The 140,633-nt window shown below is 43.8% G+C and overlaps 8 protein-coding genes across 14 annotated transcripts in view; 2 read left to right on the top strand and 6 right to left on the bottom strand.

The window, feature by feature from the left end:
* Positions 1-28,923: 28,923 nt before the first annotated feature.
* Positions 28,924-32,137, top strand: SPP1 (secreted phosphoprotein 1). Its single transcript, XM_062493892.1, has 6 exons — positions 28,924-29,247; positions 29,348-29,398; positions 30,295-30,399; positions 30,554-30,598; positions 30,859-31,140; positions 31,592-32,137. Exons 1-6 carry the CDS (start codon positions 29,194-29,196, stop codon positions 32,135-32,137), a joined length of 1,083 nt encoding a protein of 360 aa, XP_062349876.1. The 5' UTR covers positions 28,924-29,193.
* A 785-nt stretch (positions 32,138-32,922) lies between these two features.
* PKD2 (polycystin 2, transient receptor potential cation channel) lies at positions 32,923-52,560 on the top strand. The gene is made up of 15 exons (XM_062493891.1): positions 32,923-33,118; positions 38,326-38,439; positions 40,618-40,751; positions 41,134-41,384; positions 41,658-41,882; positions 42,425-42,653; positions 44,138-44,308; positions 44,736-44,917; positions 45,840-45,960; positions 47,792-47,890; positions 48,211-48,332; positions 48,909-49,026; positions 49,280-49,443; positions 50,250-50,397; positions 52,327-52,560. Exons 1-15 carry the CDS (start codon positions 32,938-32,940, stop codon positions 52,558-52,560), a joined length of 2,493 nt encoding a protein of 830 aa, XP_062349875.1. The 5' UTR covers positions 32,923-32,937.
* A 9,306-nt stretch (positions 52,561-61,866) lies between these two features.
* ABCG2 (ATP binding cassette subfamily G member 2 (JR blood group)) lies at positions 61,867-81,306 on the bottom strand. Its single transcript, XM_062493091.1, has 16 exons — positions 81,148-81,306; positions 75,424-75,636; positions 74,061-74,120; positions 73,463-73,577; positions 72,588-72,740; positions 72,008-72,165; positions 71,478-71,629; positions 70,923-71,027; positions 69,674-69,921; positions 67,931-68,013; positions 66,995-67,084; positions 66,245-66,369; positions 65,196-65,350; positions 64,183-64,272; positions 63,389-63,483; positions 61,867-62,895 (listed from the first exon to the last, which is right to left on the bottom strand). Exons 2-16 carry the CDS (start codon positions 75,627-75,629, stop codon positions 62,745-62,747), a joined length of 1,986 nt encoding a protein of 661 aa, XP_062349075.1. The 5' UTR covers positions 75,630-75,636; positions 81,148-81,306; the 3' UTR covers positions 61,867-62,744.
* Positions 81,307-88,850: 7,544 nt separating this feature from the next.
* On the bottom strand, positions 88,851-89,731 carry LOC134044613 (placenta-specific gene 8 protein-like). The gene is made up of 3 exons (XM_062493890.1): positions 89,626-89,731; positions 89,277-89,401; positions 88,851-88,958 (listed from the first exon to the last, which is right to left on the bottom strand). Exons 1-3 carry the CDS (start codon positions 89,729-89,731, stop codon positions 88,851-88,853), a joined length of 339 nt encoding a protein of 112 aa, XP_062349874.1.
* A 3,995-nt stretch (positions 89,732-93,726) lies between these two features.
* Positions 93,727-97,144, bottom strand: LOC134044612 (placenta-specific gene 8 protein-like). The gene is made up of 4 exons (XM_062493888.1): positions 96,432-97,144; positions 94,692-94,814; positions 94,454-94,578; positions 93,727-93,834 (listed from the first exon to the last, which is right to left on the bottom strand). Exons 2-4 carry the CDS (start codon positions 94,798-94,800, stop codon positions 93,727-93,729), a joined length of 342 nt encoding a protein of 113 aa, XP_062349872.1. The 5' UTR covers positions 94,801-94,814; positions 96,432-97,144.
* An 8,068-nt stretch (positions 97,145-105,212) lies between these two features.
* Positions 105,213-112,695, bottom strand: COQ2 (coenzyme Q2, polyprenyltransferase). Its single transcript, XM_062493886.1, has 7 exons — positions 112,470-112,695; positions 112,211-112,377; positions 109,702-109,823; positions 109,385-109,470; positions 108,384-108,517; positions 107,740-107,928; positions 105,213-105,719 (listed from the first exon to the last, which is right to left on the bottom strand). Exons 1-7 carry the CDS (start codon positions 112,693-112,695, stop codon positions 105,564-105,566), a joined length of 1,080 nt encoding a protein of 359 aa, XP_062349870.1. The 3' UTR covers positions 105,213-105,563.
* Positions 112,696-115,620: 2,925 nt separating this feature from the next.
* On the bottom strand, positions 115,621-127,980 carry HPSE (heparanase). Of its 2 annotated transcripts, XM_062493088.1 has the most exons (11): positions 127,772-127,980; positions 126,100-126,245; positions 124,963-125,088; positions 123,816-123,987; positions 123,270-123,317; positions 121,790-121,883; positions 121,019-121,125; positions 120,404-120,518; positions 118,638-118,756; positions 118,358-118,504; positions 115,621-117,626 (listed from the first exon to the last, which is right to left on the bottom strand). In XM_062493088.1, the coding sequence occupies exons 1-11, from the start codon at positions 127,960-127,962 to the stop codon at positions 117,467-117,469; spliced, it is 1,425 nt and encodes a 474-aa protein (XP_062349072.1). In that variant the 5' UTR covers positions 127,963-127,980; the 3' UTR covers positions 115,621-117,466. The 2 variants fall into 2 exon arrangements, with proteins under 2 accessions (XP_062349072.1, XP_062349073.1); XM_062493089.1 differs by lacking the exons at positions 120,404-120,518; positions 121,019-121,125 and adding an exon at positions 124,437-124,610.
* A 6,754-nt stretch (positions 127,981-134,734) lies between these two features.
* The window catches only part of HELQ (helicase, POLQ like), a 13,599-nt gene continuing 7,700 nt past the window's right edge, over positions 134,735-140,633 (bottom strand). For 5 of the 6 annotated variants that reach the window (XM_062493082.1, XM_062493079.1, XM_062493080.1 and 2 more), the window contains 8 exons: positions 140,464-140,568; positions 139,728-139,947; positions 138,865-139,022; positions 138,395-138,493; positions 137,936-138,109; positions 137,317-137,430; positions 136,240-136,374; positions 134,735-134,932 (listed from right to left, as the gene is read on the bottom strand). In XM_062493082.1, the coding sequence (XP_062349066.1) occupies positions 134,846-134,932; positions 136,240-136,374; positions 137,317-137,430; positions 137,936-138,109; positions 138,395-138,493; positions 138,865-139,022; positions 139,728-139,947; positions 140,464-140,568 (1,092 nt within the window). In that variant the 3' untranslated portion in view covers positions 134,735-134,845. Of the gene's footprint in view, positions 134,933-136,239; positions 136,375-137,316; positions 137,629-137,935; positions 138,110-138,394; positions 138,494-138,864; positions 139,023-139,727; positions 139,948-140,463; positions 140,569-140,633 lie in introns of those variants that run through there. The other variant, XR_009933228.1, reaches the window with a different exon arrangement.

Genomic DNA, 140,633 nt, shown 5'->3' with positions numbered 1-140,633 from the left:
TTCTCCATCCCCTGTGGGAACAGAAGGTGATTTTCTGACATTTATGAGGAAAACTCTTGACCAACTACACAGGTAAGTGTAGATTATTTTTGAAAAGGTTTCTGATGCCAAGGGGATGTTCTGGGGCTCTGACCCAGCTTCAGGTGTCTGAGGTTCCAGTCCTAAACTGGTGTTTAGTTCTGTACTGAACTTGTACAGAAAAGGTGTTCAGTCCTGCACTGAACTTTTACAGAAACTGATGACGTGGGGAATAGGAGTCTTGGAACACAGATGGTATTTAAGAGAATGGGTGTTCCAGATAGGATATCTTCTGCTCTTCTGGTAGGTTTGGAAGAACATCATTCTCTGATCCCTAGGAGTCATGGTTTTTGGTAACAGCGTGCTACCTAAAGGAATCTAAGGGATCAATCGCTGCAGCTTCTCTGACATTCCTTCTCTGGTGCCTGTCCCACTTACTCTTCCAGTGGTTTTAGGTCACGAAACACTATGAGCACAGTGAGTACTTTACTATTCAATGCAAATCTAATTCCTAAAATGCATTGGCTGGGGTAATTCCAGAAAGGATTTAAAGAGTTTGTAACATATGCACGGGAGCAGAAGCCTATTAAGGCTTCATGTAGCTTCATGCTTTGGGAGATGGAAGATTTTGAATCTCTCTGGGTGCTAGCAGTAGTTCAGAAATGCTTACAGTGTGAACAATGACCTGATAAAATTGTGAAGTAGTCTCCTGATTTTCAAGCCTTTGGGATAGGCTTTTTCTTGGTGAGACAGCTGGTAAGAGATCGAGGCGACTCCTTTTCCTTGATGCCATGCACTCAGGGAGGAATGTCCCACAGCACCATATGATGCATATTCCAGCCTTTGCATGAGTGTTTTCCGTACCCTCATGCTTTCATTGGTGTTGCAAAAATGGGGGCCATGTTACCCTTACTCCCACAGAAAATTCTAAGGCTTTGCTCCTTCTTAGAATCAGCGAAAGTGCCGTGGAGAAGCAGATGATTGCGGTCAAGCTCAGAAATGGAGCAGGCTGTTGGCTCCTAGCACAGGTGGAGCTTCAGAGCCAGAGCCAGTAGACTTTGAAGAAAGTGGTACACCTTCTTTTGAGCTTGGTAAGGACAGAAACTGCTTCTGGAGGGCTGGGGTCCAGACAAATGTGTGCATTTGCCAGTCTCTAGGTCCTTTAGTGGGGAGGAAGGGAAACCTTGGATTTTAGGATGCCTAGTATGGCATCTGTGAACAGCAAGGCTCCTGAGAAGCTCATGGGTTTGTTCCTGAGCTGAGATACATTTGCAGTAGTGGGAGATGAACTGTGTAGCCAAGGTCCAAGTGCTGCTCAAACACCTGAATGTCTGGCTGAGCAGCTGGCAGTTTCCTCAGCTGCCACCACACAGGCAAACTAAGTTTGGGATCTCCCAGCCAGGAAGCAGATAAGGAAAATCTCCCATTCCTCAAGGGAACATGTACAGTATGGTACTGTAAAATCAGGATACCTTCTATGATTCCAGCTTTGGTTTGGGGCTCTTTTTTTCCCTGTGTCATAAACATTCCCCTGTGTTAGATGAATCTTGTGCTGGTGTGTACCTTCTGCAAGTTGCTGTCATCCAACAGAACCGTGTGAGGAGCTCAGCCACTCTTTCTTGCAGAGGACAGGGCTGGCAAAGCTCTCCTGTGGACTGTTGAGAGCAAAGCTGAAGTGCAATGTTGGACACATTCCTGAAAAGACCCAGGGCACAGATGAATCCTACCTCAGCCTGTTCCTCTGGGCCTGCCAATTTCATTCCTCTACAATTTCTGATATTGATTCTAACATTCTGGTTTTCAGCTGGTGTGGAACTCATCGGTGTCACAGCTGACTCTCCTGACTCTGAAGACATCAATCTAACTGGCAATGATTCTGGCAGTGTTGTGGTAAGTAGTGAATGACACACTTCTCTCCATCTCACAGCCAAATTAGTTTTCTCTTGTGCTGCCAGGCCTGTCTTCTGGCATCCAAACGCCAGTCTGACATTCAGGGCTGAAACACAGCTCTGACTTACCTACTTTAGACAGAGCTCCCAGTTAACCCCAAATTCACCTGTGAATGCATCAGTATCTCTGAGTATCACTTGCAGAGGGTGGAAGAGTAATTTAAAAGACCTAGTTGCTCCAAAACTTGGGAAGAATGTTTAGCAATCATGGGTAATGGAATAGAAGGAGCCAATTTAAAGCTGAAGCAGATCTAGAGATACCCAAGATATAGACCAGTGATTTAAAGGAAAAGGAAAGAAGATGACAGGAAGTCTTTGACTTTCCAAATACAATTTGTTTGGCTGCAACACTGGTTTGAAGTACTCCTGTCACTGAGGTACCAAAGACAGCTGTAGCTGTCTGATGTATAAACTGCTCATTACTCCAAGAAGTATTTCAAGTTTATTGATCCGGTTCTATTTATTACTCTAAGAAGTATTTTACGAAGTTCCAGCCCACAGGGTAGTTTATCCCCTGAGTTTTGGGATGCCACTGCTGCTATACAAAGCAGAAACACAAGAGCAGTGATGCTGGAAAGGGCCTTGAACTTTATGGAAGAATCTGCATGATCCAGCTCAATTCTGCAAAACTAAGAGTAGGTTTGGGGTTGGACTTTTTTCTTAAACAGTTACTCATCTCATACAAAGACTTCATGAGCCGAATTTGCCCATTTGTGGGAGAAAGAGGGAAAGAAACACTTGCAGCCTAAATCAAGTCAGGGAACTGAAACAGAGGAGTAGGGTGGAAGGTGTTCGTGTGATTCCTAAGTTACCTCTGTTTCTAACCCTTTCTAACAGTGGGAGCAGAACCAGCAGCACCCAACTCTTTCCAGAGCAGCAGATAATTCAGCTGTTCTACTGGCAAGTGACGATGACGTGGAACCAAGACAGAGTGATAGGTATGTGAGAAATAAAGTGTATCTCCAACGTCTAATTTCTGACATAGAGTAGAAAGAGTTTTTTGTGAAGTTTCTGAGTTCTGCTTAATTTGATGTGAAAACTTCAGACATAGACTATAAAAACCTGTCTGGAAGATAACTAAGTGAAAACAATCCTTGAAGAATCCAGCGGAAACATTTATTTTTGTTCATGAAGCCAGTAATGAATGTGTCTTACATAGTTGCTTGAGATGAGCTGAAATGCTTGCAGTACATAAGAGTTTTTGGAATTACTGTGTTGCTGGGCTGGAGTGCTGCTAAATCAGAGTAGGGGACGTCTTTATTTCTGACATTCTATCTATCAGTAACCCTTTATGTGTGCTGAAAGTACTGGCTGCATGTTCTTTCTGGTCATGTTCTCTCTAGTGCATGGTCATCAGATCCTCTTAGCTCTCCAAACTGGATGGAGGAGTACTTAGAGGTAAGGATCCATGTATTGTCATCATTTCTGTTCTGTGGGAGGGGGATTTTGGGCAGACAGGGAACTGTACAGCTCAGCTGGCCAACGTGAGATGCTGTGGACAGCTGACCTGAAGCTTTGAAGGTCCAAGCTCATCCGTCCAAGTCACTTCTTGCTGGTGCACCCTGAGGGAAGAACTCCAGCCAAGGTGGCACTGGCAGATCTGTGGGTTCCTCATTCTTCTAGCAGCTACTGATAGATGTTTGAGTTCTATTCACCTGGTGCCCATAGAGCAGCAAACTGGAATTCTTTCCTTCCAATCTCTGTTCTGGCTTTCTTTCTTCATCAGCTCTTCACCCAATATAAAATTTCTATGGCTACACTGATTTCCTGTTTGGGAGAGAAAGAAAGAAAGATTAGCCTGCAGTCTAAATGCAGATAGGGAACTGAAACAGGGGAGCAAGGAGAAGGCTTTTAACATGTTTCTTAAGCTGCTACCCTTTCTACCCACCTTTCTGCAGTGGGAGCACAACCAGGAGTACCCATTTCTCTCTACACCAATGGATAATTCAGTTGTGCTACTGGCCTGTGATGATGATGAAGAGCTGAGAGATAATGATGGGTATGTGACAGATAAAGTGTCTCTCCGAAGTCCAACTTCTGACAGAGTAGCAACAGGTTTTGCCAAGATTTTAGGTTCTGTCTAATCCTGTGCAAAAAGTTCATACCTGGAATAGAGTGGACTGTATGGAAGAGACCCAAATAAAAAACAAAACGAAACCATAAAATCCACCAGAAACTTTTCTTTTCATGGAGCCATTATTGGTTGTATCTTATACTATGGTTTGGGATATGTTGAAATGTCTGCAGTACATAAAAGTACTTAGAATGCTCATGTTGCTGAACTGGTCCGTTGCTGAGCTGGGATGTTGCTAGATCAGAATAGGAAATACTTAACATTTCTGACATTTTATGTATAAGTAACCCTTGTTGTGTGGTGAAAATAATAAGTGTATATTTTTCTTGTTCTGTTCACTCTACCACAAGGCTCTTTGGTCCCCAAACAAGTGTGCTTTACAACGATTGCTTCTTATGGGTAAGAATCCCCATATCGTTCTCCTTTCATTTTCTGCGGGAGAGGAATGAGGCAGAGGGGGAACTATGAGACTCATCTGGCTAATGGGCAGCTGGCTTGAAGCACAGCCCTTGCTTTGAAGCTCCAATCTGCACATCCAAGTAATTTTTTAGTGGTGTGCATCAGGGGAGAAATCCTTAACAAGATGGCACTACCAGATCTTTGGGCTCCTCATTATTTAGCAGATTGATGATGTTTCAAGTCTTCCTTGCCTGCTGTCCATGGAGAAACAAACTGGAATTCTTTACTCCCAGTCCTTGTTGAGCTTTCCTTTCTTCAGCAGCTGTTCATCTAACACCAAGTGTTTGTGGCTATCACAGCTGAATTTGCCCATTTGGGGAAGAAAGAGTAGAAGAAATATGTATAGACCAAAGCCAATCATGGAACTGGGGGAGCAGGGTAGAGGGTGTGTGGGTGGTTCCTAAACTGCCTCTGTTCCTACTCTGTTGCAGCAGCTGGAGCAAAACCAGCAGCACCCCCTTATTTCCAGATCAGCAGATAATTCAGTTCTGCTACTGGCAAGTGATGAAGAGGAAAGAGCAAACAACAATAGGTATGTGAGAGATAGTGTCTCTCTAAAGTCTGATTTCTGGAATAGGGTAGAAACAGTCTTTAGACAAAGTTTGGGTTCTTCTTGATATTATGACCTAGAATATAGTGGCCTTTCAGGAAGAGAACTACCTTAAAAAAAAAAGAAATCCTAGCAAAATCCAACAGAAATTTTTCTTCTCTGTTCATGAAGCCAGTAATGAATGTATCTTATATTATGGCTTGAGATGAGATGAGCTGAAACGCTTGCAGTACATAAGAGTTTTTGGAATTACTGTGTTGCTGGGCTGGAGTGCTGCTAAATCAGAGTAGGGGATGTCTTATTTCTGACATTCTATCTATCAGTAACCCTTTATGTGTGCTGAAAGTACTGGCTGCATGTTCTTTCTGGTCATGTTCTCTCTAGTGCATGGTCATCAGATCCTCTTAGCTCTCCAAACTGGATGGAGGAGTACTTAGAGGTAAGGATCCATGTATTGTCATCATTTCTGTTCTGTGGGAGGGGGATTTTGGGCAGACAGGGAACTGTACAGCTCAGCTGGCCAACGTGAGATGCTGTGGACAGCTGACCTGAAGCTTTGAAGGTCCAAGCTCATCCGTCCAAGTCACTTCTTGCTGGTGCACCCTGAGGGAAGAACTCCAGCCAAGGTGGCACTGGCAGATCTGTGGGTTCCTCATTCTTCTAGCAGTTACTGATAAATGGCAGATGTTTGAGTTCTATTCACCTGGTGCCCATAGAGCAGCAAACTGGAATTCTTTCCTTCCAATCCCTGTTCAATTTTTTTGTTTTTTTTTTTTTCTTCTTCTTTTCTTCAGTTCATCTAATACAAATTTTCATGTTTGGGGAAAAAACACCTCCAGCCAAAATCCGATTTGGAAACCAAAATGGGAGGAGGGAGCAGGATTTTCAGGTGGTTCTGAAGCTGCCTCTGTTTCTATCCTGTTCCAGCAGTAGGAAGAGAGCCAGCAGCAATTTATTGGTTTTCAGGGCAGCAGCTATTTGGCTACCTTCTTTTAATGTTCTTAACCAAAATTAGAGAGCAGTAGCCTAGCATTCTTCATCTTATCTGCTGTAATTGCTGAGCTGGTGCTGGTATATAACACCAGGGTTGCACACCAAAGTCTAATTATATTTTCTTTTTTCTCTCTTCCCATATGCACTGATGCAAGCTTACTCAAGGTGAGTTTACATTTTAAAGTTGATAATGGGATTGTTATAAATATAATCATTAGTTCTTCTGTGTGCTTTCCAACCATCTCAAGCAGCAGGAATTGAAACTGCATTTAGCAAAAGGCAAAGAACAATGCTAAAGCCTCTGGCCAGCATCTTAAAGTGTGGATCTAATCTCTGTCTGATAGCTGCTATTGAACACAGTGGAAAATCCCCACAACAGAAGTTGTTGCTCAGTACTTATGTAGGAAGGAATTAATTTGGTAGCATTTTCTGTAATTTTAATTGATTAGTGCTTGGTTTTTGTTACATGGACATGGCAGTTGCAGAGATCATTGTTGCATATGTATTCTGAGAATTAAAAAGCAAACACACTTTGGGTGTTAGCTGGCCATTAAAAACTTATCTCCTTTGAACTATATGTGTTATAATTTTCAAGTTACCGTAACACCATAGGACCACAGCAGACCCTGTTAGTAAGGATTGTGTGAGGGAGCTTCTCTTTATAAGGCAGATTTGTTCACAAGTAGTATAACTCTGTGGAATGTATGGAACTGAGACTCTCACAGGTAATATTTTTAGCTGTTTGTAGGGTGAATAGAGCAAATGTTTTGTGTTGGTCTGTAGCAGAATAATCACAATGTGTGGAAGGGTTCAGCCTCAATATTTAGGGAAACTAGTTTCTTTAAGATTACTTTTAACCCAACTAAATAAGGTCTATTTCAAATAGGAACCATAACAGACTGTTTATAATAACTCATTTAAAGCACAGTTCCAAAGAGAGAGGGTAAATAGTAAATCTAACTTTTTGAAATTAAATTGCAGGGTGTGAACAACAAAGAAGCCAGTTGCTGTTGGACAGCTCTGTACTGAGTGATGACGATGAAGTAACAGATAATGATGTGTCTGTGACTGATTCAGCATCTGAAGAAGGGGATTCATCAGGAGATGAAGCTGAAAGTTCAGAGTACGCATGCCTCATGACCTACCAGACACTGAATTTTGCTTTTTGTTTTTCATACAGACAAGACTAAGTTTTACTGCTATGGCCTGGCTCACCTTTGAAACCTTCACTTACTCTACTTATTTCCCTCTTTCAATGACAACCACATCCCATGCTTCATGATGATCAAATTGTACCATTTTTACTTTAGCAGAGGAAGACAGCCCAAGGCAGATGGAAAGCTTTGCACACAACCTTAAAGACAAAGTTTGGGGGTATAGCAAGAGAGGGTGATTTAGGCAGAGGCCATAGCTTACAGTGCATTCCATTTTCTTTTCATGCCAGGCTCTAGTAGATAGGGAAATACTTTAATTGGTATTGATGGCTTGGCAGCAGCTGGACAAATTCTGTGCAGGTTTTAATAAAGCTGATGTGCTTTAAATTACTGAAAGCCAATGTAGGAGAGAACTTGATATAAAAAAAACATAATGTTTCCCTTCAGTCTCAAGCTTCTGTGTTACAGTATGCACCTTCCTGCTTAATTTAGGTGAGGCTGAAGAGCATCACTTAACACTAAGCAAAGGGTCCTTCTTGCCAGAGCTGTCTGCAGTGTTACTCTGTAGTGTCAGGCCTTGCTCCGTTCTAGAACTAATATTTTCCAGAGGACAGATGCTTTAGTTACAAAGCTGTCATTGAAGACCTGTTGGACATAAATACTGCCATACATAGACTGCTCAGTGCTGGAAGCTGCTGACACTTCAGATCCTAGAACAGGGTGCCTGACTGCATCCTTCTCCCATTGAAAACCAAGCTGCTGTTTCCTTTGGGAGACCTGTACTCATTATTACATACAGGAAAAAAAACCTCAAAACAAACAAACAAACAATCAAACAAACAAACAAACAAACATCCAAATGGAGAGGGTTTAGGATACGCAGGGTTCTCCAAAGGAAATGTGTCATGGATGCTCAGTGCAGACTGAGACTACATGACATTTTAGGTGCCAGTGACCCTTGACGTGTGGTGACATAAACAGCCACATGTTCTTTCTGGTTCTGTTCTCTCTAGTGCTTGGCCAGCAGGTACTATTAGGTGCCCGATCTGCATGGATTTTTACCCACAGGTAAGGACCCAACTGTGGTCATCTTTCCAGCTTTGTGGGAGGGGATTGGGGCAGAAGGGGAGCTGCACAAACCAGCTGGATGATGTGGGATGCTGTGGGCAACTGGTTTGAAGCACAGACCTTGCTTTGGAGCTCTAAAAGTTACTTCTTGTTGGAGTACATAGAGGGAGAAGCCCTTGCCAAGGAGGCTCTGCCAGACCCACGTCTTCCTCATTATTCAGCAGTGACTGACAGATTGCAGACACTCCAGGTCTTATATTCCCGCTTCCAATAAAGCAGCAAACTCAAATTCTTTCCTGTTGTGATTTCCTTCCTTCCAGATTGTGCAAAGTGGACGAATGATTTTGTCAACACTGTGTGGCCATGTCTTCTGCAGCCACTGCCTCCCTTTTGCCCTTCAGACTGCCAGGTTTTGCCCAACCTGCAGGACAGATCTCACTCCAGGACAGTACCATCCCATTTATATATAAGTACTTTTATTTTTCAAGACAGTCTAAGATGGATTTTCAGACTTTTCACCCATCTTTTCACCAGACTTTCAGATTTTCACCTATCAGGGTGATAGGTAGTACAAAGAGATTTTTAATATGCATAAATAGTTTTTGTTGTATAAGGTTCCGTTTTCTCTGAATTTAATTATAAATAAATTTTAATTTATTTAACTATAATCAAGTCTGCTCATCTATGTTGGATTCTGCTGGTAGACAGACATTTCTTTTAACAGGTGGAAATAAAACCCTTGGTTTGATTAGTCAGGTTAGTCAGATCTTTTCATCACACTGTAGTAATTTATTTTGGGGGGAAATGTTGAAGGCACAAGCTTTGTAGCTCTTGCAATGGTGTGTGTTTTATAGGGAAAAGGAAACAGGCACTGCTTGGGTGTGAGGGCTTCTGATTCTTAGGACAGACCCAGCTAAAAATTATTTCAATGCTTCGAAGGTTGAAAGAGCAACATGTTGTGCACACATCTGAAGACAGCTATTTTCTTTGAGAATAATTCATATGTATCTAGACAGATTGTTTATGGCCCAAGCTTGTTCTGTCCCTGGTTATAATGTTCCATTGATGACTGTCAGCTGATGACAGGAGCACTGCCAGCTTCTACGAAGCTCTTCCCCTTCTAAAAATTCTGTTAGCCTAAGGACTTTAACATAATTGCTTCAATATAACTGCTTTATTTTAACTGATTCAATATTGCTTCAAAACCAGTGCACTATAATAGTAGTTATAGCTACCTACTGTGCTGTAAATAATTCTGATAAAGCCCTTTTTTTCCACTCTCATTATTGAAACCAATTTAAATGAATCATTCGTTTTATTTTTATGAGTATATTTGGTTTACCATTCTTAATGCTGCTGGACAAAGTTGGATAAAGCTTCAATTACACCTGTATATTGATTTGAACAATAGACCATTGACAAAGTCTGGGGCCCAAGATTGGATCCCAGACTAGGACTAGGCTCTTCTTTGAGGAGTTCAAAAAGCAAGGGGTTTTTTTCCACACCTTGTGACTTAAGGGAGGGCTTCTCTAATAAATTTGTCTGAAGCTCCCACTTTGCCTGCGACAGAAGTGCCAAACCCCCACTGCTGTTTCAGGTACCTCAGAGCCCCCAGCAGCTGTGGACAAACTCTTCACACCTGTTTCACCTCTGGGAAGATGTGCTGGAGAAGCCTGCTGGCCACAGATCCTGCAGGCAGGGCTGCTTTACACACTCCTCCCACCAGAAACTTGATCCGAGGACAATTTCTGGGCCTGAAAAGGACACGTTTGAAGAGGGATGGCAGCCTGACTTGGCTTGCTTTGTAAATAAACACCCGGGGTGTGTAATGCACTAGCACGTATACTTGGCCCCAGCTGGGCTGGTTCTCTATACTGTGTTGTTTTGGTGTTCTGGATCAGAAATCTGTAGGTTTGTTTTTGTACCAGCCACTCAACCACTAAACTGCTTAACCTTCCCCGCAGTCAGCGTCTCAGAAAAGCCAAACACAAGCTGCTTGGGCTGCATGAAAACATGAGCAGCAGACTGGCCTGAAAGCCAAGGGAAAGCTGTAATTTACTGGAAGGGAAGGTCCTCTTTAAATTTACAGAAAAGAGCATATATAGAAACCTAACAAAAGCATGTAATGATTATCTGGCAGGGACCAGGCAATGCTGCTGTGAGAAGTGGTGATGTGGATCAGCTATCAGATGTTAAACACATTTTGTCTTGGTCAGGTCATGATCCCACATCCTTGATGAGGAGCATCTCTTCCTACTACTAAAACTGCAGAGATGCTGTCAGACAAGCAAAAGCTCAGCTTGAGTTGAAGTTTGCCAGAGATGTCGAAAACTGCCAGAAAGAGTTCTTGAGATACATAAACAACAGGAAGAAACCTAAGGGAAATATTGGCCCACTGTTAAAAAGGAGAGGTGAGTTAATCACCAGCAACACTGGAAAGGCAGAGGTTCTCAACATTTCTCAACCTCTGCCTTTGCCAGAACTGCTGCTCTCCACCTTGGGAGAAACTGGATAATACAGTTGGAGTCGGCATTTATTTAAGTGGAGTCCTGATGGCTGTGCAGGCTGCACATGCCAGTAATAACAGGGACATCCTTAGGGAAGCTATGGAAATTCAGAGCACTGCATGAGCACCAGGATTGTGCCACAAACATCAGTTAACACTCTACATTTTTGTGCAGATCACACCAAGCTTTAAGACAGGGCTTGCAAAGTAGATTTCTTGGGTGGGGTTAATATATTAATTAAACAATCAAGCTCATGGGAGCAGAGTTGATGCAGAAGTACAGACACTGCCAGACCTGCCCCAGAGTTGTACAGAAGGCTGTGTGGTGCAGGGGGGACAGGGGAGACTTGGGCCCACGGTCTTTCCCTCTGCTTAAGCTCTGCCTCTGACTGAGCAGCTCAGCCTTATAGAGTGGATTCCACTTCATTATTTTGCTTTCTCTCCCCCTTTTCCAGCCCAGTTTCCTCAGCTGCCTGGGCTGCAAGCCTTCTCCCCTCCCAGCTTCTGGCTTTTCTGCCCTACTGGCATTTTCCTCCTAAACTCTTTTCCCCCATGTCTGTTTCTCCAGCCTTGCCTTTTCTTCTATGCATTTCCACCGTGGTGTTTCATTCTTTCCTCTCTGCCCCCTGCCAGTGCTCACCTCCTCTGCTCCAACCTGAGTAAACTGGTGCTACCTCCTTGCTCTGACTGTCCAAAATTCTCAGCCAAATGAGATTGAGGGACTTAACAAAATTCCTTCAATACAATTTTTGTTCAATAGTCTCCTATTCACTATATCTGGCTCTTTTATGCCTCCAAGCTTAGTTTTACTCTTTTTTAAATGAGCCAGAACAGAAGTGAAAGGAAGATGCTGTAGGGAAAACATCAAGAGATCCAGTGCTGCTGTAGGCATGGCCTGGCATATTTTGGAGTCTCATTTGCTGCCTGGAAAATTTTTGCCTTTATTCCTGTTTATCATTAATGCTTCTGAATAATGATAATTAATGCAAAGGAATGGTTCTTGCTGTGGTATAGTCCCCTGCAGCAAAGTAAATAACTGCCACACTGGTGATGAGAAAGTTGATGTTGGAGACCTGTAGGTTACTTAGGTTACTTGATACAGGTCCTGACTCTACTTAGCAGGGGAAGGTTCATGCTGCAGCTAAGGAGGGACCCTTCAGGATGAGTTTGGCTGGGAAAACTCCCTGGCTGTTTTGCAGACAGCTCCTGTGCCCAAAGGTTAAGGTATTCTGGATGTAAATCACTAACTGGCAGGGATGCTGGATGTAAATCACTAACAGGAGGGAGAGTCTCCAAGCTAGCTGGTCTCCAAGCTAATTGCCCGAAACTAAGTTGCTTGAGGTGAGTCACAATCAGATGATGATGGTTTTGTCGTGTCATTTGGACCCAGTGTCTGCTGTGGCCTCCCAGCTCTCATGGGTCACTGGAAACAGGCTCTGACACATGCCTGGGGGCAAGATGGGATTTTCTGTGCAAGAGCTGTGAAACAGTTGCTGTTCTCAGCACTTCCCAGCAATGAGTAAGTGCTCCTGGAAATGAAGGAGAGCGTCATGCCTTTCTCTGACCTCCCTGTGTGCCTTCTCTCTTAATCACTGGGGGGGTACTAAGTGTGTTTAAGGTGAGATGCTGTGATACACATGGTCTAACAGGTCCTCTCCCAGCCCAGGAGGATGTCTCCACTCTCCGTTTCCAGCCCCCCCCTGTAAGCCCTGTATGCTTTCCCCTGCCTCTGTGTTGTCCTGCCCGCCCTAACCAGTGTGCCCTACTAAAGGGGCTTTGTGGAGGTGTGCTTGAGGAAGGCAGGGAACTTTTACCTTCCTGTTTGCAGAGCCAGGAATTATACTATACCTTTGCTGTTGCTTACTTAGTGCTGCCTGGCTATGGGCCACTTAAAACAGAAAGCCAGACCCCAGAAAAGAGCAAAGCATCGCTACAGTCACTGGAAAAAAAATAAAAAAATCTTTGTCCTTCCTCCATGCAGTTCAAACACTGCCCAAGCCTGGGTTTCCAGAGCTAGGAAAACCTCCCCTGGGCTGGGAGGTGGAGGTGTTTGTTAAAGTGTGGGCTTGTGTTTCTCCACATGGGGATGTGGAGGGAAACTGCAGGGCGTCGGTATCATCTGGAGGAGTTTTGTGGCAGGGCAGAAAATTTAATTCTGGATCATCTGCATCATCTTCTGGAGGGGCAAAATCAATGGGCTGATGCCCCAGGGACTGAGGTCTGTGGCCAGGCACTGTCCTGGGTCATGCTGTCTGGGCAGCCTGCTCTGGCACACCTGGCAGGAGAGGAAGGTGCTAGTGGGTTTGGCACAACAACCTCGGCACCACAGTTGATCCCTGAAAGTCCTGCTTGCTTAAAGGCATGAATGCAGTCTAATAGTTCATGGCTAACTAGAAAATGAGATTTAGCTAACAAGGTATGCATTAGGACACCAGTGAGATTAAATCACTTGATTTTTAATGACAGCAATAAAATACTTCAGCCCCATGGTACAAAAGCCTCAGCAGCAGCTGGTGCTAGCCTTGGTTCTCTCCATGGTTTCGAAGACCATGCTGTCAGGGACACAGTGACCAGTACACAACTTCGTGTCAGAGCCTTTTCTAGGCACTCTAGAGGGGAAAGGAAGGGAAGCCCTTCCGAGGGATGCTGGGCTCAGGAAGCAGAGCCTCCTGGCATGGACTTGCTGTGTCTGTATCTATTCTGCTTCTCTGGGTGTGCAGAAGAATTCCAATAGCCATGAGGACCACAGAAAAGGTTTTTAAGAACTCAGAGATACAAGAAATGTAAGGGCACAGGTCAAAAGCTAGCATTTTCAAGGGCAGATAAAGACCTGAGGCTGTAAACAACTCAGTGTGGGACAGCTGGCTGTGTATAGGTGACAGTCTAGAACAGCTACTGTGATGAGCTCTCTAGGAGATGAGAATCAGCTGGCAAAAAAAAAAAGAGGTATTTAGCTTGTTTGCTTTCTCTTTGATCCTCCACTTCTGCTAACCAATCCCTTGGTGTGACTTGTGTCAGAAGGGCAATGGTGATGTTGTTTCTTATTTTTTCTGCATTTAGGGTTTGTATTTCCAGAGCCTGCTGCAAGGGCCACTGATCTGTCAGCATGCCAGGCACAAAAAACCAAAAAAACAAAAAAAAAAACAAAAAAAAAAGGAGGTTTTTTCAAGGTAAGTGGCATGGCTCTCTGTTTGCCTCCCCTTCTTACAGAAACCATACAGGAATCAGTTTCCAGTATAGATCCTAGCAAAATGCTGATATAACTCAATTCAGTTCATATAACAGCACTTACTGATAGCTATTTGTGTTCTTCTATGCTGTTGGGTATTCCATATTTGTGTGCCTGAGAAATAATTTTATTTGGAGTTGCTCTCTCCTTGCCATGGCAAGGTCACTAAAGACCCCCAGGAAGGTAAACCTTGTACTGGAGAGATGTTCTCCAGTGACTGGTGTGAGTTTCACTCCCTTTTTTTTTTTTTTTTTTACACGTAGAACCCTGCTCAGGCTGGACCCTGTTCTCATTTCAGTGAACAAGAGAGAGCTTTAATTCTCTTTGCTACAGGGATTGACAGGCTTTGCTGATGTGACAGACATGATTCATAAATCATCAGTCTGGCACTGGAATGCTGCTGGAAAATTCCAGTTTAAATTTTACGTGGTACTGAAACAAAGTCTGTCACATCTCAAGCTGCTCAGAATTCATGTGCATTTCCTTGTGTTTGAAAGAAGAAGCAGAAATTTGGACCTCAGCTCCTTCTGAGGGTCAGGCTGATTCTCCAAAGCCTGCAAGTGTTTGGTTTGAGAGATGGGAGAAGCTCATTGAGACCTGCAAGAAGCTTCACGCCAACAGAGGCTGTGGATGGGGGTGCACGAAGCAGAACCCTTGCACACAATGCACACAAGGCTTTGCTTAAACCACCTTCCCTCAGTGATAGGCCTGGCAATTTTTCTGTGCCTTTTCCTGCTTGCTTTTTCCTGAAGAAGTCTTTCTGTACTCCCTGACAGGCTGTGAGGAGAATTTCTCGTGATTGTGAGCCTGTGGCAATGCCAGTGACCACTGTCAGTGTCAGCTGAATCCTAAATCTAAGCTAAATTTCAGTCCTGGCACCCTCAGCCTCTTTTGCATCTGCTTGCCTGTGTTAAGCACTTACCCATACAAAGACCACCCAGGCCACCATGGGTTTTAATGGATGAATCCTCTCACAGGTTTCACAAGCAGAAGAGTAATCTGGTTCTAAAAGCTTGCTGGAAGGGTCAGGAGTCTGGGAAATCCTTGCTAAGCTGTGGCTGTGAATGTTATGTTGTGACAGAGTAAGTCACCAGACTGAATTGGCCAAAACATAATGAAAAACCTGTGAGGGGACAGTTTTTGGATTCCTGCTTTTTTAGCAGGAATTTGATTCAAGAAGATCTTCAGATTTTATGAAGTAGCCTTTGTACAGTTACCTGGGAATCAAAATATTTAGTCATCTTTCCAACTCCCTAATACCTTCCTGGCAGGATGGGGGTACCTTCTGACAGATAACCAGCCATCTTCTGATATCCAGAAAACTAATTTTAAATGTACATGCTGTATGTATATACCACCTGTGCTCCTAGAGCCTTCTAACTCAGAATCACAGAATGGTTTGTGTGGGAAGGGACCTTAAAGATCATCTTATTCCAAACCCCTGCCATGGGCAGGGCCACCTTCCACCAGACGAGGTTGCTCAGAGCCCCATCCAGCCTGGCCTTGAACAATTACAGGGATGGGGTTTCCAAAGTTTTTCTGATCAACCTGCTCCAGTATCTCTCTACCCTTACTGTAGAGAATTTTTTCCTAATATCTAATCTAAACCTGCCCTCTGTCAGTCTAAAGCCATTTCCCTCTTGTCCTTTATGTACTCTTGTAAAATGTCCCTCTCCAGCTCTCTTACTTTAGGTACTTTTAGTACCCTTTAGGTACTGGAAGGTGCTGTAAGGTCTCCCTGGAATTGAGTTTTCTCCAGGCTGAACAACCTCTCTCAGCCTGTCTTCACAGGATGGGTGCTCCAGTGCTCTAATCATCTTTGTGACCTCCTCTGGACTCCCTCCAACAGTTCCATGTCCATCTCATGTTGGGAATCCCAGGACTGGATGGAACACTCCAAGAAGGGTCTCAGCAGAGTGGAGTGGAGGGGCAGAATCCCCTTTCTTAAACCTCCTGGCCACACTGCTTTGGATGCAGACTTTGCACTTGACCTTGTAGAGCTTCATAAGGTTCCTCATTTCAAGTCTGTCCAGGTGCCTCTGGATGGCATCTCTTCCCTCCAGTGTGCCTATTGCACCACACAGCCTGGTGGTGTCAGCAATCTTGCTGACTTTGCACCCAATCCTATTGTCCACGTGTGCCACAAAGGTGTTGAACAGTTCCTGTCCAAACTGACCCCTGGGGGACACTACTCATCACTGGTGGACAATGAGCTTCTGATTGTAACTTTGCATGCCACCATCCAGCCACTTCTTTATCCCCTGAGTGGCCTATCCATCAAAACCACATCTCTGGAGTTTAGAAACAAGGATGTTGTGCAGGATAGTGTCAAATGCTGTGAACAAGTTCAGGTAGATGATGTCAGTCACTCTTCCCTTATCCATCAGTACTGTAATCCTGCTGTGGAACACCATCAGATCTGTCAGGCATGATTTGCCCTTAGTGAAGCCATGTTTGCTATCACCAACCACCCTCCTTATTTACCATGTGCTTTAGAATAGTTTCCAGGAGGATGTGCTCCAGGATCTTTCCATGCACCGAGGGGCACTGACTGGTCTGCAGTTCCTCAGGGTTCAAAGCTGTTGCCTGCTTTTCCCCAGTGATTTATTCAGCCAGGCCACCTGTGCTGCAGCGTCTTTTCTTATAGATGGAGGACAGAGTATTCACTTTCATATCCCTGCAGTGAATGAAGAAGGCACGAGAGAAAGCAGCTGATGTTTTTTTAAGGTACACTGGCTCAAAAAGATTTATAGTAATGGCTGTAGAGCCCAGACCCAAATAAGTTCAGTAAGCAAATGCCTACTTCTATTAGTAGGGTAGGGTTTGTGCTGATGGAATGTAATTTTTCATTTATGCTTAATGATTGACCTGGTGTGGAGAGCAGGGGAAAGTAAACCATTTGTTATTTCAGTGCCCTGTTTCTGTCTTGGATTATATGTTTTGCATGAGGGGACACGTTGCAGGGAATTACCCATCTGGCTAAAGTGACCTCCAGCCAGGAGGTGACTCACCCCTGCTTCCCTAGGCTGCAGCCTTCCCATCCCACTGTGTCACACTCCATCGCTCTCAACAGCTCCTGGGGCTCAGCCAAGCACAGGTCTAAGTGCTTTGCCACCTGAAGAGCAAGTGCAAATACCCAGTGAAATGTGGAGATGATCCCATGTTTGTTCAGGTTCTTAGGAAATGCTTTTGCAGAGGAAAGTCTGGCTCAGTTCTTTGACTTTGAAAGGATATTCCACACCCTCATGTGAGCTGTGTATGAGAAAATGTATAGAATCATGGAATAGTTTGGGTTGGAAGGCACCTTGAAGGCCATCTAATTTCAATCCTCCTGACATGGACAGGGACACGTTCTGTTTAGAGCCCATCAAGTGTCATAAACACTTGCAGGAATGGGGCTTCCACAGTTTCTCTGGTCAACCTGTGCCAGTGCCTCACCACCCGCACAGTAAAGAATTTCTTCCTAACAGCCAATTTAAATCTGCCCTCTGTCAATTTAAAGCCATTCCCCCTTGTCCTGTACCCTTGCACAATTAGTCTTCAGATTTCTTGTAGGCTCCCCTCAGGTATTGAAAGCCAGCAGGTTTGTCAGAACTGAGGCATTTTTATGTAAGTTTTAACACAGCTTGAAATCAGACTGGGGTTTGCCATGTCACTGAGGACCACAAAGCATGTGCATGTTCTGGCATATGTTCAGCCTTCAGAAAACTGCATTTAGAGATTGGGGGAAACAAGTTTCTTTGGGTGAGCTGACCGTCATTATAGGTTATGGCAGCCCTTCCCAGACCACTGGCTTAAACAGGAAGGGAGAGAGACGTCTGCCCTGTCTTCAGTTTGACAAACCAAACTCGTCACAGGGTTTTGCTGCACAAAACCATCACCCAAAAATAACCCCATTCTCGTGTGTCGGTTTATATTTGTAACTACACTTTGCAACAGGAAGAAGACGGTGTTAATTACATTTCACAGAAGAAACATTCCTCTTGTGCTTTCCTAGAGCGCCTGTAGGGAGATTACTATGTCAAAATAAAAACCCAAACAAATAAACCAACTGCTGTTTTCATTGGAGAGCCCAATTTCCGCCTTGCTGCTCATTAGAGTAGGGCCTGTGCTGTTAACAGGATTTTCTGGAGAGTAAGAGCTGGAAAACCTGCACAAGAACTGCTCCTGCTGGGCACAGGCCCCACATGATAACCAGGTGTTCTTAGGAAGAAAGGCAAAGCTTTTGCAGAGGCAAAAGCAATGAGAGTGCATTGTATTGCATTGAGAAACAAATGGAAAAATATTGTTACTTTAAAAAATGCTTTCATACCATGTGTTTCTAATCCATTTTGCATTGGTGGCTCAGCCACTTTGACATCTTGCTTTCCTTCAGAGTTGATCACTGGGAGAAGAAATACTATTTCCAGAAAGCCAGGAGGTGTGCATGCAGCCCAATGGAGCTGGGGAAGCTCCTGTTTCCCTAGAAGTCACAGACATGTTTGCCATACAGTGAAGCAGACTTCTTGGGCAGTAAAACCTGAAATTGGAACAGGGTGAGAAGCCAGTGATCTGGGGATGCTTTCCCAGCTGTGAGCATAAAGGTGCTGGCAAAACCTCACCAGCATTGCCATCAGGCTTATCTCTGTCAGGGGCTGGAAGAGAACTGATAATTGTGAGCAAGGCTGCTGTGTCCATACATGGCTGAATTGTGTAAATGGCTGGAATAATCTCTTCATCTCTTCTCTGGTGAAAAAAAAAAAGGGGGGGGAATCCAAAGGTCAATGCATAATTTAATTCGTAGAGTTACAAGTGGTAGTGCTCATCAATGTGACTGTATGGAAAGTGGCTTTAACAGAGAACAACCCCAGTGAAGGAGGAATAACTGCATTTGGCCAAATGCACACTGATAAACTCAGTAGTATGTGAAGTTTGTCCTTCACTCTGATATGTGCAGAGGGTCAGAGTAAAAGTTGGCTTATTTATGCTTTAAAAATCCACAGATCCTCATCTTCTGTTTTGTATCATCTGTACACTGTGGTGATTGACTCTTCTAGTCTGTCTGTATTACCAGTTCAGGCCTGGGGGAGTTGTTGGCTTTCCAGGAAAGATCTGACCTGGACCCCTGGATAGCCCTTGCAGCTGTTCCAGCCTGGAACAGGGAAGACCATAGGCTTGACTTTGCCCCTTTTAATTGCTGAGCAAGGAAGAAGCAGACAGACTAATTTGTCAGGCTTCATCGTGGTGAAAGGAGAGCAGCCCTGCTGTCTCAAGCTTCAATTTGCAGCATCTGTGTAGCCCAGGGAATTAAAAGAGACTCTCCCTTTCCCTGCTTTCAGTGTGCAGTCGGTGTATGTGCAAAGAGAGCTGCTCTTCACTGAAATCTATGGGGAAGACTTCTTGCTGGAGAAAGATATTTAAAACCTACAGTCAATGAATGCAATTACTTGGCTGGGTTTAATTTTTTTGTTTTGTTTTCTATTTTGCCTCTGTATTTTTCCTTGATATCCATGGTGATAAACATGGGAAATCAACATGTTAAGAGAGATGCTAGTGCAATTGGAGTTCAGAGTGAGCTTTTAGTATCTCTTAGGCATCTATGCCTCATCTCATTTGTTAACAGTACCAAGCCAGGAGATGGTAAATAAAATGAGCAAATTATTTTTACACTAAGATTTAGAGTGGCCTGCTTTTTAAAAAAATATGTTTAATAGTTTACCCAATAAGAGGACCTGATAACTATTTGATCTCTAAGAGAAAGCTTGTGCCCATGCAGCAGCTTTGCAAGACCAGAGCCATAATTAATGTTATTTTTGCAGAAAATTATTGAAGTCACATGACATAGCATCAGTGTGGGATGGGCAGGTGTGGTAGATATGAAGTTAAATGAAAGGCTACTTTTAAAAAATCTTGCTATGGTAGTTTGCATTTCTTATTACTTTGATGGTACTGTTTTTTAATTACTATTGGAAAATCTACATTTTTCCTATCATCTTCAGACCCCAGACAAGCCACTGAGGGTGTCTTGTAACTTCCCTGTGAAGCAGCAGTGTTACACTCCAGCAATGACACTGCTGGCACTACCCAAAAGAGAGTTATGGATAATAGTCCCTGGACAACCACTTCCTATCACCCTTGTTCTGAGACTTGTTCCTGCCTTTCCTCTTGTAAAAATCTGTGTTCAATGGGGCTGCAGCTGTGTCACACTGCTCTCTCTCTCACGGGAGTAGCTGCCTAGAAAATACGTAGGTGAAAGAATCTGCTAAAAGATTGGAAGGTATACACACAAATTCTCAGTGTATCAGCCTGGCTTCTTTGCCTGGAGGAGAGGAAAAGAGGCTTCCATGACTGTGAATATTTGTTGAAATTAAGCCTTCCTCTTTCTGTCTTCCCTTAAGCCTGAATCAGAAGACTAGGAATAATCTCACTGGGACTTGCTGTGATCCAGCACTCTTTTGCTGTTGATTTTTTAAGAGGGGGGTTTTAGGGAGCCTGAATAATGTAGCTCTTGCCTCCACTTTTAGGGTAGAGCATAGGTAGGATGTGTCAGGGATGTGGAAACTCCTGTGGGATGAGATTGCATCTGTGCCAATGAAGATACAGGTGCCAGGGCCCCTACAGTGCTCCCTTCAGGAACTGGGTGCATAAAAAATGCTTTTCAGCCCAGCAGAGGACACAGTTATCTGCTGACAGGCTGCCCCCTGAGATCTGTGTTCTCCAGCCTGGCTCAGCCCATGTGTCACTGCCCTGCTGCCTGAGGTGAGACCAACTCATCTCCAACCAGCAGCTGAGCTTCCTCCTTTTGCCTAATCGATTGCTGGGATAAGATCTAGTCTGTGTTTCAACAGCAGTTATTTTGGGTACAGCAGATCAAGTTTCTCCATACAGAACGGATGTTGCTTCCCAAAATTGCCTGTCATCCTTTGTGCTCACATTTTCCATGGGTGAGGAGAAGTCATTTGACTTCTTTGTGATAAACAAGACTTAGTGAGTAAAATAGCAGTGCTGACTTGTTACTTATTGACTAGTAACATTCTTCATAATGCAAAGAGCTCTGATTTCTCCTCGAGAGTTAGTTGTCCTGTCAGCTGCCCTTTCTTCTTGTCTGCTTCAGATCCTGCTGCTTAACTCAGTTTCTTAGGCTTTCCCTTCCTCTAGTTAATGTATAGCTGCAGTTTGCATCCTGCTTTGTGTCCATGTGCCAACCACAGTTTGCCATTTATTCTGCCAAATTTATAGCTACACACTCAACCAATAATCTGTCTAGGTAGCCAGTATGAATTATGTGCAAAATGTTATTTCCTAAATCTGGATGTGATTATCTCTCAGCTGTGTATTTCCAAAAGAACAGCTCCCTTCCAAAGAGAGCTGGTAAGCAAGGAGAGAGAGCAGGGATTTGCCAAATGTGTTTGTACTTCTGTGCTTATGAAAATAAACCTTTTTATTTTTCCCCAGACACTTGTATATGAACTATTCAGTCTATCAATTTATTTTATTTTCTTGAAAAATTATACAACTAAGAAAACATCCTCTTTGATTTGCTGATGGTAATACTTGTCAGGTATGAGTTATTATTTCACATTTCATTAAGCAACCCTTCCAAGTTTAAAATTATTTAGTATGCAGAACACAAGGAGAAATTGCTGCATCTGAGTGACGTTCTCTATTGGCACATTTATTGCTTGTTGTACAAGACATGGTGACCCCAATACTAATAGAAATAAGTACACTGACATGCAGGAGGTGTTCTGGCTTTCCAAAATATTTTCATTGCTGCAGAGGAGAAGATGGTTCCTGCAGAGCTTCTGCCTGGATGGGCTTTGTGGGAAAACAGCCCTATCCTCCAAATGGAATCCTCCTGGAAGCTCCAGGCTTGAGCAAGATGCGAGGAATCTCTCCATGGTTCAGTCGAGACAGGAGAGGCCTTGACCCTGATCCTCTGATTTTTGGTTCCCCCACAAAATCAAATCAGCTTCTTGGCCAAACAACTTCCTCCCCAAGCCCAGTCCCCAACTCTTTAATTTCCCTTCACCAGACCCACAGATGGGTTTTTCCTCCCACTCCACTGGCAGGGTCCCCACACCCCAGAGGCAGTGCCTGGGACATGTTTGTTTTCACACTGACTCAGTTCTGCACCCAGACCACCTCAGTTCTTCCCACCTCAGACCACACCAGCCCTGGGCTGAGAGTTAAGAAAACTGCTCACAGCAGAGGCTGAAGCCATGTGAAATCTGATGGATTTCTGATCTGTAGCCAAGCCTGTGTCTGAGGTCAGGTTTATTGGCAGGGTCACAACATGCAAACAGCACATGCTTCCTCTGCTCTGGACCTTCTGCAGAAAAGATGCCTTGTGCACAGATAACCACAGATATGCAGGGTGGAATCCTAGCTTGAGCAATGCCTGGCACCTCCCCAAATTATCTGTTTTGCACTGGCCTCTTCCAGGAGGCACTCAGAAAAGTGTGTCTTTGTGAAAGGTTTGTCTGTGGGATCTCTAGCAAACATTTTTGGACTCTCTGCTCCTTGTGGGGCTGTGTGTGGAAACATGACATGAGCTCAACGTGGTAAATGTTGAATGCAAAATCCAGGCTGCTGTATGATAAGTATTTCTGGGATGCAGTTAGGACTCTCATGCTCATCCCAGTTATGCACAGAGGCAGTGTATGGAGGAGTTGGCTGATCATCTCCCTGTCTACCTCTTCTCTGTCCTGTTGTGCTGTGATCTACTCTGTTTCTTGCAGCAATGGGTGTTTCTCTGTATTTTGCCAGCAGAGATCCATGAAGATGCAACTGGAGGGGTGCAGTGTGCAGAATCCTTCCTGCTGTGCCCTGCCAAAACTCCCTGCACTTGGGAGGACAGGCATCTTGTGACTTTCCAAGTTTCACAATGCAGAGTGAGAGGATGCTGTTCTTTCCATACCCATTCTGCACATTCAGATTTTTCCATCAGTGTCCTTTCTCAACAGGAGGAGGAAATTTTGCAGTAGGATCAGAAACAGGGAACTGAGCAGGGGAGAGAGGGAATCAACCTGTCACAACGTTTTTGCAATGCTTGTCTGAGAAGCAATCTTCAGTAAAGCTGTTTCCTACTATCAAATTCCCCTCAGCCCTCAAACTATGTGCCCTGAACTGGTAATCTGGTGGTTGCTGTCTTATGAGCATATATGGGATTTAAGCACACACACTTTGCATGCTTTCCTTTATTCTGGAATGTTATCTCTGTAGCACTGTTCAAGTTTCAGACTGAGCTCAGCTCCCACTGAGATGAGAAAGTCTCATCCTTCTGCACTGAAAAAATGCTTTTTGATGCTTACATACATTAAGAAATGGCACAGTTATGAAAATATGGTGTACACCATATATTCTTTCACTAATCATTCTTGTTTCTATGAGTACTTCAGACTATTACTGGGTTTGTTATTTTCCAGTTGAAAGAAATGCAATTCTTCTCCTGTCAATTCAGAGCTGAAGCACAGCCACAAACCCAGCACTGAAAAGCTGGTGTTTTGCTCTTCACACTGGTAACTCTGGTGACCTGAAAATAACCTAATGTTTCTGTGCTGATTTAATTCTGGCTGCTACGTGGACTTCAGTGTTAAAATACATTCATTTCAACGGGGAAAAAAAATCTGGATTTTTTTCTAATTGGCTGTAAAAATCGAGGGAGAGGGACATCAGTGGGGTTCCATTTTAGCAAGTTATAGACAGCTGGACTGTGTTTATGCTGTTGCAGGAGCATCCACTTACATCTCTGAAAGCTGGGATCTGACTGGGGCTGTCCAACCCCCAAGATTTGTGAGACACAGCCACATGGCAGTTTCTCAAATATTATTTTTTTCTTCACTTTCCAAAGCTGTTCCTAAAAAGCCATTTGAAAATGGGAACAGGTAGTGACTAGTTCCAGAAGCCAGAGACAAATGAGTGGGCTCCCTTTGAGAAGAGGGAGATAAGGACAGACCAAACGACTGTGCACTGAGCCGGATACTGGCACTTTCTAATATGCTGTCAGCCTATGGTGGGGTTGCTTCCCAGAAAGTCACTGTTCTATCTGTTCTGTCCCAGTTTGGCACCTACTCCAGCTCTAGGTCAGTGTTGTGCCTAGTTCTGCAGCAACTTTGGAACTGCAAGGACTGACTCGGGGAAAGTGACTTCTTAAATTTCTCCAAGTGGTACAATGGTACACAGCTGTGCTGCAAAGCATGTGTTATCAGGGTGCCCTGCTCACACATGTAAGGAGCAAATCTCTCTTGTAATAACAAATTAATAATCTCTCTGCATAACAAATATTCTCCTGGGCCCAGACACAAACACTGTGGTGGTCTGTGTAGTCTATTTAAGAGGCAGAAGGTTTTAAGTCTACCCACTTGCTGTATGTAAGCTTTTCCTCACTTTTGGAGGTTTAATTAGGAAAATGTTATGGCTTTGGGAAGTATATTAGTTGATACACTGAGTTTCCAAAGAGCATTTTATGGTATCAATACAAGGAAGGTTTGCTTTTCATTTGTCTTTCACAGAAACCTGTCTTTACTACGTCTGCTTTTCTTAGGGATATTCTAGTTGCAAAACAGTATTTGATAGCATTCTTAATGCTGCCAAAGAAAATAGCCTTTCTCTTCCAGTCTTAGTCTTTGCCATCTAGTCTTCGCACATATTCACCTCCAGACTCGTTTTCTGGTGAACAAAACTCAACAAAAGCCAGTTGTCCTGAAAGCTGACTGAGCACTACAGGTCACTGCAGGCAGGTTTGGGATTTCCCAAACCAGCCAGAGGTATTGCTGGGCACCACACTGATGTCCTAGCTCAGGATCTTAGGCAGGTGCTGGAGGTTGCACAGGGAGGCACTGATACAGCTTCTGGACAGCACAAAATGACAGCCTAACCACATGTTTCCAACACAGCCCAGGACGGAAGGAATTGTGGTCAAAAGCTTTGTTCGACAGGACAGACAAGTAGAAAATGTCACCTACATGAAACAAATTACAGCCAGAGTCATGCTCTGCACAGACCCTGACATTGCTTGAAAGCCAGAATCATGTACCCTCCCACCTGCACGAATCCAAGCAAGCTGCTTCTGCTGTGCCACCAGCAGACAAGTATTCTCTTCAGAGCTAAGGATTTTAATGTGGGAAGTGAAAGTGGTGAAAGTTCCCTGCTTTCTGTCCTGCTTGTTCCTTATCTTTGAGACAACAAGAAGCACAAATCCTACCAAGGCAAAGGATTTCTCAGCTAGACTAAATGATTTACTGGAGGAAAAACCACATAATGATACGCATGAGACAAGTGCTAAATTTACTACAGCTCTGTACAGGCTAATCTTCCATGAAATGAAGACATTTAGTAATAGCTGTTGCTTCTCATCCTGCTTCTGGATTACTACAAAACATCCTTGTTGCTCCTTAGTTCTTACAAAATCCACCATATAGCTTTGGCAACATTCTCAAAAACACTGTCATCCCCCAGCACACTGGAAATACCAGTTGTTTGCCAGAAACAGCTCCCTGGGGGTCACACAGAGACTCTGCTGGGAGACAAGAGTTCCAGGTTCTTGCAAAACATTTGCCTTGAGGTGTCCCAGTAATAATTGACCTGTGCAAGAATGTCTGTAACAAACTGCAGGAAGGCTCTGTTTCTAATGGCTCCATCAGCACAGCTGATAACTGCTGCTGAACTTAGTGAAACAGGTTGTTTACATAATATATGTTTTCCTGATGGTCTGATGCACAGTAATACACCATTATGCAGATTGCAAGTGTTGGTTTTGGCCAGACAGCAACTCTAGGGGATCTTCGAACATAATGTTGTTTTTCAGTTCTGTGTCTCTTGATGAATGGTTTATAGGGAAAGTAGGTTTTTCAGGCTTAAAATGTAATCCAGGGTGTGGACAGGAGAGCAGGACACAGCACACCCAGTCCCACATCCAGTGGTGTGAGCCACTGGCTTCTCTCTGTTTTTGCTCTGTCAGATGGAAGTAGTTTTTACTGATGGTCAGGATTGGTGTTTGGGATCAAATGTACTTGGCTACCTAAGGGCCTGGCTTGGGGTTCCCTGGAGTCAACAGCAGTGGTCTTTTGAAACCACCCTAGTAACTGAGTACTGACTACTGTGTGATGCTCAAACCAACACTTCCAAAGAGCACCCACTTCCAGCTGGAGTGCTGTATCTGCATTCAAGGCCTTCAGCAAACTGGTTTCCAGCAGCACTGTGCTGCAGATACAATGGGAGATGGTAAATCTGTCTAAATCTGCATAAGTTCTTGATGTTGAAATCCTGGATGCTGAAGGCTTTTTTGGTTGAAAAGTCTTTGCTGTGTTATCATATTACATATAACATAGCTTCAAAAATAAAAGCTAGGATAGTCCTCACTCAGGTGGATCCTTACTAATGATATATTATCTACTATGTTTTTATCCAGTTCTGCTGGTTTATTAGAACACTCTCTTAAGGACACTAAGTGGAACTTCCAGCTGTTGCTGATCTCAGCTCAAAAACACAATCAGCTAAGTCTGTGTGATGGTGAGATGGGCAGGTGCTGAGCTAATGTGGGTATGTTACTTCTGATGTCCTCAAGCATGGCCCAGAAGGGTCACCACGCACAGGATAACTGGCAACAGGGGCTGGTACAAACAGGTCTCTCCTCTGCTTGACTAAGGACACAGCAAACATCAGCAAGGTGTCACAAATGAGAAGCAAGATAACCACCTTGAAAGACTTGTAAATATTCCACCTTCTGAGAGGGCTGTTTGGAATGTTTTCCTGTGTTTGAATGACACCTCATTGTTTTTTTAAAGAAACACCACGTGGAAGAGTGTCTGAGAGTCCTCCTGTACATCCCAGCAGATGCAGAATCAGTCCAAAGCTATGGACATCCAAGAGAGGCCACAACAGCAGGGCTGATGAACTGCTCCACAGCAGGCAAGGAATTTCATCCCATAATGTCCTTTGCTTCCCAATGCCAGTCATGGCACTCCTTATGCTGGAGTTATATCTGCTTGTTTCCCCCCCCCCCCCCTTTTTTAAAACTTGAAAAATATCTGGCATCTGGTCCCTGAAAAGGGTTCTGAAATTAATCTGGTGCATGAGACAGCTGTAGCAGATGACTTGACCAACCACCTGAGAAAGGAGCCAGAAGGAATACAAATGAATAGAAAAGGAGAGAGAATTCTTCGTTGTTTCTCATGAAGATGCACCAATCTTTAGTTAGACTACTGGCTCTTGTACACCTTTACAAACAAGTTTCTGGATGCAGAATGCCTACTGAGAGAACTAGTACTGCTAATTTTTATTTTTTTTGCCCATGACAGACCAAAAAATGCAAAAGACCATATTCTGCAACATCTGCAACTCCTGTTGCACCATGCATGCCCTGGAGAGCAAGTCTTCAACTTTGTGGAAATATTAATACCTCTTTGGTGAATTTTACGTTCAGATTTATTTCTTCTAGCACACATTATATTCCTACCCCCACATGATATTCCTACCCCCTGCAGAACAGGCCACAAAAGATTTCTGGGAAGCTGGCTTTTCACAGAAGTAGAACAGACATGCCCTGAAGCCCTCCTACACGATACCAAACACTGTGCATTCAACAAACCTGCTGGTTAATGATCTTGCCCATAAGTAATGTTTTAACCTTAGAATGGTTTTTGTTTGTTTCAAAAGCCACAAAGCCAAAGAGGAAGTATAGGAGAACGTGGGCAGGACAGTGGCCAGGAGCCTCATGACCTCATCTTTTTCCACCACATGGGGATTGGTGGCTGTGCTTGGGACAGGGTTTAAATTCCCAGAGCTCAGAGATGTCAGGCAGCAGGGGACGAGGGGAGAAAGGCAGAGCTGCTGGGAGCCAAGTGGCTGGAGCTGTTGCTGGGATCACTGAGTGCTCTTGTTGTGGCTGACTCCTTCAGCACCAGAAAAGGTAATTTTTTTTTTTTTTTTTTGCTTTTTTACCTGACATGTGCCAATCCATCTGCAGCTTTAGCCTAGGAAACACTTAGCAGATCTTTGAAAACTGCTTCACTGGGCAGGGATGTTTGATATTTCTCTGTGGAAAAAGGTGTGCTTTTACAGGAGCAACATTGCTTTAGCACTGCCAGATATTACACATAATCACGATTTTAAGTTTGTGCGCTGATAGATGTTGGCAGAAAGTTACTGAAAACCCTGCCACTGAATCATGCACTAGAAACTCAGAGTTGGTGCTTGAACACAGAAAGCTTTCTTCCTCATGTAACCACTGCCTGGCAGTGTCCTTGTTTCTCCTGGCAGGCTCACAGTATGTGCTGCAGAATCCTGAGTGGATGGGATAGTCACACTTGTCTGTGAAATTTGAAATTGCAATACCTCTATTACAGTGTCATGTCTCAGGGCCAGCCTTACTAATTTTAAATGTTCCAAGCAGCGTCCTTTCCTGCTGTGACTTGCCAAAGTTTTGAATGACTCTTGTTCATCAGTAAATTTGTTTAAATTCTCGGGATATTCCTTATTCTGAGAACTGGTCAGTAAGAACTGGAATTTACTGTAGCTCTCCTAATTTCAGCAGAAATCAGTTATTTATTACATTGCTAAAGCTACAGTGTGAGTAGCTATGGGAGCAGCTATTTCACTTAATCTTTTGTTTGGAAATGCAGGTTATTTTGTTCAAACTTCTGGAGGGAGAAATGCAGGTCTATCAATAAGAGCAGTTTATGTTCCTACAAACTGACGTCACTCAGCAACTCAATCTAAAGACTAAAACTCTAATTTTAGATAAAAGCCTAAAATCTAGTTTTAAAATAGCTGACAAGAGAATACTAATTGTTTTCCTTAATCTGCCTCTTTTTTTAAACAATTGTGTTAAAGGAATGAAGGTAAACCAAAGCTGGTATTTATAAGAGTTTTTCACAGAGCTTTTCCTTTGCCTATGCAAGCCAGTAGACAACAGGAGTCAGTTCACCTTTTCAGTGGGGTTTTCCTCACCACTGCTCAGCTCTTCTCAGCATTCAGTTTTGAAATTCTTGTAGCTTTTTGAGCTGCCAAGTCATTACAACATGAGTGGAAAGTGGTGATGGAGGATAGAAGAAATAAAATTAGTATGGGCAAGCTGAATCCTTAGCAGGGACCTGGTCTTGGCACAGTGAAGAGCACCAGGATAAAGGAAAAGCCTATAGCACTTTTTTTTTTTTTGTATTTTACTATATTCACTTACTGTTCCAAAATATTTTCTAGGTAAATTATCACAATGAAGGTGGCAGTTCTGTGTTTATGCCTTATCAGCATCACCGCTGCATGGCCAGTGAGTAAATCACAAACACCATCCCCAGCACTTGCATTGTTTCCTTTGCACACCAGTGAGAAATACCAATAAATGTTTTTTTCTCTTTTCTCCCTTCAAGGTGATTCAATCCAAGCAGCATGCCATTTCTGCCAGCTCCGAAGAAAAATATGTAAGCTCATTTTGTCTTTCTGCTAATTTTCTTTGATAAGTACTTTGTTTGTTTGTTCTGTTTCTTTTTGTTTTCCTCCAAAACACATTTTCTGGTACTTGTCCTATGATTTAGATGCTTGCAGAACATGTCCTCACCTGGCTGTTATGAGCCAGTTTCAAAGCAGTGAGCCACTATGTCCACAGACTTTTTCCTGTGTCATGTGTCCTGGCTGTGTACTTTCACTAGCTCTATCTCTGGACCAGCACTGGAAATCCTTTTAATAAATGAAAAATGTATTAGCTGTTAATTAAAAAGAGAAAGGGACTGCAGAATGGCAAAATTACTATAACCCGTACTCATTAATGTGGATCAGATGACAATATTTGGTGTTGGAGGAGCACCTTAATCTAATATCCTATTTTTTTTATTTAGTTACATAAGTGAACTGCATTCAGTCTTGTATATAGCTCTTTAATTTATTCCCCATTGCCAGTTGTTACCGTTGTAAAATCAATTCTTGGCTCTGAGAACCAGCTACTGCGTTTAGTTTAGAGTTTTCATGATGTGGGAGATAAATCATCCTACAGAAAGGGCCTAAGGATTAGCAGAAGCAATAATTGTTAGATATAACTCCAAATTCCACTCAATAAAAACAGACTGGAGAAGCTGATCTGAATTTGCCCAGGTTCTGCCAGTGAGAGAGGCACACCTACTTATCTTTTGGGTACAATGTTCATCTGGAATCATGGCTTGCTCTGAGTCTTCTTTCTACTGCAATGAATAGCTGAGGACACATCCCATACGGAAGGACTATGTACTGCAGATGCCACATCTGCCTGAAAACACAGGTTGGGATGCAGCAGCTTTGCCTGCTCCTTTGAGGATTAACCCCTCCCTTTTATTCTTTCTTAAAGGACTCCAGGAGCCATCACTTGAGCAGATATTACGATGACCGTGTGAATTCTCAGTCCCAGGAGAGTCAGCAGCACCTACAGAGTGACCCGGCATCATCTCAGCAGGTACAGGCACCTAACTGGAAGAGAAAGCAGAACATCTTTCCATGTCAAGATTTGCAAGTTATGATTAAGTTTCTAAAGAACATGGTCAACATGCTGATCAGCTCCAGCTGTATGTGCCTTTGTGTACTAACATTGAGCTTTGTGTTGCTTTCAGACCCTTTACTCTTCAGAAGAAAGTGTGGATGTCCCAGAACAACTGGTAAGTTTTTTGAAGGACAACATGTCAGTTGAGTGCTGCAGGGCAGCCAGTGTGTAGCAGCTCTCATTTTCCTTGCTCAAGTGTGATTCTTGCAGTAACACCTCTCCCAAAATAAAGCAAAGCTCCAGGCAGGGTGAGGTGAACTCAGTGCAGTGCCTGCTCACAGCTCCTCAACAGTGCCTAAGCCCCAGGTGAATGGGACCAGTCTGCACCTCTCACATCCATGTTCATTTGCCTGACGTATAATAAATGTTTTCCAGCACTTTCCTGATGCGTCAAGCAAGAGCCATGAAGATGTGGATGTTGATGATGATGACGATGACAATGATTCCAACGACACAGATGAATCCGAAGAGGTTGTCACAAGTTTCCCCACAGAAGTTCCAGTAACTGTTGAACCATTCCCCACTTTCCCTTTCACCCGGGGAGACAATTCTGGCAGAGGTGACAGTGTAGCCTACAGGATGAGGGCAAAAGCTGAACTGCTGAGAGCAAAAGCCACGCTGTTGAAGTCTGTCAAACTCCACAAAGCTGCCAAAAAGGTAAACAGCACTGAGCAGTGGTGCCCATTTTCTTGGAAATGGGGAATAAACTTGAAAATGCACATGGCATTTTATGGGAGTTGGTTTTGAAAACTGGTATGGGGAAAGCAGGCTTAAGTGAAGGAATGCATTTCCTTTTCTCTGAATACCACAGATGAGGGGGTCTCGATGGCTGCTGATGCACTGGGGAGGAGTGCAGCCTGCTGCTGCAAGCTGTGCATAACTGCAGTTCACATTCTGACAATGTACTTGCACACGTGAAAACTGAGGCCAGGAGTAAATGAGAGTTTCTCATAATGTGAAAGGTTCATGTAACTCCATAAAATACTGGAGTATCTCCGGGCAGATGTTCATCATGCAGGCTTTGAGCCCGAGCAGCCGGCGATAGCGCAGCACTTGATGGAGCAGTGCTCAGGAGTGACAATGCCTCTTGCTCTGCTCTCTAACACAGCTCATCTATGATGCCACTGAGGAAGATGAGAGCGACATGGATGCAGACAGCCAGCGCTTTGTCTCCCGGGAGGATTCTGCTCCACGCAGCTCTCTGAGGAAGCACGCCAGCAGCGTGGCGTGGTCTGAGCAGAGCCACGGGCGGGACAGAGGCGAGCAGGACAGAGATCCGTGGGATCGGAGCCTGGAAAACGACAGCCGGCACAAATCCGACAGCCTCGAGGCAGAAGGCGACGGGAGCAAGTCTGGTGGCAGAGGGGACAGCCTCTCGAGCGTGGAAAGCAGGGAGAGAGGGGACAGCCACCCGAGCGTGGAAAGCAGGGAGAGAGCAGACAGCCACCCGAGCGTGGAAAGCAGGGAGAGAGGGGACAGCCACCCGAGCGTGGAAAGCAGGGAGAGAGCAGACAGCCACCCGAGCGTGGAAAGCAGGGAGAGCCGGGACCGCGTGTCAGCGGAGCTCTCTGACGATATCAGCAACCAAACCCTGGAAAGTGCCGAGGACTCTCAAGATCGCCACAGCATCGAAAGTAACGAAGTCACCCTTTAAAGGGAGACAAAAATAGTATTTCCCTTCTTTTTCAATCCCTACCTAAGGGAAGCGGGACGTAGCTTGGTTTCGGGGAAGCGTTTGTTGATGTAGTTCGCGGGGTGACTTTTGGGGTTCGGGACGGTCCATGGGGCGGTACCGGCGGAGGCTGCGGGACACGGCGGGCGAGCATCGCCCCTCGGGCACGCTGCTCCCTGCGCTGCCGGCGCTGTTTTGCTGTAACGGGAGACTTCAATAAAACCTCAACCCCCTGTACTTGCGTTACTGTTCACTGGGGCTCGGGCCGGGCGGAGGGAGCTTTAATACTTCCCCTTAAAATGATGCGAAATCGCCGTTGTTCACAAATTTAACCAACACAATCTCTCCGCGGGGCCTTCTCGCACCTCCGCCGCCGATGAGCGGCATTCCAAAGACCCAGCGCCGGCCCCTGCGCCGCTACCACGGGGCGGGCCGGGGCTGTCTTGGAGAGGGGAGGGAGCCGTGGGAGGAGGAGGAGGGCAGGAAGGAGGTCTCCCGCCGGGAGCCAGGGCGACTACATCTCCCTCCGTACCCCGGGCTTTCCGCCGGAGGGCGGGGCAGGGGCGGCGGTGGCGGCGGGGCCGATGGCGGGCGGCGGCGGCGGCGGGGGCCGGCGCGGGCGGGAGCAGCTGGAGCTGGAGCGGCTGGGCCAGGCGGCGCGGCCCGGATCCTGCCCGCCGTCGCCGCCGCTCTCCGCCTGCTCGCGGCAGGCCTGGAGCCGGGACAACCCGGGCTTCGAGCCTGAGGAGGACTCGGCGGCGGCGGCGGGGCCGGTGCTGGAGATGGACGTGGAGTGGGGCAGCCGGGCCGCGTCGTCGCTGGGCAGCGGCGCGGGGGTCCCGGCGGGCGGCGGGCGGAGGGCGCGGCGGGGCCCTGAGGGGCCGGGCCGCCTCCCGGGGCCGCCCGATGGAACCGCGCCACGCAAAGCGGCCTGGGCCAAGCGCCTGGCGCGGAGACTGCGAGGTGAGAGAGCCCCGGCCGTGCACCTCGCACTTCGCACTCCTCACTCACTCACCCCACACTCCTCACCCCGAACTCCGCACCCTGAGCCCCGCACTTCTCTCCCCGCACTCCGAGCCGGCTCCTCAGGCGCGGGTGCCGCTTGCTGCGCGCTCTAGAGTTATTTGTCGTGTCTCCTCTGTAGTTACCTGTAGTCCTCCTTTTCCTCTGTAGTGTCCTTTTCCCTCCATCCTTGCCCGTGTCTCTGTGTCCCCATCTCTTCGTGCACATCCATCTAACGATCCCCGTCCCGGTCACATCCCCCAGCACACGCAGATGCACCCACAGCTCATTCCTTCCTTTCCCCACCTCTCTGCCTCCCGGGTCTTACTCCTGCATGCTTTCCGTGCAGGGAAGGTTTAGGTTGGATACAAGGAGGAATTTCTTCACAGAAGAGGTGACATTGGAATGCACTGTCCTGAGAGGTGGTGGAGTAGTCACCATCTCTGAAGGTCTTTAAGGAAAGGCTGGATGTGGTACTCAGTGCCATGGTCTGGTTAACGTGGTGATGTTGGCTTGTAGGTTGGACATCATGATCCCCAGAGGTCTTTTCCAACCCTGGCTTTCCAGCACCAGGTCTTTGGAGAGTTGGAGCAGAATGCTTGTACTTCTCTCTTTCTCAGCATTCCCCATCTACAGAACAGGTGTTTAGGATGGCATGGGATAGATACTTAGAGTGGGTTGCTGGGAGGGTGTTTGAATCACTTTTTCTTGTCTGCAGTATTTGCAGAGCCTTGGTGCTGCCCTTGACAGTCAAGAGCTGCTTGTTGTCACACAGCTGATGACCAGGGACAGAACTGGAAGCAAAACTGAGCACACGTAAAGTGAAATTTTGGGATATCATTCAAAGCTTACTGCATTAACTCCCTACTGAGCACATATCAAGTGCAATTTTGGGGTGTCATTCAAAGCTTACTGCGTTAACTCCCTACTGAGCTGGCCTTGTACGGGGTTGATTTGACAACAGCAGAGAGAATGCTGGATGGGGAGTCGTTTGGATTTAAGGTTATGAGATTTAAGGTTATGGGTGACACTGAAAAACCTCCTTTCTTTTCAGAGAAGCTCAGAATGTCAGCTTCAAACTGTGAGGATTTTAAACAGAGCATTGGTTTAAGTGTTGGGCAAAATCTTTGTAGCTATAAGGCTGCAGTAAAAGCAAACCATATTTAGAAAATAAAGATTCTTCTTCTGAAATGTGGATTTTCTGAAGTGGTAGATGGTGCTGTTACTGGCTGCTATGGCATCAGTGGAACTATCAAAACAAACTTGGCTTTAAGCAAGGATTTGTGCCTTCTCTGATTTTCATGTGCATTCAGAGATTGTTTGCTGTAATGATTTCTCTGTCTTCAGCTGTATTGCAGCAAAATAAATCCCTCTTGAACATTGCAATATCTTAGTGGTATGGAAGTCAGACCTGCAGAGATTATGGAATAGAGAATGTTTTCTTTTTAGCAGATTTTTACTGAGACCATGTTCAATGACCCAAGTTGCTCCATAACAAGAAACCAGAATAACTACCAGTAATAATTGCATTGTGCATGAATTGGCCCTACTCTGTTTGGAGTCTGCAGTGGTGTGTTTGCTTTTAGTCTGTTGCTCACATATGAAATTGCCTGGGAAAAGAGCTGCTTCACATGGAGAAAGTTAAGTCCTTTTACAAAAACCTGTTTAAGTTCAGATGCCCCCTTCACGTTAGTTGTTGCCGAGAAGGAACCTCCGGTGTATGTTTTTAACTGTGGTGGAAAACAACAGTGTTTGTTGTACGAGAGGTGTGAGAGTGGCTTAGTTGTGACCTGGCACATGTCACTCCTGTTCCATCTCTGTCATGATTTGTTCAATTGTACTCAAAACAGTTTCTGTTGATTCCTGACCTCGTTGTATAGGCAAGAGTAGCTAAAGTTACTGCAGCTGACAGACCCTTTTCTGGCTCTTTGATGAGAATGTTGCCATAAATTCCTGGGTGCAGTAAATGTCTGGGTGAGACTTCGGTGCTGCACTTGCTGTGGAATAGGTTTCACCTTCCCTGAAGAATGTGATCCCTGTGCTGCACAGTTTAAAGGGCTGATTGATTGCAAACCTGACATTATTCGAGGTCACTTGAGGGATAACTGCGGGTTTACTGTTGCAAAGAGTGCTCCACAGTTCTTTTGACATTCCATGGATATCCATGAAGATCTTTGAAGACTGGAAAATGGTGCATTTTTATTTCAAGGACTGCAGGAAAGTTGGCATAGATTTATTTAATGAAATTCCATCTCACTAGACAGAATTCAAAAAGAAGGAATAATATTTTGGATAGCACAAGTGGTAGTGTCACCATGGCAAAAAAGGTGCCGCTCAGTATTGAAGGACTTTCAACAACAGCTTGCACTTTTACTTGCTGTGAGTTTAGAAAGAAAAATGCAGAGTGGATTTAAAGTATTGGGATTTTGGTAATTGCACCTGTTGGGGAAACTGTAACAGGAGTTACTAAGTGAATAGAAAGTCACCTATTTCAGACTATCTTTATATTTAGGGTCTTCTTTATGTTGAATCTGTTCAGATTCTAACATGAGTGTCTCTGAAGTCCCTTTAGTTCCTCTAGTTTTACAGACCTCTTCAGCAAATATGCCAGAAGCTTAGAGGAGAAGAGGAGGTGATTATTCTACTCTGTTAAGGAGGAAGTTACCAGAAGTTTTGATAGGTAAAAAAACGAGGTGTGTTTCCAGAGCCACCCTGGAAAAGTAATCCTGCCCTGTAGAGCTGTACTTGGTCACCCAGTGCTGCCATGTCCTTGTGTGTGTCATCACTGATGTGTGCTGGGCATTTCTTGAAAGGTTTTCTTAGTTATTGTTAAATGAAGGTACAAACTACCCTTCTCAGTCACTCATTAATTGTTAGTTTCCTGAAGACTGCAATATACAGAATAAGTATGAGCAACTGTTAGTTGCAGATTTATTTGACAAAAGTACACAGATTCTGTCAAAAAGTTGATGAATAGCAAATGTATATAAGGAAACAGAACAGTTTTGTTGCTTGAGCAGATGTCAAATCCATCACTGCTTACCTCTACTATTCTTGGTGCACCTAAATCAATATTCTAATAATGGGAAAAGGGGAATAATATTTATATATGTTGCAAAAATGTAACACCTAATGAAAGCTCCAAGCTAGCGGATGGGCAGATTCATTGTTCACTTAGCACAAAGATCATTGTATGATCCCTGGTGCTGTTTGGTTGGGTTTTTTCATTGCTGTAACTTTCTGTTCTTTGCTGATTTGACTCCTAACAATAGCCTAATATGACAGAGTTTGAGTTTGGAAGCTTTCTGCTTCTGCTCACCACATTTCTTATTGGTGAGTAATGTGCTGACAGCCGGGACTTGGCTTTCTCACCAGCTTAGCTCACTGGCTTTTCCAGTCTTTTCTTCCTCTCTTCCATAATGTTTTCCTGACTTTATTATGAGGGTTGCTAGTGCAACGTAGTGCTGTGCTAGAGGCTGAGTTTGTTGAGTTATTATTATTAGTGACTCTGTAAATGTTCTTGGATTTATCTTTTTGTCTTCAAGAATGACCTAATAGGAAGGATTTGGCGTTCAGTGTAGTAAAGTTGCAGCCTTTATCTGCACATTTTCAAACTTGGCCTTAAATAACAGTATTGAAAACAGCTTTGAAAAAGCTCTTTTATCTGGGGGGCTGACACTAGGGAAGGCCCTAAGTTACTAATTAAGCCGTGTGAACAGTGATTAATGCTAAAACTGTTAGTGCTTGCTGTGCCTGTGCAAGAGAAATTTCCAGGTTTATGTCACAACTTAAAAATGTTGTAGCTGAAAGGCTTCAAGAAACATCTAACACATTCTCTTTTTTTCTCATTTAGGCAGGTGGAAGGAAGAGCTTCCTTATTCCCATCTCTGTTAGTAAACAAAGGTCTGCAGCAAGCAGCTTAGCCCTTTGTCTTAGTCTTACAGCAGTGGTTGCAGATTGGCTGAACTCATGCTTCACTGTCAGCTTTATAATGTGTTTTGGCTATCCCTTGTTACTGTTCCATTTCAAATTACTGTGGTATGTTTGATGGATCCAAGGTTTTTCCTAGGGAGTTTGAGGTTACTACATTTCCATCTATTGAGAATGTAAAGGATGTTTTCAAAGGTTGGCTGTTTAAAACACCTGAAAAGGATGGAAGTTTACTGCAGTTCTGTAGGAGTGAATTTTTAGTTTTAAATGCTTTTTCTCTCATCTGAAACTAAGGTCAGATTGCCTTGCTTTAGCTTTAAATGAAGAGAAACTCCATGAAGAGAACACTCTGAGCATCAACAGCTGTTCCCAGCATTTTTGTCTGTTCTGTACTGGGCATAGGAAATAAGGATGGTGGTTGCTAACTGCATTTTGTTTCAAGGTAGTTGTTCATTTTAGAGACTCCATTTGAAGGATCCTTTTGCTTTTCTATTACCCATTCAGAAGGGATCACCAAAGTTCAATAGCTTTTCTCCCTGTCTTTTTTGGAATGTCAAGCATTATATGAAGTGAGGAATAGGCAGAAACAATTCAGCTGATGCAGTTGCTCATTTAGGCTGCTACTGATGTTTAATTGATAATTCTTTATTGTGCAGGGAAAGAAACCATGCTGAAATGCTCACCAACATCCCTTCTGTGTCTCTTGCTTGTCTGGGAGAGGAAGGTTGTGATTTGGTGTTTTAAAAATATGTTTGACTTAAGTATCCTCCTTTGATGTAGAAAATTAAGATTGCTGCTAAAGGCTCAATAACGAATGTGCATTTTTATTCATTGAACAGTGATTTTCGTGTTTAAAATAAAAAATACCAGACCACTGCACTTCCATTTCTTGAAGAATGGCTGTCTGTGCATGTCTCAGTATCGTTGTGTCTGTTTTTATGCCATGTGGTTCTAAGTGACAGCACTTCTGCAAATCTTCCACAGACTCTGTTAGAGTTCTGCTGAGCTGAATAATCCCTGGATAATTATGGTATCTCACTGATAATTGATACTGCCTCAGGTCCCATTCTGTCTATGAACAAAGCTCCTCTTGCTTGAACTTAGATCAGTTTAAAATCCATAGAAGAACCTGCAGCAAACTAGAAAGGTTAAGCTTTCAACAGCACTTATTATGTCACTTGTGTATCTGTACCAGACATCTGTGCACATCATTATAGATACCTCTTTTTCCTTTTAAGGTCTGTGGGGGACAAGACTCATGGAAGAGAGCAACACCAGCAGAGAGCGGTACTTGAAAAGTGTTTTACGGGAGCTGATCACGTACATGGTTTTCCTCATGATCCTGTGTGTATGTAAGTACTATCCAGCACCAGGGCATCCAGTTCTGTACTGGCTGGCATTCCAGAAGGAAGGTTGTTAGATGCAGCAGAATAATGGGTAGGTGTCTAGGCAAATACTTGGAATCAAATATTTCTCTTCTTACTGTGTGTGGACTGTTGCTTGAGACTGAAAATGCTACAACTTTTCTGCACCTTAACAAGTTTAGGATCTTTAGGCAGGATGATAATATGCTTGTTCTTTGTTTTTAGAGAGCATTTTTTTATTGTAGTACCACATTGCAATGAATACTGCTACACTTTTTGAAATCACTGAGCAGAAATCTGAAGAGGAGGAGTCAGTCATCCAGGGCAAATAATTAAACTACATCACCACATTCATCAGCAAGGTTATGTACAGGTCACAGCTGGAGAATTCTGTGGTTTGTGCCATTTGTTGTCTTGATGCCATAAGAAGTATCAACACTAGAGAACACAGAATAGAGTAACATCCAATTTACCATGCAAGAAAAAACTTCTTGTGGAGTTACAAAATATCTGCTTTATTTGTTTGCTAGAGAGAAAGCCAACAAAATGTGTACATTAAGTTAAGGTATCTTTAGAAAGCTGGTGTATTTCAAGTCTCCAGTTTTTAGTTGGGCAGGCATTTTTGCCCTAAAGGGCTGAAATGTTGGTGACACTTGAGTTGCCATTTATGATCAGTTGCAATACAACAAGATGATGTTTTAAATTTTTGTGAGAAGTAATCTTGGAGTGGAAAAGCAAAGGCAAAAGTACATTGGTAGGTTGTCTCTGAGACCAAGTCTGCTCTGCTTGAATGTAGCAGAACTACTAAAAAGCCCAAATTTTTTACCATTGACACAACTGATTTGATATTGTACTGCAGGCATGTTTATCTATTAAATATCATGGTTTTTTCCTTCCTGAGTAATTTCAGAATGCTTACAGCAGGTTTATGAGCAAAGCAGTGCGAGGCTGCTTGTGGCTGGCCCAGCAGGAGAAGTGTAGCAGTGAGGGGCCTGCCTTAAAGTGAAATTTGTTGCAGTGGAAGTTTGACTCTTAATTGGCTGTTAACTGTTTGTTTTGCTACAGAAAAATATTTTTGCTAACAGAATAAAGGAAAAATGTAGTGTGTTAAGTATCTAGAGATATTGCTAACTCATTAGTATTGTTTAAGTATCCTTTCTATTTTTCACATAGGCAATAACTGTAGGTCAGTCTGGTCTGTGGCTTGGCATGCCCTTGGGGAGTGCTTCCCCTTTAGAGCAGGCTAAATGCTGAGGACATTTCTTATTCTCTTGTGGTTTGGAGAGTACATATAGAGAGAGAACCAGGTATTGCACAGTCACATGGTACATTCCATGTACACAGCACAAGTCTATTAAAAATAGTTCTTGCTCTCCAGTTTGTAAAATTTATAAATTTCATGAAATTGCCAAAACTGATGTGTTTGTTCAGTGTAGGCCTAATCTTTCAGACTCCTCTGAGTTTTAACCACGGAGTGGTTCAAGTATTTACAGATGGTAGCAATACCCATGCCAGAGACTATTTCCTCAACCCTTCTTAGTTTTGTACATAATTTTATAATTTATGCTCTGTGGCCCTCAGCCATATCTTTGGCCCTGTGTGAGGAAGAGGAGTAACACAGTCATTTATTTTCTGTGGGAAGTTTCTCTTAAAAGCACTGCACATCTATGCTGGAGATTCATTGCCTAATCCATGTCATTCCCAGTGTCCTGCAGTATCCTGGTTGACTGTCATTATCTGCTCAGGCAGAGCATAGTTGTCCTGAGGTCTCAGTGCCATCTGTGCCAGTTCTCCATGCATGCCTTGGATAGCACAAGCCACCTAAGAAGGCACTGCCTGCCACTCTTCATCCTGCTGAATCGTGCCTTTGTTTTCCTTGAGGTTAACTTTGGTAGAAGCACTAATAATATAATGAGGTGTGGGAAGGAGAAGAGAGTATTATAAATTGATTGATCAGTCTACCTTTACTGCTTTTGTGTTTTAATCACAGTTGACAGATAAATGCTGCTTGGTGTGATGTTTTTTGGAGCTTAATAGTTCCACTACAAAATCTGTACAAAAGAAACCTGATGTATTCAAAATAAATAAAGTGGGTTTTTTTAATGTTATTTTTTTTCCTCTTTCCCTCATTTCTTTATCTCTCACTCCTTACCAAATCTTCTGCAGTGACTTATGGGACAGTGAGTTCCAGTATGTACTATTATACAAGGGTTATGTCACAGCTCTTCCTGGAAACACCTGTGTCAAAAACAGAGAGAACTGATTTCAAAACTTTGTCCACAATGGATGACTTCTGGAAGGTAATCTAAACCCAGGTTTTGATATCTCTGTTGCTTATATATATTTTATATCTCTGTGGTTCACAGGTTCTGTCATGAACTGTAAATTTATCCTGCAGGATCTTATTTCCTAACATGGTTGCATAGGCTTGTGCATGAAGAGCTATGTGCACAATGTCAAAGCTATGGAACAAAGTAGGCCTTTAATATGTGAAAATTTAGAACTCAAATAATGTTGTTGGGGCAGGGTAGGGCAAGTTTGTGGGATGACTTTGGAGGACAGGCAATAGTAAAGTCTAATGTCAGAAAAGTTATTAGCTGCAATTCTAACACTTCTGTGGAATGGAGATCTACACAAACAGTGCTGGCAACATGCAAACTGAAATTCTGTCATCCTCCCCAGTTCACAGAAGGCCCTTTGCTGGATGGTCTTTACTGGGAGATGTGGTACAACAACAAAACCATGGCAGAAAACAAAAGCTTCATTTATTATGAGAACCTGCTCCTAGGGGTGCCTCGCATTCGGCAGCTGAAAGTCAGGAATGGTTCGTGCTCCATACCTGAAGATTTAAGGGATGAAATCAAAGACTGCTATGATGTCTATTCTGTAGCTAATGAAGATACTGCTCCCTTTGGGCTCCGCAATGGAACTGCGTATGTAGCATTCCTGAAGATACATATCCTGTAGTTACTTTTTAATATCCTTGTGACCCATCATTCCATCTCAATTTTAAGGTTTTAGTCAAAGGAACTTTGTAACTTCTTTCTCACAGGGTTACATCAGAGCTTTGTAGCAAGCACACCTTAAATTAAAGCATATTTAAGTAACTAACGCATGTTTTTTGGTCAGGTTTTGTTGATGTCTGACTTGTTAATTGTAAATTGAGGGTGGAAGGACCAATGTGCTCTCTTTCACTTGTGAGCTAGCTGGACGTACACCAATGAGAAGGATTTGAATGGGAGCAGTCACTGGGGCTTGATTGCCACGTACAGCGGGGCTGGTTATTACCAGGACCTCTCGAGGACCAGAGAAGTGACAGCTCTGCAGATTGCAAGCCTGAAGAAGAACCTGTGGCTGGACAGAGGGACCAGAGCAGCCTTCATTGATTTCTCTGTGTACAATGCAAACATCAACCTATTCTGCGTGGTCAGGTATGAACAGAACCACGACAGAACCACACAGTTGCACAGTGTGGGTTGTAGACTTGGGGTTTTCTTGTGATGGCTTTGTTTTGGGGACATAGGTAAGTGTATGTTTTGTGAAAAGGGGACAGGCAATGAAGTGCCATGCCTCCCTGTCAAAGAAGTGAGACTCCTCATGGAATCTGTCCTGGCTTTCCTGGTGCCACAATGCCTTGGATGCAGTTTGCAAGAGACTTCTCTAGAGAGTTGGCTTATTCAAGTAAATACATGGGTATAGAGCATCAGCTTTTTGTTTAGACAGCATGAAACAGGCATAGCTGAAAACAAATCTTTCTGTTTCCTCACTGTTCCTAAAAGGCTTTGAGTTCTAGTCAAAATTGAGTGTGGTCACATTTACAGCTTTTGTGTGGTGTCTTCTCTGAATCATACATGGGTTTGTTTCTATTATTTAGATAATTATACAAATAAACCCAAGTGTCTTTTAGTAGTGCTTTTCATCTATTCTGGTTAAATTAAATTCTTTTTTGCTTTGCCTTTTTTTTAAAATGCAGGTTGCTAGTGGAGTTTCCAGCCACTGGAGGCCTGGTTACATCTTGGCAGTTTCAGCCTGTGAGGCTGATTCATTACATCTCGACTTTTGATTTTTTCCTGGCAGCCTGTGAAATGTCCTTCTGTCTTTTTGTTCTGTATTATATGGTGGAAGAGATCTTAGAAATTCGCATTCATAGACTGTGCTACTTCAGGAGTCTTTGGAATTGCCTTGATATCCTTATCATTGTGGTAAGTAACCTTTGTAATCGGACTAAAATTGCTTTCTAAAGTGCACTTTGTGGGAGACATGACTTACTCAGTGTTCCTATTGTGGTTTTAAGATACAGGACCATCATTAGGAAGGATACTTATGGACTATTAGGCTATTCAGTCTGAATAAGACAATTTTAGTCTGTGTTGCAATGTTGGTATGTTTTGCAAACTTGGTTGTTCTGTCTTCAGTGGTTTCAACCAGGTGCAATGTTAGAGTGTTTGCCCATCATGCTTTTCCACAGTTTTTGTTTATGCAAACTTGGCTTTTATTGGAGGTGACAAACTTGCCCTCTCTTCTATGTATCTGGTGCAGACTATTGCACTGATTTTCAAGCAAGAAAATCATCTGCTATAAGGAAGGGATTTGCATTTCAAGGAATGGGAGTGGGATTTGAATATGTTTACAAAGAACCACAAGGAGATTTATCGTGGTATTAAATACTCACCAGATAATACCAAGTTTGAAGAAGTGCCTCAAAATTGTGGAGTGCTAGCAGCTGTCTAGGTTAACTGGACAATGTTTCACATTAGTAATCTTAGTGCACCAGAAAATATGAGCTTTGGATATAAAGCTGCATAATAAATTCTCTCTGGACTCAGATCAAGCTGTGCTTACCAAAAGTATACAAAAACAGAAATGCTGAAACTATTCCAGTCCCACACTCGTTTTTTATCTTCAGGCTTGCATGAATCAAAAGTTTCAAGTTCTTGAAGCCAGTATTTGTAATCCAGGGAGATCATATTTGCATCACAATGCTTTGTAAATGAAGGGCTGCTTAGGAGGATGTTTACATGAACTGCGTGCTGGTTTTTACACTTAATGGTTGGACAGGGATAAGATGTTTTGATGTTACAGTCAGTGGAGAGTATTCAAGTGTGAGTGTAAAATTCAGTTCACACAAGAGGTCAGAATTCTATGTTTATGTCTCGCCTGAGGGGCATTGTTTAAATGTAGGATTATGTACTTATGACTCCCTATATGTGGTAATTGTTCACTTACAGTAATGAACAGCACATTTGCAGAAGTCAAAGCAAGAAATGTCCATGGTAAAACTGCAGCTTCTCAGCTGTTGCTTGTTCTGGGCAATACCTCTCAGCCTGTGCTCTGGAGAAACTGTAGTACCTTTTTGGCTACTGCTGTCTTCCTGCTCTTTGTTCTTTTCCACCTTTGTCTCTTTGAGTTGTCATATTCCCTTCCTTATATTTTCTTCTCTGTGACAGCATCACTTCTCTAATCCTGCTAGATGTCACTGTCATCTTGTTCTTCACCTGTGGCAAGGAAATTACTTCTAAATTTTCTTACTCCCAGACTATTTGTTTGTTGTCAGAACTATAATGGTTTTACTGTGAAATGCATGAAGTTCCTCATATCTTAACTTTATCTGACATAAATGTCTCAAACATGTTGTTTTAAAACCCTAATCACCTTTTGTAAATGTGTGTGTTTCTTTTGTCCTCAGCTGTCTGTGGTAGCTATAGGAATTAGCATCTATAGGACATCAACTGTTGATATGCTCCTGAAGAAGCTGCTGGAAGATCAGAACTCATTCCCCAATTTTGAACCCTTGGCATATTGGCAAATGCAGTTCAACAACATTGCTGCAGTCACGGTGTTTTTTGTCTGGATTAAGGTAATTCCAAGACAGACATCCATATTCTAACATTAGAATGTAAGCAGTATGCTGAGTTTCATGAGACACATTATTTGAGGTTTACTCCTACTTCTTTTGAAGTCAGTCATGTGAGAAAGAACAGACTCAGAAAGTGAGAACAGTGATAACTTCTTTCAGATTAAAAGCAAAGTTGTAATTTTCCACAGGTTTAGTCTGCTCTTGTTTAGATCTAGAAGATGTAGTCAGTGCTTGTGTTTTGTCAGTAGACATGTTAAAAATGTTTTTATTATTCCTCAGTTGGTAAGTCAGTAATTCTTACTGGGTACTGCTTTGTCTCAGTCATGTTCAGTAACACATCTCATGTAAATGAGTGGAGAGAAATTACCTTAAGAAATTGTCTTCCTTGTCTTTTCAGCTCTTTTATTTTCTTTTTTTCTTTTAACAGCTTTTCAAATTTGTTAACTTCAACAGAACAATGAGCCAGTTATCCACCACGATGTCTCGCTGCGTCAAAGATGTCATTGGCTTTGCCATTATGTTTTTTATTATTTTCTTAGCATATGCTCAGTTGGCCTATCTTGTCTTTGGCACTCAAATTGATGACTTCAGTACCTTCCAGGACTGCATGTAAGTACAGGTATAAAAAATGCAAAAAAGATTTTGGTGCATTGGTGCATTGGTTGCTTTATCAGAGGCAAATCTTGTGACATCCATCTAAGCAGATAAGCTGCAGGCACACTGCTGTTGATACAACCTGGTAGCAAACACATTTTTATAGCATTTTAATCTCACTGTTATTGCTGTGAGATTAAATAGAGCAGTAAGCTATAAATGACAGGGCTAGATAGGTGTGGTATGATTTTTATAGCAGTTGCTTACATTCCTAGACAAAGCAATGACTCCATGTTCAGTGGTTAAATGTTTACTGAAATGCTGGATGCATAATAAAGCTGTGTTCTTGATAGTGCTCATAGTTGCTTGACTCAGAGTCCATCTCAGCCAAACACGAAATCTTTAAGTGTTCAGAATCCAGCAGAGAGGACTTAATGTAAGATTACAAGTCAATTTTTCCTTGGCTGATTTGGTGCAACATAACCTGATTGTAACTGAGGCAATTAACAGGTTGTTCAGTCACTGATTTCCCCTGCTCCCTTACACTGGGGCAGTGTTGCAGAGTTTCTTGCAGAGAAGTGAAGGAACAGTAAATATGCTGATGGTGCTGTAAATTGCCAAGCTTCTTCCAGCTCAGAGGGAGAGGTTTGGGGTTGTGTGAGAGAAATGGGAGTTGGTCACAGTAGTAATTGTTAGTTTGCTCTGCTTCGTGTTGTGACCAAAAGGGAGAAATAACCACCATGGTTTTGACTGTGAGTTTGGTTATGCCTGTAAATGTGCTTGATTAATTGTTTTTGCAGTCCCTGATAAAGTGATATAACAGTGCTGACCTCTCTGCAGCCCATCAATCTAACTGCTAGAATAAAATAGTTTGAGAGTTCTTGCACAGCTCCAGTAATATTTTCTTCAATTTCTGGATGTGTTTTGTTTTTTTAAGATTTACTCAATTCCGCATCATTTTGGGAGACTTCAACTTCACAGAGGTTGAAGAAGCCAATCGAATTTTGGGACCCATTTATTTTACTACATTTGTGTTCTTTATGTTCTTCATTCTTTTGGTATGTATGCTTTGTTTGTGTGGGGTAGGTCAGTGGCTGTTTTTGCATCACTTGTCATTTGATTCCTCCTGCTACTTTTGGGGCTTTTTCTGATTATGGTGAGTGTATGACCCATGAAGGGGCCTGACTGCTACAGGGCTGGTCACTACACTCTTGCCTTTTTACTCCTCATTTAAAATTGATTTGCGTAGTTGCATTGTGTGTTTTTTGTCCTTCTCATGTAGTGCTCCATGTAGGTTTTTAAAATTTATTATTATTATTATTATTATTATTATTTCTAGAATCTGAATAGTGGCTGGTTGGCATACACAGCAAGGCTGTATCTTTTGGTGAAAAGTAGCTGTACTGTTCCATGCAGTCTCTTGGTTTATAAAGTGCTTTAATGTGTGGCTGGTTGTGTTTACAACAGCCTTGTTCTTGCATGCCACACACAGATTTGCCTGCTGTAAAAGCATTTCTTTATCATCATAATTTTTAATGTTATTTAGTGACCATTATACTTAGTACAGCTTTTTATTACTATTTGAGATGAGGAGGAATGGCATTCAGATTTTATTTGTGGGAAAAGATTTCATATTGGATGTTCACTAGTAAGGAAGCAGAGAATTTTAAGCGTTTTGTGAGAAATTTAAGTGTTTAGTGAGATGGACCAGTATTCAGTGGCAAAATAACATATGTGTTACTATGTGCCAAAGGCTCACATAAAGCAGGTTTCTTATTTGCTTTGTAGCCCCTCACACATTCCATAGGAACAGTCTAGTGTCCAGCAAGGAAAAGAAATACCTTTTTTCTAAGGAGCAACAGAAAAGCATTGGAAGGTGAAATCAGAGCAGGTTATCCAAAATACTCACTGTAATTTGTGTGTTTTTTAGTATTTGGGAAGCCTCTCATTCAGCCTGAATGAAATGTTGATGGAAATCCCTTGACACCAGTCTGAGACCTGGAAATTAAGTTATGGGAGATGGGCAGAAAGCACCAACTCTTAAAGTTGGGCAGAACAGCAACAAAAAATAGCACAACAGGGAGTTGTCAAGTTACCTCTTACTTCTTCTGGTGTTGGGCATGGATGCACAAAGATACAGCACTGAAAGATTGTTCCAAGGCATGTTTTTTAATCCATGAGGAAACAGAGGATAACACTGCCTTTCTACATACAACATGCCAGTAAATTTAGTAACTCTTTTTGAACATGAATATGCAATTTGCAATTCAGTCATGTTTACTCCATGTCCAGCAGGAACCTTTCAGTAATGACAGCTTGGTTTGATTAAATTACATGCTTGTCTCAAGGTTAGTGAGACAGGTATTTTCTCTTTTCTCTGAACAAGAAAGAACTCTTTCCAGACTTGATGCCATAAATGCCATGTACCATATTTTAAGCTTTTTGATTTTATCTTTAGTCTGAAATGCAAGCAGAGCTGTAACAAGATAAGAACCTTTTGTTTGTACTGGTTACTACAGGATGAATAGTTGACTTGATTCCTCAGGCATTTTTGTTGCCAGCTGTGTTGCCTGGATTAATTCACAGCTGTTACCTGAGTAAGTTTGGCCTTTCAGGGTTTACTGCCACTGCTGTGTGTAGCTGTGAACCCTCTCTGTAAAGTAATTCTCCAGTTATGTTAATAACCAGTGATGTTGATTAAAATTTGTTATACTGCAGCACATCATATTTCAGTATCAAGCTCTGGATGTTAGTTTCTTTTTAAACCACCATTTTCTTTTGGCCTTTAAAAACAAAATTCATGTTAAAGCCTTCACAAGAAGGTCATAGGAGTAGTAGGGCTTAGTCTTGTTGAAATTTGAAATTTCAGTATTTTTGTTTTCTCTTCAGAATATGTTTTTGGCCATTATCAATGATACCTACTCTGAAGTCAAATCAGATATGGCACAACAGAAGGCAGAAATGGAATTGTCTGACCTTATCAGGAAGGTAAACTTAATGCTTTGTTTGATTGACATCTTGTTCCTCACATCTGAACTGATTTCATAAAATAGTATATAAACTATATGAAGTAAAGCTGGCAGCAGCTGGTGAGTACACATCTCAGTTAAAGTAAATTAATCTGAGATGAGTGTAAATTAAGGGAGTGAAAACTTCCCATCACAATGTACTTCAGTCATCTGAGACTTTGCCTTGAATGACCACACTGAACACACTGAAGGAGTACAGTAACTGATTTCTGTAATCAATCAAGTTATTAGAAATCTCATTTCATGAGAAAAACAACAAAATTTCACTCTCTCTTTTAGGGCTACAACAAAGCCATGATCAAACTTAAACTGAAGAAGACTACTGTTGATGACATTTCAGAAAGTCTGAGGCAAGGTGGAGGAAAACTCAATTTTGATGAACTCCGGCAGGATCTCAAAGGGTAAGGGAGTTGTTACTTCTTGCCTTGAACAGTATCCCCAGGGACATGTGATGTTAACTTTTTGATGTGATTTTCCTCTAGCAGAAGTACACTAATGTGGGTAAAGACACACACCAGAGTATTTTTCTCTCTACTATGGCTGGTGTTGGCATCCCACACCAGGGAATGGTTTTGGAGCTCTTGGGCCCAACCTCCTTGAATTTCTGTGTTTTGGGGAGAAAGCCACAGAAATCTCTGAGGAAGCAGAGACCTAAAGCCTTTGAGGAAATAGTTATGTTTCTATCAGACCACTGCAGGAGTTTGTGGACGATCAGGAGTCCAAGGCAAGGGTACAAATCAAGGAGAGATAGAAGGGAGTTGTGAAGGAGAAAGGTTCAATGTAGGAAAAATTGATGCTTTAACTAATGAAGGGTAAAGACTGAGGGGTTTTTATCAGTGTTGTATATTTATAGGCAATGCTGGGATGTCTTTGTCATGAGGATGAAGGTTTGTCTGAAGTGATATGTTTTCTAGTACAGAGTTCTTTCAGCATCTGAAAAATGGAAAGTAAAGCAACTGCTTTTACTGCCTTTTCAGGAAGGGGCACACTGATGCAGAAATTGAAGCAATATTTACCAAATATGATCAGGATGGGGACCAGGAATTGACAGAGCATGAACATCAGCAGATGAGAGATGACCTGGAGAAAGAGAGGGTGAGCTCAGCACCAGGAGTGGGATGCCACCAGCACTGTCTGCCAGTCTTGTCTCTGTGCTGGTTTCCTGCCTCAGAAAAATCCTCTTGTCTCCCTTCACTTCTGCTGTCATTCCTGGCTGGCTGAGCAGAACTATGAAAAGGCACAGGGGAGCTGATAGAGGACAGGAGCTCTTTGACCTTGACACCAGCATCCCCCATGTACAGGTGAAAGTTTTTACATCTCTCTCTCTCTGGCTTGTGTTTTCACAAAGGAGGATCTGGACCTGGATAGGAGCTCTCTGCCACGTCCTCTGAGCAGCCGCAGCTTCCCCAGGAGCTTAGATGACTCTGAGGAGGATGAGGATGAAGACAGTGGGCACAGCTCCAGGAGGAGGGGCAGCAGCTCTAGTGGGGTTTCCTATGAAGAGTTCCAAGTGTAAGTTTATCCTCCTGAGGGGGACAAAGCTGCGTGTTGGGTTTTGGTTGTTATTTTTTTCATTGTGGGTTTTCTTCTATGGGTTATATAGTATCCTCTCCTTCATATTAATCAAATTACTAATAAAAGTAAGTGTTATGTTTTTTTTTTGTGCATAAGTCACTCCTTTTAGTAGCTTTCATATAATATCTGAAGTGGAAGTGCCTTAGAGAGCCTCATGGCAGTTGGTTAGAGTATAGAAAATCAGAACAAACAAACAGAAAAATAACCAGCAACAAAACTTCTGTCCTTAAAACCTCATCATTGAAAAGTCAGAGAAAAGGGTCGTGTTGCAATAATGCCAGAAAAGACTTTTCTGGCTTTTTAAGCAGTAAACTTGAGTTTATTTTAGGTTCAGTGAAAACTTTGACGGTTGTTTTTAACAAGATCAAGTTACTTGTGAGTGTGTATTTCGTCCGAAGTGATAGATCTCCATATTAATTAATTACAGCAATATAATAAATTAATTATAGCTAAATAAATAATTGTGTAACTGGAACCAACAAATTTTCATGATGATGCTCTAAGAGCAGTGAAAACAGAGTGCTTTCCCATGTGCTTTTTACCCCATGTGCTTTGCCTCTGTTTTTCTTTCTCCTGTGGTTGTACCTTGTCCCTCCTGGACAGTAGGACTGGTTTGTGGGAAGTCAGAGGCATGCTTGGATAACAGTGGTGTCCCATCCTTGTCTGCTCTGTGTGTTGACATGCCAGAACATTGCTGAGTGGGCAGTGTCAGAGTCACTGAAGCTCCCACTTGTTGCCCTCAGACTCATGAGGCGGGTGGATCGCATGGAGCATTCCATCGGCAGCATCGTCTCCAAGATCGATGCTGTTATCGTGAAGCTGGAAGCCATGGAGAGGGCCAAGCTAAAAAGGAGAGATGTGTTGGGAAGGCTGTTAGATGGAGTGACAGAGGTAAGAAACTCGCTCTCTGTAGTCTGGTCACAACCTGCATGTCTTCCTTTCTGTTGGCACCTCTTCCTAGTGCCTGTCTTGGCAGGATTGAAGGAGTGGTGGGAAAGAGGAGGTGGGTGCTTTGGCAGTGGGTGAGTAATTTCATTCAGGTGTTAGGAAAGCATGAAATCTAAAACACGAAATTTTGGGAACACGATTCAAGATTCAGATATGAAAATGTCTTACAGAAGGCCTATGTCACCATTTAAACCTGTGATCTGGACAGCAGTGCTGTTCAGTAGTTGCTGAAGCAGCTCTTCCATCCCTTGGTGTCTGTTGGGATTAATACAATGTTTTTTGTGGACTAGTCTGTTAGAGTCTATGGGATCCAGCCCAGTCTGCTCTTATTCTCCTTTGTTGCTTCCGGGACTGTGTGGGGCAGGTGGGAGTAGGTCACTTCTGTCACCAGGGTTACCTGACTTCTACTGCTCCCCCTTTGACTCTCTCTTTCCTGAGGGCCCTTTGGAAGTGGCCAGTGGGAGAAATGTGCTATTTCTGTAGATGCTCAAATTTGTCAGGTAGAATACAAGTTTTGCTTTCCTAGGTGGCAAGCTGGTCATTTCATCCCTGGAATTAAAACAATTTGCTCTGGGAGCTGTTTCCCCATTAGCCTATGGAAATACTCAAGCTATGTTATATATAGCCTCAATGTAGGGATGGGACCACTGTTGGGCTAAAAACAATTTATTACTCAGATGACCATCAGCCTCAAAGGCTGAGATTTTAGAGGAGCAAGAAGTTGGCCATAGCTCAAGTTAGTCACAAGTTTCTTTGTTACAAGGCAATATATTATCATTCTAATCCAATGGAAAGTTGCCACAAAGTTTATTTTGTTTTTCTGGTCTATCCCCTTTACTCAATTCTGCTGCACTGTGTATACTTTTATCCAATGAGTTACTACTACAGGTACACACATCATATGCTTCTCTTATAACATCTAAACTCTTATCTTACTCTATACAATTCCACTACTACACTATAAAACCCTTCACCATCTTACCCAATACGGTTTCTTACTTAAGGCATATTCTTACTTGCAACTATAGAAATGTAAGTTTGTAATTTTTCTGCTTAATGTCTGTGCACTTTTATTTTTGCATCAATCCAAGCTTCTTCCAAGGCTGCAAATCAAGCCCTTCAGTATCTGTGGAAGTTTCTATCTTTCCATTTCCTACAAAGCGATATAAGAATTCCCCACGGTTGTAGAGGGTTTTGCCTAGACTGCAGTTTGGAAGCTGCACTGTTACACTGGTGGGTGTTTTTTGCACCACTTAATTAGTGGTTTGTCTTAAGTCTCTTCTGTCTTCACTCAGAGCCAGGATTAAAAAATACATTAAGGAAATGGATTTTCTTGTGTTCGGGCTTGGTTGTTTATTAAATCTTGTCAAAAAGTATAGAACATTCAGCAACACTTCTAGTCACCAGGTAGAAGTGAGCAAAATGGAGACAGGTCCAGCTAGCTACAAGGTCTCTTAAAGCTAAACAGTCCAGTAGAGAATTAACACCTATATTATTTATACTTTTAACCCACTAACTAAATTCCCGCTGTGGCCCCGACTGTCCAACCAGAAATTACCACCTGAAACCATGAACAAGAAGGAAGATGAGCACTGAAGGAGTCACCACCCAAAATCCTCCATCTTGTCCCACACCTATTACTATATTATAAAAACCATGAATTTAAAACCCTTCACCGTGTGAAAGCACACACTTCTATTTAACTACACACCTGAGATTTTAACTTGGAATTTACATTTGGAACCCTTCTCCAAGGCCTCAGGTCAAAAGCAGTGTTCTCCACGGGGTCAGTGCCTGACAGCACAGAAAGCTCACAGAAAGTTTCTGGGATCCAATATTGCACTTCCAGCTTGTGTCTTTTCATGTGTTTAGGATGAAAGACTGGGCCGGGACAGCGAAATCCACAGGGAGCAAATGGAGCGGTTGGTGCGGGAGGAGCTGGAGCGCTGGGAGTCGGACGACACGGCCTCCCAGATGAGCCATAGGCTGGGAACACCCCTGGGGCTGAGCGGGCAACCTCGCTCCAGGAGCTCCAGGCCATCCTCTTCCCAGTCTGATGGCCTCGATGCAGCAGCAGCAAACGGGGGCAACAGCATCCATGTGTAGCTTCGTAGGTCATTCCAAATGTTTCAGGTCAGTGTGCGAGAAGATAAAGAACTGGACGCTGCACGTTTCGATATGAAACAAGCAAATGCCACTTTATTGTTGTCTTCTCACCCTAATATACAATTTCTCTCTCCCTGCATGCCATGACACAACTTATCATTGGTAGAAGCCTTCTTGGCACGAGTCAAACATTTCTTTGTTAGACTTTTCTACTTTTCATAGGCTTCAGAGTTCCTTGGCAATCCCCTATCACCTTCAGCTCTTCTTGTCTCACCCCTTGTTTTCGTGTTAGGCTGCAGCAGCTGTTGTTCTTCTTATCCCTTTTTCAAGGGCAAAGCCACAGGCCTGGCTCAGGCTCAGAAAAGCTCATATCCCTTTCCTGGGATATGTTCACTACATATCTATATCACTACATTGTTCACTACATGTCCATTTTTCTCTAAAACCATTCCCATAAGTATTCAGCCAGCAAATCCCCCAGCGTGAAGGGATCATTCTGATCAGACCGAGGACAGCTTTCATTGATGGGGAAAAAAGTAAATATTCACTCCAGAAATTATTTTCAGGCCTGTGTAAACCATGTGTAATGCCAGCAGAGAGTGTCACCCTTGGAAACTAAAATGCAGGAAACTGAATGGATGTCAATTGGGACAAAATCTACCAGGACAGAAATCTGATTCTGTAAAAACATCACTGGGAGTGCTTCCACAAGGGCAGCAAGCTTCAGACAAAATTATGTGCAGTGGCTGGCACACTAAAAGGCTATTTTCTGCTTCCTCTTGGAAAGTAAAAATTTTCAAGGCTTTTAAAAGCAAATTTTAAAATAATATGGCATCAGTTTTCTAATTCATCATAACAGCTGATGGATAAAACAGCACTTTCTAAAAAAAAATGAGTTTCTACTTGTCCTTCTGAGTAATTCTTGATATATTAATATTTTACTTAATTTAAAATACTAATTTTTTTCCTGTTTTGAGAGGTACATTTCTTTAAGCAGAAGAAAGTGCACTTAGTTTGTACAACTGTAAATTCCATCATTCTGTGGTAGAAACTGAATGCATTATAATTAGCATTTCAGAAAAAATATTTGAGTACTGCCTCTTCACACCCAACCAACATAATAATATGTTGCAAAGTGCCCATTTTTTAATGCTGTGTTTTCATGATTTAAGTGTTTCTGGCACAAGCATTCCAGAGGTTCTTAGATAAATACAGCTAATTTGCAGAAAATACATTATTTAAAAGCACACAAAATAGAAAAACACTGAGTTTTCCTTGGGTGTGACAGGGAAAGGGGCAGAAAAGTTTCTGACAGTTGGGAAAATCTGATCTTGTGCCATGTGAAGTTCTAATCACAGCTATGTGGTCTGTATTTACATTTAACTAAACTGTAAAATTATTACGTACATTACTGCACAGACTTTTCTGCTGAGGTGCAACACAGGATTCCTTTGGGAAGGTGTTTGTAGTATAATCACTGATTTTAGTGTTTAATTCCCTCTGCTTTTTGTCATAGAAGCTTTATTTTTTGAAAGGACATGCAACACTGAAATTCTGTTGGTTTCCTATAGAGAGCACTGAGGCAGTGCTTGGAGCTTTACCTAGTAATAAGTTTCCATATGTGGAATGCTGGTTTAGGAGGGAGGCTGTGAATTGTGTTTTTTTCCTGAAGATGGCAGTTCTGGTACTTAAAGGCTGAGAGCTGGTAAAAAAGATAATGGAAAGCTACAAAATCAACCACATCTCAGCTATTAGTAGGGTACAGAGAGTGTGACGAAGTATAAGTAGCTTGTGTTATGTTGGTGCCTTCTGATCAGGAAACTAAATAGAATTCACACCTTTCCATTTTTAATTTTATGAGAAACCATACATGCCGAAACCTAATTAATGTAAGGGGGAAGCAGAGGAAATTCAGTCATGGAATTTCATAATAGCTGGGTCTCAGGAACAGAATTATGGGGGAGAACAGGTTGTGGTTCTTGTGTGGGTTATTTTGTCCTGTACTGGGGAGAAATTCATACCCTTTCACAGGAGTCCTCATGAACTTGCCAAAACAGTGCACAGAACAGTGGGTAGGGCATTTGTGTTGGATGAGGGCATTCAGATTGGGCTCTCTCTTGCCTTTATTGAAGAGTTTTATACCTCAGAAACCTTTCTGAGGAAAGCTTTTCAGTGTTGAACTGCATTTCTGATTGCAACCAAACGGACCAAAAAGCAACACCAGCTGTACACATGGCCAGCTGGTGTGCAAGAAAATAGAAAATACAATACCAAAGCTATTTAAATATATAGAGCCTTATCTTTATATTCATATCCAAAATGTGTCTTTCAGCACGTAAATGCAGTCACTCAGATCACCTTTCTATTGTGCTATATGTTTATTATGAAAGTGTTTGCATTAATAGCTGTATTTTTTGGGGTGTATTTCTGTAACGTGTCGTTACTTGATAACAAACTTCATCTTGAAGTGCAATAAGTTTCCATGGGGTACCCGTGTGTGTTGACACTGGGCCTTGCAGTAAGTGCATTGCCACTTGACAAATGTTACAAACATTTTATTGATGCATTTTTCCGTTTTAGATTATAATATCATTTGTCATTTATTACAAAGGTACAGTTTTTTGCATAGTAATGTACAGTGTTTATTAGGAAGCTGTTAATTATGCAAGTCTTCTACAATGATCAAGAATGTATTGATCTGTAAAACTGAGCACTTTACTTCCTAATAAATGTTTTATATAATCTACAAAGCAAACATTGTGCCTGCACTTAGTTTGTTTATAATGGAACATGAAGAATCCTACATTTTATTTGTGTGACTTTTATCTCATACCTTATTCTCAGATTACCTAATAAAGTTGGTAATTACCTAATCAAATACCTCTCTCTAATAAAGAGAGTAGAGAATGTAAATAAGCAAAGAGGACTGGGCTGGTTCATTGCCCAAGCAGTCCTTTTTTAACACTTCATTTCACATTTGTGTTTCTGCAAAGGCACAGTGTGCTTTCTGCTGTTTCAGCTAGCAGCTGCCCCTGCTAATAACTGTCTCTTCATTACTTGCTGTGTAATTTGTTTTTTTTTTCTCTATTCCCCCTTTATCTTTTCTCTTGTTTCAAGAGGGAATACTACAGCATCTGGAGGGTTTGAGTAGACCTTGGAAAGCCCAGGCTCCCTTGTATGACTCATAGTTTGCTCTGGACAGCTGTATTGATGAAACTGTATTAATGAAAAACTGAATTATTAAAGTAAATACATCTCAATCTTTAATGAAATACATACATACTGAATTTATTAAGTATATTAAACCTTTAGTCAGTGCACTATAAAAGTCACAGTGTGTGGGAAGTGGGAACTTCCTTCTTATCTTTCTTTTCTTTCTTTTCTTTCTTTTCTTTCTTTTCTTTCTTTTCTTTCTTTTCTTTCTTTTCTTTCTTTTCTTTCTTTTTCTAATACTCTGTGTCTGTTGTAACATTGCTGATTTTGGAAGGTTTCTCCTGGAAGTGCAGTTTGAGATGCATATTTGTGATAAGAGCCTTTGGAGTAATTCTTCTATGTCCACAGGCATTACTCAGATGCCTTATATATTCCAAGATTGTTCTCTAGTAAATCTAAACAAGAAGAAAAACTTGGTCAAAAAACTGAGGAAAAGGGGTAAAAGGGTTATGATAAAGCAAGCAATTGTCACTTGTATAACAAGGACTTCCAGGTTTTTTAAGCACTGATCATGCAAAATAGGTGCAGAAAGGTAGAGTGACAGCTTAATGGTTCAGGTGACAGACTGACATTGGAAAAGAGTTGTGTTTTATCTGTGCCACCTCACAGTGATGCCTTAGCACACACTCAGCTGCTTCCAGCCTGGATCAAAGGGTTGCTACAAACATGCAGCTTAATCACCAGTAATGCCAAAAGAGCAGTGGTGTCACAAGTTTTCCTTGGACTGGGGATTCTGGCAGCTCTTCTGCTTTGCTTCTACTCCAAGGAATACTCAGAGAGACTGAAACTGCATCCCAGGAGGCAAAGAGCAGCAAACTTGTGCCTTCTGTAGCAGGCCTGAATTTGGATGAAGTGTGAGAGCAGATTTCCTGCAGCCAGGTGTGTACAGGTGTTTTGGAGCAGGCCTTCCAGCAGCAGAGGGCAAGGAAGGGAGCAAGAAGGGGTTTGAGATGTGGGGAGTGTGCTGGGTTTGTGTGGCTCTCCAAAAGTCTTCAGTAATAAATGCAGTAACGTTGCCAAAGGACCAATCATGACAGTTTGCATCAGCCACAGTTTTGCTGGTGACGTTTTGACAGAAGTTGAGGCCAGTAATTACATTAATTTACAAAGTCCTGGAAAGAGTTAAAGATTAGCAGAGACTCACAGGGGACAAAATGCTCATTAAGGAGTTATTCATAAAAAAACAAATCAAGAATATTCAACTCGTACAGAGATAGAATTTAACTCCTGTTCAGTTTTCAAGACTTCTAGTTTTGAAAAAAATCATTTCCAGTGAGAAGAGTTACTGTTTTCTGGGATGTCACATTTGAGGTATTTTCAAGATTAAAACTTAACACTACCAAAAATACCTGTGTGTGCTCTCAGGCTGCTGCTTTTCACTGTTGCATGGAGAGTGTTGTGATGCAAACTCTGAGAAACACTCAAAGCAAAAGATTGCTCCTTTCAGGCTAAACCTGAAATTACCAGTTCACTCCAAAGTCTGAGGTAAGCACCCTTCTGTACTGCCATCAGCTTTTCCTGGAGCTGAGGTGGATGCTGTCAGACTGAGTTCCCCAACTCACCAGTGTCAGATGTCCGTGTGCAGACAGATGCAGCCACAAGAAAACTTGTGCTGCAGAAAGGCAGAGCTGGCAAGCACTGGAAAGAAATTTCCATTTCTCTCAGGGTTCCTGTGATGCCACAGCTGTGTAATAAAGGCCAGCTGTTTTTCCTGGCTTAGTTATTTGGAACAGTTAAGTGAAGAAACAGGTTTGACAAGGGTTTTAACTGTCTTAAGTGGTTGTAATTTCATGCCCCGCAAGAAGAGGAGGGAGATGTGGACGGGGATAGGAAAAGCATTTATGTTCAGGAGACCTTTCCCTTTTTGCAGCATGGGAAGATGAAAATAAGTTTTATCTGAAGGGAGAACTAAGTTTTGAAAAGGAGGGAAAGATTTAGGTTGGAAGAAGTTGTTCAGGTCTGTAAGAACCATAATCACAGATTATTTAGCAAATAGAAGTGTGTCACATGGAAGACTCAGGGGAGCAACTCCAGGAGTCTTTGTTGGCATTGCTGTTATTTACATTATCAGATTATGCTCTCTCCTCCTGCTGTATAACTTTTGTGCAAAAAGACACAGCTGAATGCCAAGTAAGCACTTGCACATCCTTGAATGTTCAAGAAGCAGAAAGCTGATCCTTATAAAAATGAAATTTACCATTTAATGTGAAAAAAATATTCACCTTTTTTTAGTTTTCCAAATTACAATGTTGTCTTTTAGAAGATTATTTGTATAAAGTGTGCAAGAAACTTGGCACTGTAGCAAGGAATACTGAAATTCTTCATCCAAGAAATAGAAATTTGAATACTTGTGGTGTTTATCAGCATCACAGAGAAAATTTGCCAACTGAAAATATATAACTACAAATGCATAACAGGGATAATTTGAGGATGTTTGACTCACCTTGGACTGGTGCTGGTGTGTGCCCAGAAACAATCTCCATCATGTTACCTGCAGTACCTGTCTGCAGCCATACAGAGCAGGGAATTGCATCCTCAGCCCTTGACTCTGTGCCCACTGGGTCAGTGGAAAAGTAATCAGAAGGCAGGTGGCTATTTCATAATGCTTGGGCATGAGAGAGTAATTGCAGCATTGTGTTTTTGAAGAAACAGGGTGACTAAGATTTTGGCAAAGCAGCTTTCTTGAGAGTAAACCAGACGTGACCCAAAACCTTATGGAGGCAAAGATTATTTCTCTTGAAGCACAAAGGAAATACATTAAACTGGAGAAGCATAGTTTACTTATTTTAGCAGGCTAGGTTAGGCTGCCCTTGAGTCTATCCATCTGTTTCTACATGTAAAGAGGCTGTTGTTTTGAGCTCTTAATCTATGACTATTTAGTGTCTGAACACAAGACATAGACATATATATTTTAAAACTTTTTGTGATGTTGCTGTCTTATATTGTTTTCTTTCTTGCTTCTTTAGTGGATATATTCATTATCATTATTGTTTATCATTATTATCAGCTTCCAGTGTCCACCTGATATAAATTCTTTCTGTCTTTTATGGTATTTAGTTTTCAATCCTTCCTTTGTACTGGAACGACACAGAACTGCAAACCTTTTTATTGACCATTGCCATGGTCTAGTTGAGGTATTAGGGCATGGGTTGGACTTGATGATCTTGAAGGTCTGTTCCAACTTAGTCATTCTGTGATTCTGTATAATTCCTCCAACAATTGATATTATTGATTATTAAGTATTTTTAACACAAAGAAGAAGATAAAAGAGTAAAATTGAATACCAGTGATTTCAGCTTTGCCCTCCTGCATATTAAAAGCTTTCAATTAATACAGGTTTACTCCTTAGGCTGCTCTTAGTATTAGGTTGCCTTTTACTTTTTTCTTCTTCTTAATAAATGAATATAGAGCTTTTTCAGGCTCCTCTGAATTATGACATTCCAAACCTGTATAAGTTTTAAATATTCTTCCTAGGACATGACCACTTCAGCTGGGTGATATATTAGCTGGATCTAGCCAGTTTGCTATCTGTTCTTGCCTTCATGAACATTCACTACAAGAAAAAAGCAATTACTTTCAGTTACTGGCACAGAAAATATCAAAACCTTAGTTTCTGTACTGAAAACGATAAAATTTAAAAGTGGTATTTTATTATGATCAAAAATTTTCATTTAAACTAATAGAATTAAAGGAGTTTAATAACTCCTTAGAAAGGAACAATCCTCAGCTTGTGACTTATTTTAATTGAAGTCATTCAGACAGAGGATGTAAAGAAAAATCTTCAACTGGATTAAATATTCTAAAACATAACTAAAAGTAAAAAGTTTTGAAGTTTCCAAAGGTCCAGATTAAATCACTTGTTGTCAAAGTGTAAGCAAAATAAGGAGGAATTTTCATACATCAAAACACATTTTCAGTTGAGTTAGTGATATAATCAGAATCATTAAGTTCTGTACATCACAGTTTATAAATACTACATGCAAATGACAAAAAGCTCAGGAAAACAATGGTATCAGGCAGTTCTGTCATTTTTAAGCCCGAGCAATGCATGAGTCTTAACACCATAAACTACTTGATCCTGGTACCCTCTCGCTAAGATCCTGCCGAGAGGAGCAAATGTCAGGGATAATTCAGCTCCTAAGCCAGTTACAGTGGAGAGCAGGGATCATTTCAAGACCAATTTGGAGCAGATTAATGAAAAAAAGGCTTAATGAGCCATGTACCCCTAAAAGAATGCTGGACAAATCCACCCCTAATGAGGGTGGGGAGATAAAAAGGATTGTGAGAAACAAGTCAGGACCATTAACCTGGGGCTGTGAAGGAGGTTCTTGAGAGCCTAATTCTTGTCACAAGGTCAAACTTTTACAAAGCAATTATTAAGGATCTCCATAATATCAACATACAGGCACACACACGTACTCAAAGCCTTTTAACCTCGGCGATTCTGTACTCATTTCCCTTCTCCTAATAATCTTTCCTCTCCCTGATTACACTTCTATAAAAGTACATGTTAGGGTTGTTGTAGGGATGATGTGTCTCTTGGCTTGTGCAAGAAATGTAGTTGTACTAATCTGCCCCAAACTAAAGGGGAGAACCAGACAGATCATAGAATAATAGAATTTTGGGGTTAGAAGGGACTTTAAAGACCACCTAGGGCCAACCCCCCCTGCCATGGGCAGACCACCTTTCACTAGAACATGTAAAGTGCAGTGCTGGATAAGAAGAGAAAAATAAAATCTTAATTTAAAGTCTATAGTGTGACAGAAAATTCCAATGTGACTACTACTGTAATTTCTGCCCATGCAACTGAGGTATGGAATTTTACAAGTTCACAGAGTTAAGTGTTGGACAGTACTGAAAGAAACATTTCTTTTATGTAAATACATTCTAATAGATTATCAGATGCTGAAGTAAGTAGTAGGAAACAAGAAAAGTTTAGGAGTTTTGTGGTAAATGTTATCTGTTCAATATGGTGTCAAAGCCTGTTCAAAATGTGAGCGATTCAATATATTTTATTTCCTTTCTCAGAAACCATTGCTGTATACTGAATTTTTTTTCTTTTACAACTGGAACACAGTCTTTGTGGTCATGTTTATAAATTGTTGAAATTATAAGGACCAGCTGCAGTTAGATGGGCTGTAGATTTCTACATTTTAAAATCTGGGATTACTTTTTTTCCGTAATTCCACTTTCATTTCTTTGTAGTACCAGGACCTGGAGTTCTGGTCATTTTTTTTTTTAAATAACCACCTACCTGTTACTGTTACATAGTTATATATATATATATTGTTGTATAGTCTCCTCACTGTTTCCTTCTGCTTAAAAAGGGCTAAGCTAAAGGTACAGAACACTCTCTGCCAATTTTTTTGTGCTCTGAAGCTTTCATTTTCCCCAGTAGCATGACATCTTTCCCAGCAGCAAAACAATACAATAATTAGTGATCTGATCAGCATGAATCCTAATGTCATATGTATGAAGGTGTTAAATTTACAACATATGTGAGCTGCCCACTAGACACATCTACAGCCATTATCCAGGAGTGGTGCAAGTGGAGGCAGAGAGGCCTTGAGAAGGTGCAGGGAAGAACGTGAGGAGTGTCTGAGGTCTTGAACTTGGTCTGTTCAGCCTGGAAAAGAGGAGATGACAGGGGGGACTCATCTCAGTCTACAACTTTTTCATAAGGGGAAGAGGAGGGGCAGGCACTGATCTCTGTGGAGACAGTGACAGAACCTGGAGAGAATGGCCTGAAGCTGTGTCAGGGAAGTTTTGGTCTGGATAGTAGGAAAAGGTTCCTCACCCAGAGGGTGTTTGGGCACTGGAACAGGCTCCCCAGGGAAATGTCACAGATAGAGCCCAAGAAGTGCTTGGACAATGCTGTCAGGCACAGGGTATGACTCTTGAGGAGGTCCTGTTCAGGGCCAGGAGTTGGACTCCATGATCCTTGTGGGTCCCTTCCAGTTTGGGGTGTTCTGTGTTTGTAAATCTCTTACAGAAATAAAGGTAAGTTGTAAGGTTGTTTTATTATGACCTACACAAACCGGGGCGAGCACTGCAGAAGCAACAAGATCAACAGTAACAACCCAAGGAAGAGCTGTGAAGTTGTCTTCTATGCATTTACTATGCATAATTCTGCAGATAAAGGGGATGAGCTAGCATTGCTGCACATGGCCAGTGAAAACTGGCCTGCCAGGAAGGGCTTGCTGCAATCTCTGGACTCATACAAAGGTACCATCCTGTTTAGTCACGCACTTGAAATTGGTCACCATAAAAATGACTAAGAACTACTCATGATAGCAGCAACAATGGGACAGTCAAGATGACTTGCTATGCAGAGCTATGCAGAGGAAATACAAACTTCAGGACAAGGGCTGTGGGAACTGGCACTGTAAGTAAGAGCACCTTTATTTAAAAAAGCAGTGCTTCTACCACTTGAGTGAGGCAAGGAAGGCTTGATGGCATCAATAAGTACATTCTAGAGCAGTAATGATTCCCAGATAGAAAAGGGAACTGGGATGGAAGGGATTTTGTCCCTGTCTCACAGATCCTGTGACCATGTAAACAGCTGAGACTCTGTTGGTGTCCTGATAAGGATCACTTTGGATTGAATTACTTCCTAGTGAAGGTAGGTGCTAATTAAAGTATGGAAAAACTATTTTTTTTTCTAGTTAAGCCACAAAGTATTAGATACAGTGTTTGATAAGTTCATAGCTAGAACAGACAGAAAGATTGAATAGTATCTTGAAGAAATGAATAGCTGTACACTTTTTTGTGGCAAAGAGGAGTGAGCCATGTCAGACATTTTGGCAGAGTAAATTAACAGTGAGTATTTCATGTACAGGGATGACTTTCATGTTGTTGACTTGAGTAATAACAAAAGTAAAAAAAAAAGGCCACTTTTAAAATAATAAGTCAGTTGCACAATCAGTTCAGCAAACTACTGAACAGTCGGAGTTGCTTCTTTCCCTCTGGTTTTAGGAGAACTTCTTCATGAAGTGCAGTTTGAGGTAGGCGATGGTGAGGAAGATCAGTGTCATGCAGGCCAGAGCCAGGTGGTTCTGCCACAGACCCCAGGGGCTTGGATCGATGCCTTGGCTCTCCAGATACTCCTCTCCAGTACATACTCTACAGATAAATGCACACACATTGATTAGCTCACTCTCTTTATAAACCAGTCAGCAGGATCCAGGGAGATCTCTAGGAGTTGCAGTGTGGTTGCATGTGTGTAGTAGGCAGGCAAACACCAGCTCTATGTCAGTGGTTAATTCTGCATTTGTAAATTTGCTTTTCTTGTAGCTCCAGTTTGATGTAGGAAGCTAAAATGGACTTTGTGAGGCTGTACAATTGTGTGTGTGTGCATAGCTGTCACTTAATACAGTTTGAAGATAAGTAAGAAGCATAATGGCAGATATTTCTGGTGTTATAAATACTAAACATGGCAACAAGCAGGATGTTCCATTGCAGTCAGAATGCAAAAACCCAGTCAAAGGTTCCTTTTCCATCTAAAAACTCACAGGTTCTCTGGTCATCAGCGAGTATCTCTGATACTCAGACTGATGTTGTAGGACATCTAAAATTCCTGATGGTGGGATTCATTTCAGTGTTCCAAAATACTTACATATGGCCTGTCAGTCGATATGTACTGTCACTGCTTAAAACTGTGTTGTTACTGCCACAGAAGTTCAGACCAACCAATTCATTGATCTGTAAAGCCTTTTAGAATTAAAAAAAAAAAAATTACAACAGAAATTAGTAGGTAAAGGAGTGATACATCTGCAAGATAAGATACAATGGAATTCAAATTAATTCTAAAAATGTGCTGGTATCACTATTATATTTGCCAAATCCCCATTTTTAGCAGAGTTCTTTTTTTCTTTAAAGAGAGGAATGTATAATGCCTCTACACACCTGGTAAAGCATGCACCACAACAGGCTTTACCAACCGCCCCAGGCCCCCACAGAAATAAAGCCCAAATTTCTCTGCAAAACATCACCCTGGCTTAAATTTTCACAAATTAGGAGAAAAGCTTTAGCCTGACAAGATTTTGTTTGATTGATGGAAAAGACAAATAGAAGATTTTTACTTTTTTGGGTGGGGATAACATTGTTCTTTACTTTGAAACATTTCTGTCCAGCTGAAGTCCAGTGGATGTAGTGGTTGTGTCTTTCACATGAAAGACACAACATTTCTGTGTTTCCAAATCACAGAAATGAGCTCTTCTAAACCACAGTGGTTTGTGAGAAGCCCTTCTTGTTCCAAGATACTGCACAACACTCCAAGGTTGTTGTACTTAATTAGCTTTCCTTTTGCTCATTAGGCCATCAAGTTTGAAGATTTCTTTATCATGATTAAAGACATTCCTTTCTAGCAAACCATTTCCAGGTTTGTACACAGGAATTCAGAGCACTTACCGTCATTCCATATCGAGGGATGCTAAAGTATTTGAGCCAGGAGAGCCAGGACAAGACAGTTGTGAGATTGACCAGCAACCCAGAGAAAATCTAGAGGCAATAATTAAAAAAAAAAAAAAAACCCAACAAAAAACAAACAAATAAAAACAAGCCACAACAACAGCAAAAACAGATTACAAATTACATGCTTTTATCACGTGTTCTTTCCTAGCTCTGACTTTACTTCTTCAGATAAAAAGGAATAGGAAAGCATTCCTAGGGGAAGAAACTCTTCCAGCAGAAGAACAAAAGGGAAGGATTTATATGTTACCAAGCCTTGGGCCATAAGATCAGGTCCTTTCCCCAAAGCAAGGAATAAGGAATGCTGTCCCCTGTGCAGTGAACTCACGTGCTTCCTGTGCTAGGGTCCCACATGGATTCACGTGAACTCACTGCTGCTCCTTAGAGTGGGACTGCTCTGGGTTTTGTCTGTGTGCCCTGAGTCTGAAGCAACGTGGATTTTGGCTGTGGGTTCAGCTCTGCCTCATCTGAGGTGCCTGTCTCCCAGCTGTGGCAGTGTGTTGACCAGTTTAACATGCCCAAGGTGGGCTCTGCAGCTGAGGAGGGCAGCTGGGCTAGTGGTCTCAGAAAGCAGGGGGCTGCAGGTCATGTTCTCAGCCACACACATTTGCCTTTCACAAAGTTAAGGGAGAGAGAAGGACATGTAGCCCTAAGTGGCTTTCCTATTTTCCAGACAGTTTTCTGTCTGCCAGAGCCACAGAGAAAACGTCAGAGGAACCACTCTCCTCCTCACACCCAACCCTCCAGCTTCCCACTTCTTGTTTGTTCAAAGGACAAATCAGAATATTCCACCCTACAACATCAGCATACTCAAATCAGACAAATCAGGATATTTTGACCCCAACAGACTTTTTTTGCAGAATTCAGCTGAACGCCGTGCTAGTAGGATTTCTGGATTTCAGCATTTGTGAGATCTCATGATCCAGTCTAGAGAACTGAACAGCACTACTCACAATCATAAAAACAAATGCGACAGTCACGAGTAGGTTTGCTATAGCGACCACGCTCTGTCCTGCTGCAATGGCAAGGGCCATGGAAGTGGCTGTGTAGGACACCATCGTAAGGGTGAACATCATTATAAAGAAGGCTTCTACTGTTGGTTTCAAACCTTAAAGATCAGAACAAGAAGGGTTTCAGAATGATCCTGCTGAAAGCTCTGCCATAACCTGAACACTATCCTGACTTTCCTAGTGTGTCCTGCTTACAAATTACACCTGGTCTGCCAGCACAGGCTGTGTCACTGAGACCCAAGGCTGCTGTGGTGCCTGTGGACACAGCCCTTATGTGTCTGTCCTGACAGTGGAGGACAGGATGAATAAGTAATATGCCCAAAGACTGAAGGTAATAGAATGTGTTCTTCACTCATTCAAAGTGGCTGCAAGTTGTCCATCAAAGTAAAAACTTGTAGCGCACTTCCATGAGCAGCAGCTGTACAACATTTCACTGGTTTCCAGCAGAGAGCACTCCTAAAGAACCTGGCAGCCTTGAGGTGGCTATGGATTCAGCAGCAAGGTCTGTTTCCCTCCTGTTTCACAGTTTGAGAGACTCTTTACTGATGTGGCCTTGTTTCCTATTCCTTAGGGAAAAAACTCAGACCAAAGCCAACAAGCTAGTATTAACTCACACAGTATTAAAAGCTTTTTTTTTTCTTTTAGGTGTTCTTGCAAGGAACAGAAGAGTACTTGTGAAAGTCATCAGAAAACAAGGCGGCCATTAAATTAAAAAAATAAATCAAAACTATGTAGTAATGATTATGGCTTCCTTCTAGCGACAGTGGGGATGAGACATGTCACAGATTGTCTGATGAATGCTCAAATCTTTGTGTCTTTTCTGTAGAAAACAACATGGTGTGCTAAAAGCAAGCTCAGTAGCCACTGCCACGCCAGTGTAGGGCTTTAGCCTATATAAATATCCATCATGTATGCAGACACATCTGTAAGATGCACATGCCATGATGATTTATGGACAGGGTTGGAATGAGACTGTAGGAGACAATACTTGCCAAGCATGAAGTAAACTATGCAGGTGAAGATGATGCTGGGCATAGTCCTTATGGGTATCAAGTCAGCCATTAGTTTTGCTATGAAGTATGCAGATGTTCTGTAGTACCCACTGATGTATTCATGTCTGGAACACAGAGAGAGGTACAGCACATTAGAAATTTAATCACTAAGAAACGGTTTGATTTTCACCTCTTGACAAATGAATTCTAGTTCAAACTGGAAGAAAATCTTTCCTACTTAGGCTGTAATGCAACTGTCTAGTAAACCTACATACTACAGAGCTGATGACATTTTCACATGCAAATGAACATGGGAATTTGTGCACATGATTTTTAGTGTTAAATAAATTTATGTGTCATGTCATCAAGACAGAGAGGGCAAAGTTTGAATAATTTTCATATTTTATACAGCATAATATGCATAGCTTTAAAGATTCCAGTTAGATGATATTTATTGCCCTCACTAGTAAGTCACAAACTTATTAATCAATGCCAAAACTGAGTATTCAAGGGGTTTTTTCCTACTGTGTCAATAATCTTAAACTCTGAGTCATTTGTAATCACAGAAACCTTTTGGGGGATTTGCAGACAGCTCAGTAGCAGATTAACAGAGTACATTTTCAATGAGCACTATCAGTGAAATAATTTGAAAATTCTGCACTGGCTGTCCTTAAATGACATTCACAGCATGACAGAAAAACTCACAGTCTAACAGCAGAGCCCGGTAACCTTTTAGCATGTTTTACTTACATAAATATCTTCTTTTCCACAACGAAGAGTTCAATAGCTGAGACACTGCTGAAACACTGGTTGGTGGTCAGAAAGAACATTGCACCCACTCTGAAAAACAGCAAAACAGTGAGCTCTTATTCAAAATGGGATATAAATGTAGTGTTTCCACAACAGAGTACTTAAATCCACCTGCAGCACCTGAAGTTTGGCAGAGTTTGACCTCCCATCCCAAAATCCATGGGAAAAGTCCTGGCTCTGAGTCTGAGTTTGTGAAAACCCTGACATAGGTGTGGTACAGTCATTATTTGTTTCTGGCATGCAATGATAGCACATTCTCTGATACAGTCATAAGATAGAAAATCAACTGAGTTTTTTTCTTTTGAGGGGCTGTGGTTTGGTTTTTTTTCCTTAATGTTATTTCCTGACATTAAAGATTATCAGATTGTGAGGCATTTGCTGCAAACTGCAAGGAACCAAATAAACAATGTGAGAAATAGTTTTGACCTTTTTCATGAAAATTTAAGTCACTTCCTACTCATTTTAGAACTGGGCTGTTCTTAAACAAATGCTATGAAGCATTTCAGGATTAAGGACTCAGAGGTTTCATAGTGGTAAACTCAAGTGTCAAGCCAGGTACATATAGCTGTCAAAAAGATACACAGAGCAGCTTAATTTGAAAATCTCTTATTGCTGGTAAATTCAAGTGTGTGAATAGAAACGGTTGCAATACTACAACTTTAGTTACCTATTTTTATGTAGCCACAAGTCTGTATATTTTAACCCTCTCAGTTCTGCAGGGACCTTGCTAGAGGAACAAAATCACATCCTCACTTCCAAGTCACACAGACTTGGCCTTACTGATACAAAGGGAAGCATTTACTTTAAAGAGGTATTAATCTCCTTTAAAGGGAGCTTTATCAAACTTCTGAATATCCACTACCTAGACTGACTGACCTGTTCTGTAGTCCAGCAGAGTTCTCTTCAAGTCCAAAGTAAATGGCTCCTACAATCAGTCCCAGCAAAGCTGTAACACAAAGCTAAATGGGAAAAAGAGGAGGGGAAGTATCATTCTCATTGCTTCCAAGGTTTTCCTGACAGCCAGGATGAGGATGACAGTTGATTTTCATGCTCCACAATGTTTAATTACTGGGCTCTGTCATACATCTTATTCGTGGAACTGTTTTTAATGAGATGCTGCAACAGGGCTGCAGATATGCTGATATTGTAGTCTGTAACTATTTAAATAGCAGAGATAACAGCTGCCTCAAGGATGTCACTTAAAAGACCAAAGTGTGTGAATCACAGTTTTTAAATGCTACATGCAAATGACAAAAAGCTCAGGAAAACAATGGTATCAGGCAGTTCTGTCATTTTTAAGCCCGAGCAATGCATGAGTCTTAACACCATAAACTACTTGATCCTGGTACCCTCTTGCTAAGATCCTGCCGAGAGGAGCAAATGTCAGGGATAATTCAGCTCCTAAGCCAGTTACAGTGGAGAGCAGGGATCATTTCAAGACCAATTTGGAGCAGATTAATGAAAAAAAGGCTTAATGAGCCATGTACCCCTAAAAGAATGCTGGACAAATCCACCCCTAATGAGGGTGGGGAGATAAAAAGGATTGTGAGAAACAAGTCAGGACCATTAACCTGGGGCTGTGAAGGAGGTTCTTGAGAGCCTAATTCTTGTCACAAGGTCAAGCTTTTACAAAGCAATTATTAAGGATCTCCATAATATCAACATACAGGCACACACACGTACTCAAAGCCTTTTAACCTCGGGGATTCTGGAACTTGTTTTAGCTCCACACCAGCCATTTATTCACTCATTATATAAAACATGATGAAGATAATTTATACCCCTGGCTACAGGCCAATTTTTTTAATGGCCTCTCCAGATCTGCTGAGAATAGCAGTGGGAGTTTTGGTGGCGCTGTGGCTGCAGTGTTGGGCCCACGAATCAGGGGATTCCCAAGGATTAGTCACTCTGCAGAGGCCAGCAGGATGTTCTTCACTTTTGAAAGCAACGCGCAGCTCTGAAGGAGTCAACGCTATTGGTGCTGATCCTTCAGAAAAAGCAGCACTAACAGAACCAGGATTATCTGTCATGTTGGGTGTTGGAACCCATTGTGGGCTTCATGACTTCATGTCTTATCCAGAAGATATCATCACCAATATGAACAGTCAAATGACCAAACAGTACACACATTGCAAGACTGCAAAAATATGTTTTGCGCTTGAGCCAACTGCCAGCACTTCATTTTGTGCTGAATTTTAATTAAGTATGCAAATGCAGTCTGTTAACTTTTCCTGGCAGGGGAGAGGATTTGAGGCCAAATTCCATAATGCCAAGCCTGGACAATTAGAGTCAGATATGAAGAATGTTCTTGAGCAAATGTGTGAAATTACTTGGGACCTAATGTGCTCCTGGCTGGGAGCAGCAGGGTGCCCTGCTGGGACAGGTCTTGCCTCCCAAAGTCTTTCAGTAGTCCAAAGTTAATTACTGAACAGTCCCACATTTGGGAGCATTCGCCTTCTATCCCCAGATTCCTAAACCTTGAGCACTCTGTCTTCAGATTCTTACTTCAGTCAAAGGACCAAGAGGCAAAACCATTCCAGTGACTTATCTAATAACCCAGGAGCCAATAAAAAATAAATTCAATGTATACCACAAAATAAAAGATACAAATAGCCATACCTGAGCTATGGAAGCCTGAGGGTTTCCTATCAGGTTTTTAAATGTGCGCCTGGACACCCATTTCAGCTGGTGGAGGAAGGAATTGGCATATGTGATTTGCCGGAAAAGTCCTCTGGTTTTCTTTTTATTCCCTGGAGAAATGCTCTCTAAATGTGCTTTTGTTTCTTGGTAGTAGGAAGAGTTGGAGTATTTTTCTGCTAATTGCTCAGCCAAGTTTTCATCGTATTCAGAGCGTTCTTCAGTGCTCTCTGATGGAAAGATTAAAAAAACCCAAAATAAGTAAGAAGCACAGTAGTCCCAGTGATTCACTGTACTCAGTCCCATAGCAGACAGTTCAAAAGAGTTGGCATAAATCAGACCAAACCTCTGAGTTTGTGTGTACCTGTCCCAGGCAGCAGGATCTCAGCTCTCTGACCAGGCAAACTCTTGTCTGCCCAGGGAGTTGCAGCCTGGCAGCAACATGGCTTTAAATCAAAAAGTGATTTTTGCAACCCCTTTGCCCCCTGAGGTTTTTGTACATGATCTGTTTCACAGATCTGATGACATAATCCTGGACTTCCCAAACGTTTTCATCATGGTAATCCTGCATGTGTCTACTTTGGTCATAAACAAATTTCAGCTGCACCTCCTTTTTTTTCTCAACTATAGTACAGTGTGAGCTTTTCCAATGACAGATACAATGTGTGTTGCCAGCTATAATATTTGCCAGACCCACATCAGAGAATTTTTGTTAAATGATGGCTGCTGCTTTGGTAAAGCTATAGTGAAACTGTGTTTGGGCACTCAGCATATTCTTTACTTCATTTACCTTTTCACTCCTGTGAAAAGAGAGTAAGCTATTAATGAGTGGCAGCAGAAAAGTATTCGAAAGCCTGCTCCAAAGAATGGGTGAGGGCTGTTTTGTTAATTTGGGGATAATTTCTGCCTTAGCACAACTTCAAGGAAATATCAGGCGAGCTATGGTACCCCATCTCTACCTCTTTCCACCCTGCTCAAAGGAAGGAAAACAGTAATATCCTAACAGAAAAACTGTGTCATTAGGTAAAATAATCACGTCAAAACTACATCAAATTATGTCCTTAACAGGAACAATTGCCCTGGTTTATCATCTCTGCTTCTGGAGGATTTCAGCTGGTTTGTCTTGAAAATGAAAGAAGCTCTTCCTAAGTGCTGAGAGTTGCCAAAACAGTTCCTCAAATTCCCATTCCCACACACGTTAGGTAACTTGGCTCAGCTCTGGGGTTCATACCTGTGTTACTTTCATCAGCCTTGCTTATTGCCATGGCTGTGGAGTCTCCGTTGATGACGTCCAGGAAGAAGTCGGCGGGGTTGTTGTAGGGCTCACACGTGTAGCCTGTGGTGACAGTGACACTGTGGTGACAGCCTTATGAGCCCTGGCTGGGGTTGTGTGACTGGCCAAGGGCTGTGCTTGGCTGTCAGGAGCACAGCCACACGTGCTGCCCATGGAGCAGCCTGCACCAAAGGCATGGCAGGCTTTGGAAAGTCCATGCTTTCCCGAGGGATGGGCGGCTCTGCTGGGCAGCACCGTCAGCAAAAGCGAGGTGACTGCTGGCAGCGTGCTCTTCTCAGCCCTACCCCGGGCTTTCTCTAATTAAAATGCACCCAGGAACAGCTCACCCAAATCCATATGTGGGTCATGAGGAGAAACACCCAGAGAAACGCTCAGCCTGTTAAAATGCTGGGCTTGCTCGGACACGCCGTGTCCAATCCTGGCCCAGCGCTATCGGCATTTCACTGGAGCTGGTGCAAACCAAAGTTTGGCCCTGCTGGAAGCTGTGCTCACCAATGGACTGGAAGTACTCAATGGCATGCTGGGCTGGCCCATGGTACAGCACTCTCCCTGCAGCCAGCAGTGTCAGGCTGTCAAACAGTCGGAATATGGAATACCGAGGCTGGTGGATGGAGAAGATGATGGTCCTTCCTTGTTTTGACATCCTGCATGTGAAGAATGACAGAGATGTCAGCTTTGCAAGTCGGTCTATATTTAGATAAGAACATTTGGAAGTTCAGTTAAGTCTTGATGAAGTCTGATTGACTTGGTATCCCAGAGAAGGAGAAAAAAAGGGGGGAAAAAAAAGAAAAAGAAAATATTGAGGTCATATTTACAGTGTCTGTGTGAGAAAAGGATCTCTCTGGAGCGAGAGAATTTATACAGTGTTTTTTTACTACCACATCCACATCCTTGGCTCACTGGTAAATAACTACATGCCTGGATTCCCTGTTTGCTCATTCAAACTGCAATTCAAGTCAAATACAACTGAAGTATAGCAGAGTGGAGTGCTGACAATGGGAAGCTGTTTCCAAGGCCATCACCTTTTCAGCAGCAGTAGGACAGCATTAGCAGTGCTGGCATCAAGTCCTGTGGTTGGCTCATCCAAAAACAAGACTGCAGGATCCGTGATGAGCTCCATCCCAATATTGGTCCTTTTCCGCTCTCCTCCTGACACCCCACGTGTGAACTGGGTACCAACCTGATAAAAAACAAGAAACTTGTCTTGTTTGGCCCAAAGAGAAATCTTTGAGCAAACAGCATCCAATCCAGATGGCAGTATTTTGGGAGATTCTGGCCCTACTCTCAGAAGCAGATGTAAATGTTATCTCACACACAGCCTTGTTCTTAATGTTAATATTACTTGAGGTCTTGTCTTTTGCTCCAACCACTAGATCTCCCTTTTCACTTTTCACCTTTCCCTTTCCTTTTCCCTGCAATATAAAACCATACAGCAGCATCAGCACAGCCTGTACTGGTCTCCATACAGAAATGTCACTAATTATTATGTTACTGAAACAGCCTGTTTAAATTCACTTTTCTTTTTTAATCTGCCATGACGATCCATTTGGTTAATTACTAAACCACATACTATTATTTAAGTACCATGTTTACAGGCCTTACCTTGGAATCTGCCACTTTGCTCAAACCCAGTTCCTTGATGACCTGATTCACTCGTTCATTTTTTTCCTTTTCCTTCACTGACTTTGGCAAGCGGAGTGCTGCTGAGAACTTCAGATTTTCTCTTACAGTCAGGGTTCCCATCACCACATCATCCTTCATTAAAAAAAAAAAAGGTAGATACTTGGTTGTTGCTCAGCAGCTTCTGTTTATTCTTCTGAGAGCTGTATCTACCTATGTTTTATGCTGTCCTTGCATGCAGAGGGATAGTAGCAGCAGCCAGAACATGCAGTAAGGTGCATCTTCAATGCCTGTGCCAGAGCAGTGTGGATTTCATGCACATAATTATATTTGCCTTAATTCATAAAGCAACACCATATAGGAACAGCCTCCATCATACATGATATCAAAACGTATAAACAGCAAAGAATTAAAAACAATCCCTTATGTATTCTTACCTTATTCAGTTTTTTGGAGGTGTTGAGGGAAAGGCTGAAGGGCTGCAGGGACCCAAGGAACAGCTACAGCTCAGGTCATTATCACAGTGTGTTTGCAGCCTCAGCCCACATCAGGTGGGAGCAGGGAGAAAAGAGGGAAGGTAGAGAGAGGCTTGGGTCCATGTGGGTTAGGGTGAAGGTGTTCCCAGTTTGTTTGGTCAAAGGAGGAAGGAGGGGAGATTTTTAGATACCATCTGCTTGTCTCTTGCAAAGGGAATCGGTCAGTTGTGGGAAGCTCTCATGTAGTTTGAGAGACCATGTTTCTGTAACATGCTAAGTGTAATTCTCAGGAGTTTTCCTAGATTCTTGGATCAAGGCAAGGTATTTGCAACACAGCAGCAACTTCTTACAATAGGATCCACAGTGACAAAAATTACTCACCTGTACTACATACCCAGAGGTACATTTAAAGTTGGCAGGCTGAGGAGCACCATTGATCAAAATGTCACCAGAGAGCCCATGGGGATCTTTCCTTGCAGCCAGAATGTCCAGTAGCCTGAAGGAAAAGTTGGTTACTTTGTCAGATGAACATGCAGGAGGCAAAGCTCTCTGAGCCACAAACCTAGCTCATGGAATGAACAGCTACATAAAAGCAGATCACATTAACTGTATGCCATCTAGAAAACCCCCATCAACTTTCAAGGACTGAGTTTCTTTTGTCCTGGTTTCCTCAGGAAATGAGATCTGTGCAGCTTTGTGTCCATTTTTTCAATAATTTGAGTTTAACCTCAGATTGGCTACACATTACCAGATTGGTGTGTAAGGAGTGACTGTCAGCAAAGTGTGGACTAAAACTGAATTTTACCTTTCTCATGTAAACTGATTGTCTTTTTTTGTGTTCGAGTATTTCTCAGAAAACAGTGAGAACTTGCTCAGACCTAAATAAAAGCTCAGTCTTTCTCTGCAAGAAAAGTCCATTACTGCTAAATGTGCACAGTTTCATTTTCCCCTTGTTGTAATTTCTGTGGAGGGCACTTACGAAGATTTACCGCTGCCGGTGGGTCCCAAAATTGCATTCAGTCCTGGTTTCATGATTCCACTGTAACGCAAAACAGATGGGTTTACAAAATAGTTAGAGTGGGATTACTTCTTTGCCTGTATCAACTGGTAGGCCACTGTAATTTATCTGTGCAACATCTCTCTGCATCCCATTGATTCCAGAATTAATGAAGATGCCTAATCACAAGCAATATTTATGATCAAACTTCACCTTCACTTTTATTCCTAATTCAAGAAAAACTAATTATCATATAATGAAGACAGAACAGAGACATGACTAAAATGTAGCAAAATTTTTACATGTATTTTTATCACATGGACCTCTACAAGAGAAGCATACACTTGCTTTAACCATACTCAGGTAATAAAAGTATTATTCTCTCAGCAGAAAGAACAATAGTCCCTTTAGACAGAATAAACCAGGGATTTGTTTGCACTTAAAATGCAGTTAATAGTTTCTCTGTATCTGACATTAAAGCCCCATGGAAGTCAAAAACCAGATGGAAAATGTCACAAATCACTCATATGAGTCAACTGAGGTATCACAACACATGGCTCTTGAGGAAAGCAACAAAGCCCTTTAAGAGCTCATGTTTAGGAGGTGTGGAAATTCCCTGGGCGAAGAGCAGGATAGACAGAGCTACACAAAAGGGTGAATATTTATGATAGGAATTGGAGTTAGGGAGTTGAAATTCATTGGTGACTTGGAATGGCATATTATATGAGCCCTTGCCACTTAGTTTAACTACTGAACTGTAAATGGGCAAGTTTTATTCACTGATTATTGAACAAAGACCATAATGACATGACTGCCTAACTGCAGTAGCACTCACTGTCGGGGGAAAAAAAACCACAAAACAACTCAACAAAACAATGCCAAGACCCCAGAAACCTTTACATCTCTTCAGAGTTAACCTAACCCTCACTTATATTAACATTTTAAGTTAAACCTCCCAAAAACTAACCTTTCCCAAGGCCACCTGATGGAAGAAGACAGAGACAGGCCGTTGGTATCTGAGCTGAACACCCTGGCACAGCGAGAGCATTGCCAGGCAAGCAGAGAGAGCAGAGCTGGCTGGTGTGCCCCGTGCTGATAGCAGCCAGGAGGGCTGTACCCCCAGAGCCAAGGGAATTGAGCAGTCTGATGTACAGGCTCAGCACAGGGACTGAGGACCTGGGCTTAAGCACGGCTGACAGCAAACATGAAGCAACCACGCACACAAATAATTTTTCTAAATTTTGATGTGCCTATTGTGCTGAATAGGTCAGTGACGTGAGTGAAGTTAATTCTCTGTACAGAAATAAAACTTACACATACTCTAAAGAGATGTTTAAATACGTACTTGACATCTCTCAGAATTTCCTTTTCCGCGGTTTTTTGGAAACACAGGAACCCAGTCTTTGTCTTCACACGGTAGCAGATGTTGTGGAAGGTGAGCACGCTTCCTGCCCTGCCAGCCAAGTCTGGAGAGGACTGCCTTCTGCTGGGAATGCCGTTTGTACCCGATTCTGACATCTGAATGCACAGGTGTGGCTGGTCTTCTGCCATCTCTCCTCTGGAAGTGAAACACAGCAAAGGGAGGATTTGGTTAGGTATGAAGAGGAGAGCTGTGTCTTTTGGGCCCGGTGTTTGGCACAGGGCCCATGGTGGGTCTCGAAGAAGCTCATCTGGGAGCCTCTCTTTTGGGTAAGAAGGTTGGGTCCTGTGGGATCAGACCTGGAGATGATGAGGAGCTGGGTCTGCCAGAGGAAGGGAGAGAAGAGGTTCCCTCCACCCTGATGGTCTGCTGGGGCGGGCTGACCTTGGGGGCACAGCTGCCCACCCAGCTGCCATCTGAGGTGAGCATCTCCTCTGGCACCTGGAATTCCTTCTCTGGGGTCTGTTTCTCCCACATTTTCTCACTCCTCTGTCACAGCTGTTGAACAACGTCTTTTGCCTTTTTTTACACATGTTTCCAGAGAGGCTCTACCAGCATCACTGACACACTCAACTTTGCCTCAGCAGCTGGGAGTGGCTGTGTCTGCCACAGCACAACCTCAGGATCTTTCCCAAAGACTCTTCCCCTTCCAACTACCCCTCAGCAGCAGCAGCTGGCCACAGGCAGCAACTGTTCTATTAATCTAAATCATTTTCCCAAGGATACAGCGACACAGAAACTGACACTGCTGCCAAGTAATTTTCTTGCTTGGGTTTGATTTCCACGTGAAAACTAGAAGGTAGTTGCGGATTAATTAAAGTTATCTCACCTCCCTCATCAGCCAAGCTTCTGCCTGTGAGCCATCCACTTGCACAGCGAAGCATCCCTGGCTGTCCCCGTGCATGCAGACCTTTGTCCCCCTTAGTGCTTCTTTAAGGGTCATCCAGGAGTGAGGGAGGGTCTGGCCTCTCTATAAAATGTGTTGACTCACCAGAGTCTAATTGCTTTAATTGTCACTATGGGAAATGTTAGCAATGCAATAGTTCATGGGAATCAAGAGGATAGATGAGCAGCTGGGAACTCTGTGGTGACCAGCCCCCTACCTCAGCATTGTTACCCTGCTTACAGCGAGAAAGGAGGAAAATTATGACAGAGTTTTAGACATGCTGAATGAATGTGAGAGCCGTTGGTAAAAAAGAGTCTTGGGGGAAAAAGAGGAGAGGAGAGGAGAGGAGAGGAGAGGAGAGGAGAGGAGAGGAGAGGAGAGGAGAGGAGAGGAGAGGAGAGGAGAGGAGAGGAGAGGAGAGGAGAGGAGAGGAGAGGAGAGGAGAGGAGAGGAGAGGAGAGGGAAAAGGCCATGTAAGACGTTTAATCTAACAGGCTCATATGGTCACATAAAAACCCAAACCCAAGACTTCATCTTGTCAATTTGCTAAGGCTGCTTGACAGACAGCTGAGCTCTCCTTGGTGGCTATCAGCACAGTGAAACCTCTGGAAGCTCTATGTTCAGCAACCACTTTATCTGCACATAAAGGCTGGTTCATCTATCTCCCAGTGACGCTATCCCAAATCTAGCCCAAGACTGCCTCTTCTAAGAAAGCTGCAGTCTTCTGTGCTGACAAAAATATAAGGTCTTAATGTTTTAGTAATCAGTAATCTTGGTCCAGTGCAAAGAAACCATGTTTGAAATGCAATTACAATGGGTCTAGCCTTAATTTTAGCTAAGATGCGTTTTGAATAAGTTGCACATCAATCAAATATGCAACATTTATAATATAGAGGCCTTTTACAGATAGACTGCATACACTCTCACTTGTGCCAGAGAAAATTTACCTAACTGGGGTAATTTTATAAGTTTATTTTTCCTGCAGTTTCTGGGTTAATCTGTCTGGACATCAACCACTGCCTTTTGAAAGGATGCTTTGGTAAATTAGAGATGTGTGCTCGGAACTGCCATGGGAACTTGTCACTTAAAGTCTCACCAAGTGCTGAGCAAAGGCTTGCTGAGCCAGGCCCCAGATACTCAACCACAGGGGAAACACCACAGACAGGCATTGGAAAATCCCTTGAGCTGTTGGATGACCAAGCAGCACAAAGTGAGTGCAGAAGACAATCTGACTCTGACCTTAATATATCACTACATATATAAGGTTTTTGGATCAGTATTTTGATTGATCACATTTTTATCTCAGCTTAATATTTCAGTATCACTGATTCATCATTATGAGCAAATGAGAAAAAAAATGAGGTGGAGTTTGACCTCAGGCATAATCAACAGAATGGTCGCATTTTTCTTTGTTTCATTTGATTTTGTTGAGTTTTTGTTATTTTTATTTTTCCCAAAGACCAGCATAAAAACCTAGCTCGACACTTGCACTGAAATTTCCGAAGTCCTCCTCAGGAAACAAACTTTTTTTGGAGGAGTTAAAGAAATTAATTAGTCCAGACTGAATGTAGACATTAAGCAGAGAATCAGAAACTGTTTTCACAAGTAAAGCATCACACTGCTTGTCTGCCACAGTCAAATTTAATCTGTCAATCAAAAAGGTTTTTTGATTTTCCTTGCAAAAAGGTGTGTAGGAGCTATATAATTAAATGAGGCATGGGAGGAATCACACATATCCACAACAAACAATCTCTCAATGGCTATTTAAAAGAGCTGTCAGCAGGAAACTTCCAGTTCAGGAAGGCTTGATAATCTAAATTTCCAGAGAAAAACAGTGTTCTTTGTTCTTGTCCCTTGGGAAAGGAATAACTACTGGCAGCTGTGAGCAGAGGCTCGATTCAGGTCTCACTGGACCTCTGGTTTAAGTTGTCACAGCCTTTCCTGGCTGCAGGCTGCTTGTGGCACTTTCAGGGACAAGGTGGAGCGCAGCAGGTGGAAGGCCTGGCTCATGGATCTACCTGTGTTCTGCTCCTCCCTTCAGAAAATAAATAAAAGAGCGTATTGCTGGGGACATGCCATTTATCAAAACGAAATAGCCATCTATTTCAAATGTTACATTAATACTGAAAGTAGCATTTCACACTTCCAGAGCTACTAGAATTTGTTGCAGAAAGAAATCGCAGAACGCTCATTTGCTTAGAGCTGGAGTGGTTATTTCCACTGTGGGAAATCTGTGTTGGCTCTCTCTTCTCCAAGGGGCATTCCCACTGCAAGGTCTCCACCACAGCAGCTCCTTGAGCTGGTAGGATGACTGGTGGGAAGGGGCTTGAAGAAGTCCCAAACCTCAGCTTCTCCCTTGGAGCAGGGCTGGCACCAACATGAGGTCGGGTCAGCCATGGCTTTGCCTGGGTGATCCATGGAAGCTTTCCAGAGTGGCCATTTGGATCTCAGCTAACACTGTGGGGGGGAAAAGATGAAGTGCTGATGGTAGAAATGATGCACACATGTTAAAATTAGACATTTGATTTGCTTTGCTTTTTTGGATGCCTCCTTTTTGCTGCAGTGTAAAAAGTTGTAGTGAGACAACCAGTTTGTTATTTTACAAATCAACCTTCCCATTTCTGATCTAGTAATAAACTTCACCAGAGGAACAGAGGGTCCTGCTCTTCCACAGCTAATGTAATTGTCAGCTGTTTCCTCAGAAAGGGAATTTTTAGAATATTGCAGATTTTAATTGTTTAAAAATGATTCATTGAGTTTAATGTGACCTACAGCCATTAAAAATTTTAAGTCGGAGCTTGTGCAGGACAAAGAAACAACCGTGACAGACGTTAATTGAATCAATTTCTATGCAAACTTCAAATTAAGTTTCTCAGATTTCATTGCCAATGGCTTACAAATATTTACTTTAGGTTGGAAATGAGCAGGAGATTCAATGACAACACATACTGCCTGCTGTATTCAAAAGTATTTGTTAATCTTAATAAAGTGTTTCATATTCTCATCATATAAACCCTGGGTATAGTACACTTTGCATCAGCAAAATAAAAATTTATAAACTCTGGAAATTTTGCAAGTTTTCTTTGTTTTGCCAAATAGTTCTGAAATGTTTTTATTGTCATGGATTTCAGCATCATTTCAATTCAGGTCTAGTAGAAAATCCTTTTCTTCTGAGATATTTAGTCTCAGAAAATTCTGTCAAGAGACAAAGTACTGGATCTAGAGATTTAACCTTTTATTACTGGCAAGATGAAACTACTTTCTTTTAAAAAGCCAAGAAATCTCTTTTCCTACTGTTTCAATGTACATAAAATTAAAGTCTCAGTACAGTCACTTCCCTGGATATTCTTCTGAGACTTGTAAAGTACAAAGTCTCATTTTTCCTACACACAAAGGGAAACTAAACAAAACCATCAAACAACAAAATATGCTACAAAGTTCAATTGATTCAAGCAGACTTGAACCACTACAATACCATACCTGTAATCTTTCAAAGATTTTCAGTAAATATATTGGTGTGCTTTAAGACACATTGTCTATATAAAAGGCTAAGGAACATATATTCCTGTCAGTTTTCATGAAAATCTTTTGGAAATAGAATAAAATCAAATAGAAGAAATCACAATATTAAAAAACCCAAAACAATAGTATAGAAGTGGTAGTAAAATTATGAACAGCAATATTCAGACATGCATTTTTTGAAAATCCAGGCGGTTACTCAAAAGATTTTATCGCTACAGAGACTAAGTATTGTAGCTACTTAAGGAGGAAGAGCTTTAGAGACAGAAGCAGCTTTCAGCATAGTTTTCTAAAGGAAGGTGCCCCAAACCATTTTTAAAAACAGTCTTTTCCTTTTTTCTGAGTACTTGAACACGCCAGAGAAACCACAGTTCAGTGTGCTATTATTCCTCTTTTTTTTAGAGAGAGTGCAAAGTTAAGTCTTGCAAGCTGCAACAGTACTGTTTGTGCATTTTGGAGTTTGGATATATGTAAATACGCAGAAGTTGTAAGCACACCTTTCCGCTCCCCCTTCTTTAGCCATTTCCAGGGATGTGGACTGACCAGAGAACGGCTGTGGGGATGCAAAGGGGCCAGGACCATACATTCCTCTTTCTCAGGAGCACGTGCAGGAAATTAAAACCGTTTGAGTACATAAGGATAATGCGATTCAGGCAATCTGTAAGTTAATTGCCGGCCGATTTGCCGGGGATTTGTAACCTACCTTCCATGAAAAGAGCCCTGTGTTGTGTTAACCGGGAGCAGAGCAAGCAGCACACGGTGCGTGCTGACATTTATTTGCCCGCGAGTTAACATTCATGGGGGAACGGCAGCTTCCGCAAAATTTACTCTCTCTTTTTTTTTTTTTAAACCTTTTTATCGGTTTTAATTCATGCCTTGAAGCTTCTCACCCCCCGCCTTTTATAAAGCATATTTTCGTTGGGTTTTTTCTTGTTTGTTTTTTTTTTGCTTCCCCAATAAAAGCTGGGAGAAGGCAAGGCGAGCGTTTTGCTGCGGTTCCTTTGGCCGCTGGAGAAACAAAACATCTGCCGAATACCATTGCGTAGCAATGGCAGCGCAAGCAATCCACGGACGGGGAAGCGAGCCGCTGAAAGGCAGCTAAGTCTGTCCCAGTGGAAGGAAAGGCTGAGCCGCTGAAAGGCAGCTAAGTCTGTCCCAGTGGAAGGAAAGGCTGAGCCGCTGAAAGGCAGCTAAGTCTGTCCCAGTGGAAGGAAAGGCTGAGCCGCTGCTAGCGCCTCACTCACCAGCCCCGGGTCCGGGTCAGCGCTGCAGGGCTGCCGAGGAGAGGCGCTGGGAGGGATGCGGGATCCAGGGAAGGGAGCAGCGCGGCGGGCGGGAGCACAGCTCCGATGTCAGGCTCAGCCTGCCGGACGGGGCAGTGCCACCCGGGTCAGCGCATCTGCCGCAGGACGAGCTGGCAGCTGGGTACCCCGTGGTGCTCCGTCCCCTCGGGGAGTCTCCACCCTCTCCCTTTGTGGGGAGGGCAGGGCCAGCAGGGCGAGCCGCTGCTTTCACCTTTTCTCCTTTCAGCTGAACGAGTCGAACGAAGGCTGCCTCAACCCAACCACGCCGGGAGTGGTGACACCGTGAGCGAAGGAGAGCATCTCCACCTGCGCGAGGCTTGCAGGGCGGGATGAATCCCAGCACGGCATGTCAGACAAGGCTCAGCTGGCTGGGATATCTTCTCCCCCGGTGTCCCGGAGATGGGAACGTTTCCCTTCAGTTCCATGTACCTGCAAAAATTCAAAGGCTTTTCTGAGCCCGTCAGAGCGAGGTTTTCAGAGGACAGTAGGTGGGCGTGACACTGATGCTGTGGAAGGAACCAAAGGTGAGGCAGCCTTAGTTATACAAAGCAGGAGCACTGGTCCCCAGATGAGGTTACTGGGCAGCATCGGCCCCACCTCTCCAGGAGCTGTGCTAACTAGGAGCAGGATCAATGACAGGCACGCCACTTCTCCTGTGTGCTCCCTGATGCTGTTTTGCTTTCCAGGACAGATGTAGCTTCCAATAATCCAAAAGATGAGGTTGGGCAAACTCAGGGGGATGATGAAGCAACTCCTTCAGTTCTTTTGGCACCATCCCACTTGAGGCTCTGCCAGAGCTTTGATAAATGCATGAGCCCATGGAGTCACAATTTTTCTCCTTGGCAGATGATGCAGAAGAATACATGTTATGGATGGTTTCCATTTGAAATCATGGGGGTTTTTTATCATCCCTTTTCCCTAGAAAGACTCATCCCTAATTATTAAACATCACCTGGGCCAAACACCATAGGGCAGATTTTTTACATACCTGTAACCTGGGATAGGTTTGTATATCATTGTTCATGAACCATGCTCCTGAGACCTTGTTCTTTCCTTTATCAGTGATTTTATAATAATTAACTCTCTACTTTATTTATATGAGACTTAGAAGCATACCAGCAGCTAGTGAAAATCATTTCATAGTCCCAGTGGCATTTGAGATGGTGCACACATGACTGAAGAGGTGCAGAAGTACTGTTATCTTGTTCAGGGAGCATATCTGCAGCCTGGGCCAGAAACCTCAGCAGACAATTTGTGGTATCACATCTGGGCTGTCCCCAGGCAGCCTGGATGCAGGGCTCAAAGGTGAACTAAGTAAGGAGGGCTGGGAAATCACGAGCCATAAGAACTTTAAACGAAGACAAAGGCTGTATTTTTCACCTGGGATGGGTCAACCCTGGATGTACGGACAGACTGGGGAAGGAGAGGCTGGAGAGCAGCGCTGTGCAAAGGGACCTGGGGGTCCTGCTCGATGGAAAGTTCCATGTGAGTCAGCAGTGCCCTGGCAGCCAGGAGGGCAACCCTGTCCTGGGGACATCAGGGACAGCACGACCAGCTGGGAAAGGGAGGGATTGTCCTGCTCTGCTCTGCACTGGGGCAGCCTCACCTCCAGTGCTGGGGGGAGTTTGGGGTGCCACAATGTAAGTATGAAGCTATAGAGAGCATCCAGAGGAGAGCAACAAAGATGGTGAAGGGCCTTGAGGAGAAGCCATACCAGGATTCTCAGGAGTCATTGCAGTTACAGCCTGAGGGAAAGATGAGGAGCAGACACTGAGCTCTTCTCTGTGGTGACAGCAGCAGACCCCAGGGAATGGCCGGAAGTTGTGTCAGGGGAGGTTTAGGATGGATATTAGAAAGAAGTTTCTTCACCCAGAGGGTGTTTGGGCACTGGAACAGGCTCCCCAGGGAAGTGGTCACAGCTCCAAGCCTCACAGGGCTTGAGGAGGTTTTGGACAATACCCTTGGGTACATGGTGTGGTTCTTGTGACTGTCCTGTGCTGGGCCAGGAGTTGGGCTTTATGGTCCTCTTTGGGTCCCTTCCAACTCAGGGTACTCTTCTATGAGTTAGGAAAAGCAAGATCACTTGCACAGGATGCAGACAGAGGTGACTGCTGCTCTCAGCATGACTGGCGCTCAGACTTCAACCAACCAACAACAAAAGGAGATTAAAAACTGTGGTTATTTTGTTTGCACAGATATTTGCTCTACTTTTAAGAGCCAATATGAATTAGGGTTTTTTTTAATTGTGGGCACAAGTATCCTTGAGATTGTTTCTGAATGCATCAAGTCACAGTTGTTCCTTTCTTCAGGCATGAAGCAGACTGTCTGAAGGAAAGTCCCAGCTGATGCTCGCATTAGCGTCTGAAACACTAAGTGAAAGGAATTCAGCCTGCCTTTTTTGGGAACTGGCCAGGAGCAATTTAATTTCACTGGGAAGTTTTTTTCTCTTAGTCACATGTATGAGACACATGTATAGACACAACCTGAAGAGGCTGTGTTATCCACTCTGATAGCTACTGAGATGTTTACAGGTCCTGTATAAAGATAGTACAGAGCCATTCACATTCAAATCAGTAATCAAAGAAATGCTTTGTAGGAGCATGGTTCCTCAGAGATAAGATTACAGATTTCATTAGGGAGAGACAGTGCACACTTTTGGCATCTCATCAGTTTTACTGCTGCAGGGCTCACAAGGGGAAAAAGTTTCATGTACTGCTGCAGGGCTCGAAACCTGCACCCTCAGGAGTACTAAACTCAGTAATGTATTCTACCCTAATAATTTTTTTTTCTATCTTACTCTCTCCAAGGCCATACCCACCCCAGGTGCTTACTTGTCAGATAAGAATGCCTGAAAAGTGCTCATAAATTTTTCCTCATCTATCTTTGGGCAAACCTCTGGCATATCACCGGATTACTTAATGTTAGTAACTGATTAAATATGGAGTTCAACCTTTCACACTCGTGTTTTGTGCTTGGTCAGATGTGAGGCACTCCCACAACATGCAGCTGACCTTTGGTCTGTTCACAACACATAAAGCCTGAGGTGTTAAACACACCATAAGTGAGGGATCACCTTATCAGACAATCCTTCCAAGCAACTTGCATGTGCTGTTTGAATGTCAAATCTGTCAGAAAGTCACCACCAGCTGTCCATTAACCTGAACAAAAGGTGAAATCTGTGCAGCAGCCAAGGGGAGGTCCTGGGCTGTGCCCCTTCTTTGGTTCAGGGTTGAAAGAGGCTCTGCACTTTCACCTCAGCACTGGAAGGCAATGTTTAAAAACATGATAAAAATTTTATTAGGAGGAGGAGAAGAAAACACATCTTGTATGAGTAATTGCTATTAAAAGACTCAAGGAAGGGATGTAGACACTGAATCTAATGTTGCTCAGCATGATGCTCACCAGGAATTCTCTCAATCCACTGATCAGGCTGGCATGGTACTGTGCAGTACTTCCAGCTCAGTGTCAAACCTCTCAGGAATCATTTGGGCTGTCTCATTAACATGATAGGCCTTTCCGCTGTAAGGCTTAACATTCCCATAACAAATCACTTCAACTGTGCCCCCAAAAAAGTACCAGTTAAACCACTGTGATGTTAACATCACACATACTACTTGAGTGTGAGGTTTCCTGGCAGGTTCCCTGCTGCTCAGACTGAGCTGCATTTCACTGACATGTTCCAGCCTCCTGAACTGAGGCTTAGGGCTATAATTCTTCTCAACCCCACTTGGTCTTACAGGTGTTTTGGCTCTACCTGGCTTTGCAGGCCAAAACCTGTCCTACTTGAGAATTAACATACCTAGGAAATATCTAAGAGCTCTGTCTGATCTGATGCTCAGGGTCATGCCTCACTGTATCATCTCATGTCCCTATGGGATCAGTGCAGAGTTGGAGATGTTTAGCCTGGAAAAAAAAGGAGGCTCAGGAGAGACCTTATTGCTCTCTACAGCTACATGGAGGGAGTTTGTAGAGAGGTGGGGAATCAATCTCCTCACCCAGCTAAACGAGTGACAGGATGAGAGGAAATGAAAGGAAGTGTCCTCAAGTTGTGCCAGGGAGCTTTAGATTGGATATTAGAAGAAATTTCTTCATGATAAGGGTGGCCATGCATCGGAACAGGCTGCCCAGGAAAGTGGTGGATCACCAGCCCTGGATGTGTTGACAAAATGTGTAGATGTGGCACTTGGGGATGTGATTTAGTGCTGAACGTGGCAGTGTTAGGTTGATAACAGGACTCAGTCTTGGAGGCCCTTCTGACCTTAACAGTGTGCTTTGTGAGACAGGCTGTCTCCCATTTCTGGGATCCCTTCAGACTTTGCAAACACTCCACAGACTTAGCTTCTGCCTCCAGAAGCAGTAGGAGCATCTCTTCTCTGATGTGTGCTAGAGCCAAAATAGCTCAGGGCTCCAAACGACCTGAGGGTGAGCCTTGCTCTTCTGGGCAGCCCTGCTGTGAGGGGCTGCAGGTAAGGTGGCAGCACAAGGCAATGGAGCCTCCTCTGTACCTGTAAAAGGAGAGACACCAGTCAGTCAGAGCTCCTGGGATCACACCCCAGAGACCCTCAGGAGATGCCTGTCCCCTCCCCTATCCAGAAATGACACATCTCTCCCAGAAGAGCAGTCCAGGAAGGGCATTTGCTCAACCCCTCTGTGAAGCAGGGTGCCTTTTACCCTCACTGTGTGCACAGGAGCTGTACCCACAAACACTGGGCTGTCCCCAGCACTACACAGAACTGCTGGCAGTGGGGTGCAGCTGGAGCAGAGCCCAACAACTCTTGGCTCACCTTTTCTGAACTCCCTTCCAAGCTCCCAGCCCCACAAACATGAGGCACAAACCTCGTGGGATAGGATTAGGTCTGGAGGGTTGAGACAGCTCCCCACATGGTGCTGATCCCCCTCTGGAATTGTTTGCCCCCCACCCATATTCATACAGTGCCAAGAGAGGCAGCAGGAACAGAATCAACCCAGCCAGCTCTCAGAGGGGATAGAGTGCTTATCCATCATCCACAGTGAGGTATTCTTGGTTATGCTGGGCTTCTCCCACCCTGGCCAGCAGCGAGAGACCCCCTTAACAGCATGGCTGGGTGTGGGGCTGTTTGGTCACTCACCAGGCACTGCCTGCAGCTCCTGTGTCCCCTGACACTCCTTGGATGAGACAGGCACTTGTGCCTCTCCCCCAGCCTCGGGGCTGGCTGCTCCTGGCTCCTTGCTGCACCTCCACAGCACTGCCTGTGCAAGCAAAGCCCCGTGAGGACACAAGGGCAAAGCTGAGCCGAGATGGAACTGTCTTAGCATCAGCAAGAAAAAACATCACCACAACTATCCTGGCCTCGAGGGAAGCGAAACAAGGAAACCACAACAATCCTGGCCCCAGCAAGCTGGCAGCCGCCTGAGGGGAGGTGAGGAGCACAATGCAGGAACCCCTCGAGCAGGAAAGGAAGGTTTAACATCACTGGCTCCGACCGGGAATTGCACCTGCGGGTGCTGTGGCCAGCTCCATGTCCCCTGATGTCCCTGGGACATGGTGCCATCCCAGCGGCGCTCACCCCGAGAGTCCCGGTGCTCCCTGGGGCAGGAGAGATGAGGAAACGCGGAGTCCCGGCACTCGGCGCTGGAACAGCCTTTAGGGATCTCCCGGGAGAAACGGGATCCCTGCGGGAAAACCAAGCCTGTCACGCCTCCTTGTGTGCGCCGGGAGGGTGGAACACCGGGAGCGAGCGGCCGGGACGTGCGACAGCCGGGGAGGGAGCGCCCGCTCAGGCACCGGGATGCGGGAGAGCGCAACCTCGGGCTCGCACGAATCCGTAATGTGTGGATCACCTGCCACAAGAGGCTTTTCCTTCCTGCCCGCTGCTGGCAGCAATTTGGCAAGGGTGGTACCGGTAGCACCTCAAATAATGCATACACGTGTGCCTACAGGTGAGTGGTCTTAAGTACGTACTCGCTTTAGTAGTGGTCATTTGTAGTTACTTCTAATAAAGAAATTCTGAAAACAAATCCTTTGTGTCCTTGTGTTTGCTCAGCAGCCTCCTGTCGGCTTCTGGCTCCCTGTGGAGGGAGGGCATGGATTTGGTCCCTGGTCGCAATGGACCTATCCCTGCATGTACTGGAGGAGAAAGAGACCCGGGGAGGAGACACCAGGATCAAGGATGGGCGTAGAAGGATGCCAAGCAGGAATGACTGTCAGGGAAGCCCAAAACAACCCTCACTGTGGGAGGAGAGATGGGGGCAGGGGACCTGCAGGAGCCCCGTGCTGGGGACACAGGGCTCACTTGTCGCTGGAAAGAGGACAGCACTCCTGGCTGTGTGGCTTTGAAGCTCAAAATCTTGGGTGGTCTCAGCACAGCCATGGGCTCCAGGCAGCTGCCTGTGTTGTGCCCAACCCCGCTCTGCTGCTGTCAGGATGCACGTGGCAGGGATTTAGGACCAGCAGCCAGGAGGGAGCAGAGGTGACCAAGCACGGGTGTGGCCACCCGTGACACCTGTCCCCACAGCAGGCACACTGCCAGCTCCCAGCTCCGGCTGGCACCACAGCAAAGCCGCCTCTTCCTGCTTCTCTGTGCCCAGGTTTGTGTGTGTGAACACATAAACATGAACACGCCGTCAGCAGCGGCGCAGCCTCACGCCTTCACACCGGGGACAACTGCAGCGGGACTTGTGATGGTGGAACGGGCGAGTGGAAAAGGTATTTTTGAGTAAATCCCCGTCCTGTCCTGCAGGTGCCAGCACAGAAGCGCAGCTGTGACAGAGCCTCCCAGTCCCCTGCAGCCCAGTCTGGGCAGAACCCCAGCTTTTTCTGTTCAAAGCAATAAACCCGAAACCAATCTGAGCCAGAGCAACCCCAGTCCCAGACTTACCTCTTCCCTGTTAGTCACTACGGCAGGCAATGGATGAACCCTTGCACCCCTAAGTCCCAGCTCCTCCACCACAGCATATTACACCCAACACCCACAAGCTGCAGGGGTCTGACCCACAGAGAAGCTGCTCCCGTGTGATGCTCTCTCGACAATGTCTGTGTGGGGACGGCAGAATGACTGGGAATCCCACAGCATCACCACACTCCCCACTTGTGTCTTGGTGCTGGGGACAGTCCAGGCATCAATAGGGATGGGTTCAGTGCTCTTGGGCCTCTCTGAGCGATGCTGCCACCAGCTCTGCACAGTGGTGAGTCCACAGAGAAGTTGTTCCCACAGCAGATTTGGCTTTTGTTTTATCTTCTCCCCACTGAATTTTGTGGCCTGGCCTCATTCCAGAGTGGGTGTGCAAGAGAAAGGAAGCCTCCTTTACCTGACAACCTCATCATGCCTCTGACCACACAGCCTTAGAAAAGTACACCACTGATTCTCATACTGCAGAAAGACACAGAGAAAAGAATTTCAACACACGGGCAGGAAGACAAGGCAGTGCTTTTATTGCTGGTTTTACCTCGTGAAGAGGGGATGGAGCACAGCGAAAGCAAATTCCTCACGGTGCATGTCCCAACATCCAGGGCAGCAGCAGCTGCTGCCTGCAGTGTCTCCACGGGGTGCGCTGAAGATGGCAGCATCTGCAATGGGATAGGAGAGCAGGGTCATCCTTTCCTCAGCCTTTATTACTGCTCCGGCACTGCAGCAGTGAGACAAAGCAGCGCCAGCACCCCCAGCTTACCAGAAGATGCCCATCTCCCTCCTCCGGTTGATGTCCCTCTTGAGCTGGCAGAGCGCACACGGGGTGCACCACCAGATGGAGCAAAAGTCTCCCAGGATGGAGCCCTGTGGAGTATGGGACATTGCAGGAATAACCCCTTCCCTTTCTGTTTTACATCATCAGCACCCCATGGCAGCTCACCCGGGCCCTGCTGCTCACATCCAGCAAGGACTGGGATCAAGTGGTGTGTGTGCTGGGACTACCTCCAGCACACGGTGGTGAGCCAGATGTGCCCCTGACTCCTGCCCTGCCGGGATACCCATGCAAATCCCCGCCGCTGCCCTTCCCCTTGGGCACCCCTTTGTCCTTCCCTGAGCCCCCAGCCCAGCACCCATCCCGTGGCTGTTGCCGCTGTTGGGACAAGCCCCGGGCTGGTCACTGACCGGGATGTTGTATCTGGTGCGGTACAGGGTCCTCATGGCCACGCTGGAGCCACACAGGCAGCACTCGTTCATGTCCCCGGCCACTTGGCAGCTCAGGCAGGGGAGGCAGAACGCCCCGCACAAACCTGTGGGACAGAGAGACACGGGCTTGGCTGAGGGGTGCCAAGACGGAGGAAAGGGGGAAAACCCAGCCGGGAGCTGTGGCTCTTGACATCAGGCAAGAGCTGATGTGCCTCCAGTACCCACGGGGTTTGCAGGAGGGGAAATGCTGCAGGAGGAGCAGGGTGAACACCAGGAACACACCAGGAGCAGCAATGAATGGCAGGAATGAGGAGCGCTATGTACTCACAGACACCACAGTTGGAGCAGCAGTCCAGCAGCCCAGTCTGCCACTGCCCTGGCTGTTGGGCAATTGAAAACTGGGGCTGGACCGTAACCACAGTTTGAGAAGCCATTGCCAGCACAGGGTCAGGTCCTTCCAGGCAGTTTGTGGTCTGGGGAAAACAAAAAAGCCATCAGAGGAAGATGCTGCAAGTGCTTCTGATGTGGGCATCTTGCTCAGGCTGCTGCATTCAAAGACTGGGGAGTCCCCACTGCCAGGGTAATTCCACCCTCACCATAAACTGGGGGGCACAGCTCTGCCAGGAGCTGCCACTACCTGCTGAAGCAAAGCCCTCCCCAGCAGCACATCATCCCATGCCTGTGCAACTAAAACACTTCTGTGAAAACAGAGGTCCTTCTGCTTCAGAACTGCAGTGCTTCAACACCTCAAACCTGTCTTCTCATCTCCAGGTCATCTTTCATCTATGTCTGTGTAAAATTGTGTAAAATTGTCTGGGGTTTGGGCTGGGTTTTTTTTTTTGTTGTTGTTTCTTGGGTTTTTTGGTTTTGTTTTGTTTATGATCACAGTCACCCAAGGTTACTACAACTCAGTTCTAGCCTCACCAGGATCTCAGGAGTCACCTTAATCTCTTCTTTGTTCTATGAGAATCTCAGCCTCTTTTGTTCCCCCTCTCCCTTCTTCACTTGCCTTCTTAGCGTGCTTCAAGTCGGTGGGTTTTCCTTGTCTCTTTCCATCATCCTAAGCCCTGTCGCCAGTTCCTATCCCTCCTCCACTTGACTGTCTGTGCCAGCACCTCATCCTCCTCTTCCTCAGTCCTGTGGGGTCACCATGGCCTGTGGAGTTCCTCTCCATCCCATCCTTCTTCAGCAAGGGGCTGCATTGCCTGAGACTAGGAAAGCTCCTACTCCACAACCCCAAGATCAGCAGACTAATGTAACAACTCCATCAGCAGCTCCTTCCCTCCCTGCTACCCCTGCAAGGAACAGCACCAGCTTTTGCCACTCTCACTTTAGGTTATAGAGCTTTAATTAAAACAAGCAAAAAAAATTGAGGATGCTCCCACAGGAGAAATCCCCTGCAGACACCTTCCCTGCCTGTACCCAAGCTTTGCACCACTTTGTTAAGCACTCTGAGAGGACTGTTTTCACATCAGAATTGCACATTTACACAAAGTTAAGTATTAAACAACACAAGAAACAGGGTGAAACAATTATTCTGCCGAGCACTCAGACGGTGCCGTGGAGCTCATTACCCACCTCAGAGTGGCACTGGCTGTGCCTTTGCGGTTGTACTGTCTAATGCCAATAGGTGGCAAGGGGCTGATGGCTCTGCTGGCAGCTCCTGTGACTCCCCAACATCTACAGACACATCCCAGCTGTCATATAGCCTGTGGCTGTAGGACCAGCCCTTGTTCCTGGCAGTCCCAGGAAGAGGAAAAACATTTTTGAATTATGGTGTAAGAGGGAAGAAAACTGGTAAAAATCTCCACGTGTTTTGCTCCTGACTTTTTGCAGCTTTCTGCAGACAGTGGAAGCATGGCTGGGCTGTCCCTGTCTGAGACACTTGCAGGGGCAGCAGGGGACACTGCACCCATTGTCGCTCTCTGGACGCCTCCTTGGCCAGCTGTCCCTGTTTGTTCATCCACGAGATCCCAGGTAATTCCCACCACCTCTGCAGCCAGTATAACACCTCCTGGCATGCCAAGACCAGCAGCCCCTTCAGGAGGTCTTGGAACACAATGGTCTTAAAGCAAGAACCAGGAGGGGCAGGGGAGGAGACAGACCATGGACAGGCTGTGCAGTGGTAACCCCAGTGTGGGGCTCTCGTGCAGGGACGGGAACGGTCAGCAGCAGCCAGGACCACAGAGACCACAGGGACCACAGGCATCACAGGGAGAAGCATGCACAGGAACAGCAGCAATAAGAGAAGCTTTAGGGGCAGGATCCCTCCAGTCAGGGTTCTTCTTCCCCTCCACAGGTATGAGCACACCACATCCCTGCATGGGTGGAGGCTGCAGGGCAGAGCAGGCAGCAGCCTGGAGAAGCCTCAAGCACACACACGCTCACCTCCTCAGAGATGGCCCAGGCCCAGCACACCAAACATATCACAATTCTGCAATTCACAGCTCCATGGCATCACCAGCTATGCTGGAATGACTGATGGAGACAAAAGGATCCTGAGGTGCATGCAACCATATTTCACCAACAGCCAAGGTCATCATAAAGCAGCATCTATAGGCACTATATGTGCTCAAAGGAGCAAGACACTGAAAAAATCTGCTGTCCTCTACCTCTGTTCCCTACATCTGTCATGGTGCCATCAGCAGCACGCACCACACTGTGGTTAACCCTGAAGCAGTTTTCCAGGTAGAAAACCTCACCTTTGTTTCCAGCCTTTCCCCTTGCCCAGCATCAGCACTTCAGGCACAAGCAGTTTCCATACCACAACCAAAGCAAAGCTGTGCCATACATACTTTCCAAGCTGTCCTTGTCCCAGCAGATACGTGTCCTTTTCCTGGTTCTCATGCTTTATATGCGCTCTAGCAAATGACCTCTGCTCCCTCTGACTAAGAGCAAATGCCAGCTTAAATGCAACTTTGCACAATGGCAGCAGGTTCCCTGCTGCATTCCTGCTGCCTGTCCCTGCCTTTCCCCACCCCGGTGTTCTCTGTGCCTAGAACCCCACTGGGAGAGGTTTCCAGAGAAGGGCAGTTTGTTTCCAGGCTCCTGTGCTGCCCTAAGCCATGTGCTGCTGGACGTGCAGCACCTTGCCTTTGCCAAACCTGAGTATCCACACAAACTGCCTGTAACTGAACTGGGTGATATGGGGGCAGCCTCTCTCAGGCTAAAAATGCATTTTTCTGCATTGCCAGGGATCATCCAAAGGATCATTCTGAGCCATCTGGGTTTAAAGAGCCAGGAGTGCCATCATACTCACCCACCCTGTGGTGCACAGAGAGCCACCACCTGCCCTTCAAAAGTTCTGTAGTGAAGGTGAAAGCAGAGTGGAAGCAAAAAAAATCATATTCTTCTTAAAGAATGAAGCTGGGAGATAGTTGTAGGGATCAGAAGTCCTTTAGCATTTCTCTTGAGAGTGATGGAGAGAGGGTGGATGCAACCTCCATCTTCTGGATGGGAATGCAGGGCTCACAGCCCAGTGCAGACAGATGGGCTGTGTAATGCCATGCAGGAAGGTGGCGCTCCTGGAGAGAACATAGATAACCCACCACCCAGCCAGTTCTTTTATTGCAGGTGGGGAGGAATTCATGCTCAGGGTCATATTTCTTCAGCATCAAGCTGAGCTGGTGCCAGGCAGCCCCAAATCCCTGTGCCTTTCTATTCAAAAAGGTGGCACTGACCAACAGCCCTGGACAGTCACCTGGGCCACCACAGCAGGAGCAGTGCTGGGTGGCCTGCAGAAGTCACTTGCCTGCAGGAAGACCCAGCTCTGCCCTGTAGCAGTAGTCATTTTCCCAAAATTTACAACTTGGATGAGCAACACTGAGTCCTTCAATGTATTAAATATCTTTTCTAAAAGCTGATCCAATAACAAAGTATTAGTGAAAATCTCTCTCTGCAGCAAGCATAGGGAAATCTCAGCTGTACCAGGGGTTGCTGAAATGGATGGAGCAGCAGAAAGATGGGTACTCTCAGGTGGTGCAAGAGTGACATACACAGAGGTAGAAAGACAAACTCAAAACTTTATTTCTGCAGGTAATTAGTGAAAATCAAATGTAATCGAGGCAAGTCCTGCATGGTGCATTTCCCAGAAGTCAGGGCAGCAGTGACTCCTGCCTGCTGCAGTTTCAAGGATGCAGTGAGGATGGCAGCATCTGCAACAGGATGGGAGAGGTATGTCAGGGACTGGGGCTGTGCCTCACCACACTCTGTGTGTCCCCCCCAGTCCTTCCCCCTCCACCCTGCACAAGGTCCCCAGTGACATTTTGCTTCAGGACATTTTGCTCCTGTCACTTGTCCATGGCCATTTCCCCACTGCAGCAAACTTTGTCCGGTGTAAAGATGTTGGCAGGAGAGGCTCTGGGAAGCCACCCCAGAGCTGTCTCTGTGTGTGACAGCAGATTTATGGACCAGCACCAGCACCCCCAGCTTACCAGAATATGCCAAGCTCCCTCCTGCGGTTGATGTCTCTCTTTATTTGGCAAACAGAGCACATGGTGCACCACATGGTGATACAGTAGTCAGAGCAAATGGACCCCTGTTTGGGAGAAATTGGTTAGGGACAGAGGCTTCCCAGAAACCACATTACAGCCAAGACAATATTAACCACATTCCAGGCCAAGTACTCCTTTTTTCTTGGCAGACTGCAGCACCCTGAGTAGAAAACACTGAAGCCCTGGTCTGGCAAACCCCAAGCCATGGAAAGGAAAGAAGAGGCCTTTGTGCAGGCTGCAGATAGTTTCTTATTTTTTGACTTCTGAAGCTCAGACTGGGAAGAAAAATGCACACAGGAACAGACAGTGTAGACAGTGTTGGGCCCCCATGGTTGGCACTTTGGATGGCAGCAACCACCTCCCCTGCAGGAAGAAACATCCTCACAAGTATGTACTGTCCACCTTTCTACCAAACCTGATTATGGATCTTTATCTGTATAACCAGCTTCACCTATTTTTAGTCAGCCCAGAGCTATCTCAGGTCTTTCCCATCTTTCAAAGCTCACAGGAGGAAGCAGCAGCTGAGGTGGATGCAAATGGGGAAAAAAGGGGGAGTGGAAATCACTGCTGTCCTGAGCCCCTCCCTGAAGTTCAGAGAGGGGGTCTCGGGGGCACCCCGCCTTTCAGGCTGGCAGCAGGGTGAGGAGCAGGCTCAGCACTCACCGGGATGTTGTATCTGGTGCGGTACAGGGTCCTCATGGCCACGCTGGTCCCACACAGGCAGCACTCGTTCATGTCCCCGGCCACTTGGCAGCTCAGGCAGGGGAAGCAGAACATCCCGCAGCAGCCTGGCAAGGGAAGGAACACAGCCCTGGGTGAGGCTCTGCCAGGCTGCATGGCTGCACAGTGGCACTGCCAGGCCGAGCAGCAGGAGCAAGGGAAGTGTGTCCCAGGCACTCACAGACACCACAGTCGGAGCAGCAGTCCATCAGGCCTGTCTGCCACGTGCATCTCTGGACAGAGGACACAGCGTACTGCGGCTGGATTGTCACTACGGTTGGGACTGCCATCCCCAGGTCCTCTTCTGAAAGAGACAGCAAACAGGACAGTCTGTGAAAAAAACTCAACCTCCAGACAAACTGGTGGCTGCCACCCTTTAGCAAGCTACCTTTTACCCAGCTCCCTAGATGCCACTGGAGATGGTAGAGCATAACCATATATTGCCTGCATTTCTATTTCTTCAAAGTTTTCATGTGATCTGCCTTTTTATCCTGCCTTCAAAATAGCATCAGGTCACTGATGTTCTCCACTCGACCCCATATAAAGGCTTGGCAAGTGCTTAGACACGGCTCATTTCCCTTGTGCTGAGCTGGGTTGGGCAGTGAATCCAGGCTAAAGGGAGTGACTTGGGCATTTGGTATTTGGACTTGGTGTATTTTACATGAGAGGGCTTTGGCATGGACACAGAGCATGTGGGAAGCACCTGTGGACTCATTTCCTCATAGCAAAGCCAGGCTACACACAAGAGAGATACAATGGAAAACTCGTATCTCTGATTTCTTGATGTAGCAAGCCAGAAAAGGAGAAAATCAATGTCTGAAGTCTGACACCCTCTCATTGCCTTCCTGTGGTTAAGCAAGCAAGTGGTTAAGCAAACCTTAAAAGCTAATAAGCCTCAGGTCTAAAATAATTATGATGATAATAATAACAATAATAACAGCAAGAACAATTCCTTTCTGCTTCTAATTCCCTAGCCAAGAAAAAAAAAAAAAAAGCACAAAATATTTCTAGGTAACAATTCAAAGGAAGTTTGGACTTGGGTGAGGTTCTCTGAGATAAGATAAACTGCCTGCCCACATTTGTTGAAAGTTTTTTTCTGTAAGTTGAGTTGTTTTATTTTATTTCTTAGAGACAATTTGACAAAGGCAGACCCACCCTGCTGGGTGGTGAGGCTCCTTCCCCTACTGTTGCTTCGGAGCTCAGAAACCAGAAGAGAAACTGAAACGAGGGATGAGTGGGGGGGGAGGGTGTGCACCTTCTTTCTCCATCCTTTGGAGTAACGCGTGCTTCTCCAGAAACCCCACTCCTGGCTTCAGCTGGCAGCACACGCCAGCCTGCAAGCCCGGTGGGAATGCAGCTGGGGGTGCTATCAGGTGTGTACAAGAAAGAGAAAAGCCTCTGCCTACCCACAGCTTCCCCTTGGCTGCCCCCAGCACAGACACGTAGTAAATCTCTCTACTGTACTTTTACACGCAAGTATTATCCACCTCTTTTATCCCCTCCTAGCTGCAAACAAGAATGAAGAGTTTGAAGCATAGCTGCACTTGCCACCGGCAGCATGACCCACTGAAGAGACACAGGGAGATCAGGTATCAAAAACCATCAATATCCGAGCTTCTGGTGGGGCAGCCCAGTTTAAACAGAGAGTAAAGTACCAGTCAGATTCCTTCAACACATATATACAATTGTGTTAGCATCAAAAAGCAGCAAGCAAAGGTAAACTCTCCATAATCCAACTTTTGAGCACAGCTTTTTAAAAGCCCCCCCAGTTCCCCAAGTAGGATTTGTCAGATAGTTTGGTTTCTATTTTGTTCTAAGCAGGAAAAAAAAGAAGAAAAAAAAAATCTCTACTTTGACACTATTATCCCACTCTTCTCAGGCTAAGAAGTTACTAACATTTGCATGCTTTTAGAGAACGAACCTTGTGAGCAGCCTTGGTCAGTGCAAGTTTCCTCTCCAGCCGGGAACCTGCACAAAGAGGCTCTGGCGAAGATGAAACTAACCTTATTCCCTCCGATGTTCTCATTGGCAGCCAGGAGTCAAAATGGGTGGGAGGTAACTTGAAGACGGAAGTCACGAGCTGTGTCCTGTCCTTACAACCACAGATTTTTCACATGGTGAACACAGTCATCTATTTCCCCTTTTCCCGGGAGTAGTTATTATTTTTCAAAAAAAACCAAAAAAACAAAAAAAACCCCAAACAGTTTGCATGTTTATTGTCTTATTTCCTTAGCTTTGCCCACATGCTGTTGCTGTTCTGGGGAGAGCAGCTCTGAATGATGTATTTCCATCAGGACAGACATTTCGGTTTCCATTCTTTAGAAAATACACCCCACATGGAGGCTTTCCATAAAAATTATGCCAATTCCCTAATGCTTGTCACAGGCCATGTATCCCAGCCACTGTAAAATTAACCAAGCACTTACCATACACATATGTTTCCCTTTATGAGATACTAATATTTACAGTTTCTGCACTAAGGTCCCCCAAAAACGTAACCACTCATACCCTGTGCAAGTCATGACATTTTGTGGAGAATCTGTGGCACCGGGACAGCACCTTTTGTTTCCCAGCAGGATGCACATAGCATGCAGAGATCCCAGAGAGGGTCTGAGTGTCTGTTTTCTCAGGAGTAAGTCAAGTTCAATGCATCCCATGGGAAGTGCTGCTGATGAGATTCCCTTCCCTCTCAGCTTCATGAAGAATGGGGAAAGGAGAAGTTTGGGCTAAACTTCCGTATGGCAACTTTGTCAACAGCCTGAGATTTAGGGTGCTTTAAGTGAAGCCTTTTACCAGTAGTGCTGCTGAGAAAACAGGGAGCCGTGCCTTGAAATGCTTCCCTTGACTTCCAGCAGCTCCAAAGTTTTATTGTGTCTGTCGCTGCTTTACAATGGGGCTGCCTGGACACTCCCTGGCTGGATAATACACAGCTGGTGTTTTATGTAAGAACATTGCAATAGGCTGTGGAAACTGAGGTTTGCAGAAAGTTGTAGATCAGCAGATTCTCCCTAAAGGAGGAGATATCTGACATCCCACCAGCTGGCTGGAGGAGGTTCATAGTCTAGGAGTCTGCTGGGAAGGAGGGAAACAGGAAGCTGAAATGCAGTCAGGTTTTTTAGGTGTTAAGAAGAAAAGGCTCCAGAGAAATCTCAGAGCACCTCCCAGTACCTAAAGGGAGCTACAAGAGAGCTGGAGAGGGACTTTTCACAAGGGCGTGGAAAGACAGGGAAAAGGGGAATTGATTTGAATTGAAGGAGGATAAGTTTAGGCTATATAGTGAAGAAATTCTTCATTATTAGGGTGGTGAGGTGTTGTAATGCACATTTATGGTTTTGTGTTGCACGGGGTGCCGGCAGTGAGGCATTGGAACAGGTTGCCCAGAGAAGCTGTGGATGCCCCATCCCTGGAAGTGTTGAAGGCCAGGTTGGATGGGGCTTTGAGTAACGTGGTCTAGTGGAAATCATCCCTGCAGATAGCAGGGGTTTGAAACTAGATGATCTTTAAAGTCCCTTCCAAACCAAGCCATTCAATTATTAATTCCAAGAAGACAATGGAAAAGTTCTGCTGAAATCAGTACTCACCTTTCTCAGCAAAGAACAAAGTGTGAATTACACAGTCTACTGCTGTATTTTATGGAGCAGTTACAACCAGAAACTCATTTGTTCCAGTTTGGGCCACCCACACATAAATGTTCATGCCTGCTCTCTGTACCACTTAAAACAAGCCCAACCTGCAACTTCAAACACAATCACAATGACCAAAGCCACATTCCCCAGCACACTGCCTCATGCTGTTTACACCAACAAAGGTGTCTCAAGCAGTGAGAGGTGTGTTCATTCACAGAGGGTCCACGAATCCCACTGGTATGTGTGGGTCAGGGGGGCTACCTGGCACAGGAGGGTGCCTGGGAGCCGCTCTCCAAAGCTCTGGTCCCACCAGTCCTTTCCAGAGACAGAGCAAGAGTCTGAATTCTGTTTCAGACATGGAGAAGGGCTTCTGAGTCAGAAACTTCACTTTTTTGCTTGATGTCACCACAGCTTCAATGGAAGAACGTTACCCACAAACCTTGCACAACCCACAGCTTGAAATGGCTCAGGCAAAACAGAAATTCCTGCAACTGTAAAAGCTGCAGGAGAATGGAGCTGAATAAGTGCAAGGGGAAATTTTCACATAAAAATATAGCTGAGGGTGAGGATCTGCTCCCATGTCTGCACATCCCTCATCTCTCCCATGCCAGGGACACTGCACACAGTGGAGAGGCTCTGCTTGGTGGGCTGATCAGACAGAAAATGATGCTGTGGCTGGGAGCATGCAGTGCTGTCTGGGGAAGGGGCCTGAACCTCCCTGTGCCACAGACACCCAAACATAAGGTCCAGCACACAGTGTAGAGCTCACAGCCAAGGCCAAGGGCACCACCAGCCCCACAGCAGCTTTATCACAGCTGGCCAGACCTAAAAGTGGTTTCAAATCCCTCTACAATCGCACGCTAGCACTGGCAATGGTTTGCCACAAGATGTTTCAAGAGCAAGACATCACACATCTTCTGGATGAGCTTCTGCTCCTGTGGGTTGCTAGCTTTTCATGCTTTCAGTGGTTCCACTCTTTCTCCAGGTCACTCAGACTTACAGGATAATGCCCTCTGGGAATCAAGTGTTATCTCACAAGGAGCTCACAAGGTAAAAAACAACTAAAGTAAAAATCAACAAATCAACCCTCTTGTAACAAACAGACCAGTCCAATTAATACATTTTGTAGTCTGCTGCTTCATTAAGTGCCTAACTCAAAAATCCACTGAGTTTCATCTCCACACAAGCAGAACTACCAGAGGGTGCAAGTGTGGATCCTCCTGTCCCCATCCCCAGAGAGCGGTGGGAAGCAGAACCTCAGGAGTTCAGGTGCTCTTGGGTCAGCTCCAGAGGCTTTCTGGTGTAAGCTGACCCTGGCTAATTTCCAGCTCGGACATGTGCTCTGTGCCATTTCTATGGCAGTTTTATCCCAAGCTGACAGCTTCTGCCAGAACAATGCAGGGGATGATAGACCTTCCCTTCTGCTGTCCCCTGTGTCTGGCACACGTGGCAGCTCACAGCTGAGTTGAGAGACATGGGAAGAAGTGAGAGAACACTTCCCTCATCCTACACAACACCTGAGAAAAATCCCACCAGTAGTGGTCCCCAGGTGCTGCTGGCAGCGGCCCTGCTGTGGAGAGCACATTCAGCAGATCAACCACAAGGGAAGAAACACTCTAAGTGCCAGAGTCCTGCTTGGGGTTGAGCAGGCAAATGTTTATCACCTGTCACCTGAGAGAGGAGGCATACATTGCACACTAGACCTTCAGCCTGCCCTTTACCTAGCCAAGAGCAACCTCAACCCCAGCAGCTCCAGGGACAACCTGTGGATACACAGCCTTGGTTTTCTGCCCTGGCTTTTCCTCCCAAGGAGGAGGGAGGCAGGAAACTCCCACCCCTCATCTAACAGATACAGTCCAAGCGACACTTTACTGTGGTCTGCCAAATCTTTCTTTGACTGCCTTGCTGCACCCACTGTGCGGTGTCATGCATGCGGAAGTACAGGGGAAAAAAAGGAATCGTGCCAGCTCTAAGCAAATAAATTCGAGGTGCCTCCCAGCACACACTTAAAAGGACAACAGGAATGCATGTTACGGTGTACGTGAAATCTGTGCTTTCCTCCCTTTTCCTCTCAAATACTTCCATTTCCATTTATACATATTCCCTGAAAAAGTGGTAAGTAGCATGACAGAATTTGGGGAAAATAAGTTCTGATGAAGCTGAAAATCTGTTTGACAAATATTTGGCTATGCTGCAGCAGGAAAGACAACACAAAATACACAATTTTTTCTTCTAAGCAGCCACCCAACAGTGTTTCACTCCAAAGCAATTCCCCAGTATTATCTATGTGCTGCTGCTTGTGAGGTTGAGCACTGAACATTGATAACTTGAAGATAAAATTATTTCCCTTCAATATCAAATAACAAAAAAACATTTATGTTGGAAAATACCTCTAAGATTATTGAGCCCAACCATTAATGCACTGCCATATTCACCACCATGTCCCCAAGTGCCTCAGCCTCACACCTTTTGAACACTTCCAGGGATGGTGATTCCAACACTTCCCTGGGCAGCCTGTTCCAGTGTGTGACCACCATTTTAGTGGAGCTTATATCCAGTCTAAACCTCTCCTGGTGTAACTTGAGGCCATTTCCTCTCCTCCTGTCACTTGTTACCTGGGAGACAAGACCAACTCCAACCTGGCCATAAGGTCCTTTCAGGGAGCTGTAGAAAGAGAGATACTTTACATTCAGAGCTGGACCCTCTGGACGCTTTGACATCAGTGCAGGAAAACAATAAGGTCCTGTCAAATGGGCAGGCCACTGCTTTCCCCCACTGCCCTTACAACCTGTTACAGGCCTGGCTCTGTTCTTTATGCAGTTGATACAACTGATTTTATATTAGGTACATTTTATTTATTTATTTATTTTGTATTAGGTATGTTTCCTTGTTACTGTACCTGTACAGGTACAGTACTGTACACCTTACCTGACAAGAAGTTCTGCAATTTGGAGAAATTGTGGTTTGCAGGCTGCGCTGGTTTTACCCTGGGGGGAGGGCACACTAGGAAGTTTTTTCTCCATGAGAACTTCCTCTGTGGATTGATGGGACCAATTGGAGGCTGGTTTAGTTGTTGAACAGCCTGAGAAAACAATTGGAGGGGTCGGTTCGCTCCGCGAATCCCATTTGAAGCAAGTAAAGCCCGGGAAAACCCTCCTACGTTTCCGGCCTTTCACAAAGTAACACTGACCTGGCCCAGCCCATTCGGGAGCGGCTCCGGAGGCGGCTGGGCCCCGTCTTTAACCGGGGGTCCCAGTGGCCAAGGGGAGCAGAGCCCATGGCTGGGATTCTCGCCTTTTCCCGGTGTGGCCGTGGCTGGGCAGGGGAGGCAGCCGGGCCCGGTTCGGGAGAGCCCCCAGGGCTTTGTGTGCTGGGCAGGGCAGAGGGAGAACCCCCGGGCAGCGCCGGGGGAAAGCCATGGACACACGGCCTTGGCACCCATTTCTCCTCTGTGTGGACTGCAGTTTTCGTCCTGCCCCTGAGATCCTGACACAGCTCCAGCGTGGCCTGGCCCAGCCCCTGCAACTTCTGTGTAAAATTTTAATTTTTTTTTTTCCCAATGCCCAGATAAGACTTTCAGACTTTCATCTTTCTTTGGGTGAGAGGGAGAAGAACAAAAAGAATACACAAGTCAATAAAGTAAAAGCTAAATTTCTAAATGGAAGGAAAATAAAGAGACACCACAAAGGCTAGCTAAAATACCTTTTTATAAGTTACAGGGGTAGACTGTGCTTCACGAAAAAATTCCTTTAAACCATGAAAAAAAGGAAAGACAAAAGTGAAGCAAGGTGTAAAGTGTTTAAAGAATCCTTTGCCCCAAGAAAAAAAAAAAAAAGGGGGGGGGGAATCTCTGTTCCAAGGAATGAAGTAGAAACAAAAAAAAGTAAGCCAAAAAGAACTTTTGCCTTTAAGTAGCTCATTCTTAAAAAGTAATACACCATAACTTTTTAACATAGCCTGCAACTCAGTTCTGAAAAGACTGTAAAGTAGAAGAAATTAATAATGGCAAATCCCAGGCAGCTGTTAATCGTAAAAAAAAACCTAGTAAATTCCTCTCTGAGTAAAAAAATCCTTATAACTAAACAAGAAGAAACTCCTCTCCCTAAAGTAAACTAAAAAAAGATTAAGAATTGACTAAAGTGTCCCTGTATGTTGTTAAGCTGTAACAAAAAAAAAAACAACAACAAAAAACTAGTAATAAAATCTGTTCTAAATTTTTCATTATTATTATTCTTTGTGTTATTAATAAAGTTTTTTTCTTTATTCCCTTTTTAAGTTTTAGGCCTGCTTTACTTTTACTCCTAATTCTATTCCACAACAAAAAGTAAATATATTACAATTGGCAAACCTTAAACTACTACATTTTTAGTGCATTAGGCAAAAAGCAAACAAATGGAACCATTACACAGGTGTGAGAATTCAAGGGTAGTTTTGGATTTTGTTTTGCATTAGGATGGGAATTTCCACCCTAGAAATTACAGCTGTATTGTTAGAAGCATTGAACTTGGCATGAATACTGTTCTTTTGTTGCTGGTTTTGTTTCCATTTCTTTTAAGTGTATTAGACCTCTTTCTGCTTTGTACAGTCAAAATCACTTCTGTACAGCTCCCTGGAAGTGGTGTATTTTTGTTTTTGTTTTTTTTTTTAGCCACCACCATCCAGGAAAAGAAACAAGCTGTAAAACCAATGAAGTTATTTTTTAATTTTCTTTCTAATTCTGGTACTGCATCTAGCACACTGTGTTAAAATTTGCTCTGGCCTTTTGCCTCCATCACAAAATGCAGGGAGGCGTTGCAGGAAAATCAAAATCACCTCTTCAGTATACCAGGAGCCTTGAGGTAGTATCTAAACTTCTCATTATCCATGGCCAGCTAAGACGCACATTATTTCTTGGAAGCTTTCTTTTGAAGCTCCTGGTATTTGCGTTATGAAGTGTTTAGAAATCAATTAACGGCCCTCTCCTAGCTTTTGCCAAAGTGGAAGTAGAAAAGGAGTGCCTTTTTTTCCCATTTCATGTCACCAGTGGCTGGCAAGATTCCCGACCTGGTGCCCTGGTGATGCCAGGCTCCCTGGCAGCCAGGCCCGCTGGCACAGGCGCTCCGGCTGTTTGCACAGCACAGCTCCTGCAGCACATACTTGGGAATAGGGAGGGAAAACCCTGACCCCCTCCCATTAATGGCATCGTGTTTACCAAGAAATACTGATAGCAGAACCCAGGCAGAGTTTGCCTTGGCTGACCCTCCTCTGACGAGTCTTCTCCCTGGGAAAGGGAAGTGTGAGAGCTCCCGTGTGCCACACCGCTAAGCAGACTTCTATAGCAAAGATCCAGCCCCAGCCTGCACGTTCCCAAAGCCTTGGCAAACTCTCCCTTTATCCCTGCAGGAGCAGCACCCTTATTTCTGTAGGGCTGATCCTGGACAAAGAGCTGGTGCTGCTTTGATACACCCTTCTACAAAGCGTAACACACAGAGCTTGTTTCACTGAGCAACTGGCAGTGTTTCAGTTTGCCACAGTTAGGGACTTTTGAACTTCCTGCTGCCTAAAAAACACCATTTGTTATCTCAACAACCTGTGGAGGAATACTTGGAAAAAAAGGTAGGAGAGAAAGGCAAGGTTTGATAGTGGAGAAGAAACTTCCAGCGGACATTGTTTTCTGCAAAAGCACGCTAATAAAAAGCTGATGCTTAGAGACAGGAGTATTTGAAAACATTTTAAGAAACTGTATCCAATTACAGCAGAGAGTGTTTTAGTGGAGATTTGGAATAGAATACCTTGGGAATGAAGGGAGGAGATGTACATGTACCTGAGAGAAGATCCAAACAGGAAGGTTTTAGCCAGGAAGCAGCTTGGCCTTCAGCTCTTTTGCATCTTTAAAAATTATTTATTTCCTTGTATTAATAATAAAATTTTCACTAATTTAATATCCTCAGTATTATAGCCTGAAACCTAAGTCTTTCTGTTTTTCAGGCAATGAACCTAAAATACAGCTATGTCTTATCTGTGTAAAATGAAATTAAGATTAAGTTCAAAAAACTCTCACAGAAAACATGAAATTATTTTCAAGTTCTGGACATGAGGACTGTTTTGAAACTTTAATTTCTATTCTATTTAGCAACACCTTTTTCCTCCTTTCATTTTAAGACAAACACTTGTGACATGCAGTCATCAGACCAAGGACACCAGAAGGTTCAAAGGCACTACAAAATGTGAGCTCTTCCCCAATCTGAGCAACGTAAAAACACTTCAGTATGTTAAAAACAGATTAATAACTTTTGCCACCACCTCACAGAACTAACACTACTGTTACTGAGAAACTGATCCCTACTAGTTACTTTAAAAGACTTTTTAATTACTGGTAGATGGCTAATAAAGTTCGAATTGGATGCATCAAATTCTCCCTCTACAAAATGCAGCTGTCACATAACAGATCAGAAGCTTATTGTTTTTCATTATTAAACTGCTTTTCTTCAATACTTTCTCCACCCCAGAAATACAAACCCTATTTAAGAACAACTTCTATGTATGAGCCACTTAGTTGGCCTGCAGTGGCTATTTTTATGGTTTCTAGGCAGTCCCCTAGAAACAAGTTTTTCCTGTAAGACTACAAATAAAACCGGCAGGCGTAAGTCAAAACAAGCGGAATTGAAAAATAAAAATAAAAAACATCAACAGTTTGCGAGATGAATTTGTAGCCCAGGGTCAACCACTGCTCACACATACTTGGCAACAGCTCTGGGCTGCTCTGTTTTTGTTTTCAGTCCTTAGTCTGTGTTCAAGTCACTCTTGACAAACAAGCTCAGCTCACTCTCTGCAACTTTGCAGAAGCCTGTCCTTTACACATGGAAAGCACCTGCTGCAGCAATCACAGCAAGAGCAGAAAAATCTTAAATACTTCTCTATTGACTCCTTTCCTCACACACTCAAGAGTCCTGACTGTCCTCCTAGACATCTCAGGAGAAAAACAACTCTCATAACAAAAAGAGTTATTGCAACTCTTCCATGCAGCAAGCTCCAACTCAAACTGAAAATTACCTGTGTAATAAACGAGACCATCAAATATGTACAGCCAGATTTTATTTACATCAGAAACCATTTCTCATTTTTACTCTTGCTGTCACTAAGAGACATCTGCTTCATATAAAATCTTGGGTTCACAGTCTCCAGAGCTTGATGCAAGTTTGCTACTACTACACAGGACCAGCAGAGCAGCTTCACTTTTTGGAGCTTCTATGCAGATTCAAGTTATTCCCAGACAACCAAAACTTCCCTTGTAGAATTGTCTCAATTGCATTATTTGGGAAACAAAACTGTTTCCACCAGCTTTTATAAATAAACAATATAAAGTAGCTATATTTATATTAAATATGTTTTCCTTCTTACAATACTTACACTTCAGTTAGACTAAAATATCAGTATAGTGATTTCAACTATCTGTTCTCTGAAGACTCTTCTACATTTTTAAAGTCTTTTTGTTTCCACAGATTTCCAAGGACAATCCCTATGAAGAGCAGAATTCCTACAGTACGGTTTGAAGCAAATTTTTTCCAACAGTCTTCAGGCTTGTCTATGTCCAAAGTGTAAATCTGCAAAAGCACAGTATAACATCAGAGGATTATGATCTGCAACTTCAAAAAATTATCCTTAAACGCTAAAGTCTACACTTACCTCCACAAGAAACAGGAATACTCTGTGCTTAATTTTTCTTTTTTTTTTTGCATAACTGACATCTGTGTCTGACAATCTTTTTCAACACACAGCAGGTAAGTCAAGGATCTCATAGGAACATGATTCACAGACCATCTCAATGAAAGACTATATAAACAGCCCAGTTACTGGTGTGCCTAGTTTGATATTTAAAAGGGCAAAAATATCTGGGCATGTAAATAAGTCTTCTCTCAGATTTTCCTCAGTAGGTTGCCACCTAATTCTTCAATGCAACTTTAAATAAAAATGAATGCACTTTTCCATCTCTGCTGGAAGGTGTTGTTCCATGTTCCAGTAGAGACAAGGCACTGGAGAGCCAGCAGTGAACCAGGGTAACTGGAAAGCACAGGGAAGTGCCAGGCCCTGCCTTGCCAAACAGGGCTGGTTTCAGCCCAGTTGCTCTTAGCCAAGTTCATAGAATTCTCTTTAAAATAAGAGCCTGAACACCTGCAACAGCACCCAGAAGCAAGGTTTGGCTTACCCAGCATGGCATATCTCTGCCATGCTTCACATCTAAAAGTGGAAAAAAATAAACAAAAAACCAAACTTCGGCCCCCCCCCCACCAAAAACAACAACAACAACCCACACAAAAAAAAAAAAAAAAAAACAAGCCAAAAGGTATAGCAGGAGCAAATTTACTGAAAAATATTCCCCAAACCAAAATTTGGTGCAAAAGTCTTAAGAACGATAACAGGAGGAAATGTTGAGCAAAATGAGTGAAAGGATTAACAGAGAAGGAGCCACAACTGTGAATCCTCCATCACTTACACTCATTAGTCTGCATCCTCACTTATAAAGATCCTTAAAAGTGGTTTCCATTCCTGACAAAACTACAGCATAAAGACTCTCTGACAATTCAAACTGCAAATGATCATGCAGTGGACGTAGTATTCTTTCCCTCATACATTTCCAAGCACAGGCACTATGAAAGCAGTGGCTGAGTGCCAGACTACATCACCACAAGAATTCTCTCTCTCAGAGATATGTTTAATATCCATTACCTGCATGAGCTCCACCCATTAAAATGCAATATGCTTTATAAAAAGTTCCACATTACCACAGATTTAACTGCTCAGAATAGCAATGGTTTTACTACTTGCAATTCACAAACCTCTGCCATCACTTACCTATCAAGACCAGTAACTAATTTTTGGATAGACTGACTTGTCACTTACTACACGACTGTGTAACACAGTTGCTAGGATTCAGAAAGAACAAGGTAACAAGACCCTATACACGACTGTGTAACACAGTTGCTAGGATTCAGAAAGAACAAGGTAACAAGACCCTATACACGACTGTGTAACACAGTTGCTAGGATTCAGAAAGAACAAGGTAACAAGACCCTATCTGCAACCTTCAGGGACAAAGCTAATTTCTATCTTTCTGTTATTCATAAAAATTTCTAAACGAATGCAACTATAAGACTGAACTGAACTGTTCTCTGTTATAAAGAGAACTCTTTAGAACTGTTCAATTAGCAAAACAATATGAAATTAACATCTGCTGTTCTGCGTGCCAGACACTGCAAGAGCTGAATCAGAACAGTTAACACCACAGTATTTTGCAGCACACTGAGGTGGATCTAGCAGTAGCTGCTGCTGGAAGTGAGGAGAAAATCCTTTCCTTGAGATCACAGCTTAATGTGTGGCACTTCTGTTGGTTACAAACAGACTGAAACTCAGTGCTGCACTGTTTGCTGTCAGGACTGAAGGTCTCCTCAACCAAAAGGTCTGTAAAAGGTACTTAAGAAGGCCAAGCTTACTGTCAGAAGAGTTTAGTTCTCTTTACAGGAACTGTTTTTTATAGGTAGCTCATGAACTGATGGGGGTTGAAAAGCCCTCTGACTTCTTAGTAAGAACTTCCACATGGAAAAAGTATAAATAAACCCATCAAACCTGGTGTGCCAGGTGAGCCCCTACGGCAGCCACAGCAGAGTAATATGGGAAGGTTTGGTTGCAATTCATTCCTGCCACGCACAAACTCAGGAGCATGGCCAGGCTGAAGCCACTGAGCCACTGCTTCGTGTCCTCCTTGAACTGCAGGGCAGTTGACTTCACACCGATCATGATGTCATCCCTCTTATCCTGGAATGAAAAGAAAGTACCACAAAATCCATAAGCCAGTGTCACTTCATAAGAAAAATAAAAATGGGGGATTTGCTTAAATTTCCAATGCTTCTTACTAGGAACCTGATTTAAGGGAATTTGTAGGTCCCCACATCAAAATTTAAACTAGAAGGTTGGTCTCAGAGCTGCTTTAGCAGCCAAGAGTTAATATCAATGTCAAAGTTATTTACAAAATGCAAAAGCATAAGAGCACAAAGGGCGTTGTACTTCCATCTTTCCACCTGATTTGTAAAACCTTGGCAAACAGCAATAAAGCATTGAAGGGCTGGGACTTCTTTGGTGCTGCTTCAGCTGGGCTGAAGGTGAAGAACTGCAAGAGGTTAGTTCTGCTGTTCGACAACAAATTTGCAAATGAAACACACAAACTTGTGTGTTTAAACACAGGGATCTGGAATGTCTCACTGTTACCTTACCTGATGTGCATAAATGGTGTCATACACCAGTGTCCACATGACTCCAGCAAAGTACAAGGGCAAACACACAGACCACTCACACGACCCTTTGATGGCAGACCAGCCAAGAAGGGCTCCCCAATTAAACGTAAGTCCTAAAAACATTAAGAGAATTAAAAAAAAGATAAAAAGAAGTTACCAGAATGCCAGGAGCATTCAAATATGATTTATTTGAGAGGGTATCACATCAGCAGCTTTTTGTATAATACCAACGTCTCCCTTTCTACCACTTATTTCCAGGCAGGTAATAAATATAAATAATTTGACATAAATCCTCTGGACATGCATGGTGAAATACACATACCACACATTTTCCCCTAATTTGAATTTGAATTCATTAGTGTAGGGAAACATTTGCACAGAACTATTCCAGAATACTCAAACAACAGGTCTGAAGGTAAAATGCTCAGATGTCAGTCTAACAAAAGATGTCAGCATAACTGGCTGGTAAAAGAAATTTTGGTAAAAGAAAACCCTGAAGACAGGTGGAATGTGAGAGTCAATATACACAGGTATGTTTTAGTAGCTCAACCTAAAATACAAGCACCATCAGTATCTGTTCAGGAGGTATTTTAACAGCTGAAGACTGGAATGCTTAAATCTGCATTTAAGAAGGGTTTTGAAATAAACCCAAAACTATAGCTCATTCTCAAATGACATATTTATTTCCTCCCTACTCTTCTTCCATCACTCCATCAACACAAGAAACTGATTTCTAAGCAAAAAAAAAAAAAAAAAAAAACAAACAAACAAAAAAAACCACCCCAAAGCCACACATCAGCTCTGATGCTTGTCATAAATTAAGAAGCTTGTGGCAAAACGGACCTTTGTCTGTAAGGTATTCCTACTTTGATGCAAAGTTATAAAAAGTCAGATTGCTAAAGCTCAAAAGCTAATTTGTAAAACACCCCAAAAACAACAGCTGGAATTAAAAAAAAATAGAAAAAATATTTCCATCTCACCCAAAACTAGCTGTGGCCAGTATGTTATTCTCTTCATCAGAGGGTAGGTGATCACAAGGGATAAAGAGGCTGCTCCCAGAATGATACTGTAAAAAGTACCAAAAGGATACTGTTTGCCAGGCTAAAGATCAGTAGATGTAGTGCAGCATTGCAAGAGCTGTACATGGTGTTGACTTAATTCTTTTTCTATCAATCACTATTCCATGACTAATAACCTCCTCCCCCTTTCCTCAGCACCTTTTCTACTCATAATCTCTGTGCTTAATTTGAGACCCAGAACCAGACTTCAAAAAACCAAAAGATAACTCATACATTACCTGTAGTAATTCAGACACAGAAGCACACAGAGTGCCAGGCTGAGCTGCCCCCCAAGGAAAACCAAGGACTGGAAAGTGGAGATATCTCCAGCTGCCAGGGGTCTGCTTGCCGTCCTTGCAACCTAAAAAATGGAAATAATATTACTACCAGGTACTTCTGTAACTGATAGACAATTTACAACATTTGTTTCCTGTTTTCTGAAGAGAAATTAAAGGGCCCTAATGCTGTTGTTTACTTTTGTTTCTCTCTACTGCCATTTTCAGAATCCAGTCCCATTGATGTGGAGTTAATAGCTGTGAAAAGACAATTAATTTAATTACAGCTGGGATACAATGGAGTTTAGAAACCCTGTCTGGAACAAGAAATCATACAAAGTAAACCAAAGAAAGAAACAAGGACCAGAAAAAAAGCTAAAATAAATGAATGGTGAGTTACTTGCCAAAGGTGACCAATGCCAAAAAAACCCCAAATGACTGAATTTCACCTCAACAGGAGGAAGAACTCTACGCTGAGGGTGGCAGAGCACTGGAACAGGCTGCCCAGGGAAGTCATGGAATCTCCACTCTGGAGACATTCCAAACCCTACCTGGACATGTACCTGTGTCACCTGCTTCAGGTGACCCTGCCTTGGCAGGGGTTGGACTGGATGATCTCCAAAGAACCCTTCCAACCCTAATAATTCCATGAAATTGTTCATGTTGATGAAAATCATGTCAAGTATTCAAAGAGCTTCAAAAGCCAACTATTTACAAAATATGATGTACATAAAAAGTATCTTGCCCGTGCTTGAATAATGTGAATTTAAATAAACCCTTTTAGCTTGTTCTTCCCCTAGCCATCAGGTTATTTTAACACCAAATACTGCTTTTGGAGTTTAAATATGCACTTAGCATTCCTGTGACCAATTCCACTGCACAGTGCAACCAAATGTGGGATGTTTCACTTAAAGAAAACATGTCCCAAATATCCAGTAGCACAAAATCTAAACTCCAACCCACCATCACCCACACCAGCCAACATCCTACTGTTGGCCTGGCCTCTCTGGCACTTGTGCTGAAGGCAGCCTTTTAAGGTACCCCAGAAAAAGCTGTGAAGGAAATTTTTAAAATTTTCCACTGGACCACATCACATAATGTGCAAATAAAGCCATTATATTGAAATTCCCTCTTAAATATCACACCCCCACATAAAATCTGTTTAGTATATGCAGTCGTTAACACCTTCCAAACCTTATAGCATCCAAAGCTGCCATAAACCCCATCCTGACTCCCTGCCTTTCCAACAAAATACAAGTGCCATAGTAAGAACTTCACATACTGGATTGGCTCATTATTCTGAGCCTTGCATGGCCGAAACCCAAACCCCAAAACCACAGGAGCAATACAGGAACAAGACATAGTTGGAGCAAACAGTGACACATCACCAGGATGTTCCCCCCCAAGCCTTCACCCGTGCACGTTTCAAAATCTGATACTGGGCACTGCCTTTACCTAATTTCCCTCTTCTGAACAAACGGGAGATGAGAAATGAAAAATACAACACAATAGAAGGGGATTATCTCAGGGCTGGGCACGATGCTCAGGGCTGGGCACAATACTCTGAACAGACAAAATAAACAATACAACAATACAAGGAAACACTGCTCCAAAAATTAAGAAGAAAAAAAAAGTTGATCTTGGATAAATTGTAACTAGCAAGTGTAGCAAAAAAGTGTTAGTTTCTTCTGTCCTGCAAAACAAGGTTGAGAAATAAACTTGTTCAAGTACTACAGCAGCATGTATTTCATCTTAGGCAGAGGTGAGTATTCTAGAAGACTTATTACAGTCCTGGACAGAGGAATCTTATATGGAGTAAAATACTTTCTACTATTTTTGGAGGAAATGAGGCAAATTAATTGTGTGCATCTTGGACAGAAGCATGGAGGAATTCCTGAACGTGGAGCCTGCTCTCAGCAAGGAATCATTGATGATGCTCATGTACTTCAGGCCTTTCAGGACCCTTGGTACTACGCTGAGAAAAAACAGCTTCTGTTAAGTGGACTCTCCCTCCCTGGAGACATTCCAAACCCACTTAGATGCATTCCTGTGTAACCTGCTCTAGGTGAGTCGGCCTCGGCAAGGAGGTTGAACAAGACCATCTCCAGAGATCCCTTCCAACCCCAAAAATTCTGTTGATTCTGTGATGATGGAGATGAGTGGGCATGTGCTTGGTTCACTGAATCACAGAAGGGCTTGGGTTGGAAGGGGACCTTAAAGATCACCTCGTTGCAACCCTCGTGCTGTGGGCGGGGACACTTTCCTCTACACCAGGTTACTCGCAGCCCCATCCAACTTGGCCTTGAACACTTCCAAGGGACGGGCCGCCTAAAACTTCTCCGGCCGACCTATTCCAACGCCTCACCATCCTCAGAGCGAAGAATTTCCTCCTGATATCCAATATAAACCTTCTCTTTCAGCCGGAAGCCATGCCCCCTTGCGCTGTAAGCGGCCTTGCCCCGCGGCTCTCTACCTGTCTGTCATAGTCGCGGTCCCACATGTCATTGATGGTGCAGCCGGCCCCCCGCATCAGCACGGCCCCCACGCCGAACAGCGACAGCATGCGCCAGTCCGGCAGGCAGCCGGGCGCGGCCGCCAGCCCGATGCTCCAGGTGCACGGCAGGTACAGCAGCCACGTCCCTGAGGGGAGACAAAACCCGCGGGAGGGCTCAGCGGGGAACGGGAAGCCACGGTGAGGGGCACGGGGCCCCGACCCTCCCGGCCGCGCTCACCGGCGGGCTGGTGCAGCCGCATCAGCCGCAGGTAGGGCTGCAGCGGGGCCGGCGCGGCGCGCACCAGCTCGGCCGCCGAGATGCTGCGCGGCCCCAGGGGCGCGGCGGGGCGGCGGAGGAGCGGCGGCGGGGAGGCGGCGAGGGGCGGGAGGGCGGCGCGGAGCCCCGGGGTGCTCCGGAGGCCGGGGCTGCCCCGGCACAGCCGCGCCAGCAGCGCCGCCGCCATCTTAACGCCGCCCCGCCGGCGGGACGGGGTCACGCGGGGCTGCGCACGCGCGGCGCCCTCAGGCGCTCCCCGCCGCGGCTGCGGAGGGCTGGGAAGGGGAGTGTGCGGTGTGGGGTGCTCGCCGGGAAATCCCCGCCCTCGAAACTTAACGTGATCGTTCTTAACATACGTGTCATCTCCAACACCTTTCCTCACTGTAGGTAATTAAAAAAAAAAAAAAGAAAAAAAATCAGATTTCCCGTGTGCCCTTTGTATCTCTTCTCCTCGCTAGCTCGGTTCTCCCACCACCTGCGTGAGGGACCGAAATGCTGAGAGTTAATGACTCCGACAATCAGCGAGTTAGGAAAGCAGCGGGCGCTTAGATGAGGCCGGGTTTGCACTCCCCGAGCCGCAGGGGAGGAGGAGCGGTCTTGGGGTGTGTGTTGGGAAACCTCAGACCTGCATAAGAACAGACGGGGTGGCCATAACAAACCCACCTTTGCTTCACAACACGGGATGTACCTGGGCATTCCCTCCGGAACCAGGCTGTCTATTACCCCATGGAACTTCATGTTTCAGGGGCTGCCCCCACCCCTGATGGATCAAGGCTGCGATCACCACACGTGAAAATTCAGTGCATCAATCAAGTCTTGTTACTGGGTCCACAGATGGTGTTACCTGCGCAGAAAAATTCACAGCACCGGAGGTTTCTGCCCAAAAAGGAAATAGAGATGTCCTCTTAACTTTATTCGAATAAAGGAAGAGACCATGGGGCATTCCCCTGGCATCTCTCAAGTTGTTGGAGGACACAGCTTACTTTTGATCCTATTTTCCCAGCCACACCACCCTCTTCCTTTCGCCATTGACTGAGGTACTTGAGAGGTACAGGCTGCCCGAATCAGCTAATTCGGATCATATCCCCTCTGATATGCACAACATCTCTTCCCCCCACCGCCTCTTTCTTTGTATCTCTTAATCCAGGAGTTTAACAGGGCCTTGTATGAGCAAGTCTGCATCATTTAGTAACATTCCTCAGAAACTTATGGTTACTCCTGTTGCTTCTTTCACCTATCAATATCTAACTTTTCCTGCAGGCAGACCCACAGTTTGTAAGGACACATTCTCCTAATTCTTTTCATATCTTTCCACTATCTTGTCCTTTCTTTTCCTTATATATTTTCTTAAATGATATCTTTATAGTTTTCTATTGTTGTGTTTCTATAGGTAATAACCAAAATGGCTGCATACCTCCTTTCCATCATTCTAAACTAAACCTGCTGTATATAAACTCCAGTCATTCAAGTGTCATTTCACTCTTATCCACCCTATTAACAAGAACCTCAGTTACCTCACCTTCAGGGTCGTAACACCAACTTACTAGTTATTGCACAAGAGCAGAGGACAGAGCCATAAAACCTTTGCTTTGTATGACATTTCAGTTTCAAAATGTCCCCAGATCTGCTGCAGAAAGATCCTTGGGAAGTTCATTGTCCCTGTAGAGTATAATTTTTTTTTTTGCATTACACACTTCCTTCAGGTTGAATAACTCACACACTGGTAGAAAACAATGGAAACCATTTGAAACTTCAATTTCCCAAGATGCTGACTAGCAGGAGGAAATGAAATATGAGCGTGATGGAGAAGCGACTTTAGTGTTTTGCCATTTATTGTTTTAATGAGCAGTACTCCACAGTGGTGAAACAATTTGCACAGAACCATAAAGGAAAGAGTTGCCCAACTCTGATGGAGAGTAACTAATAACCTAAGCTCCATTTCACGTTGATAAGGGGCTTTATTCAGATACAGACAAGTACCTGATATGTGTTTGAATGGTGAGTCCTGGCAATGAATCCCCACAGCCTCTTTGCCTGCTATGTCCATAAGAACACCGAAGCTCTGATTGTCACCAGGTGGATGCTCCTCTACAGACACTGCTTTGGGGTTTTGTTATGTGTAATGTGGCAAGGAAACCCTGGACTACCTGCAGAAAAATTTTAAGGAGCTTGTGGAAGTAGAGCATAAAAGTAAACTTTTACAAAGTAAACTTTTACTGTTGGTGCAACTGTATTTATATTCAAAATAAAGTGGCCTGGCCCTTCACTGAAAGATAATTTAGGAACAGCTCATTTCAGCTGTCTTCTTTAGCTCAAATCTGAGTTGATGGTCAAAATGTCCCTGACTCTAAGGAGATTATCAGTTTCCTTATTTTCATATATACAAATGATCCCCTGTACCAAAGTATAATGCAAATTACTTCAGCTTCCAGGAACTGACTTACAGCAAATCTAGTGTTAGTAATCTGACCTATGGAGTTAAAAGTTAACTGGAATGAACATGAGATATGATTCTCCCTGTTCTCAAATAAGTGTACAATACACACACATACCAAATCCCCCAAGGTTTACAACATTCACAGAGGAATAAAAACCCCAGAGGTAAGGGTGGGGCAGGCATTGGTCCTGTGAGAGTGATGTTCATCTCTGTTTCAGACCACAGCTTCCTTGGAGTGCTGGAATCCAGCGTCTTCCCCGTTCCCTGCACTTATGTCCCTGTTGCTCTGTTTGCACAGAGCTAACAGTAACTGTTAGGTTGCAGTGCAACCCTTTGTGAAGAGAAAGTTGGCTACTGAGCTGTAAACCAACCTCCCCACCCCACCACGAAGAACAGGGCTCAGAGAAGGAGACATGGTTGGCAGCAGCTGTCATTTGCATTCACAAACATCCCAGGGGCCCTCCTGATAGTTCCTGGGTGCCAGTCACCAGCATACCTATTGGGTCTGAGTCACACTGGGTTTCTGAGCTGGTGGGAAAACACCATTGAAACACACCAACCTGCGCAGGATTCCTTCCATTTTTGTGTACTTGGGTGCTCTTGTTGATAAAATCAACCAAAAGAAAAGTAGGTAGTGTCTCGGTATCAGCATCTCAAAAAGGAGTCTTAGAAAAATGAAGGTTGTCAAAAGTTGGTATAAATCAGTTTAATTAAAATCTTCAAATACAAAACTCACAAGCATTGGAATAAACGATTTTTTTAGAAAAGTTCTAAAAAGAATCTACCAGGTAAATAACTTTGATCTTTCAGTGGTAACTTACATTTTTATAATAATAATACATTATTAACTTTATGTTGACTGTATGTAGGACTTTCCATCTTACACTCTCTTTACTTCTCTTATGGAACTTGGACAATGTAAACAAACTCAACCTCCCTCATTTCTGAGCTATACTATCCCCTGATACATAGCCCTTCACAGAGTGCATCTGCTCTGTGGATGCAGACACTCCTTTGACACACTGAACTCAGGTATAACCTTTTTATTGTGCAGGTTTTCATCACAGCTACAGAAGTATCTCAGTTTTGAAAGCCCTCTGACTAAAAATGGTTCCCTGCCCTGCATTAAACCCCATGTAGCTGGTAGCATCTTTTTAAAGCTTAAAAAGGGAAGTACATTGGTGTGGGGTTGTTCTTCCCTGCTGTGCTCATAAAATACATAATAAGGCATTGAGAGTGGTGTGGGCTATATACCATCAAGAAAAGCAGATGCAAATAAATTCATGCAGGAGGCCATAGCTACCGCCTGAGGCTTTTTGTTGCCCTGAGGACCAGCAGCCTGTGTGCCACAGGGAGCTATTGCTGGCACAGCCAACTGCAACAGGGTGTGTGTGGGGAAGGGACAGCTGGGGAGAAAAAAAAACCAGCACTGGTGGATTTTGGATTTCTGTCCAAAATCACTGTTTTCCCAGTAGGAAAGATGTCAACCTGGCTGGGCTGCTCTCTCCCTAGGATGCTCCAAGGCCATTGATGTCCCTGTGGTGGCTGAGGGGTGAGTGGTTTCCTCAGCCCCTTTCCTATCCCATTTCCCCGAGGACAGAAGAGACCTGAGTGCATTAGGGAGTGTAAAGAGAGCTTTATCGGTGCATAGCTTCAGGGAAGTCCTTTCCAGCTGAGCTGCCTGCAGGGCACTGCAGGTTGAGGAGCCATGAGTGCCCACTGTGCAGCCCCCTGAGCACAGAGGGCTATTGCCAGGGCCTGGTGGGCTCCTCTCCTTTCCTTGCAGGGATGAAATGTGTGATGGCAGAGGTAGACCACCCTAGAGGAACAGCCTGCATTTCCTGCCTCAAAAAACTCACCTTTGAAAAGCACAGAGCCACAGCTCCATCTTGTGACTGAACACTCCTAGCTGGAGAAAAATGTGTGTTGTTTCCCCAAATCTGATGGAGGATCTGGTTTCTCTGCAAGGCCTTTGTCCCTGCAATCACCCTGATCTTGGTTTGCTTTGCATGTCCACACTTTCCACCCCAAGATACCCTCAGCAACCACAACCCCCTCTCAGGCTTCCCCACACAGTGCAAAGTCACAGCTGTGCAGCTCAAATAAAAACTGCTCCTCCTTTCTGAAGGCAAGCTTTGGAAGAAACTGCTTTAGGAGCTGTGCTTGCAGAAATGAGAGGGAGAGGGGAGATTGCAGTGCCTGGGCTGGCAGAGCCACAAGCAGTATGAGAAGCTCCCTGCATGGTGTGGAGAAGGGTTCCACGCTCAAGCACAGTGACAGGCTGTCAAAAGCAAATCCAGCCCCTGCCTGGTCTTGTTATACCTAGATGATTCTCCTGGGGTCTTTCATGTACCAGTTACCCAGTGGGACCTTATGTCTTCTCCAGCTCATAGTTGTACTAGTGCTGCAACATTTGCATGCCTTACCAGAATTAAATCCCATGGTAGAAATGTGAATTTCTAGGATTAGAATTCCCTGTGAGACAAATGCTTTACATTTATCCTGAGTGTGTGTTGACCACTTAAATGCAAGCAATAGCTTTGGCATTTTTGATAACATAAAAGCCATAGGAGAAGGCTGGAAGGCCAAGCAGGCTGCCAGGGCCAAGGGGCTTTTCCATAAGCTCTGGCAGTGTTTCATCATCCAGCATCCGTAGCACACGGCCGTTCAGCTCAATAGACCTGGTGAGAAGCAGAGAGACTGTTTGGGCAGCTGTGCTCTGTTTGCCATCAAGCACAAACTGCTCTGGACCTGAGTGTAAACATTAACTCTGCCCAAAGCCAAACTAAGTTTCCCTTGAATGTGTGTGTACACACATGCACACAGACATCTGCAGCACTCCCACTGCAAGGACTCCTCCTGAGTGGCAGCACAAGCACGTTAAAAAGTACCTTTATTTCTCTTCCAGTGAGGTCAACAGCTAAACAGGCTTTGAAAAGTACACATCTTAACTGCTTTTTCTCCTGAATGTATTAATATTCTATTATGCCCACAGAGCAGATCCTTTCCCTGTGAATGCATTAACAATGACAACAAAAAATCCCACCAACATACAAAGCCTGAACACGTTGCTGTAAATCAGAAACCGGCATTTGGGAAAGAAATATACCTGTGCTTGTGTGAAAAAAGACCAAAAACAAGACTTTTACAGCTGGTCCAGAACACTGAAGCTTGCTAGGACAAACTTCAAAATTAACATCAAGTAAATGTCCTTAGCAATAACCTAGCAAGCTTTCAGCAGCCTAAGTTTAGGAGACCTGATTTAACACAAGTCAGATTTTACTGAAAAAACCCCAGATGACTGAATGGTAGCCTCTTCTTTCCTCTTTCAAATTGAATAAGGTGAGGTTTTAAAGACCATCTAAGCCTACTCACAGCCTTTTGCACAGAAACTGGAGGAATTGAGGCTTACCTGGAAAGAATATTCTCCTTGCCATGAGGCAGTAAGAGGTACTGATCCACATGCTTGCTCAATAGGTGATCTGGTAGCTGCAAATGTTGGGTAACATTGTAGAGGTTTAAGGCAAACAGCGTCACATCCCCATCTCTGTATTTTGAGCTGCAAGGCAAGAGAAGGTGATGACGGGGATCAGAATAATGAGTGACCTTGCATTGTCCCAAATGCCATTTGTTGGCCTGGGGATGGCCATGGGCTCAGTTCCTGGAATATTTCACCCTTTCTGGAGGCTTACTTGAGGTTGTTGGTGCAGTGGAGGTAAACACGGAGCTTCCTCTTGTCAGCTCCTGCCAGGCCCACCTGCAGCACCTTGGTACCCACCAGCTTCTTGTAGAGCAGTGAGAGCCAGTAGTCCTGGGAGGCACAAAAACGCATGGAACTGTTTGTGTATGTGCAAGGTGATCCATACAGTGCTTCATTAGGGCACAAGCACATTTCAAAGGGTTTTCCCTCCACAGCTTTTAGTTTTACCAGGCTTTTCACCACGTCTACTTAAATTCACACAAACACCATAGCTGAAGGGGAAGCCCTCCCTGTGAGCAGCTGTGTTTACAAGATACCTTACAGTTGTTTTCCCCTTCATACTCAACTCTCAGAGCTCTGTCAGGGAGAGATTGTTTGCATTTTGGAAATGCCCTTCTGCAGGGTACAGAAAACCTCGGGTTTGAATGCAAGGGTGTGAGCTGCCCTTCCTGCAGGAAAGCTTGTACCTAAGGCACAGGTGCAACACCAGTAGGAAGCTCCTGAACTTCAACCCCTTTAATTAACATTGTACTTTAGAACAGGTATCAGAATTGATTTCTAAACCCAAGTCACAAGTGCATCTTCTGATACCCCACAATGATGCCTCAGAGCAGGGCAATGCCCAGTGCAGACTCATTTTTTCCAGGTCTTTCCAGGTTTTCAGAGAGCTTCTCCCAGCTCATCTGGTTGTCTTTAAGGTTTTCTTAGGAGGAAAGTTATTGTATTTCTCTTCTGACCCACCACAAGCCCAGGAAATTACTTTTGCTATCAGCCTTGGTGCTGAATCCCCCTGCAAGGAAGTGCAGCCTTCTGACACTGCTGTGCTTCCTCATTTCTGTGCTAGGTACAGCTGATGCACCTGCGTTTGGATTTCCCTGCCTCTGAAGCATCACTGGCTTGGTTAGCATCTGTACTGCCTGTAGGTGAGGAACAAGGCACACAGTTTCAGTTCAAATTAAATCTGTTTTAAATGAGTGAATGAAAAGCCCAAAGCCACAAGCCTGATGATGCAGCCTCTGGCATAGGAAGCAGCTGAGCAAGTAAGATAGAAAATCCCTGTATGCTGGCTTTTCTTTCACTCTGGCTCTATGATCACCCATAAAAACCATAATTTGGAAGCAGAAAAATAAGAGAAAAGCTAAAAAAAAGATGCTGTCCTGTCACCCCAAGCTAAGTGCTAGTAGTATAAAGAAATGTGCCACATGTGCAATAACAATATATCATTCATATAATGAAGTTTCATCACCACAAATGTTATTTCCTAATAAATCAAACTATTCTAAATGTATATTTCAATTCAATTATCCTTCAGCCACCACTGTAGGATGAATATGCTCACAACCTATAATCCTTGAGTCTTGATGTTGGCCTGGCTTTCACATGGAATATAATTGATTTTAATATCTCTTTTCACTTCTGTTAATAAACTACTCATCACTCAGCTGAGGAGTAGCCAAACCAAAACAGGCCATCCAGAAAAGCCTAGTGAGCTCCAGGAGCTCCTGTGTACAAACCAGAACATTGAGTCTCACAAATCAGTTTCTGCTGTGCTGAAAACTGACTGCACCCTTGCAGCTGGAATAAATATCTTGTGTGCATACATATATATGTAATAATACATTAACCTGTAGTGGAACAAGAGATAACTGTAGGTGCAAGGACACCTGTGGCCATCCAAGCAAAGAAAGTTGTTAAAAAAGCTGGCTTGTCCCTCCACACCCTTCACAGAGGTGCATTGAGGGGGCGTTATTTACATACCGGCAAAGGCTCAAAGTTGGCGTCCACCAGGTGGTAGGTCCCTGCCCCAAAGAAAACCTGTCTCATCACCACATCAATCCCCTGCCTGGCTGAAAGCCCGAGTTTGTCCAACCACCTGCCAAAAAATGAGGCAAATGTCACACAGATGAAAGGTCTGACCTCAACTGTACCCTGTTACCCCTCTCCAACCAGCCTGGGAAGCAGGAAAGCAAAAATTAGTATGTGATGCTGACTTCCTTAAAAGCACACAACTAATTTCAAGTCTTGCATTGATCTCATTATTTTCAGACCACTTCTTGAAGTCCAAGTTGGTGGGAGCAGTTGTTCCATTCCCGTTTGTAGGTGGTGGAAACAAGGAATGGAAGCAGATTCTCCTGAACTGGCCAAGGGTCTGAAGGCTGAGAGAAATCATCACACCAACAACAAGGTTGCCTGTCACTGTCAGACCTTACCTTGCTGGCCCACCAGGCCCTGATAAAAAGTCATCATGTCTTATAGGACAGAAAAAACTGCCTGCACTCCCCAGGATACTGAGGAAGCCACGTTCCTTCTGTGGGGCAGCCCCATTCAGCTGGCAAAATATGTAATTTCCTCACACCTGGGAACAGTACTCACATAAAGCCAGCAACGTAAGTGTTAGACAGTCTGGGAGCTCCTCCTCCATAGGCAGAGCTCGTCTCTCCCAGCCACACCTTCTTGTCCGGCACGGTCCGACCAACAATCTGGTCAGTGTGGCATTAGGGAAGAAGAGAAAGAGATGACAGTTCATTTTTTGGCTACTGAAATACAGAAAATTTTGTGCTTTAGCCAAAGGCTTGCTTAGGATGTTTACATTTAAGGGATAATGCCCTGAGATGGAAAGTCACAGAGATTTGGATCAAAAGGACTAGAAGTAGATTTACATCCCCCCCACCCTCCAAAAAAAAGCCAAAAACATTAAAAAAAACCAAAAAAAACCCAGAAAACAAAAACTTGCTGCCCATGTAAAACAGGGCAAACATCACTAAAATCCAGGTTCCATGATTCTTGTGCTGAGTAGTGCTACATTCAGTAAATTATAATATTCTCAGGATCTCAAAACACACACAAAAAAATGCATCAGGGGGATAGGATAACCATAAATTACATCCCTGAGTAATTACTATATCAATAAATAAAAATGTTGTAGGTATGTGATACACCTGACATCATGTTTCCTTCCTGGCAAACTGTTGGAGCTCATTTATTATTAGTATCATTAATTTTAATTTTTTAAATATACAATGTCAGCAGAACTCAAACTTTGAGTATCAAGTTTTTGAGCTAGTAAGAAATGGTGCTTTATTTTTGATTCTCTGCTAACTCCCTGGAAACTGAAAATAGGAATGATTGAATAAGACAAGGCACCTCCAGGACTTCATATATGGCTGTGGCAAAGGTATCCAGCACTTCAGGGCTCAGGAAATCCCTCCTTGTTGCACTCCGTCCATTCACATAGTAACTAAAAATGGGGGAAAAAAGACATAGCCAAAATTAGGGAAAAATACCACCAGTGGTATAAAACAGCACTGAAAGTATTCAGTTGATTGGTACATTTATCCACAGCATGGTTTTTCTGTCCAGTACTTTTTATTTTTTTGTTTTCCAAACATGTAGGTCTGTCACTTGTATTCCAGACAAAATTACCTTGTTGGAGGCAAGATATCACAGAAATTTCCACCAGCAGAAGTAATAGGTTTGTTTGTACCTACTCATTTAGAATAAAGAAAACATCTGCAGATCTTCTCTTGTTTGGGAGTCTGACACTCCTTTGTGATTACTTGCTTTACTCTATCAAGTTACATATCAAAAATATCAGATCACAGCATCTGTCCATCTGCTGGAATATTTTGGCCACTTGGAGGGAGCTGGAATGGAGGCATCCCTACAGCATGAATGTTGCTCTCCACCATGAGCAGAAGAGCTGTTAAGTCTGGTTTGTCCAAACAAATTGGGATCCCTCTGGTTTTTGCATTTCACCCTGCTATCTCTCAGTCCTACCAAAAATAGCTGAAGCCTTCCAGCCACAAGAGGAAGCTAAAACCTGATAATCCTAAATTAGTAAAGAACAGCCCAGGAAGGGGAAAGGACATGTTTCATGCCTTTCTAGCAGCTCAAGATACATAGATAATTGATGTATGTATACATATATATAAAAAATAAGTGTAGAAAAAAGAAATACTTTCTCACTGTTGTCTGACTGTTGCATTTCAATGTCCTGCTTTGGACTATGGAAAGAAAACTGCCTTCACATGTAAATGACTTCCAAATGTGGAGTTTGTGGTCCTGGGACAAGTTTACTTCACTGCCCCTGTGAGCACTTTAAACCTACAAATCAAAGTCACTGCACAGGAGCAAAGGGCCAGGTATCAGTGCTGTTTGCACTGCATGTGGGATCTGAGGGCGAGTCACCCACACAGAGCCTGAAATGACTCAGAACAAACTCAAGGGAGCAGGAGGAGCTGTTGGCACTTCTCCATATGGACAAGGGTCAACCAGACCTGTAGGATTTTTCCTTTATATTGGCTAGACATAGAGCAAACAAAATTATTGTCTTGCACATGTTTCATTCCCTGCTGCTGTGATCATGCGACAGCCTTCCACCACTGCTTTTGGGTCTCTGCATCTAGCAGACCCTTTGGGGGCTTCAGCACTTCTGTAACATGCTCCCTCAATTAATCTCTTATTCTGAATGGAGAAATTTGTGGAGAGGCCCCTGAGAAGTGGTCAATAGGGGCATTTCACCCCCCCTCTTTTCTGTTGAGATTGATAATTCTGTTTGAATTGACATTTTGTAAAGAAAACGAGGCAGTAATCAGAGTGACAGTGGTATATAAGTGGTACTTACTGGTGCCATGTGACAGAGTCAATCACCTTCCCTCCCGATTTCAGGAAGCTGCAGCCAGAGGGAATTGTGGAGAGCAGGGAGTTAGCAGTACCAGTGGTGGGTCATGGCCCTCCCACCAGTGCAATGCCACGCACAGCCCTCCCCTCTCCCCACAACTGGCAGTACTGATGGTGAATACTTGGGGGCCAGGCTTAGCATGGCTTTTAAGCAGGCTTTGGGCAGCCTGGCCGCCTCAGCAGGATGCTGGGAGGATTAATTGACCTTTGTGTAACACACATGTGTTTCTGGGGCCAAAAGCCCTTGTTAGCACAACCCTAGAGCCAGTACTTTATGGAAAAATATGTGGAGCACTGATGTACTGCCAACAGCTGAGTTTCACCTGGCCTTGAACTCAAGCATTTTAGTTGTCATCACTCAAGGGAAAAAAAAATTGTTCAACCACTGCCTTGAAGCCTCTTCATGCCTCCTGCATTTAGGGGCAGACAAGCCACAATTCTCCACACCTGCCCCACCCCAGGGAGTGCTGCTGGAACCTCACATCCCTACCTTCTCAGTAGTCTCTGTGTGTGCTTTCGTGGCTGCCCGACATCGGGGCCGTAGAGCTTGGCATGCTGGTAGAGGGCATAGTTATTCAGCAGCTGGCGTAGGTGAATAAAATCTTGTCCCAGCTGGAAGCCATCAATGTGGATGCCAGATTTCTTCCTGAAGCTGTTGGGCTCTGGAGAAGACACATGTACATCAACACTGCACTCTATTTTTGGGGCACAAAATAGGGCAGTTCCATCCACATGGGAAGCACCAATCCCCTAAGGTTTCACTTGATTTGGCATAGTGTGGGTGTGATATTTGAAGGTGAGCGTGATACCAAAAGCTCAGGGGATAGAGTGTGCTCCTCTCCAGCACTCTTTCCCTGCCATAGGTGACATCCTGCACCTTGTGGGGCATCGTTCACCTCACCTCAAAGCCCTGATAGAGGCAGCAAAATAATCTCAATTTGCTCATTCATTGCATCTTCTTGTAAAATCCCTCTGCAAATTAAGACCTTAATGTCTCTTGATAAAACACCACCTTGTCTTTATGTGCCATTATCCAAAACATTCAAAATTACTGGCCCATATCCTCTGGTACTTTTCTAGATGACAATTGACCTGGCCAACAAGCACTTACCATTCCCAAGTTCCCAGGAGATGTTGTACCTCTGGGAAGCACAGTAGTCCAGCAGTGCCTGGGCATTTGAGCTGTCCCACTGCAAGCCACCTTTCCGCAGCAAGGCATTGAGTCCAAAGATTAGGTGAAACCCTGAGCAGTTTGCAAAGCTGTAGAGAATATCCAGTGTATTTTCTGCACAGAGGAGAAAGGAGGAGTGTTTATCTCAAGGTTGGAGCATGCTGGTTGAGCTCTGGCCAAGCAACAATCTTTACTGCCTGTATTTATTTAGCCTGATGCCGCCAAACTCTCGCAGCCAGACAGAAGAGGTCAGGCTTCACTACCTAACATCTTGCAAGCTTTGAGAACCTTCCAACCCCTGCAGCTGAATACTATTAAACGTGAGGTGGCAAACAGTAGAAAAAGAGTTCTCTGAATATTTTTTATAAGTGAGTAAAATGTTTCTTTTTCATGGTTTCAGCTCCTAACAGCCTATGGCCCTTTCATGGTAGGGGCAGAGTATTGCACCCCCCTGTTTAAGTCTTACTTGTAATGGTGGTGTTTTTGTGCTTTTTCCTGTTCTGTTCAGCAAGAATCAGCTTCTCCTGGCTGGGCCATTGGTCCAGCAGCACCTTCTCAACAGCAGCAAATGCAGGCCTTGAGCCACAAGCCTCTGTAGGGCAGAAGAAGGTTGATAGGAATTAACCCCTCACCTCCACAGCCAGCAAACCCTTGTTCCAGTGAGCTGACAAAGCATAGGCTGCTCTGGTTGGAGAGCAGATGAGCTGGCCTGGCACACAGTGGTATGGCAGGGATCATGACCCACCCTGCTGGGGGCAGGAACAGGGCAAATACTTCCTGCACTGCCCATCTCGTGCAGGGGAAAGTGCTGATTTCCCCACTCGGCTCGCTGGCAGGAGCCATGAGACATTTTCCTTCAAAGCTCATGTTTTTTCTTAGCATGCAAACCAGGAACAACCCATAACCAGAGAGGAAGGCACGAGCCAGAGTCACAGTAAGTGGCTACTTAGCAAAGTGCTATGAGGGGAAAGGTAGCACTTGACTTCAAAACTGAGCATCCGCAGGTCATACAGTAATGTAGGATTGCACAATTGTGCTATGTGCCACGGGAATATAGAGGATTTTTTTATCTGAAACACCCCTTGAAGAGTTTATGCACTTTTTCTAAGTTCAAAGAGAAAATACCAAGCTCAAGAACTGACAGGGTTCCAGCAGGTTTGCACTTGCCCTGTCAAAGCAGCAGGAGGGCAAGGCTGCATCCCCAGCCCAGCTCTCTGGCTTTGATAGAGAGATTGAACACTATTCTCCTCAGATTATTTCTTCCATCTGTTCCTTGATCTTCATAATGAAGCCACACTTTCTGAGCTGACCTTGACCTCCTCGCAGGCAGTGGAGAGCTCCCAAGATTGCTGCAGGGAGCAGAGGGCTCCCTGGATGGTTACAAGTTCCCCTACATCCTTTCTCACTTTCCCACAGCTGGCACAGCTCTTCCCATGAACCATGCTGAAAGTCCATAGATCTCCTCTCCACGGATGATAGCAATACTGACCCTGTGGAGGGCCCCCAGTGCTGATGCTTTGCCCCTGCAGCATCCTCAGCCTGTGTCAAAGACCCTCAAAAACGCAGGATAGTTTCAAATTTAACACACTGATGCTGGCTTTACCTTGCTGTGCCTGAAGTTCCCAGAGGATTTTTTCTTCTGAAGTTGAATCCTTGTTGGGATCAAAGATAAGAAAATCTGTCTCAGTGCCACCAAACCTCAGGAAACCTGGTGACAGGGCTGTTGCCAGGGCACGCAGTTTGGAATTGCTGAGGAGAGAATGCCGAGAAACAGAAAAACACTATATTTATGCAGACAGTGTAGAGAGTAAACGTGGCAAACACTTTGAGGAACACGCTGCAGTGGGTGACCTGGGGCTACCTAGTAGCCTCAGGGAATTCCTGATGGCTTGCTGGGATCTGCATCCCAACTCTCTGCACTGTACCAGAGGGACACTGGTGGCCAGGTCAGCCAGGGGAGGGTCTAATGGGCAACAAGAGGAGAACATGCCTGAGGGAACATGGTCACAGGCAGGGAGCCAAATCCTGGGGGCAAAGTGGGGCAAAGTAATGCAAAACTTTAAAACAGTAATTTTCTTTTTCATCCTAAACATCTTTCTCCCCTAGATTTTTTTGGTTTTGTTTATGCAGCACCAACATAAATGTCCTGCGAGAAGTTAGGCACAAAACTGACTTTACATCATCAGCCTCAACTTCCACTGACTGCAGCCAAAGCAATTGCCTTTGTACCCGAGGGAGATTAAGCATCCCTGCTGGGACAGGTGTTAACTTTATCAAAGCAGGTGTACAGAAGAACATAATTCTGTGACTAGCTCACATCCCATGCAGGATGTGCAGCACCAACAGCCAGCCTTCTCTGGGGGAAACCACAAGGCTTTGTAAGGCGCCGGGCACGTTTGGCACTATCTGCTACGCGGTGACAAACTGAAGATTAGAGGCCGCCAAGTATTTCCTACACCTCGTGGTGGCAGGGCTGGGCTCAGGCTGAACCCCAAAAGTCTGCAGGTGGGGCTGGATGTTGCAGACCTGAGCACTTTCCAGTAAAGCTGGGGACACCTTTCTCACCAGCTCAGTGAGGAGGAAAATGTGCAAGTGATGGGAAAGCAGGACTGGAGGATCCACACGTTTTTTGAACACTTCTATGGGTGGTGATCCCACCATCTGCTTCCCTGTGCAACGTGTTCCAGTTCATGACTACCCTCTCGGTGAAGAAATTTTTCTTAATACCCAATCTAAAGCACCCCTGGTGCAACTTGAGGCCGTTTCCTCTCTACCAGTCACTTGTTAGCTGGAGGAGACTGACCCACACCTCACTACATCCTCCTTTCCGGTACTTGCAGAGAGCGATAAGGACACTCTGAAGCCTCCATTTCTCGAGAGCAAACAACCGCAATTCCCTCAGTTTCCTTCCCCCCCCCCCCCCCTTTTATTTTATTTTTTCTTTCTTTCTTTTTTTCTTTTCTGCTGGCAAAGCAGCTCCTCTGCCAGGCTTATCCCCGAGCTGACTTTTCCCTGCATCCACCCAGGCCAGCCTCCCTTCCCCGAGCACAAGCGGGCCGGCGCGGCTGGCACCTGCGGAAGGCACCGCCTCCTGCCCTGGCAGGACGCAATTAGTGACTCCCGAAGCAGACGGGATCCAGCAGCCTCTCCCCGACCCCAGTTCCAGGGCTGGGGTACTCCCTGTTCCCCCCAGCTTGCTCCGCAGCGCGTTTGCCGGGATGGCCCGCCCCCCCAGACCCTTCCTCTTTTTCCCAATGGGGCGAGAGGAGACTCACCTGAGCAAGGCGACATAGCGCGGGTCGCGGGCGAGGCTGGCGTCAAGGGTGAGGGAGAGGAAAGCCGGGTTCACTTCCCCTCGGGGGCTGCCCCGGAGCCCCAGCCGCAGCTCCGCCGCCCGCTGCCCCGCGGCCAGAGCCGGCAGCAGGAAAGGCAGGAGAGGCGGCAGCAGCCGCAGCAGCAGCATCATCCTCCGCTCCCGGCTCTCCGCGCCGCCGCCGGCACCACCCCCGCGGAGGGCGGGCCCGGGGCTGCCGCTCTCCGCTCCCCGCCGGGAAGAACCGCGCTGGCGTGAGCGGGACCTTCCTCACCCTCTGGAAGGGTTCCAACAGCGTCTTCGAGCCTCAAATCAGCGGAGTTGCTCAAACGCTTCAACCATTGCAAAATGAACCTGTGTTTCCAGCTGGTTCCTCTCCTGCTCGCACCTTCGCAGCCTCGCAGCCGCCTCCTCCAGCATCCCGCCCTAGCCGAGCGGCCCTGGGCATTTTCGTGAGCAAGCAGCGGACTGGATAATGGCTGCAGGCCGGACGCTGCCGCTCCAGGGCGGGGATGTCAGCCTGGCAACCCGTCTGCAGCCTCCACTGCAGGACTCGGAGTCGCAGCAGCACACAGCCCCGTCAGGCTGAAACCTGACTGCTGCAACAGTCTGTTCTGTTGGAACAATTATGTCCTAATTGAAGAGTCATCGAACTTAGAATTACTATTACAAAAAAGATTCAGGCAGGCTCAGGGTCTCCCCCCAAGTGGTCCCTGGAGAGTCCATCCAGTCTGTACTCCAACTCCTTCTTTGGCAGCAGCTGGCCTTGCTGAGGAGAGCTGTCAAGGAAGAGCCAGCAGTGGCCATGGAGCAGGTTTCATGCCTTAGTGTCATGGAATGGCTTGGGTTGTTCCAAACCCTACACCACAGGCAGAGATGCCTCCCACTAGACCAGGTTGCTCAAAACTTCATCCAGCCTGGTCTTGAACACTTCCATGAATGAGGTGTCCACAGCTTCTCTGGGCAACCTGTGCCAGTGCCTCACCACCCTGACACTAAAGAATTTCTCCCTAACATCGAGTTTAAACCAGCTTAAGGCCACTCCTCTCTTGTCCTACCATTCCATGCCCTTGAAAAAAAGTCCTTCTTTAGCTCTCTTGTCATCCCTTCAGGTCCTGGAAGGTGCTCCAAGGTCACCCTGTAGCCTTCTTTTCTCCAGACTGAACAACCCCAACTCTCTCACCCACTTTTCAAGGGAGAATTGTTCCAGCCCTCGGATCACCTTTGTGGCCTTCTAACAGGTCCATATTCTTGTTTTGAGGGGCCCAGGGCTGGATGCAGTACCACAGATGGAGTCTGGAGTAGAGGAGGACAGTCACCTCCCTTGACGAGCTCCCACTTTCCCTTTGACTCAGCCCAGAATACAGTTTGCTTCCTGGACTACAAGAATGTTTCTAAGTTTCTATACACACTACTGAAACATTTGCAAAATTTTTAAACAGCTACATTTAACACCACCTTTACATTTTCACCTGTACCAGTCCATTCTGAAGCATCTGTGTTTCTTAGGAAGTTTGTTTTGAAGACAGCTGTCTGCTGGAACAGGCTGTGAATCTGTTATTTTATCTGGCTGCAGTGCTTCCCACACAAGCATCCAAGTTGGGGCATTAATATGTGGCTCAAGTGCTTGTCTGCCTGGCCCCTCCTGTTCCTGCTTGCTCTGCATTTTTGTACTCTTAAGTAACTCTCCATTGGAACTAGAAGAACTCGACCAAATTAACTCTGTTTTTGATGACCACATCCATGGCCCTGCCAAAAAGGAAATATCAGTGACACTTGTGACTGTCTCAGTATCTTAGTCAGGGTAATGCTTCCCATTTTGGGGGTGCAGCACCAATTATATGCCTACGCCCCAGGAAGGGCTGGGGTGACTATCTGCCAGAGGAATAACTCATCTATCAGCAGATGACTGGAGCACCAAACAAACTACCCAGCCCCATGGGTAAACTAAGGATATAAGAATGTAGCTCAGTATGTGAAAAAATCATTGCTGCAAAACGAGCTAAGGTTTGTTGCTACAGGTGCAGGAAAGGTCAGGAGCTGTCAGGCAAGATGCAGCCTGTGCACAATTTTTTCTGTTGGAATTCCATACTTCTGCCTTCACTTCTTCCATGTTCTCCTTTGAGAAGAGGCACTTTGGGTCACCTGCCACTGTGCTGTATTTCTCACGGCAAAGGCACAGGGTGTTTATTTCAAATGCTCAAGGCTATGTTTTGGGATCAGTTGCTGTGTACAGATGTGTGTAGGCAAAGTCTGGCTCATCTTGTGTTTTTAGCAGCCTGGGAAACCTTGTAGCTGGAAAACAATGCCTTCCAGCAGTAGCTTAAGAGCTTGAGATACTAAATGAGAAGTGGCAGCTTTTGCCTGGGCATTTTTAACATGGTTTTATACATATTTTTAAATACAGCAGAGTAGGGGAGCTCAGTACAGATGCATTTGGACTTAGGGAAATTAGGGCAGAATTTGAGTGATACCCTGTGAGCTACAAGCGGAACACTTATGAACTAGGACTAGGCTTAAGCCCACCTGAGTGTTACTTGAAGCCAGCTCCAAACAAGCATTCCATCCTTCTTACTCACTTCACACAAAGCCTAGGCATGAATGCCTTGTGGCATTCAAATGCTTTGGTCTTGCAGCTCCTATCAGACAGTTCTGCTTCTCTCAGTAATGCCATTAGACACCCTGTGATCACTAGGTTTTTATAACTAGGAAGAACTAAAAATAAAACCTTCCAGGAATTTCAGCTGTCTAACAGCAGCAGCGCCATGCTACTGCTAACAGGGGCACGTCTGCTGCTCCTGGGCAAGCACCAAGAACTGATACATTTATACCTATATCTATATATATGTCAGTGCTTTTCCTTGTTTATATTAAGGGGGGTCAGAAGGGAAGAGCTGCCTGTGCAAAAGTAAACAATTCTTGCGACACAGATGTTTGGGCAGATGAACAGAGCTGACCTGTGTCAGAATATTGCTCTGTTTCTATATAAGAAGCCTCAGGAAGGCAAAACTAAGGCCAAGCTGATGCCAAGAAAGCATGGAAACCGTAAAACCAGAGATGCTTATCAGAGTGGTTTTGTGAGCTATCCTTCCTCCCTGCCCCAAGTCTGCAGTCAGACCTTGTCCTGACACAGCACACAGCCCTCAGTACTCCCTGCTGGCTTTATTTCTGAGCCCAGCTAGTTATGGGAATCTGAGATGGCACACGCTTTTTATTCAGAGATGGCAATGACACCTTGGGTCTAGATTTTAGCAGCTCCCTTTGATATGCACACAGAGATGAAATGAAGCTTTAAAAGGAAGAAAAAAGTGAGAGCTAGGCAAGACTAACTAATGTGGAAGTGGCTTTCCAAAGCACAGGAACATAATAGGTCACACTCACACAATGAAAATTAACAGCTAAACATTACCCTAAATCTGACTCTCTCACCAGTCCTTCCAGGGAGACAGCTTTCAGTAAGTTATGTACAGGGGTTCCTGAAATCATGGAATCATGACTCGGGGGGAAGGAAGGGAATCACACAAACACAAGAACTGGCCCACGTGGGCAAGTTGGAAAGTGAAGTGAATAGAAATAAAGACTAAAAAACATGCCCTGAGGTTTTAGATCAGAATATTTCTCTGCCCCTGAACAGGCTTGCATACACAATAGCTCTGATCCAATTTACTGTGGGTTATGAAGACATTGGCAGGAATATCTGTCAGAGCATATTTTTATGACCTACTTAGCTTTGAAGCCTCTACCATTATGATACATGGGAATAAGATAAATTCATCAATGTTGCTTCTTTCTCTTTAACACAGCCTTAGGATACCACCATCCCATTGAAGCAATTGAGAGCTGTTTGATTTCCAAACTATCCTGAATCCATCCTCAGCATAAGTTTTCCCACAGCATGTCCACCCACAACAGACATTTGCCAAACTAATGTATACCTATTCCAACACCTGCATGTTATATATGTATTTCTGTATTATCAGCCCAGTACTGTACTTGACACTGAAGCACTGAGGAACATCTGGCAGCACAAAAATACCATGAGCAGCATCTGCTGTATTCCCTTTTTTCTCCTCTCCCATCCCCACCCAGGGGAAAAGCAGAGGCAAGAAAGATTTATCTGAAAAGCACTTAATCACACTAATACATACTGCAGAAAGAAAAAGTGGTATGAAATACATGTACTGCCTTGCCTGATAAGCTTGATTTTGGGAAAATAAGACAAGCTACACATAGCAAAGTTTCAGTGCAAATTACTGCAGCTTCATTTCACTTCTGATGCTCACTAAGGTCACAGAGAAAGCCTTAGGGGAATTGCACTCATCCATCCAGGCAGAGCACAGCCTGTGTAAAGAGAACAGCAGAAACAACAAATGCCAACCTCTTTTTCTTTCCAGACCAGATTTATGCAGATTTAAAACCACTCTCTTGTTCCAAAACAGCTTTTCCTACCATTTTCACAGTAGCTCTGGCATTTGTAGGGTATTCTTGACTTTATTCCTAAATGTGTGTCTCATCAAAACCTGATCTTGCAGCAGTGCTGGGTCTTACAGTCATGTATCATGTGAAGGTACATTTAGCAAGTGGCAGGAACTGTATTTTCCTGCTGTTCCCCTCTGCTATATAAATACATAAAGTGTACACTTTAATTAGCATGCAAGTATAAATATAATGCTAAGAATTGTGCCAGAGGTTACTGGCTCATTAACTATCCTGCAATACATGTAGCAATTAATGGATTATTTCCATAACATCTGTTATTGCAGTAACTCAGTACACAGAGTGAGATATATTATAGTAACTTCCTGGGGTTCTTTCCCCCCCACCCAGCTCCACACAAAACTAGACCAAATTTTGGAAAAGCACCATCAAGTACCAATAAACCTTTAAGGTAGCTGTGTTTTCTTGTGTGGGTACTACATCACCTGCTTAGATACATATTCACAGTTATTCTGGAGTGAGCATCATCTGCCTTTTTAGTGTTACACAAATAAACCAATAGAGAATTTAATGTTATCTATGGCTTGGTCAAAAATATCTCTCAATTAAAAGAGCAAGGCATCAAGACACAGACTTACATATAGCCTCAAGTCATGGCAAATATTGCTTCTGCCCTTGACCAACTTCACGTTTTTTCATGACTCTAAATCCAATTGTGCCTTAGGCACTTAAATATCAGTAACAGGATACCCCTGGGGCACTCAGTGTACCAGTGGAAATGAATCACACTGCCTCTAAGAAGTGCTCGTTTTAAATTCCCGACCTGGTTTAATATTGAATGCAGTCAAATATTGCATTTATCCAAACCATGTAAGCGACAATGGAGTATCACAAGTATGGGTTTAGAGGCATGTTTATGCCAAATAAAGGCTTCTAAAGAATTTGTTCAATTGCTACCTATGATTTATTAGCATTTTCATCAATTTTTCAGCATTACCACTTTCTATCAATCATTCAACATCTAACATTCCCACTAAATATTTAAAACATTTAAAACATAAAAACCATTTCTGTTTATTTCTAGAGCCCAAACATAATTAACCTATCAAGCCACCAGTTTAACTAAGGTTTATCTTACTTTTCCTTTACTGAGAAGAGACCAAATTTCACACAGAAATGCCATATTTAGGTGTGCCACTACACTGGCTACCATACATGAGACCACCTGGAACACTGCATCCACATCTGGGATTCTCAGCACAAGAAGGCCACAAACCCAGTTGGAGCAGGTTCAGAGGAGGCCATGGAGATGCTCAGAGGGCTGGAGCATCTCTCCTATGAACACAGGCTGAGAGCTGGGTTGTTCAACAGAGAGAAGGCTCCAGGGGTTATAACAAATACAGGACACAGAGTTTTTAGAGGGGCAGATAGTGATAGGACAAGAGGGGATGGCTTTAAACTAAAAGAAAAGATATTTAGATTAAATATTAGGAAGAAATTCTTTACTGTGAGGGTGGTGAAGCACTGGCACTGGGTGCCCAAGGAAGCTGATGCCCCACGCTTGGTGTTCAAGGCCAAGCTTGGTGAGGCTTTGAACAGGCTGGTCTTGTGGAAGTGTCCCTGCCCACAGCAGAGGGTTTGGAATGACATTATCTTTAAGGTTCCTTCCAACCCAGGCCACTCTGTGATTCTGTAATTTAACACATCAAGCTGCCCCAGCTTTCAAGTCTGGCTTAATGTACAGGTCATTGCCTGTACACCAGCTTTGAAGCTTTCTGTGTCACAACTGAGGAAGGGTAAGGTAACCTCAAGACTACTTTCAGGAAGCCTAACTTTTTGCTGGATCAAGTTGGGTTCAGATGCCTTTAAAAATCCTGACTAGGGTGACTGACACATGCCCATGGACGCTCAGAACTTGACAGGGCTTCTCAGATGTCAGTTCTTTAGGATTTCATCTTAGTTTAGTCTTCACATTTAACCAAGAAATTTAAAAACCTTTAAAAAAAGTAAACCTTCTGTTTGGCAGACTGCTTCAGAGGCATTCTGAAAGAATTATGTCAGGGAATTGCCAGAGGCTGAATATGAATTTAATATCTGCATTTTTTAAAAAAGGCTTAAACTAGGCATCATTTACCATGTCTTGCAGAACTCTGGGACAACTTCTTTGTTATGAATTACAACTCCTTCTATTAGCTACATTTAGGGTACAGAGAATCCTGCAAGCAGGGATTTCAGGGTAGCTCACTCAGAGGCACGTGTCCTAAAGTGAATATCCAAAGATATTATATAAGTCAGCTGTAAGCATAAGCTCCCAGTAGAAGTACACACAAGGCAGTCAGTCCAATTCCCAAAGCATTCCTAGGGCTATGCCTAAAACCAGGAAATAATTAAGATGATTCTGTCCTATTGCCCAAGAAGCTCATAATCCAAACCTTCAAATGAAGTCAGCTTTCCAGGAAACATTCTGAATTCAGAACTCACTCAAAACTGTGGCATACAAAAGACATTAAATATTTATTAAATTACAGCAGCTTTAAACAGGAGAGTTAAAAATTTTAAAACACGCAAATTTTGGATTAATGGTTTTTCTTCATGACAATCAGTGGGTCCCTGGGATATCTGTTGGCACTTTTAAGAGTTCTTCAACTTCTTCCTGTAAAGCCTCAGCTTTTTCATTCAGCAGCATCTACAAAAAGAAGAAACAAAGAAAAAATTAGAAAACAAATACAAGCATTTTCTGCCTTAAAGGACCAGCATTTTTCTGCTGATTAGTGTACACCCATATAGAAAGAAGTCACACAAAAATTCATACAGCACACAGATGGTTTTCTGGATTCTGCCATCACATAATATGCTAAATTTACAGAACATGAACAGTTCTGTCTGGAACTGTTAAGGAACATTTTTAACCATAGACATTTATTTTCCATGTTGGAATGAACATTTTTAAGTTGTGCCTGCTGAGTTGACAACTTCTTCCTTTATTTGAAATTTCTTACTACAGCATTTTACATCAAACATACAGGACTCCTGGTATCAGCAGTTGTTTAATCCACTGCCCTGAACTGTTTGTTGCTGGCATGGAGAAGAACAGAACCCCATGCAAGCACTCTTCTAACTTCCCAGTTAGAGAAAACTCCATTAATTTAGTATCTGAGCATGAGAGTAGGGTAGATTGCTAGATATGTCATTGATGTAGATAAGGAATCTGCATATATCCCTTTCTTCTGGCTCCCACAGCAGTGAACTAAAAAAGCAGCAAGAAGCCTACAACAACATTATCTGAATATGACCTTTTAAGTGCACAACCCCCAAAGTTGGTACGTTTACCTCATGAGAATGTGCAAACCAAAACTTTCTAATTGACTGCCTTATTTTTACGCCAAACACCCATCCTTTTATTCTGGACATTCCCTTACTTCATCAAGAGCTTGCCCTTTTATCAGAATCAAACATGAAGCCAATACCATTGCAACAGCAAATGATTAATGGAGATAGAGAATACCATTCCTGGATAAAGGACTTCCTGTATTTTTTGTTTAGACACAACTCAGTGTTTATTACAGAACCTGCATATTCGAAATGGAAAAGACAGGAAAAAATAACAGGGCATGACAAAAGCAACCTAAATAAGTGAGGTTAACCCTGCACCTTGTTGGTTTCCATTTCTACAACCCTACAAATCCTATTCTTTTGTCACAACTAACACCAGAACTTCTAGGATAAGTCCTAAGATACTGGCAGAACTGAGCGTTTCAAGTATCAGACAAGCTGTCAAACATTTTTGCCCTTTGCTTCCCCTCTGAAAAACAGCACTTGGAACTATCCTGTACACAGCACATTGCTCTTAGTACAGATCAGCATTTGGGTCACAAACATCCACTAATGCCTTTACTAGCAAACAGAATCCTTTCCTTTTAATGTCATTCAAACATCCACTTTTGACATACTGGAGTTCTGAAGCAGGTTTTTATAGCTTTGTTACTATCTCACCTTTGCAGATGAAACGATTTGTTTGGCTTGACGTCGTGACAGGTGCTCAATCATCCTCACCAAAGTTTCTGGATTTGCATTAGCCAAGTGTGCTAAAGTTTTGTACCCTGCATTGTAAAGCTGTTTGGCTCGTGCCTGAAAGTACCAGATTGTGTTAGATTCTCAGAACAGGAAATAAGAATTACTGATAAGTGCCAATCTCTGCACTAACCTCAAACATTTCATTCTGCACATCAATCCAATTCTCTTTTTCTAACATGAATACACACTGAGAATCTTTATAGCCCAAAAGCACAGCTTTACCACTAAGATATACCACCCTAGCAACCTTACCCAGCTCTTAGGAAGCCATTTGCCTTTATTTTCTCTGAGCCTAGATGATACCAACAGTGCTGTCTTCTCTTGTTGCCATGTTTTCTGCATTCACTGTCACTGACAGGAATGACAGTCCCACATTCTCTGAAGGGGTCTGTCTCATTTAGCTTCTCCAATTAAAACCTCACTGCCACTAAATTCTATGGTTTTCTGACAAACTGATTCTACAATATGCTAGACAGGAAAGTTAAATCCTTTTGCAAAGAGCAGAACCTTGGATTGAAGTCCCAAAAGAGCTTTTATTTTAATAAGGGTCTTTGATTCAGAGACTGGTTAAATCTCTTATTTAAAATACATGCAGTACTGCAAGTGATTGCCAAAGCCAAAGTTCCCAACAGGACTTTGCATATTTCTGTAAGGATCTTCTAACTTAAATATGTAAATTCTTATCTTTCTTTACTCCCATGAACTGAAGAATCATTACCACAAAAGAAACCTGGACTCTATATACAGCTAAATTATTGTCCAAATACAGTATTTTCATAGTTGCTGTGGCAGCAGCCAGAAGAAAAATATTGGCTCCAGCTCCCATTTCCTCAACAGATCACTTTTCCCCCAGCCTCCAGACTGACATGGAATATCTGCATTATGCTGAATTCCCAGTAACAAATTAGCTTGGTCTTCCAGATACACTTGAAAGGCACAGTAACATTTAACACACAAGTTAACATTGAAAAGTTTCATGGAGCCAGACTTACTGACCTCTAGAACTCCTGCTACCTCCATCAGAGGGATGAGCTCTGTCTTAACGCAGTATGTCAGCTGCTTGGTAAGTTCTGTAAGCAAGGCTTTATAAACCCAGAATTCTTCCAATTCCTGCAGAGGCAAAGACTGCTAAAAATCAGCTCCAAAGTTGTGTATTTGGGGAATATGGCTGACCAAACTCTGCTATGACAAGAAGCATATATTTAGCTTTTACATGGGGGAAGCACTATTATTTCTAGTCTTCCTTTCAGAGAATTGCAGTGGTGTATTCAGGATTCTTCAGCTGAATATCCCAAAGCTGGGGTGATTCTGAAGGATAAGCAATACATTATTTCAATTATTTTACCAACAGCACTGGCAGTGATCAATGCCCTGTACAATTTGCATATTTTCACATTCTCAGTGCATAAAGCTTGCTTTTACCATCAGAAATGTCACTGTATGAGCATTCTTTGCTCAATAGAAAAAGTAACAGAACAGGAAAGGTGAAGAGACATTTTTGTACAGGAAAAGTGAGATACCACACCTGTATTCAGTTATAAAGTAAAAGAACAAAACTCCAGATTTTGCAAAACCAAACCACAAAGAATTTATTTACATTCTTTTAACACAGTACCTCACAGAAATGCAGAAGGCAGGATGCAAAGGAGGCAGCAGAACTGAGGAGATTTTGCACATATCCCCGGGACATGTTAAATTTCTCTGAAACACTCCATATATTGGTCTCTTTCAGTAGGGAATAAAGGACAAATGTCAGGTAGAGCCTGTTAACCACGGCATTGTCCACATTCTAGAAATAAGACAAACTAGAATTCAGAGTCACTATCACACTGCAGATGTTCTGTTAGTACCACAAGGCAAATATTTTAATCTATGCTCCCTTCACAGCTTTAAAACATTTCTGTATTACACACAAATACATTAAAACATTAAGAAAACCAACCAATGAGATTAAAGGAACTTTAATAATCAGAAGAGCAATAAACAACACAAGCAGAAAAATAAACTGGAATTTGTAAATAATCAAATGAAATTACTAAACTGTCATCTTAGGTATGAGAAATCTCCAACCTACCTTTCTGATGGCTTGACCAGAAGCCTTTTTTGTAATAAAGCTTTCAGGTACTCCCACAATATCTGCTACTTTTCGCTCTGCTGTGCTTAGCTGGTTGAACTAAAATCAAATTTTATAAAGAATTTTCAGATACTTAGCTCTCTTACTATTATAGAAAACACAAGTGTATTATTTACAGTGTAACAACGTTTTTCAGTATCTCTATAGAATCAGCAGAGTAGTACTACAGTCAGCAAAGGCAGTTCTGAAGCTTCTTTGTCTATTTGTTTGGATTATCTGTAACTGTCCATCTCTGAATGCCTCATTTTAACAGAATAAAATAGATTTTAGTGCTCCCACAGTAAAAAAAAAATTGCATATTTGCCATCAGATTGTTACGCCACTGCATGTCCTGTGTGTTCAAACCCCCTGCAAATTTAATACACAGGATTACTGAATGCCCCAATGCATGTTTGCAAGCAATTTCTCACCTGTCTAAAGTATATCATCCAATCTGGGCTACAGGTAAAAGTCATATCATAGGGAGTTGACAGATACAGGAGATGAAAACTGCTCTCAAGAACCAGCCCCTCCAAACCCTTCTTCAGTTCTCTGTACAGAAGATTGCAGTATGCCAAGTCTATTGAGCCTAGAATAAGCACAGAGGGTCAGAATAAGCACAGTTATAAACTGTGGCACACAGAGTTAAATGAAGTACATTTTAAAATAGAATCAGTATTGTCTCTACCTTCTACAAAAGCTTGTTATGCCATCTGAACTAGAAAGAAGTATTTGTAACCTTAATAACTGTTCTAACCTAACATGGACAGTGAAGCAAAGCTGAGGAGAGGCAGTCGCCTATTTCTGTGTGCATGTTCATTCCATGTGGGTTTGGAGTGCTTGTGAAATGCCTTGGCTTTACTGAAATCCTGCAATAATGTTGTAGATTGAAGGAACCCTTCAGACTCATCCTGTTTCAATTACATTCCATACCCCAAAATCTTTATGATACAACAGGAAAACAGAACCTCTTGATACATTTTTTTAAATTACAATTGGTCTACATGTCATATGCTCCCTTTCCCTCTTAAGCTTTCCAAGAAATCCTTACGTTTACAGCAACATGTTCATAACAATGAATTGTAAAACAAGGTCCCGAGCCACTTTGATTACAACCACTAAATTAAATCTTGAAGTGATTTTTTTTAAGGGTACAGTTCTGGTTTTGTTCCCAATGGGATCAATACCATCACACTTCACTCCCATTTTCAGCTCACTACATCATGCAGTAAAACACTTTCTCGACAACTTATTTTTCATTGCAGTTTATTAATAATAATAAAAAAAGTCTTACCTTTATATGTAGCTTTACCCAAGGGTGTGATTGTCAGTGCAGATTTGGAATTGTGCTCCTTCTCAGATATTCTTCCTTTTAGGAGTCCTTTTTCTATTAGATTTTCCAGCCCATCTTTAATTATCTCTGAGAGGCTCTTCTCTTTAGACAGCAGCTGCTGTTGAACACCCAGCAAGGTACAGCACATAAAATTGTCCACTTCCTCATGGGTAACTGCTATCTGCACCAGTTTGGGAAGTGATTAGCATATTTAAAGTTATAATTTCACACATTTAATAAAACATAGGAAAAAAATCACTGAATAAAGAAAGAGTTTGTGTTTCTATAGACATACATCCCAACAAACAGAATGATAGATACTCAGTGGTGGATCTGATGGATTGCTCTCCCTCTGTTGTATTATCCCAGCTACTGCATCATGTTAACTTGTTTCCACCGTTTCTATTTGTATTTTGAATCAAGTAGCAGAAACAGAAATATTAATATTCTGTTGCATAATAAGGTAGATATATTTTTTGCTTTTACACATAAGGTAATTGTTGTGTTACATGATTACTTATTAAGTGAGTTAAATGAAAAGATCTAATCAGATAAGGAAAAGAATTTGATTAAAGCTCTTCAGAACTTGCAAGCCCGAGTGTTTAAGCAGTCTGTCTTTTTCTACAGAATCAACAGGTGACATTTTCTTGGCATTTCCAAGCACTTAAGTTGCTCACAGAGAAGACTTAACTGATACCTTCAGTCCAACTAAAGATAACAACAGGCTCTGCATTCCCTTGGTCAACTCCAGCAGAAGATTGCTGTAGCAATTCTCCAAAGGACTGTGAACTAAATCCTGAACCTAAAACGGGTAAGGAATATATTAATACAGAAGAATATTCATGCATTAATTTTACACTTAAAAAA

This window comes from Cinclus cinclus, chromosome 5 (assembly GCF_963662255.1).
Source record: "Cinclus cinclus chromosome 5, bCinCin1.1, whole genome shotgun sequence".
NCBI classification, from domain to species: Eukaryota; Metazoa; Chordata; class Aves; order Passeriformes; family Cinclidae; genus Cinclus; species Cinclus cinclus.
This window is presented reverse-complemented; position numbering and strand designations above follow the sequence as displayed.

Bases quoted from the DNA above. Each gene is read 5' to 3' on its own strand.
- LOC134044613 (XM_062493890.1), bottom strand. From the start codon at position 89,731: ATGGCTTCTCAAACTGTGGTTACGGTCCAGCCCCAGTTTTCAATTGCC. The intron at 89,402-89,625 runs GTGAGTACATAG...TCTGTCCCACAG, and splicing joins CTGCTCCAACTGTGGTGTCT to GTTTGTGCGGGGCGTTCTGC. The intron at 88,959-89,276 runs GTCAGTGACCAG...CATACTCCACAG, and splicing joins GCACCAGATACAACATCCCG to GGCTCCATCCTGGGAGACTT.
- ABCG2 (XM_062493091.1), bottom strand. From the start codon at position 75,629: ATGGCAGAAGACCAGCCACACCTGTGCATTCAGATGTCAGAATCGGGT. The intron at 71,630-72,007 runs GTGATGGCCTTG...CTTCACATGCAG, and splicing joins GTCCTACTGCTGCTGAAAAG to GATGTCAAAACAAGGAAGGA. The intron at 68,014-69,673 runs GTATGGCTATTT...TTTCCCATTTAG, and splicing joins CTCAGGCTTCCATAGCTCAG to CTTTGTGTTACAGCTTTGCT.
- LOC134044612 (XM_062493888.1), bottom strand. From the start codon at position 94,800: ATGGCAGTCCCAACCGTAGTGACAATCCAGCCGCAGTACGCTGTGTCC. The intron at 94,579-94,691 runs GTGAGTGCCTGG...TTCCCTTGCCAG, and splicing joins CTGCTCCGACTGTGGTGTCT to GCTGCTGCGGGATGTTCTGC. The intron at 93,835-94,453 runs GTGAGTGCTGAG...TCTCCCAAACAG, and splicing joins GCACCAGATACAACATCCCG to GGGTCCATTTGCTCTGACTA.
- PKD2 (XM_062493891.1), top strand. From the start codon at position 32,938: ATGGACGTGGAGTGGGGCAGCCGGGCCGCGTCGTCGCTGGGCAGCGGC. The intron at 41,883-42,424 runs GTATGAACAGAA...TTTAAAATGCAG, and splicing joins AACCTATTCTGCGTGGTCAG to GTTGCTAGTGGAGTTTCCAG. The intron at 44,309-44,735 runs GTAATTCCAAGA...TTCTTTTAACAG, and splicing joins TGTTTTTTGTCTGGATTAAG to CTTTTCAAATTTGTTAACTT.
- HPSE (XM_062493088.1), bottom strand. From the start codon at position 127,962: ATGATGCTGCTGCTGCGGCTGCTGCCGCCTCTCCTGCCTTTCCTGCTG. The intron at 123,318-123,815 runs GTAGGGATGTGA...CTCTGGCTGCAG, and splicing joins ACACAGAGACTACTGAGAAG to CTTCCTGAAATCGGGAGGGA. The intron at 120,519-121,018 runs GTGAGTACTGTT...ATTTTTTGGCAG, and splicing joins ACTTACGTTGCTGGCTTTAT to GTGGTTGGACAAACTCGGGC.
- SPP1 (XM_062493892.1), top strand. From the start codon at position 29,194: ATGAAGGTGGCAGTTCTGTGTTTATGCCTTATCAGCATCACCGCTGCA. The intron at 29,248-29,347 runs GTGAGTAAATCA...TCTCCCTTCAAG, and splicing joins GCATCACCGCTGCATGGCCA to GTGATTCAATCCAAGCAGCA. The intron at 29,399-30,294 runs GTAAGCTCATTT...TCTTTCTTAAAG, and splicing joins CCAGCTCCGAAGAAAAATAT to GACTCCAGGAGCCATCACTT.
- COQ2 (XM_062493886.1), bottom strand. From the start codon at position 112,695: ATGGCGGCGGCGCTGCTGGCGCGGCTGTGCCGGGGCAGCCCCGGCCTC. The intron at 109,824-112,210 runs GTAGAGAGCCGC...TCCATTTTTTAG, and splicing joins ACCGCGACTATGACAGACAG to GTTGCAAGGACGGCAAGCAG. The intron at 108,518-109,384 runs GTGAGATGGAAA...TAATGTTTTTAG, and splicing joins CTGGCCACAGCTAGTTTTGG to GACTTACGTTTAATTGGGGA.